This window comes from Gopherus evgoodei, chromosome 7 (assembly GCF_007399415.2).
Source record: "Gopherus evgoodei ecotype Sinaloan lineage chromosome 7, rGopEvg1_v1.p, whole genome shotgun sequence".
NCBI lineage: Eukaryota > Metazoa > Chordata > Testudines > Testudinidae > Gopherus > Gopherus evgoodei.
This window is the reverse complement of record NC_044328.1, coordinates 35,452,273-35,559,687: the sequence shown is the minus strand read 5'-3', so window position 1 is coordinate 35,559,687 and position 107,415 is coordinate 35,452,273. Positions and strand designations below refer to the sequence as shown.

General features: G+C 43.6%; 3 protein-coding genes across 8 annotated transcripts in view; 2 read left to right on the top strand and 1 right to left on the bottom strand.

Annotated features, from left to right (window-relative positions):
- The first annotated feature begins 17,560 nt into the window (after nt 1–17,560).
- On the top strand, nt 17,561–60,267 carry STAMBPL1 (STAM binding protein like 1). Of its 5 annotated transcripts, XM_030570818.1 has the most exons (12): nt 17,561–17,660; nt 36,171–36,254; nt 37,502–37,719; nt 38,941–39,016; nt 40,587–40,682; nt 46,633–46,987; nt 47,546–47,670; nt 48,832–48,969; nt 52,232–52,344; nt 55,405–55,504; nt 57,145–57,224; nt 59,972–60,267. In XM_030570818.1, the coding sequence occupies exons 2-11, from the start codon at nt 36,171–36,173 to the stop codon at nt 57,193–57,195; spliced, it is 1,356 nt and encodes a 451-aa protein (XP_030426678.1). In that variant the 5' UTR covers nt 17,561–17,660; the 3' UTR covers nt 57,196–57,224; nt 59,972–60,267. The 5 variants fall into 5 exon arrangements, 3 of the variants coding, with proteins under 3 accessions (XP_030426678.1, XP_030426679.1, XP_030426677.1); XM_030570819.1 differs by lacking the exon at nt 57,145–57,224 and having other exon boundaries at nt 47,546–47,628; XM_030570817.1 differs by lacking the exon at nt 57,145–57,224.
- Nucleotides 60,268–63,742: 3,475 nt separating this feature from the next.
- Nucleotides 63,743–78,320, bottom strand: ACTA2 (actin alpha 2, smooth muscle). 2 transcript variants are annotated; one of them, XM_030569023.1, is made up of 10 exons: nt 78,239–78,269; nt 77,514–77,531; nt 75,418–75,588; nt 73,544–73,672; nt 71,704–71,814; nt 70,365–70,449; nt 70,101–70,262; nt 69,652–69,843; nt 66,094–66,275; nt 63,743–63,970 (listed from the first exon to the last, which is right to left on the bottom strand). In XM_030569023.1, exons 3-10 carry the CDS (start codon nt 75,544–75,546, stop codon nt 63,827–63,829), a joined length of 1,134 nt encoding a protein of 377 aa, XP_030424883.1. In that variant the 5' UTR covers nt 75,547–75,588; nt 77,514–77,531; nt 78,239–78,269; the 3' UTR covers nt 63,743–63,826. The 2 variants fall into 2 exon arrangements, with proteins under 2 accessions (XP_030424883.1, XP_030424882.1); XM_030569022.1 differs by lacking the exon at nt 77,514–77,531 and having other exon boundaries at nt 78,239–78,320.
- A 20,547-nt stretch (nt 78,321–98,867) lies between these two features.
- The window catches only part of FAS (Fas cell surface death receptor), a 19,257-nt gene continuing 10,709 nt past the window's right edge, over nt 98,868–107,415 (top strand). Inside the window, exons 1-2 of the mRNA XM_030569914.1 lie at nt 98,868–99,038; nt 106,416–106,578. Of these exons, the coding sequence (XP_030425774.1) occupies nt 99,003–99,038; nt 106,416–106,578 (199 nt within the window). The 5' untranslated portion in view covers nt 98,868–99,002. The remainder of the gene's footprint in view (nt 99,039–106,415; nt 106,579–107,415) is intronic.

Genomic DNA, 107,415 nt, shown 5'->3' with positions numbered 1-107,415 from the left:
GAGAGGACACCTAGGTGCACACATTCAGCAAAGGTTGGAAAAGGACTTCAGATTATGGTACAATAACTGTCACTTATATAACATCGTCAGTATATGTAGTGCTTTGCAATAATGAGGGAAGGCAAAGAATCTGCCCTGGGGAACTTACAATAAAATGATCACTGTCCTTCACAATTTAAGTATCTCATATCTCTGCAAACTATTCTATATTCCCGGGCATGAAATTTAGCCACTAAGCAGCCACAGTGATTTTTGGTGCAGGCACAAGGAAAACTGAAAAATTATCTACTCTTCTATATGCCCAGGATAACAGAGACACTCACCTAATCCACAACAAACAGTGCTTTTCTGCGCCTCTTGCCAGCAAAGGATGCCACCATCTTCTCTGAGAGCAGCTTGGCTTCAGTTCCTTTAGGAACAATGGGAGATACTGGCCATCTTTGCTAAGGGCATCTTGTGGCTTCAGTCCCATTGAGAACAACAACAATGGGTGGTGCTGACCATTTTCAAAGAAGGCACAATTCTTTTTTTTTTCTTTTAAATGGATATCATGCGTCAATGCAGATTGTGGTTAGAATGTGTGTACACGTTGCATAAATTTCATATTGCACCTAGAGTTTGAAAAGGCATAATTAATAAGTAACTAAATCCAATAAAATAAATACTTGATTTCTTCCCCTACTGTTGCACTCCCCTGTGCCCCTCCCTGCTCCAGTTCCTGGCCCAGTTCGCTCCTCCAGTGCAAGGTATGGATGAATATATGAACCCATGAGATTAATATGAATCACCATTTATTTTAAAAGCTTAAAATAAGTTTCCTTGAAATAATTACTTCTTTTTGCTATATGGAGCTGTGGCTCACCCTTTTTACATACTGCTGTAAATCTTTTGGAAGAATGACACACAGTGTAGATGTTAATATGGGAGGGGAAAGAAAATAGGGTGGAGTTGTAGCATGACCGTGTGTGTTCACATTTCACTAGTCACATCTATATCAGTCTATGTAAACATTCTGTTTCTTGACCTTCAGACAGTGAACAATACCTACCTTTCTTTAAATTATGCAGGTTAACAAATTGTATCTCTCTGGGAAGGACTGTGTACCTGCGTGAGATGGAAGGGTCCCCCTTGCCAAATGTAAACTAGGCATTATAACCCTCTGTGGATCCAACCAGGCTTGCCATAACAATTAAGAAAATCAGGCCCATCTCTATGATCAACTATTAAATGGCTGAGATAAGACAAGTACCTGCTTTAAAATTCAACTCTCCCATAATTTTTAAATAATTGGCTGGGGAGATGTCTCAGAACTATTAATGTTCATTTTTTAAACAAATTTTAGAGTACTGGGAAAACTGCAGAGGACTGGAAAAAAGCAAATGTTGTGCCAATATTTAAAAAGGATGAGTCAGGGCCTTATAGGCCAGTTAGTCTGCCATGAGTCCTGGGCAAAACCATGGAAAGCCTGATATAATATGCAATCAGTAAAATATTAATTCCAATCAACATGGCTTCCTGGACAGTAGGTCTTGTCTAACAAACTTATATATGAAATGACAAGTTTAATTGGTTAAATGTAATTGTGCTGATATAGTATACAGAGCCTTCTGTAAGGTATTTGACTTAATGCATGACATTCTGATTAAAAAATTAGCACTATGCAATCAGATGTTTCTCGTGAGGTTTTGCAGGGGTCTGTATTTGGCACAATGCTATTCAATATCTTTACCAATGATCTAGAAGAATATACGAAATCATCTCTAGTAAAATTTGCAGATGACACAAAAATTTAGCCTAATGTTGAATAATAAATCAGTTATACAGAGCCATCTAGATCATTCAGTAAGTTGGGATGATTCAAACAACGTATGTTTTAAAACAGTCAACTGCAAGGTAATACATCTAGGAGCAAAAGCCAAAATCCTCAAAGGTATTTGGTATTGAAATCAATGGAAGTTAGGAGAGAACTAAAAAGCTTTTGACTGTCTGAATCAAAGAATGTAGGGCAGACTTAGAGAACAGAGACCTCTATCCTGAAAAGCAGTAACTCTGAAAAAGACATAATGGTCATGGTGGATAACTATACGAACATTAAGTATCAGAGGGGTAGCCGTGTTCATTTGGATCTGTAAAAAAGCAACAGAGTCCTGTGGCACCTTATAGACTAACAGATGTATTAGGTCCCAGTGCAATGTGACAGCTAAGAAAGGTAACAAAGAGAGGACTATGGAGTAGAAGTAGGGAGTTAGTATTACCTCTGCATACACCATTAGTGAGATCATTACTGGAATATTGTGTTCAATTCTATTGTCCGAACTTTAAACAGGATGCTGAAAAATTACAAGGAAAAAGCTAAAAAAATAATTTGCAGTCTGGGAAACTTGCCTTTATAATAAGAGACTGAACTTCTTTAGTCTATTTAGTTTATCCAAGAAAAGGTTCAGCGATAAGTTGATCACGGGCCATAAGGACTGACATGGGAAGATTTGATAGTAGACAGCCTTTAATGTAGGAAACAAAGGCATATCAATGACAGAAACTGAAGATGACTGTAAAGGTGCCCGACCGGGGCTCGACCCTCCTTGAGGAGGAGGGGAGCCACACCAGCCTCGCTACCCTGTCCGAGTCTGCCCCTCTCATCAGGGCTAAGCGACGCCGCACAGTCGCCCGGGGACTCCGGCCTTCTGTGAACAAAACAGGGCGGAGTGAACAAAAAGTCAGCTCGGGGCTGAGCAAACAACAGCTCGGGCTGCTCAGGTCCTTTGGGCCAGGACCGAGCAGTGGCACAGTTTGAGGGGGACCCAGCCCTTGGGTCGGGCAGGGCGCCAAACACACAGTTATAGAGAGGCTCAGGCCCTCTTGGTTCAGGGCTGAGCAAGCAATAGTTCAGGCTGCTCAGGTCCTTTGAGGCAGGACCGAGCAGTGGCACAGTTAAAGGGGAACCAGCCCTTGAGTCGAGCCGGGCACCAAACACACTCTAATCTGAGTGGCCTCCTCAGGCCAGGGGGAGGGGGAGTCTGCCACCCTTGAGAGGGTGGCGGGGGAACGCAGGCCCTCCCACTCCACTGCGTTCCAGCCCGGGGCCCTAGTAGCGGCTTACACCGCTGACAGTCAGTGGGGATCCTGACCGAAACACACTGACATGGGTTCCAGTACACTTGCAGCCCGACTAAGGTCGGCTGCCCCGGGCCAGTTCCAGTCTCCCTCTCTGGGCCTACCTGATCGGTGGCGTCAGCCTCTGGGAAGTCCAGTAGCATAGGCCCCGCCCGGCTGGGGCTAGGTGGTAGATCCGGCAGTACCTCTGGGAAGTCCGGCCAGGCCTGCTCTGGGGGTAACAGCAGGGACGGGGCGGCTCCGGCAGTCCCTCCTCATAGCGGGCGCAGGGAAGTTCCGGCCAGTCCAGGCAACCACCCAGGGTCTCAGCAGCCTCCCAGTCGTGAGCATGCTCCAGTAGGTCTGCTCCCGATGGCAGCTGGGCCTCAACTGAGCGCCGCCGGTCGGCTTTTATACTTCCGGGTCGCCTCCTGACCCTCTGAGGGGCGGGTCCAGAGCCCTGTGGCCCCGCCCCCTCTGGCATCTTGCGGGGCTCGACCCTCCCTGAGGAGGAGGGGAGTCGCACGGCCTCGTTACACGCCCTCCCCTCCCCCCAAGTCTGGCTCCCACCTGTCGGGGCCAAGCCCTTCCATCTCCCCGAGGCGGGATGGGAAGTCTGCGTTAGCGTGATCCTTGCCAGCCCGGTGCTGGACAGTAAACGCATATGGCTGTAAGGCCAGGTACCAGCACATGAGCTGAGCGTTGTTATTCTTCATGCTCATCAACCACCGGAGGGGGGCATGGTCTGTGACGAGCGTGAAGGGGGCTCCCAGAAGGAAAAATCGGAGGGCCTCACAGGCCCATTTCACCGCGAGGGCTTCCTTCTCATTTACGGCATAATTCTGCTCTCTGGGGAATAGTTTTCGGCTCAGATACAACACCGGGTGATCTTCTCCGTCTACTTCCTGGGATAGGACCTATGCCCACCTCCGACGCATCCGTTTGGAGGATGAACCTCTTGTGGAAATCTGGGCTATACAGGATAGGTTCCTGACACAAACAATCCTGGAGTGTCCCGAAGGCAGTCTCGCACTCAGGGATCCACTGCACCTGTCGGGGGCTATTTTTGGTTAGCAGTCCGGTTAGGGGCACTGCAATAGACGTGAACTATGGAATGAACCGCCGGTAGTACCCCGCGAGGCCCAGGAATTGCCGCACCTGCCGTTTTGTCGTCGGTGTTGGGCAGTCCGCGAGGGCTTGTACCTTCCCCACCAGGGGTATTATTCGTCCACCCCCCACGGTATAGCCGAGGTAGGTGGTCTCCTGCCAGACTATGCGGCATTTCTTTGGATTAGCCATTAACCCCGCCTGCCGCAAGGTTCTTAGGACTGCGGCGACCCAATTTAGATGGTCTTCCCAGTGGCGGCTATAAATCACCATGTCATCGAGGTAGGCGGCGGCATAGTCCTGATGCTCTCATAAGAGACAATCCATGAGCCACTGGAAGGTCGCTGGGGCCCCATGGGGACCGAAGGGCATTCGGGTGAACTGATAGAGACCTGACGGGTTGGCAAAGGCGATCTTCTCTTTGGAGGCCTCAGCGAGTGGGATCTGCCTATAGCCCTTGCTGAGGTCGAGGGTAGTAATGAACTGGGCGTCCCCGAGGTGGCCCAGCAGCTCGTCCACTCGGGGCATCGGGTACGCGTCGAAGCGAGAGATAGCGTTGACTTTCCGGAAATCTATACAGAACCGGCAGGTGCCATCCAGTTTGGGCACCAAAACTACCGGGCTGCGCCACTCTCTTCGGGATGGTTCGACGACCCCCAGGGCTGACATGGCCTGGACCTCCTCCTCGACCTCCTGCTGCATCCGATACGGCAACGGCCGTGTGGTTTCACGTATCGTCTTCCCTGGCTCGGTCTGAATCGTGTGACAGGCCAGGGTCGTGGAACCCAGTATTGTCGTAAAGGTTCCGCGGAATGCCTGCAGGAGACACTTGGCCTGTTTGCGCTGTTCCTCCGTGAGCGAGCTGCCAAGCGGGGGTTCGGCCAAGTCCTCCGTCTGGGCCATGTCGGGGCCCAGCGCAGGTTCGGGCGGACAAGGATCAATCAGCAGAGCCTCCCGGTCACGCCAAGGCTTTAGCAGGTTGACGTGATATAACTGCGTTTTCTTCCGTCGATCGGGTTGGTGAACCTCGTAGGTCACGGGCCCTACTTTCTGGGTGACCTCATAAGGACCCTACCAGCGGGCCAGTAACTTCGACTCACTGGAGGGCTGGAGCAGGAGGACCCGATCCCCCGGGGCAAACTCCCGGACCTGCGCTCCCCTGTTGTAGCTTCGCTCCTGCTTCTCCTGAGCTACCCACAAGTTCTCCCGCGCCAAGGTTCCCGCCTGAGTAAGGTACTCCTGCAGCTGGAGGACGTACTTGAGGAAGCCTTGGGTGGGGGCGGCCGACTGCTCCCAGGTCTCCCGCATTAAATCTAGAAGGCCCCCGCGGCCTACGCCCGTACAATAGTTCGAACAGGGAGAACTGGGTTGATGCCTGGGGGACCTCCTGGATGGCCAGCAGCAGAGGAGGTAGGAACTGGTCCTAGTGGTGCAGCTCCTCTGAGGGAAATTTCCTCATATCCTTAACGGTGCAGTTAAACCGCTCCACCAATCCGTCTGTCTGTGGGTGGTACACGGAGGTGTGGAGCTGTTTCACCCTCAGGAGCTTGCAGACCTGTTTGAGCAGCCGGGACGTAAAATTGGTGCCTTGGTCTGTTAGAATCTCTTTGGGTAACCCCACGCGGGCAAAAATCTTTACCAGTTCGCCGCGATGGTCCGGGCCGTGATGCTCCAAAGGGGAATAGCCTTCAGGAAACGGGAGGCGTAGTCTACGAGGACTAAGACGTACTGGAAACCGGACGTACTTCTGGGGAGTGGACCCACCAGGTCCATGGCGACCCGTTCAAACAGGGTCCCGACCAGCGGCATAGGGACCAAGGGTGCCTTGGGTACTCGAGGCGGGGCAGCCAACTAGCATTCCGGACAGGAATTACAGTACTGCTTCACATCTTGGTAGAGGCCCGGCCAGTAGAACTGGGTCCGGATGCAGGCAAGGGTCTTCTCCTGCCCTAGATGTCTGGCGGCCGGCACGTCGTGGGCCAGTTTCATCACGGCCCGGCGGTGGCAGCGGGGCACAAGCAGTTGTGTCTGTGGCTCCCACGTGCGGGGGTCCTGATCGACCTGATAGAGCTTGTCTCGGCGTAGCTCAAAGTGGGGCCACTGTGTGGCCTGATGGGGGTTGATAACTGACCCATCGACCGCCGCGAGTTGCTCGTAGGCCCATTTGAGAGTGGGGTCTGCCCGCTGGTCCCGGCAGAAATCAGTGTCAAAGCGGGGTTCGGAGGGGGGCTCCTCCTGTGGGCCATCGGCTTCTGGGTCTTCTGCCTCATCCTCCTTGAGACCCTCTGTGGCCTCCGACGGGAGTTCCTGGGGTTTGGCTTCTAAGGCCAGCGTGGCCCGGAGGATCTCCTCGAAGGTGGGCCAGTCCCGCCCCAGAATCACTGGGTAGGCTAGCCGGGAGGCCAAGCTGACTACTAACTGTCGGGTGATGCCATTCACAGTTAGCCGGACCCGAGCGCTCGGGTAGGGTCAGATGTCCCCGTGGATACACTGCAGATGAATTGGCACCAAGCAGTGGTCGGCCGGAGGCCCCAGGGCCTGGCGAATCAACGTTTGGCCAGAGCCAGAGTCAATAAGGGTCCGCATGGCTTGGGTCCCGACGACCACCGGGACCGTGAGTTTGGGGGGCTGTAGCCGTCGGGCCCGGCTTTCCCCTGCACAGACCTGCCCGAAGCTACACTCCATTTCGGGGCAGTCCCGTTGGAGGTGTCCCGCTTTCCTGCACCTGAAGCAGGGTCTGACCTCTGGGCGTCCACTCCGGGGGATGACCGCTCTGGGACTTCGGGGTGGGCTCCGGCGGGCCCTTGGGAGCCCTGAAGTGGAGGCCAGCGGTGCAAGCTGCGGGGCCACGTCCGGGCACGGGGTCCAGGATGCTGGTTGGACTCCCGATCCATGGCTCAGGTATCGTGGTCCAGATGGGGTGGTTGCCTTTTTCTCACCACGGGGGTGCTTGGATCCTGGTGTGCGTGGTCAAAAGGCAGGCCCCGTGGAGGCTTCCATGGCCAGGAAGCCCTCCATTAGAGAGATAGCGGCCGCCAGTGTCACAGGCCGATGGCGGAGTACCTAAGCCCTCCCCTGGGCGGGCAGAATATGGACAAATTGCTCCAAGACCACCTGTTCAGTTACTTCCTCGGCCGTCCGGGCTTCTGGCTGTAGCCACCGGCGGCATGCCTCCTTCAAGCCCTGGGCTACTAGCAGAGGATGGGTGCCGGTCGGGTAGGTCTGGCCCCGGAATCGTTGCCTGAAGGTTTCAGGGCTAATGTCCAAGGCATCCAGGACTGCAGCCTTCACCCGGTCATAGTCCCTGGCCTCCTCCGCCGCCAGGCCACGATAGGCGATCTGGTCAAATACGGTCAAATACGGGGCCAAAAGAGTGGGTCATTGATCTCGGGCCCATCCTGTGACGAGGGCCCATCTTGGTCAGGCGCAGGGGGGCAGGCAGAGGTGAACCCCCGGTGCCTTCTCCCGGAGTCCAGTCAATGGGGAGGGGCACGGGCCCGATAAGTTGCTGCAGCTGGCTCCCCTGTTGCTCCATCAGTCGCTGCTGGTGCTCCAGCTGAGCCACGTGCTGCTGCTGTTGCTGTTGGAGGTGAGCGGTGTCTCGCTGCTGCTCTAGTTGGGCGGCATGCTGCTGTTGCTGCAGCAGTTGGGCTGCCTGCTGTTGTTCCCGGCTCTCTGCCAGCAGCTGGAATAGCCGCTCCATATCCATGTTCCCTGGCTGGGAGGGGGTGTAATCTACCACCCTCCAACCGGCCCCTTCTCACAGGGGCCAGGGTTAAAGTCCCTGGTCAGGTGGCACTTGTAAAGGTGCCCGGCTGGGGATCGACCCTCCCTGAGGAGGAGGGGAGCCACACCAGCCTCGCTACGCTGTCCGAGTCTGCCCCTCTCGTTAGGGCTAAGCAATACTGCACAGTCACCCGGGGACTCTGGCCTTCTGTACAGGGCGGAGTGAACAGAAAGTCAGCTCAGGGCTGAGCAAACAGCTTGGGCTGCTCAGGTCCTTTAGGCCAGGACCGAGCAGTGGCACAGTTTGAGGGGGACCCAGCCCTTGGGTCGGGCAGGGCGCCAAACACGCAGTTATAGAGAGGCTCAGGCCCTCTTGGCTCAGGGCCGAGCATGCAACAGTTCAGGTTGCTCCAGTCCTTTTGGGGCAGGACCGAGCAGTGGCACAGTTAAAGGGGGCCCAGCCCTTGGGTCGGGCGGGGCATCAAACCCACAGTTATGGAGGCTCAGGATCAGTGGCGTCAGCCTCTGGGAAGTCTAGTAGCATAGGCCCCTTCCGGCTGGGGCTGGGCGGTAGATCCAGCAGTACCTCTGGGAAGTCCAGCCAGGCCTGCTCCCGGGGTTCCTCAGGGTAACAGCAGGGACGGAGTGGCTCCGGCAGCTCCTCGTCGTAGCGGGCGCGGAGAAGCTCCGGCAGCTCCTCGTCGTAGTGGGCGCGGGGAAGTTCCGGCCAGTCCGGGCAACCACCCGGGGTCTCGGCAGTTTCCCAGTCGCGAGCACCCTCTGGCAGGTCTGCTCCCAACGGCGGCTGGGCCTCAACTGAGCGCCACCGGTCGGCTTTTATACTTCCGGGTCGCCGCCTGACCCTCTGAGGGGCAGGTCCAGAGCCCTGTGGCCCTGCCCCCTCTGGCATCTTGCGGGGCTCGACCCTCCCTGAGGAGGAGGGGAGCCACTGCCTCGTTACAATGACCAATTCATATTGGAAATGTGGTGCAGCTTTTTAAGTGAGAGGGTAATTAACCACTGAAAAACATCTAGGGATGTGATGGATTCTCCATTACTTGAAGTGTTGAAATCAAAACTAGATGTCTTTCTAAAAGATATGATATAGCTGAGCTAGAAGATGGGCTTGATGGAGGAATCACTTGATGAAATTCTGTGGCATGTGTTATGCAGGAGGTAAGACTAGAGAACCATAATGGTGCCTTCTAGTGTTAAATATCTAATAAAATAGCCCCTTTTCTGCACCAGTCATTTCCAGATTGCAGAAGTCTTCAGTAACTTCTCAGAAAGAAATTAAAAGGAAAACAATCATAGTGGCTGGGGCTAGGAGAGGCAGGAGGGACTTTTTACCTTATTTCAGCATTTGGTTTTCAGTTCCTAAGAGAAACTGATAACAGCTCCGTTGTCATTAGTATTTCTGTTTCAACTTCAAGTCTTTGGTTCCGCTTGAGTGTTGCTTTGGCTAATTGTCCTGTTGAACAGAAATGAACAGCACCACCTAGTGTGCAGTTTGGGAACAAAAATGAGATTTGTCATTTGTAAGACTGGTGCACCTTTACAAAGTGGTATGTGTACATTCTGAAGTATGAATGGAAAGCTTATAAAGGATTCACTGAGCAGGCATGTCAAGTTAGTAAAGGATGCAAAAGTCAAAGTTGTTTTTTGAGTGTAGAACCTGTTTAAACACAAACCTGTAAAAGGCAATAACCTGTGAAAAGTGTAAAAATGTTATGGTGATCCATATATCCGGTTTCAGCAGTAAATGCTTAACTTTTCAAAATGGGCTGCATGTTGAAGGGTATATGTTCAAATAGCTGAGGTCCAGCCTCCCTTTTTGCACATGGAATTCATGGCCTCAAATTTAGTCCTTGTACCTAAGACTACCTGAATTGTGCTGTTAATCAGGAACTTGGAGGTGCAGGAACTCTGAGGGCATGGCTACACTTGCAGATGTAGAGCGCTGTGAGTTAAACCCACCTTCAGGGAGCTCAGTAGGGAAAGCGCTGCAGTCTGTCCACACTGAGAGGAGCTCATCACTGGCGTGGCCACATTTGCGGCACTTGCAGTGGCATTGGGAGCGGTGCATTATGGGCAGCTATCCCACAGAGCACCTTTCCCATTCTGGCACTATGGCTTGTGGGAAGGGGATGGGGCATTCTGGGTCCTGCCTCAACACCCCATGATGTATTGGTTCACATCCCAGCATTCTCTGTGCTTCCGTCTACAATTGGCGCCATCTTTCAACATTTTTTGTACTGTGCGCTCTGTCTTCCCTTTCGGTCCAAGGGAATGGAGCCCGAACTGCTGAGGAGTATGCTGACGAGACTCGCCAGCACATCACATTTGGCAGTTGGGCTATTCCTTAGGATCCAAAGTGACAGTGAGGGCTCTGGCAATGATATCGACTCAAGTAATGCATATGACACGAGTTTGCTTGTGGCATTCATGGACATGCTCACCACCGTGGAACGCCACTTTTGGGCTGAGTGGCGGGATCACACTAGCATGCAAGACTGGGATGATGCAGAACTTTCGGATGAAAAAAGCACATTCATGGGACTGTGTGAGCTGCCCTGATGGAGGAGAAGCAGGTGGCTATTGCAGTCTGAAAGCTGGCAACTCCAAACAGCTACTGATCGGTTGCTAACCAGTTTGGAGTGGGAAAGTCGACCATTGGAATCGTGTTGATGCAAGTTTGCAGGGCCATTAATTGCATCCTGCTCAGAAGAACCGTGACTCTGGGTAATGTGCATGACATTGTGGCTGGCTTTGCATAAATGGGTTTCCCTAACTGCAGAGGAGTGAAAAATGACACACATAATCCAATTCTGGAACCAGCCCACCTAGACTCCGAGTACGTTAATTGGAAGGCGTATTTCTCAATGGTTCTCCAAGCGCTTGTGGATCACTGCAGGCGTTTCATGACATTAACGCAGGCTGGCCAGGAAAGATGCATGACACACACCTCTTTCGGAACACTGGCCTGTTCAGGAAGCTGCAATCCGGGACTCTTTTTTCCCAGACCAGAAGATCACCGTAGGGGAAGTCGAAATGCCCATTGTGATCCTTGGAGACCCCACATAACCTTTAATGCCATGGCTCATGAAACCCTATAGAGGGAGCCTTGACAGCAGCAAGGAGCAGTTCAACAACAAGCTGAGCTGGTACAGAATGACTCTGGAGTGTGCTTTTGGCCATTTAAAGGGCCGCTGGTGCACTCTGTATGGGAAGCTGGACCTGGCCGATGACAGCATCCCCGTGGTTATACTCACGTGCTGTACTCTCCGTAACATTTGTGAAGGGGGTGAACAATTCACTCAGGCATGGAACTTGGAGGTTCAACACCTGGAGGCTGAATTTGAACAGCCAGAGAGCAGGGCTATTAGAGGGGTACAGCACAGGGCTGCAAGGATTAGGGATGTCTTGAGGGGCCAATCTGAGACTGAAAGCCACTGGTAATGTCTTGTGCCCTGCATGGGCGTGAAGTTCAGTGGTTCCAATGTTAGTAGGAATCTGTGTTTGCCACGCTAACTTGCAATGCCTGTTTCTTTCCTGGGCTAAGGTATCTTTTATTTAATGCAATAATAAATGTTTTCAAAGCCAAAAAATTAATTTATTGAAATGAAACACAACTGCTTGGGAAACAGGGCAAGGGGGTGAGGTGGGAAACAGTACAATCATAGATTTGTGTATGTCTTGTCTGGAGTGCTATGCAATGAGTGCTGCAATTCAGGATGGCTACACTGCATGGTGATGGGTGTTGAGTGCTGTGGGTAAGGGTCGTAGTTTTCAGGGCTGGGTGGTGAAGCTACAGGTGTTGGAGGCAGCTGGTGGTGGTAAGAACCTACATGTTGGGGAAAGTGGGTTTGAGGTGAAATGGTGGCACAAGGGAAAGACTTTTGGGGCAAAAGGGGGAGGCAGGCACGATAGGGCTCCACTTGCCTGGCTTTGAGCACCTGGATAGAGTCTGCTTGGTGCTCCATTTGCTTATCAGCTGATCCGTGCTTTTCTGCTGGAACACCATGCTTTTGTGCTGGCGCTCCTTGTTCTGCTGGCGGATCCTCCTTTCACTCTCCCATCACTCCTGCACTTTTTGATTTTCATTATTTGAATGCTGCATTACTTCATGCAACATGTCTTCCTTGCTTCTACATGGCCTCTTCCTGATTTTTTGGAGTCTTTCAGCCGGTGATAGCTAACATGGATGGCTGAGATCTCAAGGTTGTATCTATAAAGGCAAAATGCAACACTTAACAGAGGCAGCATTGTTCACACCAGATTCCCCTGTACTTAAGGGCAAGCACGTCTACACAATAGCATAATTTGCCCATCCCAAAGCGAGTACAAATAAACCCACGGGAGCCCCAAAATGGTGAGTAAGCATGGGGTCAAGTGTGACTGATCGTTTCATGGCTGTACTGTCCTCTGGGTTTCTGTGCCTTCGGGAGAGTCAACAGCAGCAGGGGGTACCTATACTGAACATTGTCCCCACATTTTCCACAGGAATTGGTCCTGGAAGATATTTCGCTGCTGAGGGTGACCTGGAAAGCAAGGGAGGGTCTTCTACTGCAATGTGGTTTCCACCCTAGCCCATATGCATCTTGCCTGTGTGCAGCAATGATCCCCCCGCCTCTCATGGAACAGTGGTGCAGACAAGTTAGCCTTACTGAGAAAAGGACCACAGTGGCTCTCCTGAGAAACCTGCGCAAACACATTGACCAAGTTCTGGATGAGATCTTTGAAGAGATCACTGAGGCCGATTACCACGATGTGAGAAAGCACATCAACAGCCTGTCTAGGCATCCATGCAGCCCTAATCCTCCTCGCCCCAAGAGCCTGCACTGAATAACTTCCTTCCCAAAATAAAAGCTGCTTACTGGGAACCTCCTCTGGTGTTTGTCCTTTCCCAAGTACCAGTTGCCGTGCCTGGCTGCCTTCCTCCTGGCTTGAGAACAGCTCCTGGCTGCATGCATCTAGGAATTCCAGGGTGTCTTGCTCCTCCTTAGCACCCTCGCTCCTGCTTTCCTCCTCCTGCTTGTTGAACTGGGCTCTGAAGTGTCCATGGTGGTACTCGGAGTGGAGGTAGGGTCACCCCCAAGTATCACATTCAGCTCTTTGGAGAAACGGCAGATCACAGTGGCAGCACCGGAGCAGTTGTTTGCCTCACGGGCTTTGAGGTAGGCATTCTGCAGCTCCTTCACTTTAATCCTGCACTGCACCTGTCATAAACAGATAGCTAAGGGTTAATGTCTCTTTCACCTGAAGCACCTGACCAGAGGACCAATCAGGAAACCGGATTTTTTGCACCGGATCTCAGTCATGGCCTCTGTCCATGTCCCTCGATATCTGCCTGAAGGTATCGTAATTCCTATGGCTGGAGCACAGCTGGAACTGGACAGCTTCCTCCCCCGCAAACACTGATGAGGTCCAGCACCTCGCCATTGCTTCATACTGGGGATCGCCTGGCCCGTGGAGGCATGGTCACCTGGAAAGATTCACTGAGAGCACTCCACACCTGGCTGAGCAAACAGGAAGGGGATTTTCAAAATTCCCAGAGAATTTAAAGGACAGGTCTGACAGTTGGTCACTTAAAGGTAAAGTCATGTAGAGTTCAAAGTGATTACCAGAGTGGCTAGAACAGGCATTGTGGGACGCTTCTGGAGGCTGATCAGAGCGCATTAATAGGACAAGTTGTCCACACCGGTGCCGTAGCACTCTAGCAGAGGCGCAGCAAATGTTATTTCACTCGCCGAGGAGTCAGTGCTCTATGTGCCCTGCCAGTGTGGCTGGGGAATGAACAAGTGCGCACAGGGCTCCTTTATTACGCACTAACTCGCAAGTGTAGCCAAGTCCTGATTTGCAGGTCTACCCACAAAAAAATAAGCCACCCTTTTGAAAATGTGGCCACTGGATTACTTTTCAAGATTTGCAAAATAAAATTGATATCCATAAAAAGTCAATCTTTCAGATACATACATATAAGGAATTTCTTGCAGAAGTTTATCATTTGGTTACTACTCTTGAAACATCTGGTTACAAAATCATATCTTTAAACTTAGAGTCCTATTCCATTTCCGGTGTAGTCAATGGGAGCAGGACTGAGAGCCTAAATTGTCATATAGTTTTAGTATTGCAATTTAGGAACATAGCCACAACAGGACTCTATGTATCTACCGTATGTACAAATATGGTTTTCCCCTTCACCATAGTAGTCGAGCATCTAACACTTTTTAAAATATTTACCCTTACAAAACTCCTGTTATTCCCACTTTTTTCCGCTGAGAAACAGAGAGACTAACTGACTTGCCCAAGATCATACCAGAAGTCTCCTCGATCCCAGGTTAGTGCATAACCACTGGACTCTTCTGACCTGTGTGGAGGGGCAGGCCACTGGAAAGAGGAAGGACAGAGGCAGATTTACCATGAAACAAACAGTGTAGTGGCACGGGGCCCCCAATATGCAGGACCAGGCAGCACACTGAGACCTGCTGTTCCCCTCCCCGCAAGGGGCCACACAGAGACATGCCAGCAGCAGGGCTAAGATGGCTCCCTGTCCATGTTGCCTCCCTCCCTCTGCATCGCTCCCAGAAGGTAGGTAGGTAGGGGTGTGTGTGCGTCCGTCTGTCCATCCGTTGCCTCCGCTCTGACTCTGCAGCTCCCATTGGCCGGGAACTGTGGACAATGGGAGCTGTGGGGGTGATACCTGTGGGCAGCAGCACACAGAGCCACCCCCGCCTAGGAGCCACTGCCAGAGGGGTGTGCTAGTTGCTTTGGGAGCCGTGCCCCCCAAGGTACCCTAACTCCTCCCAAACCCCAATCTCCTGCCAGAGCCCACACTCTGCACCCAAACTTCCTCCCAAAGCCCTCACCCCCTCCTACACCCTGCCCGAGCCCAGAGCTCACACCCAGCACCCAAATTCCCTCCCGGAGTCCAACCCCTGAACTCCTCCTGCACCCCAACCCCCTGCACCAATCAAGGTACGTCTCTTCATTTACTTTCTATTACTTATAATATAGGAGGAGGATGAAGAAAAAAAGAATGAAAAGGGGGGGAGAGATAAGAGAATGTTCTTTTTCTTGGCTAGGTTCCCAGGGGGGCCCTGAAAATTAAGCTGCACACAGGGCCCCACTAACTCTAAATCCACCACTGAAGAAGGATGATTTTTTTTTTATTCCACTTGAACTAATTAGAACTAGCTATTCTAGTCACTTTGCTTTGATGTTGCTTCTTGTTCCCCTGTTCTTCATCTGGATTTTATCTGTTTGGGTCCAGATCATGCAACTGAATCCACGCAGTCAATAGGGCTCTCAGCAGGCACAGAAGTCCACACATGGAGCAATTTGCAGAATCTGGGCCCTCTGCAGGCTTTAGACCCTATCTCTCAGATTTATACATGTGCTTAATTTTGTAGTCCCATTGACTTCAACAGGTCTGTTCACAATGCATAAGGTTTTAAGCACACATATAATTCTTTGCAGGATCAGGTCCTTAGATTGAAATCTCTATAGTCAGCTGATACATCAGCAAAGCACTTGGCACATATTGGGCATTAACTAAATAATATCAACATGAGATATTATAATAAGCGGTTCTGTTTTACTGTTAGCACTGCAGACACAGAGGGTTTCTAAGGATAGCATATTTGTTTGTACAGTACATAAGAATAGCTATACTTGGTCAGACCAATGGAATATCTAGCCCTGTATCCTGTTTTCCAATAGTGGCAAATGCAAGGTGCTACAAAGGAAATGAACAGAACAGGCACTCAGTGACTGATCTATCCCATCATCCATTCCCAGCTTCTGGCAGTCAGAGGCTAGACACACCCAGAGCATGGGGTTGTATCACTGACCATCTTTGCTAATTGCCACTGATGGACCTATCCTCCATGAATTTATCTAGCGCTTTTTAAACCCTTCACAATATCCCCTGGCAACAAGTTCTACAGGTTGACTGTGCATTGTTTTAAACATGCTACCTACCTATTTAATTGGGTGACTTCTGGTTCTTGTGTTTATGTGAAGGAAATCACAATTTTATAGACTGCTATCATAAGCTCCTCTTATTTGTCTTTTTTTCAAGGTGAAAGGTCCAGGTCTTGTTAATCTCGCTTCATATGGAAACTGTTTCATATCCTTAATCATGTGTGTTGCCCTCATCTGTACCTTTTCCAATTCTGTACTTTGCGAGGGGGATGACCAGAACTGCCTGCAGTATTCATCTATCCCTTTCCTACTAGTTCCTAACATTGTTAGCTTTTTTGACTGCTGTTGCACACTGAGAAGTATGTGCCAAGAGTGTAAACCAGAAAAACTGAGAGAACATTACAGTAGGGCTACTGTGACAGCACAGGACACCTACACTTTATCAGCTACCCAATCTGTCTAATCTGGGTTCTTAAAATTTATTACCAGAGAAAGAGAGTAAAGTCCCTGCCTTTCTCACTCCTCTGAAGGTAATCTTCTTGCTGGATGTTTATTTTCATTAAACTGCCTCCCAGGTGTTGCCTTTTCTCCTAAGGTATTTCTCAACATGTTATTTCTTTAGTTCATATACTGTCCTTTAAAAAAAAATACATTTTGCAGACAAAACACATACCATGCCAACTCATAAATACATTTTATTAAATCTTTGGCTAACTAAATTAGCACAATGAATCCAAAGGTGGTGAATGGACCATATGAGCTAGTGCCCCCCCCCAGCAGCCGGAGGGGGGAGGTAGGGGTGTGTGTGCGTGCGTGCGCTATATGTTCCATTCTATGCATCCGATGAAGTGGGCTGTAGCCCACAAAAGCTTATGCTCAAATAAATTTGTTAGTCTTTAAGGTGCCACAAGTATTCTGTTCTTTTTGCGGGTACAGACTCAAATGAATGCTACTCTGAAACCTGCAAATACTTGCAAACCTGAATAGTTCTGATCAGGCGAGTTCCCCAGAACCCCTCCTGGGCGAAGTTATTCACGGTGCAAGTGCCTGCAGCCTTATCAGGACGGTTCATCCACAGAAGGTTTGGTACGATGCGGCCAAGCAAGGAGATGGGAACTCGGTACGAGGCGGGGGCTTTGCCTTGCCACATACCTGTCCTAAGGCTCGCGCGGCGGGGGCTAGGGGTGATCCCGACCCCGCGCTTTGGGGGACGCTCCCGCGGCGGGGGCAGCCCGACCCCGCGCTTTGGGGGACGCTAGGATCTCCTGTTCTGACGCTGGCTCCAGCCCGGAGGACGGTGCCCCGTGACTCCCAGCCGGCGTTTCCAGGCTCGCTCCCTGCAGCCGGACCGGCAGCGGGGAGGGGGAGGCTGTTCCTGCCATGCTGCTTCCTGAGTGGCAGGGCGGGCTGCGGAGCTCCTCCTCCTCCCCGTGCCTGGGGCCGCGGCTCGGCTCACTGCGGCGGGCTCGCGTTGGTAGCCGCCGAACCAGCTCCGCTCAGCCGCAGGGGCCGGGGGCGTCTGTGCCCCGCACCGCCTTGGGCGTGGGGCTGCCCGGCCCCGCTGCTGCCGAGGGGGACGGGACGCCCTGCCTACGCGCCGAGCTCGCTAGAGCGCCCGGGGAGGACGCAGGCGGCAGGGCATCCCCCTGCCCCGGGAGCCGGCTGCTGACCGCCAGGAGCCGCCCGCCTCAAGCTTGGCCCCTCGCATTGCGTCCCGGTGCGACGCGCTTGCCGCTCGCAGCCCCCGCCCGCCGTCCCGCGGATGCGAGCCCCAGCAGCCTGCGCCGGGGGACCAGCCTGGCTTCCTGGTAAGAGCCTCCCCCCCCGCGCGCGCATCTGCCCCTCCCTCCAGCGGGGGGCTGCGGCGGCTCCGGGGCGCGCAGCGCAGGGACTGGGGCGCCGCCGCCGACTGCAAGGGCGCAGATGCGCTCGGAGCCGGCGTGGGTGCGTAGGGAGGAAACGAAACCTGCCGCATCTGGGGGTTGCTGGTAAGGGGGGGAGGGTAAGACAGAAATCTCCGACTTAAAGGGTCAGGAGCTGTAGGGGGCGGCACCCCCACCCCCTTTCCTTGTGCGCCTATTGTTATTGGCTGCACGTGTAGTAATGGCACATTGGGTAGCCAGGGGTGCAGCCCCTGTCATAGGTGCTGGAACTAGGGTGCTGCCACACCCCCTGGCTTGCAGTGGTTTCCATTATATCCAGGGTTTACAGTTTGGATCAATGGCTTTCAGCATCAGCAGCCCCACTGTACAAATTGTTCCAGCACCCCTGGCCCCCCTAGGCAACCACAACCAGGAATGTCCCCGATCCATTAGCGATGGCTCATGTTGTACCATAGCCAATTCTGGGTCATCAGAGTGCCTTGACCAGTGGCCCTGTCGCAGAGGCACTGGAACAATTTGTACAATGGGGGTGCTGAGAGATATTGTAAATCCTGTGTAATGGAAACTGCTTGAAGCCATGGGGAGAGGCAGCACCTCCAGGACCCCCAGTTCCAGCACCTATGCCCTGTGGAAAACAACAACTGTAAGATGACACTGATAGTATGCACCTGGAAAAACTCTGAATAGCATAACCCTCGGGCAGAAAAGGGGTCAACATCCGTGTTAGCTCTTAATGTGCCTGGGGCATGGCTGGCTCTGACATGGTGTCATAACCTATGACACTACATTTTGCAGGGCTAATAGGAATGGGCCAAATTCTGACCTCACTGCCCTCTAGTGTAAATCGAGGAGCAAAGTTTGATCCAGTATTTTTTAGTTTTTAAAAATATCATGGTAAAAAGATTTTTTTTTTAATTGCACACATCCTTAGGCCCTATATATGGTCTGGGCACTACAGTGGTATAACTGCAAAGCTCTGATGCTGTAGCATCTTAGCATAGATGCTTTTTACATAGAAGGGGTTTTTTGGTCAATGCAGATAATCCAGTTTTTCAGGAAGCAGTAGCTAAATTGATGGAGGAATTCTTCAATTCAACCCAGCTTCATCTACATTGGAGGTTAGATTAGTTTAACTGTGGCACTCAGGAATGTAAAATTTTTTACACCCCTGAGCAATGTTGTTAGTTCAATCTAAATTTTAAGTGTAGGCCAGGCCTTATGTATGCAGTCAGGCAAAAAACAGTAGCATCATGATAATAGATTTTAAAAAATTCTATGCACAATCACGCAAAGAACATGATCAGTTTGGAAAATGGAAGAAGAGGGTAAAAAGAATGAAATAGAAGCAATATTTCATTGTAGTGTCTGGAAACCTGAGACTTTTAAAGTATGCAGGTTCTTGTACTGTGGTCCATCACCCTAGTGTCTAAGGGTATGTCTACATCTACAATTTTGCAGTGCTGGTTGTTACAGCTGTATTAGTACAGCTGTATAGGGCCAGCGCTGCAGAGTGGCCACACTTACAGCAACCAGCGCTGCAAGTGGTGTTAGATGTGGCCACACTGCAGCGCTGTTGGGCGACTTCAAGGGGGTTTTGGGGAACGCGAGAGCAAACCGCGGGGAAGACCTGCTTGCACGGGAGTTCGGGGAATGCGAGAGCAAACCGCGGGGAAGGAGACCTGCTTGCTTGGGGGTTTGGGGAACGCGAGAGCACACCGCGGGGAAGGAGACCTGCTTGCACGGGGGTTCGGGGAACGCGAGAGCAAACCGCGGGGAAGGAGACCTGCTTGCTCGGGGGTTCGGGGAACGCGAAAGCACACCGCGGGGAAGGAGACCTTGCACGGGGGTTCGGGGAACACTGGAGCAAACCGGGGAAGGAGACCTGCTTCCCCACGGTTTGCTCTCGCGTTCCCCGAACCCCCCTGCAAACCACGGGGAAGGAGACCCGCTTGGGGGGGGATTCGGAGAACACCGGAGCAAACCGCGGGGAAGGAGACCTGCTTGATTACCAGAGAGGCTTCCTCAGGTATGCTGGGATACCTGCTTATTCCATGGAGGTCAAGAAAAACGCTGGTAAGTGTCTACACTTGATTACCAGCGCTGGATCACCAGCGCTGGATCCTCTACACCCGAGACAAAACGGGAGTACGGCCAGCGCTGCAAACAGGGAGTTGCAGCGCTGGTGATGCCCTGCAGATGTGTACACCTCCTAAGTTGCAGCGCTGTAACCCCCTCACCAGCGCTGCAACTTTGTGATGTAGACAAGCCCTAAGTGCCTTCCAGGCTTGCATTAAGCACTGTGACTAACATCTGTCATGTATTTGTTCTCTCATGCAGTCCCAAGGGGGAAAAGTGTGTAGTAGAGTGTTTTGTTTTGGAATTTATTTAAATATATTTATTTAAATAGTCACATGTTGCTGTGGGTTTGTCAGAGAAGGCATGACCAAAGAAATGTGCCTCGCACTTGAAATGGAAGGTTCATGATGGTTCTTATTTCTTAGGGGAGTTCATTCCAAAGTCTTTGTCTGGTCCCCCAAAAAGCTTTGTCTCCTGCAACGATGAGCTTTACCCTTAATATGAGTTCCATGGTCTTAGTGGAGTGCAGTTGTTGACCATGGTATGTATCGGGGGCAACGGAAGGTCCCTAAAAGTGAGGAGGGGCCACCAGCACCCAAACTGTTTCCCCAAGCTTCGATGTTGCCCCTTCTCCCTGAGCACCCATTGAGCCTCTTTGCTGGAGGCCCCTCCCATCTCTCCTCTTTGCCCCCCACCCCCATCGCTTGTCTTTATGGCTGGAAAAAGGGATGGGGCCGTGGCCCCTTGGCTCCCCCTGTTCCAGCACCTCTGGTATGCATCCTGAAGCTTAAGTGGATCTTCTAGATATCCTGGGTCCAGGTCATAGAGCACTTGAACCTAAAGGCTAAGACCTTGAACATGATTCAGTATTTTATGAGAAGTCAGTATAGGGAATGGAGAACAGGTTTTAGCTTTTACGGTAGCCTATGTTGCTGAGTGTTGCAGGGCTGGAGCACCCGTGGAAAAAAATTAGCAGGTACTTAGCACCCACCAGCAGCCAAGCTCCCCTCCCACACCTGCACTCCTGCCCTGCCAATCAACTCTTCCCCCTCCCTCCTAGCACCTCCTGCCCACCGCAGATCAGCTATTCTGCTGTGTTCAGGAGGCGCTGGGAAGGAGGAGCGGGGATGGGGTGCTCTGTGGGGGGTGCGGGGTTGGGGCAAGGGGTGGAGTGGGGACAGGAAGAGGTGGCGAGGGGGGGGGGATGGGGTGGAGTGGTGGTGAAGCCTGCAGCTGAGCGCTCCTGGGGAAAATTAGAAGCCGGCTCCTGTGGTCTCATAGCCAACTTGAGATGTAAGAAAATGTTTCTTGTAGATACTGCTTAATTATAATAGCACAAATTTTACTGAACATATCACAGATAATATTGTGCCAATTAAAATAATTGTAAACATGAGATTTTTATTTTAAAATATTGTGATAATGAAATAAATAATGGGATGTAATGGCTTAATCCTGTAAACATACATATGAGTAACTTTACTGAAGTGAGTAGTATAATAAGACTTCTCATGTGAGTTAACTTACACGCATAAAATATGTGCAACATCAGGTCCTAAGGCATTTCCTGGAAATTGATTGCCATCTTAGGGAAAATTGATAGCCCAAGGTGAAAAGATATAATTAAATCCTGGGCTGCTGAGGGAATGACAAGGCAAATTTTGTTCAAAAAACTGTAAAAAAGTTTGATAAAAATAAATATTGAGCCTTTGTTTTCTTTAACATTTAAACAAACAGGTTTCTTTGTACTTGTCTGACTCAGATGTTATTTCCTTGTCAAATATTATATTGATATTGTGTGTTACTTACTAATTAATGTATTTTTCTTTATTTTTAATAGATATATGTTAATCTTTAAGAAAAATTTTCTGGTCACAATTCCCAGTGTTAATGAAATTATTGCTTCATTATATCCAAGCAATGGGTGCTTGCTTCTGAAATTCCTGGTAGTTGAATATTATTTCCTGATTAAAAATCATTTAAAATGATTAAAAATTAATCAGAAACCAGCTTTATATTAATTTTAAATAATACTTTTATCAATAAGATGATTTTTGCTTGATTGAAGGGAAAATGTTTTCTGCCTGTTCTTCCATTAAAGTATAGGAGCTCAGTATCAGAGGGGTAGCCGTGTTAGTCTGGATCTGTAAAAGCAGCAAAGAGTCCTGTGGCACCTTATAGACTAACAGACGTTTTGGAGCATGAGCTTTCGTGGGTGAATACCCACTTCGTCAGATGCATGTCATGCATCTGAAGAAGTGGGTATTCACCCATGAAAGCTCATGCTCCAAAACATCTGTTAGTCTATAAGGTGCCACAGGACTCTTTGCTGCTAGTATAGGAGCTGTATCCCTAATTCTCCAATAAACAGTAGCTACCAATTAAATCTCCAAGTTGATGGTGGTGAAGGGAGGGATTATCACAATACCCCAATCTTATTTATTGATTTTATTTATTAGTGACTGCAAGAGGAAACCAATATTGATTATATGTCCTATATGAATGCAACACTATACAGAATAATCGCTTACATTTATGAGTAGTTACATTATTTTTTTTTTCAGTTCTCTGTAAATTGTAGATTCTTCTGTAGCTCTGATTATCAGGTCAGAGGAAATGTTCAAAATGGCTATTACTGAAGTAGAACACCTTTGTCTTATGAAAGAAAAGTTAATTGTGCCATTACTACCCATTGACACAAATGTCTAGTTTCCCACGGAACTGGCTGAATAATGTTTGTTAAAAAAAAATTGACAAATATGATACATAGTGAATATTTTTTTAAATTATTTGCCTGGCTCTGTTAAATAGTCTAGAAGTATAATCCAGTCACAAGTGCCTTAAAAACACTATTCACAAGCCAAATTTAAAAGGATGTACTTTGCTTCCATTTTTTAAAAAGTACATGTTTATTCTACCTGTATATAAAATGAATTATCCACTAATCAAAGTGCCTGAAGTCAAAGAGACTACTGATGTGTTTAAAGTTAAGCACATATGTTACTGTTTGCAGAGTTATGGCCAGAATTCACACTCTCAACAAATATATAAAAAATTAAGTGTTACAAGTATCTGGCAAATTTTTTTTTGTAAGAAAAATGGTACTAGTTAAAGCACTCTAAATTCTTCTGTACATGATTTTCAGTATGCTTATAAACATGAAATATTCTGAATCATCTAGGACAAATCATTTAGGTCAGAGGTTCTCAAACTGTGATCCGTGGACCACAAGTGGTCCGTGAGTTCCATTCAGGTGGTCTGTGGATAGTTCCCTCTAAGGTGTGCGCCTGGGCGGCTGCACATGAAAGAATGAAGGACAGGCATGGCTCCACTAATTAGGTGCTTGGACCCTGGAGAAGACGCATATGTAAGGTGAGGTGGTGGCCTTGGGGGCAATAGAGGGTAGATAGGATGCAGTGGGGTCAGAATTGGGGGTGGGGAGAATTTGGGATGTACAGGGCTGCGGTGGCCAGACAAAGAGGTGGCTTTCCCCAGCTTGGGGGCTTCGGCTGTCAGGGAGAGACCCACTCCCCCTTCTTCCCAGCCCCAGCCTGGGGACTGTGGCTGCTGGGAAGAGACAGCCCTCCTTCCCAGCACCAGTTCAGGGGCTGCCGCAGCAAGGGAAAGAGGGCACATCAATCGCATTAGAAGGGTAAAACTACTGATATGAAAATGAGTTGTGTGCTTCTATCTGTAGAAAAAAAAGTTTATTATTATTACGTGTTTTTTAGATCGCGCTTTTATCCAAATCACTTTACAATAGTTAGCTAATGGTACAAACAACATTTGCTAATCTAATTAAGTGGTCCCTTGAGACCACTTAATTTTCCGCAATTTTCAGGTGGTCTATGGAAAAAAAAAGTTTGAGAACCACTGATCTAGTTTATTGTTGTAGAAAACTTAATATTTTAGAATGGGAACGGCTAACCGCGGCCATTGGGAGGTCCACGCTGTCGTACCTGTGGACGCTCAGGTAAACAAACATCTCCCAGCCTGCCAGGGGCTTAATCTGAACAAGTTGTGAACCAAGTTTGGGAACTCCTGGTCTAGACTGAGCACTGAGTCCCATTGGGTCGATAGAAAGATTAACCTAAATAATCTATACAGAAGCCCCTGGAACCGCATAAAATGTCCCTAATCCAAGAACTATTGGAACTCATTTACAAAATATTTCTAAAACATTACATGAATATATTGTCTCATACTATAGAATTAGAATTTATAATCTCTGTTCCATGATGAGATGTCTTTGAGCTATAATGAATCTTAATTAAAACTATCTTTAGATAGGTGTTTTCCTCAAAAAGCATTTTATAAAAAAAAATCAGATTTAAATTAAAAAAAATCAATTTTTTAAAAAATAATTGTTTTTTATCCACCCTGCCTAGGTATTCATAGACCATAACCTCACTGTGCTAAGGCAACCTCCCCGAAGAGGACAGGGATACTGCCTTGAAACTATGCAACCAACAAATCTGCAAGGAATGCTGCTTCCAACACAGCAGGTCCTAGCAGTCTATGAAGTATGCCAGTCCCTCCATGCTGCCCTTTGCCGCTTTCTCATTTACCTTTGAAATGCAGGTCTTCCACCCTTAGGTTACAAGACACAGTATGAAGATTAATTTTGCAAGTAGTATGTTAACTTGGTTGATGCTGGTGGCACATTTCTGGTGGTATTTCTGCTGCTTAGTCAAGGAGTTTGTCATGTGAAAATGACTGTTTCTTTGGCTTCCCCCACTCTCTGGCCCGACATCCCCCCACCCCCCCAAGCTGTGATGCCCTATCTGTGCAGTGGTCTTGGGGATGGACTTTAGCAAGTCTCTGAAGGGAAGGAGGCTGATGAATTTTAGCTGACACTTCTACTCTAGCCCATTTTCTTTGATTTTGGAGTTTTATTGGCTACTCTGTGCCTTTTTGTTTTTCTTGGGGGATTTTGACTGCGGGATTTTACAGACATAATTTTGGTGGACCACTGGAAAGATGGTGTAATGAGGCATGTAATGTAAATATATGAATGGTTAGTTCAGAATGTTGTTACTTCTAAAGGAATAGCTGCTTCATGAAATTTTGGCACTGATGATATTTTATCAATGTAGTAAAAAATCCTTTTCTGCTTGTCTTTTGAGATCTTTGTGCAATGTTATCTGAGGAAAAATATACAACTTTTAGTTTGACACTGCAAGTCAAGAAAAGAAGAATTCTCTTAATAACTTACGTTAGTGGCCAGCAGTTAGCATTCTGAAAACTTTCCCTTAGAAATGACCAGCTGCTTGCCTCCCATGAAGAAACTATTACAGAGTATCTTAATAAATTTGAACCCAGTCACGATTGGTTCAGAAAGCTCAAATGAACAGGCATTGTGAGAATTTTCCGTAGTTTCTGGGAAAGCATCCATTCTCCTCCCTCACTAAACTTCTGGATCATGCCACAGCCACTATTACAGCCTCAGGGCCCTTCGTTCATCCAGGGTGTGATGAGACATGAATTTCTCAATGGATTACTGGCTGCATACTTCCCCCAGAGAATGCCTTTTTTGCCTTCAGAATTTGGCCCTTTAGTGAACTAGTTTATGATAATTTGCTTCTTCAGTAGCGTCAATATAAAGGTGGAGACCATGTGTACTAATATGCAGTTATTTATATACAAGTTCCCAGCTGTCTTCATTAGAAACTATGTGCACATAAAGAGTGTAGGATAATTATTAAAAAATATGTGATTTGTTTGAAATGCCAATTAAAATACTAAGATTTGGATAGCCAAATCGCTGTTCTGGAAGTCACAGTCTTGTTCCCAACTCCAACTGAAGTAAATAAGTATTTGAGGGCAGTATTTGGCTGTAAGATAGAGAATTTTGTTTCAGTTGGTTTGGCTGTGACTCCACAAGGATAGGGGATGCTGGTTCCAACCTCCTATTCTAGTAGGGTCATCTGTGCTGGAAGGTGCGTGGTGTCACTGGGGATGCCATCAAGGAAGGGCATCTTTAATTAATGATAAGATCTCTCTGTAGGTGCAATCTTGGCAAGAGCTGCACAGCAGATGTCTTGAAACCAGAAATAAAAAGTTGACTATTTGTCTGGCTGTTGTCTGTGTTCATGAATCTGTTTCCCTATGTTAAGTTCTCCTCACGCCTTCTACGGATCATCTTAATTATCACTTCAAAACAATTTTTTCCCCTGCTGACGATAGTTCATCTCAATTGATTAGACTCTTCCCGTTGGTATGCATACTTCCATCTTTTCATGTTCTCTGTATGTATAAATATCTCCTGTCTGTGTGTTCCATTCTGTGCATCTGAAGAAGTGAGCTGTGGCTCACGAATGCTCATGCTGAAATAAATTTGTTAGTCTCTAAGGTGCCACAAGTACTCTTGTGCTTTTTGTGTTCATGGAGTGTCAGGAATCTTAGCGCTGTACCTGTGCCAGACTGGGCTCTGCTTGCTTTCTGGGCCATACTTCTCAGCTTTGTTCTCCCCACCCCACAGCAGCTTCCCCTCCACTTCTGGATGGAGACATGACTACATCTACACGTCATTGTGTTTTAATTCTTCATTTTAATCAGGACCTGTAATCATATGCGGGGGTAGGGGAAGAGGTGGGGTTTAAAAAGTGTTGTAGTCTTTAGAAACTTTATATGTGATGTATTATTAGAGCTGAGCTTCACAATCTTATGCATAAAATAGATGAAGATTAGAGTCCTGCTTTACACTTTAAAGCTATGTTGAATGAGGTTTACTAGTATCTTTGTCACTGAATTCAAATTTCACTTTACAATGACTGGAATTTCTGTTTTCTTAGCAGTTGTAATTTTTCTTTTGCCTATGAAGCCATTTGGCATATCAACTGTATCAATATGCTGAATTGTAAACTTGTGTCCAGAATTTTTCCATTTCATCTATCTGCGTTTGTTAACAATTGATCTCAGCGGGTTGGTCTAGTGATCTATGAATTGAGCATGTAGATGCCACAAGGCAGGAAAAAACTGAAACAATACAGGCCTCATAAAGTTAAGAATGCGCTGAATAATCTAGGAATATAAAGATAACTTTAATATGTTGTTGTTAGTGCCCAGTGTAGCAAATGAATAGTCTGTGATTTACATTGAGTGGAAATGAGAAAATCAGTAGTTAATGAGAAACTAGTTTTATTATCATGGACACAATACAGCTGAGTAAAAATTGTGTAGTCAATCTCTAGATTGCTGGTAACTTGATTTGTGTGCTATTAGCAGTATTGCACCTGGATATCTGAGCCCTTGGACACACTGTAACATCTCTCTCATTGTATTGCTGAAGTATCTCTGTTTCAGAGTCAACCTTAAAGTTGTAACAGTGGTATTTTTTAATATAATATATGGAGATATACCTATCTCATAGAACTGGAAGGGGCCTTGAAAGGTCATTGAGTCCAGCTCCGTGCCTTCATTAGCAGGACCAAGTACTGATTTTGCCCCAGATCTGTAAGTGGCCCCCCTCAAGGATTGAACTCACAATGCTGGGTTTAGCAGGCCAGTGCTCAAACCACTGAGCTATCCCTCCCCCCATGTGAAAAGTGAATCTGTTCCAGAAAGAAACCTGTCATTAGAAAACAAGTAAAATAGATGATCTTGCACCAAAAATTGAACTTTAGTAGCTTTCTTATTCTGAAGAATTGCAGACTAACTTTAAAGTATAAGGCTTGGAAGGCTTATTATACCTTTTCGGCTGCTTTTAAGGAAAAATCTATTTTAATTTCACTCACATTTTCTTATAGAAGTGAGACTGAATTGTGTGACTGTAAAGAGTAGCACACAGAGGTTTAATCACTTGGACAAATGGTGCCAGGCTTATGCCCCCTAGCACTGCACATAGGGTCCTCTCCAGGTAGGATCTCCCCCTTTGTGCTAATTTGCCATTGCAGAACTATACCCCTCTGCCACTAAGCCGGCAGGGAAGCCTTGCTAAAGGGTTGCCAACCTTCTACTCACACAAAACCAAACACCTTTGTCCTACCCCGCCCCTTCTCTGAGGCCCTGCCTCTGCCCCACCCCTTATCTAAGGCCCCACCCCCTCATTCCATTCAACCTCCCTCTGTCTCTCACTCTCCCTGTCCTCACTCATGCACTCATTTTCACCAGGCTGGCTCAGGAGGTTGGCGTGTGGGAAGGGGTGAGGGCTCTGGCTGGGGGCGTGTGCTCTGGGATGGGGCCAGAGATGAGGGGCTTGGGTGGTGTAGGAAGGTGCTCCAGGCTGGGGCCATGGGGTTCAGAGTGTGAGAGGGGGCTCTGGGCTGGGGCAGGGGGTGGTAGTGCGGGAGGGCTCCAGCTGGGGGTACAGACTTTGGGGTGGGGCTGGGGATGAGGGATTTAGGGTATAAGAGGGTGCTCCAGGCTGGGACCAAGGGATTCAGAGGGTCGCTAGGGGGATCAGGGCTGTGGCAGGGGGTTGAGGCACTGGAGGCTCCAGGTGACACTTACCTGAAGCAGCTCCCAGAAGGAGCGGCATGTTCCCTCTCTGGCTCCTATGCGGAGGCTTGACCAGGTGGCTCTGTGTGCTGCCCCGTCCGCAGGCATCACCCCCGCAGCTCCCATTGGCTGCGGTTCCTGGGCAATGGGAGCTGCAGAGCTGATGCTTGCGGCGGTTGCAGTGTTCAGAGCCCCCTGGCTGCCCCTACACATAGGAGGCAGGGACATGCTGCTTCTTCCAGGAGCCGTGCAGAGCCGCAGCAGGCAGGAAACCTTCCTTAACCCTGTTGTGATAGGACTTTTAATGGCCCTGTTAGCCGTGCTGACTGGAGCCGCCAGGGTCTCTTTTTGACAGAGCGTTCCGGTTGAAAACCAGACACCTGGCAACCCTATACAGGTTATGCACAGAGGAGATGGCAAAGACTGAGCAGATATGGGTGGAGGCTGGGATGGAGCACTTCATCCCTCTTTTGGTTCATGGAAATTATATGAAAAGAATATAACCTTCTCCACTATAATGTCTCTTATCTTGCTCTCCAGCTTTCCAGTTGAGGTGGTCATAGGGACTACCAGGGCTCAAGGGAGACTCTGCTAGTCAGTTCAAATGGTGATGTGCTGCTGATTAGAAGCACTGAGTGCGGAGCCTGCATGGAGGCAAGGTTCTCTAAATGGATGACGAGCCCCAAAAGGGGTGAAGATGGAACAGCTCATGCCTCATTATTTTGTCCACCAATTAGGTCTAATTTCTGGTTTCACCTGCCTCAGGCATGATCTTAATACAGTATCAGTAGACCTCTTTGGTTAAATTAATTTAGTCTTTCTATCTCCTTCTCACATCTTTGTCTGAAACAGGCTGTTGCTCTCTTTATGCTAACAATCATTCTGGTAGTGAACACTTATTCCAAAAGCCCATGTTTATTTATAGACAGCCATCTTCTGTACAGACTGAACTATTAGAAGGCAGCTGTTGCTGTTTCTATTATCTTCAAGTAATCTATAAAGACAGAGTTTCTGTCCCATGACTTAAATTTTCAAAGAAGCCTACGTTATTTAGGTGCCTACCTCCTATTGAAATGCAGTGGAAGATGGGCACTTAACTTCCTTCGGCTCCTTTGAAAAGCTCAGCCAGCCTGTACTTTCTGTACAAACTATTTTTACTCTTTTGTTTGATACAGTGGATTTTAAAAATGTAGGGCAATGCCAGGCCACTAATTTTTAAGATTACCACTTATGGTAATCATGGTCTTATTTAAAAGTTGTTGAGACAGTTTGGGCCTGTAATTAGGAGTTTCAAAGTTTCTTGTGTTTTTGTATTTTTCCTCATTAAATTGATGACTTCAGTAGTGACCGAATTCTTTTTCTAGATGCACACTTTTACACTAGAAGAAAATCTGCATTTTTGATACATCATGGTCACTATAACGTTTGTAATAAAATTGTGGTATGATGGGATAAGTGCAGGGTAGAAATTGTAGGTATCATGTTCTTTGTGAGCAAGTTAATGTTCTGTATGTAGCTACCAGTCGGACTGGGAGAATTTGCTTAATCATTATACCTATATGAAGAAATAGCCATTCTGTGATTATGTAATCTTGTGTTCCATTTTTCTCAGGGCATTTAAGTAATTGTTACATGGACTTGCACACTGTCTGATTATTAAGAAATAACTGTACACTTGTTATGCAAATCTGATTTACTCTCAGCCAATTGAAATGCCCAGGATTGGATAAGTGAGAAATATGCCAATAGCTCTATAGCATTCCAACGCTAACTGGCTGAGATGGTTCCCTGTAAGTAAAATGGCTCATATCCCCTGCATTGGGGGTTTTACACAGGGTGGATTTGATTTAAATCATGATTTAAATCACTAGTGAGGAAAACTCTATTTAATCATGGATTTCTACATAAAAGTCCATTCTTGTTGGTTGTTATAACATTAATACATATTCTTCACAACTCAGAGATAGATATAGGTTTCATTTTTAGAAGGTACATGCTATACATTTTTAAATGATTTATTTTGAGAACTTTTCAGATTAGTTTTATAGCTATGTCAGAAAATGAAAGATTGTTTGGTTATTTCATTTACCAGAGGTAATTGAAGCAGATATTTATGAAGTCATTGGGAAGTGAACTATCTCCAATTCAACAGAATAATCATTAATATTTGAAGGATTTTTCTTGCCAGGTGGCAATTGTATTAGGAGGAGACTATCACCAGACAGTCATGTAAATTGTTTTATTTAACTAAAACAACAACGTTATGTATTCTGGATTTTTTCTCTTCAACACTAAACATATTTTAACAAAACAAGCATATGAATTTTTGAAATAAGTTAAACATTCAAGTTTTTTAAAATCAGGTTTGTTTTTGTTAAAATTGTTTTTACCTTAATTAGTTAAATGAAAAATTATTAAAAAAATCTTCAAATAACAAACCATTTTTGCTGTTAACAAGCATGTTATCTCTCGAGACACAAATCCACAGTTTGAGAACTGCAAAACTAAGCATCTCTGATGGTATCTTCTAGATTGAGCACTGAGTCCCATTGGGTAGATAGAAAGATTAACCTAAATAATCTATACAGAAGCCCCTGGAGCCCCATAAAATTGGGTCTCTAATCCATGAACTATTGGAACTCATTTACAAAACTTTTCTTAAATATATTACATGAATATATTGTCTCATACTATAGAATTAGAATTTATAATCCCTATTCCACAATGAGATATCTTTGAGCTATAGTGTATCTTAATTAAAACTATCTTTAGATAGGTGTTTTCCTCAAAAAGCATTTTATCAAAAAAATCCTATTTAAATAAAAAAAATATTTTTTAAAGAAAAATCATTGATTTTTATCCACCCTGGTTTTACGTATTAGCATAATTGTTTTCTGTATCTGAAAAATGAATAAAACTGCACTCCATTTCACTCAAAGGGATTACACGTTTGAATTTCTCCTTGATCTATAGAGTACTTCATTACTCTTATTATTAACTTATATTTCAATAACACTTAGAGGCCCTAGTCAGGATAAGGGTATTTCTTTTGCTGTGCACTGTACAAACATAGAACATGTTCATGTGCAAATACAAACAAAGCTGGCCAATGATGTCTTTTTTTTTTTTAAGAGAGTCTTAATCTTCTATATAATAGTAGTCTTCTCATTATTCGTTAAACTTGGATACACTGGTCAGAAAGCATATTAGAATCCTTATAAAACATGCCAGTGCTTTTGTAGCCATATTTTTTTTATTTGTGCTGTATGTGGTATTAGGCATAACATTTGTATCATTTTACAGTATTTTTTTACAAAAATGTCAATTTTTTCCTAGCACTGTATTTATTGTATCAATTTTAAATATTGTTCCCCAACCCAAATTGCCTTCTATGTTGGAATCCACGAGGGATTTTTTTTTTTTTAAATCAAGTGCTTCGCTATTTGTCCTGATTTTTCTGCTAACCTCTTTTGCTGTGTCTTGGCACGGTGTGCATACATGCAGGAGTTTTCTCTTCAAGGCTTTGACAAACACCAGTGTATCATTTGAGGAAGTGTGAGTTTCTGCTGCCACCAGATGTCTCCTCTTAATATGCCTGAATTTGTAATTGAACTTTATTTCCTATTAACACGTCTTTATTTTAAAGAAATTAATGAGGCAGATGTAAACTTTTGTACTGTTAGTGTTAAGGCATGCTGGGAAGGTTGGGGTTGGAGGGGGGGTGGAGGAGGAAGGGGAATTCTTTGATGAGTGTTTGTGCCTCCCCGAAAGAGGAATCTGTTTGTATGGGGGAACCCTGTCCCAACAGAAATCTCTTCTGGGATGGTGGCAGACAAAGAGCCCATCATTGGTGGTCTTCCTGCTCCACAGCTGACTGCTTCCTCTTTGAGAATGAACTGTGATGTGATCCAGGAGGAGGGGAACCTCTGTTCTTCAGCAGAGGGTTCCACATGTGAAGCCAACATAAAATGATTTATTGGGTGGGAGCAGAGCAGCACCGATTGATTCATTTAGTGGTGGTTGGCATTGTGGTTGGCTCAGTGTTCAGCCATCAGGAGACTGGGAGCTTTGGGCGAAAGGAATGGGAGATGGGGCAGTAGGGGGTGTGGCTCAGGGTACAAGTGTGCTTCAGCCTGGCTAGTAGTAGTGGAGGAAAGCGTTAAAGCCGTGGTGATAAATTGTCACCACTGACCTATGTTGGAGTCAGACCAGTAACCTAGTTATGAAAAGATTGTCCTTCTCCTGAACTGACAACTTCTTTAATGAACTTCTACATTTTATAAGGAGAAAGATGTTTTTAAAATGAAATTTGATCTACTTTATCCCTCAGGCAGGTCATTGTAATGCATATTTTATCTCAGACACATGCTCATGCAAAGTTTTTTTGTTTTTGTTTGTTTAACAGACTTATTGGAGTGTTTCACTTCTTGTTTAAGGTTGGTTGTGTGGGATGGGAAATACTATTTTTGATCCAAGGTAAATGCTCATTTCTGATATCTATCCTGATCAGTTTCTTTCCCACCTCCCCCCCATACTTCCTCAGTTCCTTAAAGAGTGAACAGTAATGCTTTTAAAAAATAATAGAAATGTAGCAGGGGTAGACTTAAAATTAATGATTAGTTCCTGCATAATAGATGAGACACTGACGTCCTTGCACAGGTAAAATGTCTGTTGTCTCCAGTGAGGGATTTCATAAGTAAGGACTATTGAGTTCAGGATTTGATCACATTTTATAGATTGAATCTGCAGATACACAGAAAACACAAAATATTGAGCTTGGGACTTGACAAGTAAGTGAAGGAGGGAATGATTTCATACTCTTTATTTTAACATGAATATATATTGTAATAAGTTTTGATCCTTCAGAGGCATTTGTTTTCTGTGCCACATAAATCAAAGAAGACTGGATTCTGTCTTTCATGCTGAAGATCAAAAAATACTTCTCCATCTCCACAAAGGGAATCTGTGGGGCTGCAGGGGTAGAAAAGCTTATGAAAATGAGCTCCTTGCCTCCCATTATTTTCTTCCTGATTCTTGACACTGTCTACAGTACTGTAGTGCCAATAGTGTGACTGAGCTGAGTGGGTCTGCATGGAGCTGGCCAAGGGCCCCTTTAGCCCTTGGTATATGTTAGAGCAGGGGTAGGCAGCTTATGGCACATGTGCCGAAAGCGGCACGTGAGCTGATTTTCAGTGGCACTCACACTGCCTGGGTTCTGGCCACAGGTCGGGGAGGGGGCTCTGCATTTTAATTTAATTGTAAATGAAGCTTCTTAAACAATTTAAAAACCTTATTTACTTTACATACAGCAATAGTTTAGTTATATATTATAGACTTACAGAAAGAGACGTTCTAAAAATGTTAAAATGTATTACTGACATGTGAAACCTTAAATCAGAGTGAATAAATGAAGATTTGGCACACTACTTCTGAAAGGTTGCTGACCCCTGTGTTAGAGCAAGTAGCCTGTTGTGCCCAGCTGCTGTGGCCTCAAGGGTCTGTTGTACAAAGCAGGAGTAGGCAGTGTTCTGGCATTCTCCCTCTCCGAAAGGGTGTGTGTGTGTGTGTGTGTGTGTGTGTGTGTGTGTGCACGCGCGTGTGCGTGTGCGCCATCACCCAGCAGCTACCGTGGATTTCTTTTTTAAAAAAAATTTGATTACAGAACTGTGTACTGAAGTCACAGTACAGTTTCTTGAACAGTACTAGCAGTGGTAAAGACTGAGCCAGGAAACATGACAAAATAACACTTTGAAGAATAAATCTGGAGACCTTAGTGGCTTGTCACTAGAGTTACAAAGCAAACAGAAAAACCTCTCACTTAGCTGAGGGCTATTGTGATTGATTGGAAGATGATTAAATTCCCTTGTGTAAAATCTGTTCATGTTAAGGTGATCTTTTTTAACAGAATTCAAAATTTCCCCTGAATAAATTGACTTCTGCATTTTATATCTAGGTTGTGTAAAAGAAAAGGTCCCTCTTTGCAACATGTAGCAAAACTTCTTGCTTTATAAAATTTGGTGGATTTTTTTAGTGTAGCCATTTGGATGCAAACACTTCATGTAACAATCATACCTAACTCATTACAGGAACATGGTTTATTCTTGAGAAGAAATTTCACTGCTTATAGTATTCAATGTTAGTATATGGAGCACATTTTCACTGTTACATATAATAGAAGAGTCTCACATGAAACAGGAAGCATCATAGTACAATCAGGTTTCGTCATTGTGTTTCTAACATCCTGTCCTGAGAATTTTAATTTGGCTGAAGTTTAGAGTCTCTAGAGTAGAACCATTTTGGGGTGTACATACAACAGTAAATGCGAGTGAACCAAATTTACATTTTGGATCCAGTTTTCAAAGTAGCATTGCAAAAACTTGCAAGTATTATGCACACATCTGCTTGAAAATTTAGGCCTTAAAATCCAATTCACAGACTCATAGCACACTTAGCAATGATTGTAAAGAGAACCAGGGCTGGCAGTGGAAAAAGTGAGAATGGACCCAAGCAAGAATATATAGTCAGTAAGACTTATTAGGTAATTATAATGACTGCAACAATGTAGAATTAGTTATCTAATCAAAGGGAATAAGTAGATTAGTAAAGGAATTTACAAGTAAATCGAAGAGGAAACAAAACAAAAAAGAAAACTGGCCAGTTAATAACTGGGATGAAATTGTTGACTCTAAGATGGTTAAGATAATGGTTAAAACTAAAGGCTGACCTAATAGATATGATTAGCCTTTGGAAGGCAAAGACAGGAAGTAATGGAGTCACAGAAAACATAACTAATTATTTCTTTGTAAAAAGGCACAGAAAAACAGCCCTAGGAGCTGCTCTAATTTCTGCCAGGGTTCAGACTAGCCTCCAGAGAGGGAGAAGTCCACATTAAGTCTTTGCTGCAACTTTTCTGAGTCTGGGGCTTCTGTGATGAACCAGTCTAGCCTTTAGATGTTTGTAATGTGCATTTTCTATATTGCACAAAACCTTTGACATTCAAGACCAATCTTCTAGCTTGAGCACTGAAGTGTTAGGAATTAGAATGCCCACCTTACCAGCTTCAGATTCGTATTAAAGTATAATTTAATGAATCATTTCCTTGTCAGAAGCAGTTTTTGTTGATGGCCACAGCACTTTTAAATATTTGCCTTTACTTGTTACTATTTGCCTTTACTGGCGGGTTGTGTTAACTCATATCTCTTACATGCTGAGTGCAGTTTTCGATCACTTCTTGCAATTAACCAGTGCTAGATGGTTCAAATAGTGCCAGAAAGATTTCATATACTTTTAGTTACTAAACATGTAGTTTCCATATTAAGGAAGGACAGTTGCCTGATTTAATTTATAATTATAGACCTACTAGAAAAAAGTGCTCAAATTCACACTGTACATAGATACATTTACCATGGCATATGCAGATGGAAAAACAAATGCACTTATTAGTCTCTGAACTTTTGATTTGGACTCTTTCTGCGCCCCCCCCCGCCCCCCACTTAGTGTTTGAAAAGTACTAGTTTACCATTTAAATTACAACTTAACAAAATATAAAATCAATTTATTTTAAAACTACTTAATATACTATTATATACTGAGGCCACTTGTAGTAACATGTTTATTAAAATGCACAATTTGACTTGTTTGTGTTGTGTTCGATTTTAAACTGTTACGGTACTTGGCATGGCGTAAGAACAAGATGTTTGAAGATATTTCCAGTTAAAATGACTTCATTGTCATATTTCATGTTAGCACATGGCGACAATCAGAATATTTGTACTGAAGTTCCTCTTTGCCCATTAAACCATGACTCATGGGCTGGGGGGCAGGGGAAGGTAATTAACTGCTAGCACTGAACATTACATTGATTTTTTTTCTGCCCTCCTCCCCGGCACCCCCCTCCCCCATTTTGTTCTTTGTGACCAGATGGAGAGATTGAAAAGAAATAGTAATCTTCTTGGTTTGCAGACCATGGGCAACATGGAACAGCCATTCACTGTTAGTTCATTGGTATGTATTACATTTTGATATTTAATACTTTGGCATCCAGAGTTTCAAAAAAGCAGCGAACTATCTGACACCACCCACACTAGTTTAGTTTTGCTGACCGCCAGCTCAAGGGTTTTTCCAAGGTTCTAACCATCTTTCCTGCTACCACCCTTATTCTTTGCCCAGCTGCCCCTTCGTATGGAGTGTAGCACGCTGGAATTTAAATATTTTTCTAAAATATTATATTGAATGCATTTGATTTGTTGAGTTTCTCCCTCTTTTAGTTACTGTGTACTTCCCCTGGGTGTGTGTTTGTATACATATTCTGAATTGAAAGACTGAAGCCTTTAAAATATAATAAGATGAAGCAGTTTCTCAGCAGCAGTTTCATTCAGTAATGTAATCAAAATTGTTCTAAGTAACGGTATGAAAGAGAAAATGTATTAAACCTTTTAGAACATGAGTTCATGGCTTTTCTTGCTGGCTTCTCTTCCTGTCCTGTTAAATAGCTTTAGGTTATTCAACTGTAAATGAATGCTTTAATCTGTAAAGTTAACACTGAAATGAACTTCTCGTGTGATCCTGCAAATTCTGATTGCTGTCATCAGTTAGGCTACACCCAAAAGTAAACATTATATCCAGTGGTGCCTGCACTGGAAATTCTACAGCTACAGCGCTGCTGTAGCATTTCCAGCGTAGACACAACCTCTGCCAACAGGAGGGCTTCTCCCCTTGCTGGAGGTACTGCATGTCGCCGAGAGGTGGTAGCTAGGTCAACAAAAGAGGAGGAGAAGGGGGGTGATGGCATAGCTACATCTCTCTAATTTGTGGATTTTTCATACCCTTAGGAGATGTAGCTGTGCCTGTGTAAGTTCCAAGTGTAGATCAGGCCTAGGTAGAATACTTTAAATGTCTATAAAAATGGGACACTTTATGGGAATTCATATCTTGGGAAATCTAGGAAACTGCTAAATCAGGCTTATTCTTTTATTTGTTTCACTCTGGTTAATTTAATTTTATCTTTATCTTGTTTCACAACTTGTGTGCTTTTAATATAATTTATTCATTGTTTTTAATGCTATTTAAGAAGCATGATAAAGTTTTTTCATTCTTATGAACATTCGTGGTTATTTATTAATTTGATTTGATTTAATTAATTTATTGATTTAAATTTAAATTTCCCACAGTGTCTTGAAGAAGGTCATGTTATGAATGGGGTCAGCTGTGCAAGATGAAATGTAACCTGTGATGTGTTGCTTGTTTTTCAGAAAAAGTTAGCAGCTATGCCTGACCACACAGATGTTTCAGTGAGCCCAGAGGAGCGAGTACGTGCCTTAAGCAAGCTTGCATGTAACATCACAATCAATGAGGATATTACGCCACATCGTTACTTTAGATCTGGAGTAGAGATGGAGCGCATGGCATCTGTATATTTGGAGGAAGGAAACCTGGAGAATGCTTTTGTTCTTTATAATAAATTTATAACGTAAGGAATAATCTGTAGGTTTTTTTACCTTAATGATTCTGATGGATAGATTGATTTGGTAATTTTGCCCAGCCATCAAATAGACACAAAAAGAGTAGCTTTTTACTCCCTCATTCTACTATTCTTCCCACTAAGACTAGACAGAATCTGTCCCTGAATGGATAAGCCATTGCAAAGTGTCCTGTGCATACTTAGCATGTGATTTTTTTTCCAAAAGGTCATAACTCCATCAAATGAAAAGCAGATTTCACTAGAACACTCAGTTACTTCCTAACTGACAGCTAAGTCCACACCAGATTTAAACTTTCTATGCAGCCACTTAGGCTGCAGAGCTTCAAAAAAAAAATATATATATATATAATAATGAGGAGGAATTTCCCTCAGTTTGATATCCTGTTTGTTTGTTCAGACATTGTTGCTTTTGTTTGTTGTTGTTTTTAAACAAACACATGCAACTTTTGGGAACAGAGAGGGCCAGGAAATTTCTAGTCTGGAAGGTGAACTTTTCAGAAAGCTATGGGTGGCTGTAAACAGGGGTATCCAGTGTGCATCCTACATGCACAATAGTGATTGATTCTGTCTGTGCTATATAATAATTTGTTTCACCTTATAGCACAGGTTGGTCTGGTTAAAAGTGAGCTGCAGTAGTGCATGTCAGTATGACATGCATGACTTCACATGAAGTCTCTACCGAGACTTCCTCTGTTGGCAGCCTTCTCTCCTACACCTTTGCCATGTTATCATTATTATTATTTGCATTGCAGTAGCTCGTGGAGGCTCCAGTCCATGAACAAACATAGAATAAATGACATTCACTAGCCTGAAGATCTTAAATAAGACCTAACAAGTGTGTTCAGAGTGAAAGGGGGATGGAAAGACAAGAGTGATGCTGATAAGATCTGATTACAAAGACTAACTAGTGCCCAGCATGGTGATTTCTGGTGCCATGTGTTAGGTAGTCCTGTTATTACCCATTGCTACTAAAGAACAAGGAGAGGTGCATCCAGCTACAGAAAATAATATAGTGGGGGTTAAGATTTGTGCTGTAATTTCAGTGACATGGTTTAAACCTGTGAAAGCATAGAAAACTGCTATAAATCAAATTGGAATGCAATGTTCAACATCTGTGATATGCAAAACTTGTTTTCTTCCCAACATAAAAGCTGTTGTGGATCTCCCTTTGGCTAATAAGGGGGAAAATGTGTATGTTTAATTTTCTAGTTTATTTGTAGAAAAGCTTCCCGGTCACCGAGACTATCAGCAATGTGCAGTACCAGAAAAACAGGATATCATGAAGGTAGGTTTGCTTTTTCCTGGCATTTCTCAAATTGCTCTCTCAGTAGCTGAATTGTTCTTTCCCCAGAACTAACAGATACATTCGGAACCAACTCAGCCTACCAAGACTAAATTCTTATAACTAGCTCCATTAGCAACAAAGTTTCATTTCAATTTAGTCACCTGGTCATTGCTGGGATTCTAATTGCAACTCCTAAAATGTGAATTAATTGGTAGCACTGAACAGAGCCAATAGTATACGGATTGTCTGACACTTTGTTAAATCCGTTTCTAAAGGATTCATATATTTTAAATACCTTAATTTAAAAGCATTTAGGATCCCATCCTGCTTCCATTTAAGTGAATGACCCTTGACTTCAGTAGAAACTAGCTTGACCTCTGAATGCCGGAGGGACATTTGGAATTATTAGTGAACTGTATATTGTCTGCTTAATGTGCTGATAAGCCAAAGTATTTTCTGCTTTCTTTAACACTAAAATATGTACTCCGTTTCCTTTTAATTTTTCCCCCAGTCTCCACAGTACTATATTGGTTTCATCATTGCTTTAATTAATGGATGGATTTTTTAATTAGTTCCCTCCTTAATTTAAAACACCTGAAATTATCCATTAATATTCACTGAAATATGGAAAACTGTCTCTTGTAGCAGAACCTTGTGCCTCATGCTGCCATTCCGCAGTGCATTCCAAGTGATTCCAGAAGGGGGCAATGCACTGATTTGTATATACTCAGATTCATTTGGCAAAATGCTGCACTGATGTTAAATTTTCCAGTTTGTTTGAATTATTAAACACCCCAGTAATTATGGGCCCAAGCTATTGAACTCAATACAAGTACTTATGTGAGTAAAACTAAGCAAGTGTATATAAAGTGCCATGTGATTGAGGTCTATCTTTGTAAGTTTAATACTTTTAATAAGGTTCCTTTTGAGGCTTGGTTCACATAATTTTCTTCCAATTCTTATTCTGCCTTGGGCCTTGAGTCAGAAAAGCATTCAGGAGAGGTGACCAAGCATGTGCTTCAATTCTGTTAATCATGGGATTAAGTACATTCTTAAGTACTTTAAATTAAGGTCTTGAAACATAATATCAAAGACCCCATTCCTGTGGTGAACTCTCCACAAGCAGAACCCTATATCTGAGTAGAGTCCCATCTAGGCTCATCCCAGGCAGCTCGTTGCAGGATCTGGGCCAAAGCTGATCTGAAACCTAGAAACAAATTTCACCTGAGCCAGTAATGCCATTTGTCAAATGTCATTTGTGCCTCAGACTGGTTGGAAAAGTGATTTTCCTTTTCTATAAGAAATCTGTTGGCCAGATCTCAGTTGGTGTAAACTGGCATAGCTTCAATGGACTGTGCCAATTGATAACAGGTACGAACATGGCCTTATATGTTTGATATGCCTGTAATTAGTATTTTTAACTTTGTTTTGAAATGATTGACTTTTTAAATCTGCCTTCCAGCTGGTTTTCCTTCCCAGCTAATTCTTTGTTTTTGTTTCGAAGGCAGGAAATCAGTTTAATTTTTTTTTTATTTCTCCTCCCCTTTCCCCCTATCCCCAAACCCAAAAGAAACTGAAAGAGGTTGCGTTTCCAAGGACAGATGAATTGAAGAAGGATCTTTTGAAGAAATATAATGCAGAATACCAAGAATATATGCAAGACAAAGTAAGTCTTATCTGAATTCACATTTAATTTTTAAAGCATTATTCATATGAATATTTGCTTATTTAATCAGGTAGTTATAAATATTACGTAATCAAAATTCAAATAAAGCAGTTATATGAGCAAAACCTCAAAATTTTACAATTGTTTATGCACTATTAGAAACTACGTCTTTTGAACTGCTAATAAAGCAGTTTATTTGAAAATAAGTGATGTATATGTGTGGTTATTTAGAAATAAATATGTAAATATTTTAGTATTTACTTAATAGAAATGCTTAATGTCTGGCTGTCTTTATCTATTGTAGAAAAAGCCTCTATTGCAGTTTGGTACAGTTTGGTTAATACTATTTTATTTGATAAAGTCAGATACTGTACTAATGAGTATTTGAATCAGCTCCTTTTCCCTGAAGAAAAAGCAAAATTAGACCACAACACAACTAGTATTCCCATGAACTCTGACATCCATCTAGGCATTATGAAAGGTACAAAGATAGGCTAGGTTCTGGTCGACTCATGAGTGTGTTTAAGTAACTATTAAGGGCTGATAGTCATATTCCCACTTTGTGTTATAAAGTCACTGAAACCTGGTCTACACTATGTGTTTATACCGATTTTAGCAGAGTTAAACCGATTTAACACTGCACCCGTTCACACAAGGAGGCCCTTTATATCGATATAAAGGGCTCTTTAAACCGGTTTCTGTACTCCTCCCCGACGAGAGGAGTAGCGCTGAAATCGGTATTACCATATCGGATTAGGGTTAGTGTGGCCGCAAATCGACGGTATTGGCCTCCGGGCGGTATCCCACAGTGCACCACTGTGACCGCTCTGGACAGCAATCTGAACTCGGATGCAGTGGCCAGATAGACAGGAAAAGCCCTGCGAACTTTTGAATTTCATTTCCTGTTTGGCCAGCATGGAGAGCTCACCACCACAGGTGACCACGCAGAGCTCATCAGCACAGGTAACAGTGCAGTCTCCTGAGAATCAAAAGAGAGCTCCACATGGACCGCACAGGAGGTACTGGATCTGATCGCTATACAGGGAGAGGATTCAGTACTAACAGAACTCCGTTCCAAAAGACGAAATGAAAAAACATTTGAAAAAATTTCCAAGGCCATGATGGAGAAAGGCCACACGAGGGACTCAGTGCTGTGAAGAGTGAAAGTTAAGGAGCTCAGACAAGCCTACCAGAAAACCAAAGAAGCAGACGGAAGGTCCAGGGCAGGGCCGAAAACATGCCACTTCTACGCTGAGCTGCATGCAATTCTAGGGGGGGGTCCGCCACCACTACCCCACGCCTGTCCGTGGATTCCGAGGTGGGAGTGGTAACCTCAGCCATGCCTGAGGATTCTGCGGACGGGGAAGATGAAGAGGAGGACAGACTTGCAGAGAGCACACAGCACTCCATTCTCCCCAACAGCCAGGAGCTTTTTCTCACCCAGATGGAATTACCCTCCCAGCCCTCCCAAGCCACTAGCACAGACAATGAAGCCATGGAAGTGAACTCTGGTGAGTGTACCTTTGTAAATATAAAACATAGTTTAAAAGCAAGCGTTTTTTAATGATTGATTTGCCCTGAGGACTTGGGATGCATTCGCAGCCAGTACAGTTATTGGAAAAGTTTGTTAACATGTCTGGGGATGGAGTGGAAATCCTCCAGGGACATCTCCATGAAGCTCTCCTGGAGGTACTCCAAAAGCCTTTGCAGAAGGTTTCTGGGCAAAGCAGCCTTATTCCATCCACCATGGTAGGACACTTTACCACGCCATGCATGTAGCAAGTAGTCTGGTATCATCGCATGACAAAGCCTAGCTGCATGTGGTCCCAGTGATTGCTGGCATTCAAGCAACATCCGTTCTTTATCACGCTGTGTTATCCTCAGGAGAGTGATATCGTTCCTGGTAACCTGATTGAAATTCAGGAATTTAATTAAGGGGACAGAGATGGCCATTCTTACTGAGCTGTTTGCCTGTGGCTTAAAAGAAATCCTTCCTTGCCGGTAGCCAAATGGGGGAGGGGGAGGGGAATGGCACTGAGCTGTTTTGCGTTTGGCTAGCAGGGATCTTCCATGATACCAGCCACGTGGTGGGGGGAGGGGTAAAGCGATCATCCCAGAGGATTGGATTGGGGGGTGTTTTCTGCTGCTGCATGTTAACAGGAAAGAAGCAGCACTGAACGGGATTTATTTGGTATTTGGGAAAGGAGGGCACTGTTTATATGAAGACTGCAGAAGCCGAAAGACAATGGCTTACCATGGCTGCATGCAAACTGAATTCTGCTGCCTGGACCTGTGTCTGTGAGATCTGTAACACCAGAGCCGCAGGCACTCAATATTAAGATGCAAAATGCGACCTTGTAGTGAAATCACATGTGCTATGTAAGGTGAATAATGTTGTTCACTGTGAAAGAGTATAACCATTGTTCTGTAAAATGTATCTTTTTAAATACTTCTCTCCCTTTTCCCCTCCCTCATGCAGCTGCAAATTTTTCAAGCCTCCCTACTCCATCCCGAAGTCTCTCAGATAAGGTGGAAGAAAAAAAAGATGTGAGATGAAATGTTCTCGGAAATCATGGAAGTAACCTGCAATGAAAGAGCTCATCTGAAGGAGTGGAAGGACATGGTAGCAAAGTACAGGAAAGATGCCAGTGAACGTGAGAAGAGGAGGGACGAATGTGAGGAGAGGTGGCGGCAAGAAGATCAGAGGTGTAGGCAGGAAGATCAGCGGTGGTGGGATGCAACGCTGGGGCTGCTGCGTGGTCAAACTAACATCCTCTGACGTCTGGTGGAGCTTCAGGAACAGCAGTAGGGTCACAGAGTGCCGCTGCAGCCCCTGTGTAACCACCCTCACCACTCACCATGTTCCATAGCTTCCTCACCCAGATGTGTAAGAATGCGTGGGGGAAGGCTTCGTGCACCCGCCCACTCCATCCCCATGGACAGCCCAACCAAAAGGCTGTCATTACTTTGAAATATTTTTAGTGGCCTTTTCCTTCCCTCCTATCCTCCTCCCAGACCACACTGGGATACCTTGTCAGTTCTCTCCCTCTTTTTATAATGACTTTTTAATAAAGAATACATGATTTTTAAACGATAGTGACTCTATTTCCTTAAGCAAGCTGTAATCGAAGGGGGAGGGTGGGTTGCTTGCAGGGAATGTGTCAATCGGGGGGGGTTGTCAAGGGGAGAAAAACACAACAGTCACACCGTACCCTGGCCCATGATGAAACTCGTTTTCAAAGCTTCTCTGATGCGCACCGCTTCCTGGTGTGCTCTTCTAATCGCCCTGGTGTCTGGCTGCGTGTAATCAGCGGCCAGGTGATTTGCCTCAGCCTCCCACCCCGCCATAAAGGTCTCCCCCTTACTCTCACAGAGATTGTGGAGCACACAGCAAGCAGCAATAACAATGGGGACATTGGTTTGGCTGAGGTCTGAGCGAGTCAGTAATGTATGCCAGCGCGCCTTTAAACAGCCAAATGCACATTCTACCACCGTCCTGCACTTGCTCAGCCTGTAGTTGAACAGCTCCTGACTACTGTCCAGGCTGCCTGTGTATGGCTTCATGAGCCATGGCATCAAGGGGTAGACTGGGTAACCCAGGATAACTACAGGCATTTCAACATCCCCAACTGTTATTTTCTGGTCTGGGAAGTAATTCCCTTACTGCAGCCATTTAAACAGAGTAGTGTTCCTGAAGACGCAAGCATCATGAACCGTTCCTGGCCATCCCACGTGGATGTTGGTGAAACGTCCCTTGTGATCCACCAGTGCTTGCAGCACCATTGAAAAGTACCCCTTGCGGTTTACGTAGTGGGTGCCCTGGTGCTCCGGTGCCAAGATAGGAATATGGGTTCCATCTGTCACCACCCCCCCAAAGTTAAGGAATCCCATTGCAGCAAAGCCATCCACTATGACCTGCACGTTTCCCAGAGTCACAACCTTTCTTAGCAGCAGCTTAATGATTACTTTGGCTGCTTGCATCACAGCAGCCCCGACAGTAGATTTTCCCACTCCAAATTGATTCCCGACTGACCAGTAGCTGTCTGGCTTTGCAAGCTTCCAGAGGGCTATTGCCACTCGCTTCTCAACTGTAAGGGCTGCTCTCATCTTGGTATTATGGCGTTTCAGGGCAGGGGAAAGCAAGTCACAAAGTTCCATGAAAGTGCCCTTATGCACGCAAAAGTTTTGCAGCCACTGCAAATCATCCCAAACCTGCAAAACTATGCAGTCCCACCAGTCTGTGCTTGTTTCCTGGGTCCAAAATCGGCGTTCAATGGCTAGAACCTGCCCCATTACCACCAGGATCTCCAAAGCGCAGGGGCCCACGGTTTGAGAGAATTCTGTGTCCAATATCCTTATCACTCTCATCACCACTGTGCCGTAGCCGCCGCCTTCTGGCCTGGCTTTGCAGGTCTTTGTTCAGCATAGACTGCACGAGAATGCATGAAGTGTTTACAACGTCCACGATTGCGGTCTTGATCTGAGCAGGGTCCATGCTTGCTGTGCTATGGCGTTTGCACAGTTCACCCAGGAAAAAAGGCGCGAAACGGTTATCTGCTGCTTTCACGGAGGGAGGGGTGAGGCTGTACCCAGAACCCCCCGCGACAATGTTTTTTGCCCCATCAGGCACTGGGATCTCAACCCAGAATTCCAAGGGGCGGGGGAGACTGCGGGAACTGTGGGATAGCTACCAGATAGCTACCCACAGTGCAACGCTCCGGAAATCGACGCTAGCCTCGGTACAGGGACGCACACCGCCGAATTAATGTGCTTTGTGTGGCCGCGTGCACTTGACTTTATACAATCTGTTTTACAAAATCGGTTTATGTAAAATCGGAATAATCCTGTAGTGTAGACGTACCTGAGAGTAGGATTTGTAGTTCAAAATCTTGTAATGGAAAGAGGTAGAGCAAGTAAGGAACATTGTTCTTTCTTCTATAATGTTTCTCCTGGAATTTGGAACAAGAATCCAAGTTCCCATTTATGATTTGTTTGTGAGGTTTTATTTTGTTTTGTTTGTTGGTTATTGATTAAGTATCTATATTTTAACTTGCTTCTGAAAGTTTGTGTTGCTGTCTCTTTAACAGAAGTGGGGAAGGAATGTTGGAACATGAAGGTTCCCTGCAGTTTGTGGAATAACAGTTGGTGTTGGGGAGCTGGGGGCAGATGCAAGTGCAGTGAGGACCTGCGTGACCGAGACAGAACAATAAGTAGTGTGGAAAAATCCATACAATGCAAGGTTAAGGGTTGATCTCCATTGAAAACTTATGTTGGCATAGCTCCACACCCCCGAGTGGCATAGCTATGACGACTTATCACCTGGTGTAGACAGTACTAGTCAGTGGAAGAATTCATCCTTCAACATAGCAACTGCCTCTTGGGGAGGTGGATTAACTTCAGCGATGGGAGAATCCTCCTTTCATTGTAGTGAGGGTCTGTGCAGTGGTTTAAGTGTAGTCATACCCTAGGTTTCATGGAAGCAGCCCAAGGGAAATTGAAGTGAAGAATGGAAAAGGGCAGGAGAAGGTGCCAGAGAGAGAACTGTGCTGTGAAATCCACCTGAAGATAAATGTGTCCTTGATGATAAAGGCTTGTTTGTGCCTCCTCCCTTTACTCCCCCCCATTCAAAACTGACTTTTTTTAGACTAATTATTTCTGCTAAAATGTAAGTAGGTCAATGGCAAATACTGTTAATACTGAGGTAAATGCATAATGTATCAGAGGTGTGAAAAGTGGGAGATCTCTGGCCTCTATCCCTAAGTACATCATGTTTATTATTTTAGAGCTCTTCTGTGGGCACAACTGTATTGAGCTGTGTGGCTAACGTATTCCAAACAGTGTCATTATTGTCTGATAATAACTAGTTAATCAGTTTGCTTTCCCCTCACCATTTTGTGACACTTTTAACATTGTCAAAAGGACCTGACCACTTTATTTACATACATTGCAGAACAAATGTAAAGCTGAATTCTTAAAGAAACTGGAGCAGCAGAGGTTGATAGAAGCAGAAAAGAAGAGAATTGCACAGATGCGACAACAGCAGCTGGAAACAGAGCAGTTTCAGTTCTTTGAAAATCAGCTTAAGAAGCAAGAACTAGCCCGAGATCAGAAAATTAGAGAGAATATGGTTATGTCTGAGCAGATTGATGGAAGTGTGTTGTCTTGCATTTCTATGCATCAGAATAACTCCTTATCTACTGCAATTTCTGAGAAAGCCAGTAAAAGTGATGCCTCTGTTTCTGCTGGACAGTCTCCTCCAGTAAACCAGGCCTTAAAGCCAGCAGCCACTTTAAGCACTATTCAGAGTAAGTGTTCAGTTGGGTTGTAATGCTCCTTTTCCTCTCCTAACATACTATATGATATCGACCTGCAGGTGTTTATTTCATTGTAGCTTTCTCTGACATGGAGGGCCAAATGTTCCTGGAATATGTGTGTGTCTGTGCATTACCCTTTGTTTTCTCACCTAAAATGGATACATACATCTGAGATTACCCATTTCACACCTACAAGTTCAAATAGCTAGGCCTGCAGACATCAGGCCCAATTACTGTAGGAGCAGGACCAGGTCCACTGTGGTTGCATTTTTAGAGTTCTTCTGAAAATTTGGACCAGGAAGTAGTGCTAGTTCACTGCCTTAGTGAATGCAAGCCAGTTAACATTTTGTATTCTTTGATGTACATCTAATAGAAGAAAGGCTGTGCTCTGTAAAGTTCTATATTATTCTGAACCAAAATTTCTTTGTGGCAGGTATGGCACTCCCTATGTAAGTCAGTTCAGTTGTTCTTTAACTGTGTAAACCTGCTACCTTAGAAAATTTTGCACTGAAGACTAAATTATAAATGCCCTTTCTCCTTGTTTATTAGATCAAGTGGCTGAAGCACTCCGAGGTGTAGTTTTACCCACAGATCTTTGTCACAAATTTCTGCTGCTAGCGGAGGCAAATACAGTAAGAGGAATAGAGACATGTGGAATTCTCTGTGGAAAACTGGTACAGTTGAACCTTCACATTTGTATGGGGAAGGCACTTTTGATAGTACTGTATTTTCCTGTAATGAACTGATACCAAAGCAAATGCAGATCTGAAGTGCAAGGGGTAGTCTACACTACCGTGCTACATTGGCAAAGCTGCATTGATGCAACTGCACTGCTGAAGCACGTCTGGTGAAGATACATTGTGTCGACGGGAGAGCGCTCTCCCATCGGCATAATTACTCCCCCTCAACGAGAGGTGGAATCTGTGTTGGTAGGAGAGTGTCACTCAGGTGGGTGGCTTTTTTCAAACTTCTGAGTGACATAACATACATTGGCTTAAGCAGTAGTAGAGACAAGCCCTCTGTGTGTAATGTAATTACCTTTATAAAATAATCGTACAAATCCATAAGATTATTTTATTGAATTGTGGTCTGCTGTTTGCATTATTACAGACCTACTTGATCTTAAGTTTCCATAGTTATTGTGGTCATCTACTGTTGGTAAGATGTAAAATTAACCTCCACTACAGGATTTTTCAAGAACATTCCCCGGTATTCGTCAAACAACATGAGGTTTAGTTACAAGAAAACTGGATATTAAAAATGTTAGTGGGTGTTATCAAATTCTTAAAAAAAGATCCACCACTGTTGGCAAATAAAACAAAAATCACTGCTGTTTGTTTTTGCCTATATCCTAGATAATGTTTAGTGGTCAATTAGCTAACTTTGCAGCAGTACTTAATTATCAGATTGCTCCCAGAGCAGGGGGGATAGCACCACTGATGCTGATGCACAGACAGGCAAGTACAAAGAAGTTCAAAGTGCATTAGACACACATAAAACCCAAGAATATTAAAAACAGGGAAGCATGTTGGGTTTCCAAGCTTCAAAGGAAGTAATCGTATTTTTAACTCTCTTGCTTTCATTCTTAACAGACATCATCTCTCCTTTTAACATTTTTCTGTGTATACACATTTCAAATATGTTTGTTGCTTCTCTGTCTATTGCTGTGATGAAATGCTGGCCAGATCCTTAGCTGGTGTAAACTGGCATAGTTTAATTAAACTCAGTGGAGCTACTGCAACTTATAGCAGCTGAGGATCTGACCCTTTTTCTCCTTTGATTCATGTTTGACATTTGTTCATTAGAAGACCATTAATTCAAGTTATCTTTTACAGACACATAATGAATTTACTATTACCCATGTAATAGTGCCAAAGCAGTCTGCAGGACCAGATTATTGCGACATGGAGAATGTGGAAGAATTATTCAGCATTCAGGATCAACACAATCTCCTCACTTTGGGGTGGATCCATGTATGTATGCCTTGTGGATGTTGACTTCTCTCTATTGGCTAGATAGGATATACAGAACCAGCACTGGAAACCCCAGTTTAAAGAAATAATTTGCATGATTTAAGCTAATTTTCTCTCTCAGTTTTTGTGCTGGTGACATGATTTGACATAAATGTCATCCACTGATACAAGCTATTCTTTATTTCTAGGAAACTGTAAAGTGCTTCTTTGATACAGTGGGCCCAGTTTTGCCTGTGCAACTTCTATTTAAGACAATAGGAGCTGTCTGTCTATTGGCAGAATTTGTCCCAAAATTCTGTCTTACGTACACCTCATTCAATACCATTTACATTTCTGACATGTATCCGCAAAAGGAAAATAGACAGAGACTTCATAAAGTCCACGAGGACTTTGCTATTGATTTTATATGGAATTCACTCAGCTGCTACAGTGACGGACAGCCATTTAAAATCCTAATGTGTACAAGTTAGAATTCAGTGCAGAATTTGGCCCATTTGTGTTAGAGACACCCTGTTACTAAAACCATTACTTGCAGGTTTTCAATCTGCAGAGTTTGGATCAAGTAGTTTTGAGCATTGTGAGTTTATTCCAGGCATCGTGAGAAGAAGAGTTGTGAAATAAATATTAAGAAGCAGAGTACTTGACAGTATGTTACATAATTTTTTTAAAAAATCAGTAGTGAAGATGATTTTTTTTAAGATAGCAAACATGACAAAAAGAAACCTGCATGCAAAAGAAACTTGAGGCTCTGTTTTGTTAGAATATCTCTTAGGCCATGTCTACATCTAAAATTTTGCAGCGCTGGTTGTTACAGCTGTATTAGTACAGCTGTATAGGGCCAGCGCTGCAGAGTGGCCACACTTACAGCAACCAGCGCTGCAAGTGGTGTTAGATGTGGCCACACTGCAGCGCTGTTGGGCGGCTTCAAGGGGGGTTCGGGGAACGAGAGAGCAAACCGGGAAAGGAGACCAGCTTCGCCGCGGTTTGCTCTCGCGTTCCCCGAACCACCCTGCAAACCGCAGGGAAGGAGACCTGCTTGCTCGGGGGTTCGGGGAACGAGAGAGCAAACCGGGAAAGGAGACCAGCTTCGCTGCGGTTTGCTCTCGCGTTCCCCGAACCACCCTGCAAACCGCAGGGAAGGAGACCTGCTTGCTCGGGGTTCGGGGAACGAGAGAGCAAACCGGGAAAGGAGACCAGCTTCGCCGCGGTTTGCTCTCGCGTTCCCGGAACCACCCAGCAAACCTCAGGGAAGGAGACCTGCTTGCTCGGGGTTCGGGGAACGAGAGAGCAAACCGGGGAAGGAGACCAGCTTCGCCGCGGTTTGCTCTCGCGTTCCCCGAACCACCCTGCAAACCGCAGGGAAGGAGACCTGCTTGCTCGGGGTTCGGGGAACGAGAGAGCAAACCGGGAAAGGAGACCAGCTTCGCCGCGGTTTGCTCTCGCGTTCCCCGAACCACCCTGCAAACCGCAGGGAAGGAGACCTGCTTGCTCGGGGGTTCGGGGAACGAGAGAGCAAACCGGGAAAGGAGACCAGCTTCGCCGTGGTTTGCTCTCGCGTTCCCGGAACCACCCAGCAAACCTCAGGGAAGGAGACCTGCTTGGTCGGGGTTCGGGGAACGCGAGAGCAAGCCGGGGAAGGAGACCAGCTTGATTACCAGAGGCTTCCTCAGGTATGCTGGGATACCTGCTTATTCCACGGAGGTCAAGAAAAGCGCTGGTAAGTGTCTATACTTGATTACCAGCGCTGGATCACCAGCGCTGGATCCTCTACACCCGAGACAAAACGGGAGTACAGCCAGCGCTGCAAACAGGGAGTTGCAGCGCTGGTGGTGCCCTGCAGATGTGTACACCTCCTAAGTTGCAGCGCTGTAACTCCCTCACCAGCGCTGCAACTTTCTGATGTAGACAGGCCCTTAGATTTTTTTTTTCTATTGCAAATTTGGCTAATCTTGTAGTCCGTGAAATATAAAATGAAACATTAAGCATAAATATCTGTGGAAATGAGTAAATCAACTCAAAAGTGAACTTCCAAGACTTAGTACATTAATGACTAAGATCATAAATGGTGATGTAATGCCTGACCTCTTGGAGTTCAGGGGCCTGATTCTGATCTCACCTATACCACTGTAAATCAGGAATAGCTCCTCTGAAAGCCAGAGCATCTGAGATCAGAAGTGCACCCCAGATGTATAAATCACCAATTTGTATATCTGCTCTGGAATTTTTTGACTATACTTTTGTTGTTATTGGAAAATGCTGAATTGTCAAAACTGAAACTTCTTGGAGAATGGTCAGTTCTGATGAATTTCCAATTTTGAAAAAAAATTTAAATCAAAGTTTTATGAAGTTTTTTGAAACATCGCACTTTGACTTTTTCTAAGAAAAGTTCAAATTTTCCTTTTGGAGTAACTTTTTGTTTAAAATCTTTTATTTATAGTGTAAAATTGTTAAATGGAAACAAAACATTTTGAAATATTAAAACAAAATATTTCAATTGAATTGAACTGAATAATTTTAATGAGTTTCAGGTCTTAAACATTTTTGAGATTTCAATTTTTGGTCCTGATTTGGGTCAGGATTTTTTTCTATTTTTTTTAACTTGAAAATTTTCATGGGACATGAAAATGGTTTACTGAGGCCACCCAGCTCTGTCAATTTCATATTAAATCCATGTTTGCATTGGAACCAGAGACAGTTATGTAATGTGAACACCATGTAAAATTTCAACCTGCTTCATGCTTCCATTTTCTTATATGTGTTAATTCACTTTTTACCTTCTAATGAGAGTTACTTTCAATTATGTTCTAATTTTTACTTTCTACTTGATGTGGTTGGTGTATGATCCCACTTATAGGGATTTTGGACAATTAATTTAAGTCCTTTGCTCTCTGTCTGCCATCTTGTTATATTCACACATGCCTTTTCAATCTAGATTTGTTTCCTTTCAATAAGAACATTAGTCTGATAATCAGAAGAGTTTAAAATTGTTTTTGTACGACTTCATACACATAGTATTAGAGATTTACTCCTGACAGTGTAGCATTTAGCTTTGGATTGCTGAATCATTCATGAAAGTTATTCTCAGAGGTGTGTTGTGCCATGGAAAAGTTAAGGATTAGTAGCAAATAATAAAAACTGAATCTAGGGGAAATGCTAACACTTTCTTTTGTTACAAAATCCTGTTTCTTCTTGAATGGATTTTTGACCTTGACTTGACTAAGAAATACTTTCACTATGCAGAGCTTTCCCTTTCTTTTTGTAGACGCATCCAACACAAACAGCATTCTTATCCAGTGTTGATCTTCATACTCATTGTTCTTATCAGCTAATGTTACCAGAGGCTATTGCAATTGTTTGTTCACCAAAACATAATGAGTGAGTTCTCTTTTTTCTAAGTAATGTTTAGCTGTCTCTCCCAGCCTGCTATCTCAAAATCAGATCACCTGCAAAACAGCATCTGAATGTCAACTAAGGTGAAGGAGATAAAAAGGTTGTGGTTTTTTCCCTTGTGTTCTAAATTGAGCTAGGCTTGCATTCCAGTGAGCCTGTGTGTGCAATGTTATTTGACTTCACTTTATCTCCTATTTAATTTTAAAATTCTGTAAATGTTGATGCTCCACTCCACTTGGTAGACGTGACTGCATTTGACTGTGGTAGTTCTAGACTTCATGGATCTCCTTGTCAGGTGTCTCACAGAATCCAAACTGCACTCTCCTTAGTGAAGAAGGTGGATGGTGTAGGTTTTTTAGCTTGTTAATGAAAAACACTGAAGCTATGGGAGGTTAGAGATAAGTCACACTTTATATTGAGGTTCAGTTTTACCAATGGTTTATAAAGTACAAATAAATTACTCAAAGCTGTTTAAAGTACATTTTTTACAGGCCAAATTTGTAAAGGTATGTTAGCATTGCTTCTCTCGGCATTACAAGGCCTAAGGTCTGGATTCACATGGGGCTTAGGCATTGCAATGCTGAGTGTTGCAACGTGTAACTCCATGGTACCTGACCCCCTAGTGGAATTCACACACCCAAGTTGGATATCCAGGCTCCTCGGGGGGCAAATTAGGCATTAAGAAAGGGAATCTCAGAAGCCAGAAAACTGAACTGTGAGCCACCTAAGACACCCAGGAGTGAAATACAAAAGAAAGGGCAGGGCTCAGGGCCCAGATCCACCTGCAGCTGGCCTGTGCCGACAGGGCTTGGGCTAAGATGCTGTTTAAGTACAGTGTAGATGTTTGAGCTCAGGCTTCAGCCCAGGCTCTGGGACTCTCCTACCTCACAGGTTCCTAGAGCCTGGGCTGTAGCCTGAGCCCAAACTTCTACACCACAATTAAACAGCCCCTTAGCCCAAGCTCCAGGAGCCTGAGTCAGCTGGCACAGGCCAGCCACAAGTGGCTAACTGCAGAGTATATGTGCTCTTGGGTGCCAGAGGCTCCTGTCTGTGCTCCAGCTTCACAGGCTTGACCCCTCTCCTGGAGTTAGATGCCCAAGAGTAATGAACCTTCCTTCCCTCGCTGATGATAGTTCATACCCACCATTCACTTGGAAAGTGGGAGACCTGTTTTCTAATCCCTGCTCTGCCTGATGCCTGTAGGTCTCCTATGTTCCAAGTGCATGTCCTAACCAAGTTATTTGGTATTCCAGGTCTCCTTTAGAGGCAGCATGAGTGCAAGAGATTGAGACTATATATCCCAATGATAGGGCACACACCTGGGATTTTGGTCAGTAAATTTCAAGTCCCTGCTCCAATAAACATGTAATTATTTAGACAAAGTGTAACCGCTCCAACAGGAGCCATTGAGTGATACTTGCCTCAGAATAACGTGACGTTTAGGGCCCTCACTTCTGAGGTGGTAGAGCTGGGTTCAAGTTCCTGCTCCAAATCAGGCAGAGTGGGGATTGCAACCTGGGTCTCCCACATCCCAGGGGAGTAACTTAACCTCTGGGCTATGGGGCATTCTGGGGCACCCGTGTACGCCAGCAAACCCTGAAAATTCCTGGCTGTCTTTTGTGCAGGTTGAGTATATTGTAGTACACCTACTGAATCGGGCCCTGCAAGTGAGAGAGGCAGGAGGACACCTAGTTTGAGAATCCCGCCAGCCAGGGCTCATGCATGAGCAGCTTGTGAGTGGCTTCAGGATTTAGGAGGCTTGGCATGTGCCTACCAACAGAAATGAAGGTGCCTTCAAGTCAGTGGTGGTTTTGTGAATGACAGTGGCACCTAGATGTTGAACTTAGGTACTTAACTTCCTCTATAGGCACATATGTCCCCCTTGTGAATCTAACCCTTAGGAAATGCTGAATGGAGCAATGCCTACATGCTTTTAAAAATGGCCATATGGAGCAGGTCAATAAATTGCTAGTAATCATGGCTTTTAAACATCTATAATACCTTCTACTGCTATGCTTTAACATCTATTGCATGTCTTACTCATGTCTGTAACATTGATTAATCTGTTATTAACCCTTTATAAACAGTTTATAAATAGAATCTTAAGTGTGACCATGATTAAAAAAATACACATGTATGTAATCACCAGCAATGCAGTTTTAGCCAGGAGCTGCATGTTATCTTTATTCATCGTGGCTAAAGGAATACAAGCAGCATACACATTCTGTCTCCACATACCCTCTATGTGTGGCAAAGGTATAGCTCTCTGGAACCCCTGTGCAAAATTGCCCCGTACAAAAAGCATTGCTGGCTATGATGGCTCCTGTGGTCTAGAAGTGGCAGTAACAACCTGGAACATGGCTGTGCCATGACCTGGGTAGTGGAGGGTAGGCAGGATTCTGTTTCTCCCCCTTTCCCTGCCCCTCCAGTATATGTAGTAGGGCCGATCTGCATGGGCTTTGGGCAGGGGATAAGAATTGGTCTTTCATTATTCTCCTCAGACTAACAAAAGTAATAGCCTTCAGCAGAAGTTTGTACATCAAATGTGAAATGATGGGCCCAAAGCCCTGTGTAACAATGTTTCTAACTCAGTACTCAAAGGAGTACTCATGTACCCACTCATGTGAGGTAGGAACTAATCATTGAGTAAGAGTTTATATAGGACCAGCCCCTCCACTTGTATTTCTGATGTTCTATTTTTTATTCAGTTTTAGGAACATTAATCAAAGTGAATTGATTGGTAGTCTGGTGGCTCTTTGTTCTGTTGTAGAATTTCTTTTTTACTAGTAATAAAGACTCAAAGCAGAGTATAGATCAGCTGTATCTGGCAGGATATTTTCTACGTCATAGACTCATAGCTTTTAATGCCAGAAAGGACCATTTTATTATCTTATCTGTTTCCTGTGCATCAGAAACCATTAAGTTTCACCCACTTACTCTTTATTGAACCCAGTAGTTTGTGTTTGACTGACTGACTAATGCTTGTTTGAACCAAGTTCTTTTAATGCTACAAACCTTAAGTCAGTTTTGTTCTTTGCTTTCCAGCACTGGGATCTTCAGACTTACTGATGCTGGCATGCTTGAAGTTTCTGCTTGTAAAAAGAAGGGGTTTCACCCACATACTAAGGAGCCTAGACTATTTAATGTAGGTATATTACTTTAAAAATTTTCTTAACATATTCCAAAAAAATAATCAAAGATGTGATCGTTGTAATCATCTAGTCTGGCTTCCTGTGTAATATAGGCCATAGCACTTCCCACAGAATTGATTCCTGTTTGAACCAGAGCTTATCTTCTAGAAAAATATCAGTCCCGTCAAATTCTCACCAGTGCCTGTGCTGCAAGCAGACGTTATACCAGCATTAGGTTGGTTTCTCTATATTTTCCCTTTGATATCTTTGGCCATGTGTAATTCATGGTCCTTTCCTAACAGACAGGTGCATTCCTGATGCCTCCTCCTAAGAGACATTCATGCCTGACATTTGCTTCTGTCACCTGTAAAAGTGATGTTTGTTTATGTTAAATAGAATTGTACTAAAATGTAAGTAGAGAACTTAAATTTAGTCTTGAAGATAATGAGGCCTGGTAAATTGCGGGTGAAATAAAGTGATATAGCTCAGAGGTAACTTAAGACATAACCACGGGTCATGTTGTAAACATGTTTGGTTCTAACTGATTTTAACAGAAGTTTTAGATGTAATGTGAATGTTTTGGAAGCATATTATCTACAGTGATAGTTATTGGAATGGCATTTATGCAGATGTTAATTAAAGATACTGTTTCATATTAAACAGCCCATGAGAGAATAGAAGGTATTTTAATTATGATAGTAGAAATATAGATATGGTAAAAAGCAGATTTAATGCTAATTAATTAAGTGATTATAAAAAAGGGTAGCACACTGACTTTTAAACTAGCGCACTCATTTACCATCATGGTATGGTTAATGGAAGGATTAGACACCCATTCTTCTTATCCATGGACTGATCGCCTCTGGATGAACTCTTTCATCTTGGAATGTGAATATAACTGCAGCGTATAGTTTCATCGTAATTCCTGTTTGCTTTAACCAACTATTCTATTTTAAATAAAGTCTTTCATTCTATGATTCACAGTTCCCCACTAAACTAATTTATCTGTAACCACAGCAGAGAGCCAAACCTAAAGAAATTAATTTGGTTATTGAGATTATGTCTATGTAAAATGTAAAACAAAGGTTACACTTCTTATCGCTACTTGAGAAGCAGTAACCAGTAAATGTTACGAACAGCTCTCTGACTAACTTGAGAAATATAACATGAGCCAGAAAAGAAGCTTTCCTACATTAGGATGTCTTGAGTGCTCCCTAAGCATGGAAAATATACTCCTGTTGTCCTTCTTAACAGCTGGGCAGTAGTCCCGTGCCAAGAGGAAAGGGCCAGAGAATTCCCACAGAAGTTTTCCATGACCACTTAAAGAGATTTTTTTCCTAACAAAGAATCACAACTGGCTTCCCCAGCTGTGAAGTCCAATAAGCCTGCAGAGCTAACAGCCACCATGAAGGATAATTTTCTCTATTGAACCTCTGCTTCCATTCACCCTTTCCACCAGCCTCTCAGAAGCCATTCCAATCACCACAAAGTAGTTCTTCAGTTAGTTGGGTGGTCAAAGGTTCTAGTATGCTCTTTACATGGCTAAAGAGTTTTATAATGAGAATCTGTGACTGAACAGTTAAATAGTCATTAATGATTATCAGAAATGTCATTCTGTTGTTTGAAATAAAGGCAATATTCCTTCTCTTGGCAGAGTTCCCAAATATGGAAACAGGGCTACTGGAGTGTTAACCAGAATGGATAAATAAGAACACAGACTTACTGCACCTATAGGTACAGCCTCTCCCTTGGGGAGTGGAAGTGGAATACAAACGCTGGAACCCAAGCCCTAGTTTCCTTTGGGGTGGGATTTTCAAAAGTTGACCATGAGTTTAACTCTGCCCCTGTTGACGTTAATGGCAGTTTTCCCATTAATTCCCATGAGACCAAAGTTGGGCGAATGCTGAACACTTTTGAAAATCCCACCCTAGGTTGTTTTGGCACTTGTTACACTGGCTCTTGCTACTGAACATTACAACCATGTTTTGAAGAGGCAATCCCAGGGTACGTAGCTCACTACCTTCTCTGTACAAGGCACCAAGTACACAACTGCTATCACAAAGCATGGAGCTATTACAGTTCCCATCAGAGACCAATGTAGCTCACCCTGTCATCTTATAAATTGTCTTTCAGTGTTACAAGTCTGTCCTATGTTTCAAATCTCTGTCTTCCATTGTGGGTGTGTCTGCTGACACCTTAGCCTTCTCTTTTGACACACGAGTATTAAAGCTGATGTATAACATTATCAAATCCTCCTGTCAAGCTGCCTGGAGTGGTTCAGGAGCATGAGTACCGACCCCAGGACAAACTGTTAAGAAGCCACACATCAGAAATCGGTTGTGAGTTCTATACTTAGATTTCACCAGCCAAAGATCAAGTGTGAATGCTTCAGGCCTTAACGTGGAGTCACAGACAGTCCCTTTGGGTACTCCAATCTATCCTGCCACTCCGGTAAGCTTTCCTTTGTGAGAGAGAGTCTCTTACACCAAAAATAACATTCAGGTTACCCCAAGTCAACTGCACTAATGATCCTATACCAAAGACAATGCGTGTAGCCAATTCTATAATAAATTAACCAACACTTATTAACTAGGAAAAAGAAATGTTTTTTACAAGGTTAAAGCAGGTAAACATACACACATAAATGAGTTAGTCTTAGGTTCCAGAAGGATATGAAAAGCTGCTGTAAGCTATGTCCTTTAGGGCTAATCCAGGCCAACCACTGGGCCACTTTTGCTTAAATTAAAAAACTTTGCCCTTCATAGTTCAAGCAGAATCAAGATAATTTCTTCTTGACAGGGGTTTTATTCCCCTTCCCAGGAATTAAAGCTGATGGGCTGTGCTCATGCAAGCCTCCTGTTCATGTGCGTGGAGGGAGCAATCCACAATCTCTTGTCCACCGATGTTGCACAATGGATCAGCTGGTGTCTATGGGGCCGCCTTTTGCGGGACAGAAGATGACATCTCTTGTGACGAACTAGTATTTGACACTAGTTCATGCTTCTTTTCTGCCTATGGGGATTTGAAGTTCCATTGCAATTGCTTCTATAGTTACAAAGCAAACATTTAAATATTACCTTAAACATGGACTACAGATATTGTTTGAGATGAATGCAGGCAGCAACTTATGAGCGTTTCATAGAGCCTAACACATTTTTAAAAAAATCTAAACATTTTAACAATACTAACACATGGGTGAGCAAGACTGCTTTCCTGCTATGCATTTGTCAGTGGTCAGTGAGACCTATGGGGCCCTGGCATGAGCTGGCACCTAGTCTGCCAGCGTCACACTCTCGTGAACCAGAACATAATGGTAATGTTTTGAAGCCAGTTTATGGCTAGCAGTGTTTGGCTGTTTCCAAACATATTCAGTCATTTAGGGCTATATTACATCTTTAAGCACAATCATGAGTGAACCGAAGGGGGTAAGAGGAAACTCCAGAGGCATTTTGCCTCAAATACCCCCGAAAGGCACAGGTCCAGCTCCGCTTCCCCCATCGGAGTAGCAAATGGCAGCTGACCTTATATCAGCTGAAAATTCTGACACATCTTAAACTAGCTCAGTTTGGCTGGCTGGTGCATTACTGGGGCAGGAGTATAGACTCTGCCCACTTGTCCTAGATGAGGAATAGTGGGCACCCAGCTCCCCCTTTTCCCTGCATATCCAGCCAAACTACAGGCAGCCTAGTCAGATACATAACTGAGAGCACAAGAGTGATAGCCTGTGTAAAAAATCTAACCCTTCAGCACTATTCCCGTTAAAGAACACATGGCCCCTTTTGCAGCTGTAGTCACTTTCTGTTAAACTTTCAGTCCATGCTTGCAAAGTTAACCCTGTACATGTTAACAGGCAAACCTGGGAGCCAAAGAAACTTGTGCCTATATAAAACAGGCTCGAAACTTAAGAGGAAGCCCCAAACCACATATTTCATTGGAGTCCAGCCCAGTTTGGTAATGTACAAAAGTGGCTGCCATCTAATGGGTGCTTGTGGCCTGTATGAAATGGTTTGTGGGTTTTAGGTCTGTGGCTACAGCAAGCCTCCAAAACCATACTGACAACACTGGTTGACATTCTTATTAGCAGTCTCAGCAAAGACATCATGATGTGAATACAAATAACGTCAGAACTACCCATTTTGCCATGGTGGTAGAGCTGGTCAGGGGTGAGGCACATTGGCAGAACCATATGAAAGAACTTGCAGTGCCACTGCCAGTGGTTTACTGTTCTATTGCTAAATGGAGAGTGTTGATATCCAGGCTGTTACTCAGCACCTTAGAAAGTACTGGGACCACTGAAGTAACTTTTTTGTAGCAGTCACCGAGAAGAAAGCAGAAAGAATATACAGTATATGGAATAGCTCTTTTATGGTTTAGTTTGGTTTTGGCTGGACCTGGTGCTCATGCAATTTTGTCTGACATTCAAATGATATATTACCTTCATTGGCTGCTGTCAGTGAATAATGGGTTGATTTCTTTTACAGACATGTAAACATGTAGTTGGGACAGAAACAAAAATAATTGTGCTGGATCTGAGGTGTTGCTGATGGAAGACAAATGGCCTACCAGACAGATGCCCCAAGTAGAAAAATGGCTACCGGATTTTCCAATGATGTTTTTCAGCAATTACTGATGTATTATATTTATACATTTTAGATTTAATGATTTGATATTTATTGCTCTTGCCATTTTTCGAGTTTTGTTGTTCTGTCAAGACAGAGTTCATAGTGAATTAAAACAAAAGCTGTACATGTATCTGAATAATATGATACAACAATAAAATGAGCTTCAAACAACAACACTGGTAAAACATGTACAGTGCTGCTGAGATCAAGGTCCTTGTCATCAGCTATTTTCTGTGCAACAGCTTTTTCAACAATGGTGTTCTATAACCCTGGCCTTTCACAGGCAGTCTGACAAACACATTCAGCTGATGTATGCAACTCCTGTGGTCTAGGGGTTGACTAGGTCAGATGTACTCCAGTAGTTGACAAAGCATAGTCATCTGGGCCTGTTGAGCATCCCAAGCTGACTTTTGAGATAGCTGAGAGATGGGTCTGGGGGTTGAAGTTAGGAAGAAGAATACAAAATAATGTGCTCCTCTCAAGAGCAGGACCAGCGCTAGGGGTTTGAGCGCCCTAGGTACACGGCAATTTTGCCGCCCTGTGGCTCCAGTGGAGCTGCCACAGTCGTGCCTGCGGGCGGTCCACTGGAGCTGCGCGAGCAGCTGACCGTCCGCAGGCACCACTGCGGCAGGTCCACTGGAGCCGCGGAGCAACGGACCCTCTGCAGGCGCCACTGCAGCAGGTCCACTGGAGCCGCCTGCCGCCCCCTCCGGCAAAACAGCGCCCACCATTTATTCTGGCGCCCTAGGTGATTGCCTAGGCTGTCTAAATGGTAGCGCCGGCCATGTCTCAGAGTCCTACTTAGAATAATCTGCTCCTCTTAGAGTCCTACTCAGACGCTGTTCTGAGAATCAAGATGGCCCTGCCCCTTCCACCATGCCTCCTACTAACATTTATATTCCAGTACCATATAGAGGCCAAACACGTTGGAGCCTATCATGGGAAAATTGGTCCCTTTCGGGGCAGTCATGGCCCGGTCTGCCTGTGACTGCCTTTTGCTGACATCTGGGAGTCACTGACTACCCCAGTTTTCTGAGTAAGGGTTAATTATTAGAAAACAAGCACCTGGATCTAATAAAGGTTACCTAAGCTCCGTTAGAAGGCGATTCTCAAGGAAACAAGAGCCTCCTGCGAGGAGGAGCTCTTATGAGGGCAGAGCCGGGAGCATAGAGAGTGAGTTCCTGTTGGCGGAGGATGTGGCTACACTGCCATAAACAACCTGGGGCTGACCCATTGCAGCTGATTTGTGCTGGGAGTGTAAAATTTCAAGGTAGATGGGCTCATGCTGGAGACTTGGCTCTGGGGCTCTCCCCCATTGTAGGGTCTCAGAACCCAGGCTCCACCCTGAGCCTGAAAAACGTAGATTCCGGTTACAGCGCTGCACACCCAGCCCCATGAAACCACATCAGCTGATATGGCCAGCTGTGGGTGGTATTTTTGCAGCTTAGCCATCCCTGGCCTGGGGCAACTGGAAAAGCTGCTTGTAGAGAAGGGAGTCTCCTAGAGGCAGAGCTGAAGTTGTCAGCCCAGGGACATCCCCTAGACAGGGTCAGGAAGCTTAGAGATGCTGCCGCAGGGAACAGCAGATATTGACAGTCCACCGCAGATGCCTGACTCCAAAGAAGGGCTCTACCCACGTGCAGACCTTCCTCCTGGGGCAAAGGCTTGAGTCAAGAGGCACCTGGAGAGAGGAGTGCAATGGACTCATGTGACAGACAGAATTAAGACAGCCACAGTCTCCCAGCAACGGTGTAAAATGAACTTGCTATTAATCAGTGAGACCCTCCAAAAGGGCATTCATGTTATTTAAAGGTCTTTCTACCCTGTGTGCGGGGAAATCAAGGCAGTGCTTGTCTGTGGTGTCACACCTAACCACCAAGGGGGAATCCAGCATGGCCTGCCTTATGATAGAGCCCATTGTGCTAAGTGCTGTACAGACATAGTGACAGCCCTGTCCCAGCTAGGGCTTGATTTTGAGATTGTAGCCTAACAGCTGGCAGAGACTAACAAGTGGGTCAGGTGAGGGAGGGGGCATGCAGGGTAGCAAAAATAAAATGTAATCTGAATCCACGAGAGAGAGAGAGAGAGAGAGAGAGAGTTAGTCACTCAGTGCATGCCTCAGATCTGTTCAGCTAATGACGGTCTTCACACAAAAAAAAAAAAAAAAAAAAAAAAAAGACGTGCCCTTGATGGGATGTGTGTTATGTAGTTATTATTCCCAACTTCGTTGTAAGGCACAGTTATAGCGGCTCCCTGGAAATTGCTGAGAAATGTATTCACCAATAGCTGACAAATGTACTCTCCAGAGACAAGGTTGTGGCGGTACTGTCTTTTATTGGCCCAACTTGTGTTGGTGAGAACGACATGCTTTTGAGCTTACAGAGGACTGACCTGAAGACAAGCTCTGCGTAAGTTTAGAAGGTTCTCTCGCTCCCCAACAGAAGGTGGGCCAATAAAAGCCACACTTCACCCACCTTATCTTACTAATAGCCTGGGACCGACAGAGCTATAATACCACTGCATGTGCACTTTCCTGACAGCGTCATTGACTCAGGCTTGAGCTTTCTCAGATCCAGTGAGCATAAAATTGTTCAACATTTATTTCATCTAAACCAATAGTCAAAAATCAGCTGCAAATAAAATTCACCAAAAGGAAACCGAGAACTATCAATCATTTTAGCTGTTCAGATTGTGATTCCAAGGAAATGTTATGTGATTAACCTATATTGCTTGTTCTAGAGGTAGACAAAAAATCACAGCACTAAAATAATATTGCTGTAGTCAGTCCAGCCACCTAGTGACCTGGTCTGAATTGAAGCCCCAGTTCACCCTGATTGCCACAGCTTAGACCACGGGTAGGCAACCTATGGCACGGGTGCCGAAGGCGGCAGGCGAGCTGATTTTTAGTGGCACTCACATTGCCTGGGTCCTGGCCACTGGTCCAGGGACTCTGCATTTTAATTTAATTTTAAATGAAGCTTCTTAAACATTCTGAAACCTTATTTACTTTACATACAACAATAGTTTAGTTATATATTATAGAATGAGACCTTCTAAAAAGGTTAAAATGTATTTTTGGCACACAAAACCTTAAATTAAAGTGAATAAATGAAGACTTGGCACAACACTTCTGAAAGGTTGCCGACCCTTGGCTTAGACACTTCAGAAATAGGCTGCTTAGCTCCTGTAGAGAAGACAGTACCTTGATAGTACCTTTCTGAGCAATGCCCCTGCTTTGGCTGACACACACACACGCACCACAGATGCTAAAAGAATAGGTCAGCCCCATACAAAGCCTGTGTGTATTAATCAATAATACTAACAGCTACAGTGTGGTGGGGGACCAGAAGATTACAACTTGTTGTGGGGACACCAAATTGATGGCTCTACTTGGGGCTACTCAACATCTCTGCAAATCAGGTCTTCTGTTTAGGTGCCTAAATGTGAAAAAGCCTGGGACAGGTACTTAAGTGTATTGTGACATTACCACTTGAATGAAGATGAAACCCGTTCAGAAGCCTCCAAGAGAGCCCACACCCTTTTGTAAAATAAAATAAGTTACTAGACACATATTTACTATTTATTCAAAAAAAATACATCATATCCAATCAGAGCCATTATTATGAAAGATTTTGGAATGAAATTATAAGAACGTATTTATTCCTGAATACATTCACAGCAATGTGCTGAAAAATACATATACAGATAAGCAGATTAAAAGCATTTGCGGTGAACAATGGATGGGCCAGCTTCATCATACTCCTGTTTGCTGATCCACATCTGTTGGAAGGTGGACAGGGAGGCAAGAATAGAGCCACCAATCCAGACGGAGTACTTACGCTCAGGAGGAGCAATGATCTGTTAAGGAAAAACACCACCTTGTGTTATGGGGTAAACATATTTGGTGACAAAGCGACTTAAGCAGTGATACTGATGTTGATGGAACCCCTCTGGAAAAGGGGCGTCCCTGACGTGAGTTATGGGCCAATATTTCATAGTCACTCAGTGTATAGTCTGACCCTAGCTGAGACTGAGAATTTGAGCGCCCTCCCAGTCAAAGCAGTGCCAGTGACTGCAAGCAAAGCAGGGGAAGCTACAATCCTTGAAACATTTAACACCAAACTGGTTAATGGATTGGAAATATATCAAGGGACAATCCTGAAAGTGCAGAGGGATGGACAGTGGATCTCACACTGTCTTTCCTGATGCCATAGAGAATATGATATTTCAAGAGCCAAGGAATGGAGGGATTGTGGTGCCAGGAGAGAAACTCTTTTTTTTTTTTTTTTTTGTAAAGAAAGTGATCAGTTGAAAGAAAAGGTTGGTAGGGACAGGGGCACCAGAATGGGAGGAGAGGGGGAAAAGGAGGCCATGGTCCCATCACTTTTTACCTGCCTTAAGGGCGAGCGACAGGGGGAGGAGGTGGAGAGGCATGAGCAGGGGGCAGGGCCTCAGGGAAGAGACAGTATGGAGTGGAGCCTTGGGGGGAAGGGAAGAAATGGGGACAAGGCCACAGTTGGGGCACCAGTGGCCCCGGCCCACACTTCTAGAACACTTCCGGCACTCCTGAGTAGGGGCCTGATCAAAGCGCAGGAAAAGCAATAGCTGTGTCTTTGAGTCTTTAGACTCCTGGCATCAGTGGGAAATATGTTAACTTAGGGTAAAATTTCCTAAAGTTCCTGAGAGTGGGATTCATAAGGAGGACTTAGGCTCATCACTTCAGCACCTAACTGTTAGGTGCCTTGCCGCCATGGGAATTCACAACCCTGGCTTAGGCACCCAGGCTCCCTGTACATTGCAGCGGGTGCGTTCGTCCCCTAACAAAGAGATTCATAGAATCCAGCATGTGAAAAACGAACAGCCTAGGCTAGCCAGTGAGAAATGCTGCGAGCTGGATGTCGCCTAAGCCCTGCCTCTCAAAAGGATTAGGTGCCTAACTCTGTACAGGAGGGCAGCACCTCCCTCCAGTCAGGATTCTCAGCTGTGAACCCCCTTCTGCAGTTAGGTGCCTGAGCCAGGCCAGCCCTTTTGTAAGAAAAACAGAGGAGGATAAAAAAGCTGGTGCTTTTGCCCCTCCCTCCACTAGCCCTGTGGTTAGAGCAGTCACCTAGGATGTGGGCGGCTTGGCTTTAAATCCCCACTCTGTAGAGCAGGGGCTTGCACCTGGATGAGTGCTCTGCCTACTGGTCTATTGAGTGTGCTGGGTAGGTCTCAATCCCACCGTGGAAGCTGCCCCACTTTGTATAAAATACTTAAATATCCACTGGACGAGAGAGCAAGATTGATTCGATAGTCTGGTGCTTAGAGCACTCACTGGGATGTGGGAGACCCCAGCTCCAGCCCCTTCTCCACTGGGTATAAAATCCTTAACTAGCCATTGGAATGTCTTCAACTGGTGAGATAGAGAGACTCACCCCAGAACATCCCATCATGCAGTGGTTAGGGCTCTCACTTGAGAGGTGGAAGACCTGGCTTCAAATCCTGACTCTACATCAGGCAGGAGGATTTGAACCTAGATCTCCCACATCCTGAGGAAGTGCTCTAACCACCAGGTTATTGGCTTTAAAGGGCAGCTCCACATCCTCAGCTGTACTTTGTGCAGAGCCCAATCTGGTATGTGACAGTCACTGGCCAGGCACACGGGGGGAGTAAGCTCCTACACACAATGGGCTGTTGTAACTTACTCCATGCTGGGAACAAGGGAGGAACTGGGATTCAGTCACAATTCATTCTCTGCTCTTCTTCTGGGGCAATGCAGTTACCTGCCACCCCTTATTCAGGGCAGATTATACAGTTACAGTCTAGCCCAGAGTAAGGTACAGCTCATCATGAATCAGGGTGGCAAAACTCGCCTTTTGCTAGCAAGCAGGGTATGTATTAGTGATTACGTGAGAAAATATGCACATGAAAGAGCTGAACTCCTCTGCCCCCCGCCCCCGCACATCTTTGCAAAAATCTGCCCACAGATAATTGTGCTGTACCTTGATTTTCATAGTGCTGGGAGCTAGAGCAGTGATTTCCTTTTGCATCCGGTCAGCAATACCCGGGTACATTGTCGTACCACCAGACAGGACGTTATTTGCATAAAGGTCCTTTCTGATATCAATATCACACTTCATGATGCTGTTGTAAGTAGTTTCATGAATGCCAGCAGACTCCATGCCTGTGAAAAAATAGCAGAAGGTTTAGAATAAGCAATAAGTAAGTAAATAGTCTTAAAACTATTAAGTAAAATGAATAGAAGCTGCTGTTTAGAAGGCACCAGTCACCAAGGCTTGTGCAGAGACATTCTGCTGCTAGCTAAACTATAGTGCATGGCTACACTTGCAGATGTAGAGCGCGGTGAGTTAAACCTGCCTTCGGAGAGCGCAGTAGGGAAACCACTGCAGTCTGTCCACACTGACAGCTGCTTGCACACTGGTGTGGCCGCATTTGCGGCACTTACAGCGGCATTGGGAGTGGTGCATTATGGGCAGCTATCCCAGCATGCATGTGACTGCAATGTGCTTTTCAAATGCAGGGGTGGGGGTGGAATGTGACAGGGAGTGTGTTGTGTGTGGGGGGGGTGAAAGAGAGTGGGTTTTTGTGGGGCTGAGAGTATGCCAGCATGCTGTCTTGTAAGTCTCTCTCTCTCACACAGCATTCCCGGCTGTCAGAAACGGAACCTTCAAAGGGCATATCTGCATTCCTACAGCGATTCAAAACAATGACAAGAATGGCCACTTGATTTAAGGGGATTATGGGACGTTTCCAGAGGCCGATCAGAGCGCAGTAATGCAACACCTCATCCACAGTGGTGCCATGGCGCTCCAGCGGGGGCGCAGCAAACGTTATTCAGCTCACCAAGGTGGAGTACCAGGAGTGCTGTAGCCGTGGAGTCAGAGTGCTCTATATGCCTTGCCAGTGTGGACGGGTAGTGAGCTACAGCACCCAGGGCTCCTTTATTGTGCTGTAACTCGCAAGTGTAGCCAAGCCCTTAGAATATGGCTATGCTATAGCAGCACAGCTACAGTGTTGAAGCTCTGGTGCCGTAATGTAGACACTTCTCATGTGAACGGAAGGGATTTGTCCACTGATGTAGTTAATCCACCTTTTTGAGGTGGTAGCTAGGTTGACAGAAGAATTCTTCTGTTAAGCCAGCTGCATCTACAGTTGGGGTTAGGTCAACCTGCCTAGGTCACACAGAGTGTGAAATTTTTCACAGCCTTGAGTGATGTGATAGGCTGATCTAATTTTTAGGTATAGACCAGGCCATAAGTCAGAAGTTATTTGGGGCACAGGCTGCTTGTATAATTGTTTCAAACAAGAAACCAAAGGGTATGGAATGAAAGAAGAGTAGAGTCTCCATTAGAGCTTTCCATCCAATTTCGAACAGACAATAAGAATTCCTTACAGCTTTACCAGAATTGTTTGTTTTAAAAAAACTCTATGTATGTCCTAGGAACATTAGATGTGTAACACTATTATTGCTGGTTGGGAATCCTGCCCTCTCACAAGACTTACAGGTGATTCCATTTGGTTTTGTGGCAACCTATACTCAAGTCTGTTCACTAGCATGACATTGTGCTAATGCCTCTTTTCTAAGGCACAACACCAAATATACTCCAGTTTAGACAGCCAGTGTACATAAGAATTAAAGTGATATTTTCTTTCATCTATTAGCACATTGAAAGTACAATAGTGACACTTCCTAGTTAAAGAACACCTCTGAGAGGAAGTACAGCCTTCCTTGGCTATTTTTTAAATACATGGTTATATTACTTTACTGTTTCTGTTTCCTGATGGGATGAGTAATTCTTAGCACCAGGTTTCCTGTGTAAAACCTTGTATTTACAAATTCAATACTCACTTTCCAAGAGCAGTCTCCAATTTTGCTTAAAATCTGCTCTGTGCATAAACTCTGCTCTTGCCAATAAACTAATTGTCCTATGGTAGTTATGAAAAGCAAACACAAAAGGGGGCAAATACAGTCAAAGCAAATTATGATCGTTCAGTATTTATATACAGTAGCATCTAGAGGCCATGGTAAGGATCAGGACCCATTGTGCAAGGTGCTGTAAAAATAGGTGCAAGACAGTCCCTGCCCCAAAGAATTTACAATCTAAGATGATGAAAGCATATGGAGATGTAATAATTTTCTTAACACTGTATGACCTGATCAGTGAGGTGAAGTTATTGTATATTGGATTATAAGACTTTCCTGCATTAATGTATTGATCTACCTTAATAGAGGGCTCTGAGAAAAAGAAGCAGGGAAGCAACACAATATACACAACTTACCATTTCCTAGCAAACACTTGGAGGGAAATTACAATGCAATGGACCTACCTCCTGTCTCCAACCCAAAGTTACACACCAATTTTGCCAGTGTGGAGGAACATATATATCAAAGCTCTACAAACAATTAAATAGCTTGTTCTCTGGGAAGGAGGGTAATCAAAAGAATGAATAGCTTTTAGATGGATTCTCCTTGAAGCAAAGGAGAGTGAAATTTTTTTTGTGAGTAAAGGGAACAGACTATGTAATCCAGCTCCTATGGGCCTTAGGGGGTCTATAGCAAGCTAAGACCAGGATCCCCATGTGGAAGATGGATAGACACCTGGTAAGCAAGATATTCATCAAGTCTGATTACTGCTGAAAGACTAGTTTTTCTTAAATGGTTTTGTTCTAAATAAATACTACTTTGCTTTAAGGGGGCTGCTTGGTTACTGGGTACCATGGTCATTGCTCCTGGAGAGAGCAGACTAGCAGTGCGGAACATAAGTCACATCTGCTAAGGTAATCACAGCTGACCACTGGGGAGCACAGCCCAGAGCCTGTTCTGAGAGTGGAAGAATCCCATGATTCCACCCCAAGAGAGATTTAAACCTGACATTTGGAGAGACCAGGAAGGGTCAGAAGTGCAGGTATTGACAGCTTCCATTTAATGGTCCTATGATACAGAAGGAAAACAGAAGTGAAATTTGAATTTCCAGTTGTGTCTATGGTTTTATAGGAAGTGGCAGGGGTCCCAGGGAAGCAATGATCAATGAACAATGATCCTGACAAAGCAGAAATAAAATCTTCAGGCCAAGTTCTGAGCTGCTGTGGTGGCTAGGACCCCAGTGATAGTTCGCCCACTTAAGCCAGATCCGAATTAGACTCTTCAATGTTTTTTTTAAAAGCATTAGTTACTAATGGGCTGGAGAGTGACTTGTTGGTCCAAGGCTATTAAAGCACAGTAGCTGACTGTGCAATATATGAAATGATGTTCATCTCTATCTAGGAGAACAGGAATGAGTATTTTTTGTTTTTATTTTGAAAGTGTTTATTACTTAGCTGATGAACTGTGCCTTGACATTAAACTCCTTTACATGAATGGTGCTATTATAATATAGAGTCTTAGATACATATTAACTGAAAATATATAGTAGAACATATGCATCTATAGGCACCGTATGCTATACTCTAAGTAAACGAATGTGGAGCAGGGTATGGATAGGAATTAAAGGGATGAGCTATTAACATAATTTACCAAGAGAAGAAATCAATTAACTTACCAATGAAGGAAGGTTGGAACAGGGTCTCGGGGCAGCGGAAACGCTCATTACCTATGGTGATCACCTGCCCATCAGGCAACTCATAGCTCTTCTCCAGAGAGGAGGAAGAAGCAGCAGTGGCCATCTCATTTTCAAAGTCCAGGGCCACATAACACAGCTTCTCCTTGATGTCACGGACAATTTCACGTTCAGCTGTTGGCAGGACTCAAGACTTTAGAATGGGAGTTAAAGATTCATGCATTTTAACAGATTGTCCATCACTTTACCCTACCAACTCTTCCAAACAACTTGTGAAAATAAATCCTCTCTCAGTAATGCTGGGTGGGTATTTTATATTCTGCTCAATTTCTTTATGCTTCTGTTGCAGCTCTAAGAACAACCACTGATCTTTTAAAGCTATCAGAAATTTTACACATTAAGCAAATCTTCTCATTTATTATTGTCCTTACCAGTAGTCACAAAGGAATAGCCACGTTCAGTGAGAATTTTCATGAGGTAGTCGGTTAAGTCTCGGCCAGCCAGGTCCAGACGCATGATGGCATGGGGCAGGGCGTAGCCTTCATAGATTGGCACATTGTGGGTGACACCATCACCAGAGTCTAGTACAATCCCTTTGAGAAAGAAGTACAGATGTCAGTTAACCTCAGATTCCATTTTTTAAAAACTGTTTAAATTTCACATTTTCCCTTCCCCAAAATCCCAAAGTCACAAACCTGTGGTACGTCCAGAAGCATAGAGGGACAGAACAGCCTGAATAGCTACATACATGGCTGGTACATTGAAGGTCTCAAACATTATCTGAAATGTAACAATAGCAAATCACTGTAGCTATAGGCATTTTTTAAAATTACAAACAGTAAGTAACTTGTTAGAAAAGGGAAAAGGGAGTTTAGTACAGATTATTGGCAAGCAGTGGTAGGGAGAAAATCAAGGGGTATAATGTCTAAATTCTATACATGTAGGCTAGAACACCAACTATTCTAGATTCGTTCATGTGTGCATTTTCTCTCTCACACACACAAACACACACACACAGCATCACTTAAACAGTATTTTATTTTCACCAAATAGCTGAGATCAGAATTTTGAATGGAAAAAAAGCCATTACTTTTTTAAAATAGCCTTTCATATTAAAAAAAGATTTAAAAGCTGAAATGTAGCAACTTGAACACGCTTGTTCAATGACCTAATAAAAAAAGTTTAAACTACAGAAACATAAATTTGACAACTTTCTTTGGACCAACTTTCGTTGGTGAAAGAGACAAGCTTTTGAAAGCATTTGAAAACCTTGTTCTTTTACCAACAGAAGCTGGTCCAATAAAAGACATTACCTCACCCACCTCGTCTCTCTAATATTCTGGGACCAACACAGTTTCAACAATAGTACAAACAACAATTTGACAACTAGCCACTCTGTCTGCCCTCCCTTCCGTAACTATTTTATTAAAATGAATATCAATAACATATGATGTACAATTGTTGTGAATAATTGTAATGATCATATAAAAATTATACAGAATCCACAGAGATTGAAATGATTTCAGAGGAAGCTTCTCAATGCCATTACAGTGTCAGAAAGGGGTTTGGGTTTTGGTCCTTTCACCATGTTATAGCTTTCAAAAAATATGGTTAGGAACTCTAACTTAACCAGGGCAAAGGATAGAAATTCAGAGCTCTGGCTGCTACTTTATATTCAGTACCTAACTACAATTTCCAAATTTGTATGACCGGTGGTACATAGTAACCCAAAAGTGACTAGGTTTAATGGAGTTTTAGCACAGCAGATAATGAGTACATAATACCTTTATTCTGAATGCTCTTGCTCCTGTAAGGTTAAACATTATTTCATTAATTTAATTGACTTACTGGGAAGTTTTGATGCAAGTGATCTCTGTTCATGTGATTCTCTAGGTATGAAAATGTATCCTTTGTTACTTGTCTCTTAATTTACCTGGCATCCCCATTTGTCACCTGCTTTGCAAAGAAGGGAAGCACTGACCTTTCTAAATAGCCAGTAATGATCATATTGTATTCAGATACTGGTATGCTTACCTGGGTCATTTTCTCTCGGTTAGCTTTTGGATTCAATGGAGCCTCAGTAAGCAGAGTAGGGTGCTCTTCAGGGGCAACACGCAGCTCATTGTAGAAAGAATGATGCCAGATCTGGAGACAGTAAGAAAAGACAACATGAAGAAACATCAGCAACCAACAGTCCATAAGCATCACAGTTACTTCCAGCCACATACCACGCCCCACAGCTACAAGTGCTTCCAGCACCAGAAATTGGCCAACAATATCTGACATTCAGTTATCCTGGATGGACATAACTGAATTCATAGTGGAAAGCTAAGTGATCAGCACCTGCAACCTACTTCAGGTTTTACCACTAATAATGTTTTGCTTATTGTAAATCAGTTTTGGGGCTCCTAAGTTAATACAAAATAAATACACTGTGCTTCAAAAAGCAGATAAAGACCTTTATATTATTTTTGGTTTGGAGAAAAATGCACAGTGAAACAGCATCCACTGAAACAACGTGGAACACAGTTCTGTTTGGATTAATTATTTTTTTCACACTAGCCATCTGTCCGTTTAGAGAAGGAAAGAAAACCTCTACCTCCAGATGGCAAGGGAAAAGGTCCATGAAAATAGATTTACATGAGCAACTTAGAGACTGCAATGTGACTCTTTGTAGGAGGAATAAACTATAATAAAAGTGGTATCCATACAGACAATGATCAGTTTTTGTGTTTACACACTGTTCTTTGCTCCAGTAATTTCGTGATTCTTTCTAATGAGCAACATTGGTAAAATAGGACACACCTTAGGATCCAATGAATTTGGCCCATCAGCAAAGATTGGAGTTAAAATAGCCTTGCAATTAAATCCAGTTTCCCAATATTCCTCAATGTGTCTTTGGCGTTGGCCTCTATCTATAACATCTGCATGGCTCTGTAATACCGTTCAGTAGATAACAGGGCTACTGAAAACTATTTCCCAGATGGAGAAGACTAGATTTCATGGGTGAATACATCCTGTTCTTGTTTGTAGAATTTCTCTGAGGTCAGGTGTTTCCTAAGAATTTGTGACTAGCCCCACAAGCGATTTGCTTTTATTCAAGCAGATTCCGTTAACAGGATTTTTTTAAATATATATATAAATTGTTTTCAAAGCATTGGTGATCACAGATCAGTTTACACTTAGGGCCTTTGAATTGGGGAAGTGTCATTATCTTGCTAAAGCGCTGATCCTTCTGCTGTTAAAGCCAATAGGAAAACTTCTGTCTAGGCCAGAGCACTTTTATGATGTGTTGTACTGCTTGCAGAGTTCCAAACTGCTCTAGTTCTGTAGAACTACTTTAAATAGCTACATCATCAACATCTTATAGATAAGTTTCAACAGTCTGTGGCAACAGATCTGGTTCTAGAGGCACTAAGTCTTGGATTGGAATGGTGGCTCTGCAATTGACTCATTAGGGCCCCAGTCCTGCTAAGCAGATGCATAACATTGCTCATATAAGTAGTCCTACTGACTTCAAAGTCATGAGTGAGTTTAAATGCTTTGCAGGATCGGGACACACATGGCTTTACCCAAGTCAACCTCTCTGACTCAGCTTCCCCATCTACAAAATGGGTATAATATTCACATACCTTGCAATAACTAGCCAGGTGTACACATCATCTTGGAGAGTAAAATAATAACTAACACTGATTAGCTCTGGGGTGGTGCATAGATGTCAATTATTACTAGATCAGCTCCAATATTCAAAAATAAAATACAATATTACTGGATAGCATGACACTTCAACCTTCAAATTACTTTGTAATCTTTTGCTATTGCACCCAGGTAATTATATCTACAGGTGATATAAGTAAACAAAATGTTTAAATACCTTCTCCATGTCGTCCCAGTTTGTGATGATACCATGTTCTATGGGGTATTTCAAGGTCAGGATACCTCTCTTGCTTTGAGCTTCATCCCCTACGTAGCTGTCTTTTTGACCCATACCCACCATCACGCCCTAATAAATTACATAAAGAATGTGACTCTCTCAGTGAGAGATGCTAAGAAGCAATTAGAATACTAACTGTGAAATAAACGTATGCTATTTTAACTGCTGGCAAGTTTACAAAACATTCATTGACTACTAATCTTGGGAGTATTACTTTTATCTTTAATGCAAAAATTACATCTTGTAATAGTATTTTATTTTCCTCAAATATCTGAGATCAGAATTTTGAATGGAAAAAAAGCTATTACTCTTTTTTAAAATAGCCTTTCAATATTATAAAGCTCTGGAGTTCATGTTCTTATTATAATTAAGTATGTAGAGTAAGCAACACTAGCCTAATATAAAAATCATCAATACAATGTAGAGAAATTAAAGATGAGCTTTTAAATAATAATTCAATTCATAAGTAGTAGTCATGGAAGAAACTATCACTCAACCAAATACAACATCTGGAGGGAAAAAACTCTGCATAGTGCCATTTAGTGGTAAATAATGAACAGTATATCTTTCAAATTTACCCAAGGGCCTATCTGTATTTTCCAGAGTGGAAGAACAGCTATCACTAGCTATTAAAAATGTTGGCAATTTTGAAAATGTAAACACAGTTGGCTGCCTTTACTATATTGTGTTCTTGTCAGAGCCTGATAATTACATACTCCAACCCCTCTGTTTTTCAGACTGATCCATCTTGGAGACTGATTACTTTGATCTTGTGTTCTATGATGTCTGTAGCTCCAGGAGACAGTCTGAGAGCTGATCCAGGACGTGGATGATTCTAAATAGCTGCATTCAATTGCATGCAAGCACTTATTTTCATTATGACTAATCTGTTTTTGAGCAATGAATATGATCAGTACACTGATCAGAAAATGGCATTTGAATTACTATTTATTATTTGCAGTATGCTAGTGCCCAGAGGTCTCAAGCAGGATCTGGGCCTTATTGTTCTAAGTGCTGTGCAAATGTAGAGGTATATCGGGTCCTTTTCACAAAGAGCTTACAATGCCATGCGCTATTTGCATGATCGCTAGGCAGCCTCGACTTAAAAATGAAAAGAAAAAGAAAATGGAAAAAAGGAATTCCCAGGGATGGCACAGCAGCATCCTCTTGCTCATGCTGTGGAAGTCTCCGGCACTTCGTTTTGGAGCTTCTCACCCATCCTCTCCATGATACTGGGCACTTAAACCATTACAAGGTACCCAACAACACATGCAATGAATTGTCCAGTATAATAAGCACAAAAAGAGTCAAAACGGGTAGTAGTTGCCACTTTGTTTTACTCTAGCTAATCTGTCTCAGACACAGACCAGCCGTATCTCAAATGCCATGTGCTGTTAGCTTCTTTCATAGTAACAAAAGGAGACCCGGAAGAGTGTGAACACTTTCAGCTACAAGGTCAGATCATGGGCTACATGATCCAGAGCTAAGGAGAAAAGGAAGGGATATTGAAAACTTTTGGGAAAAGGACTTCTCCACCAGACAAAAGATCAGAGCTAACTCAGGCATGTACACCTGCAGGGCCTGCATGGTCTTATTTTATCTGGAAATATCTGGAAATATCATACAAATTAATGACTTGCAGCTACAATACCTGACTCTGTGGGCTCACCAGATCAAACTAATCAGGACTGGGGCTGGTGAGTATTTTCAGGGAAGAGCTGGGTGCTCCAGGAAAAGGAACTGAGTCACTACTATCTCTAATACATTCTGTTTAACCCTCATGCTGTGCTTGAATAGTTGAACTGATAATTCACCTGGTGCCTGGGACGACCCACAATGGAAGGGAAAACTGCTCTTGGAGCATCATCCCCAGCAAAGCCAGCCTTACAAAGTCCTGATCCATTGTCACAAACCAGGGCAGTGCTGTCCTCTTCCTCACACATCTTCTGTGTCAATGTCCGCAGGCCTTTCAGACAAAAAGAGCTCTACAAAAACAACACACAGACAATGAAACAATTCTGCAGGCAAAATACAGGGGCTGCTGCATGAAGTGGACTTGCCACAGTCAGGATACACATGACATCCAGTAGGAATAAGAACATTATTAATACACAATGTAAGGATTCAAAAGAGAGTGTTAATCTCAGAGTGCAGGAGCCTCATATTCCACCTGCTCTGCAGGAAGGGGGGGTGTTTAAAACAAAAACAAAACAACCCCCAGGAATTCAATGTGATTCAATGGAATTCCCCCTGAAGGACAGGAAGTCTGATCTAGGAGAGATGGAGTTTTAATGGCTTGAGGATGGTTCATATATTTATATTTTAGTGTATACATTCAGTGTTCAAAAAAGGTGCTTGACTGACAGCTTTAGAGATAAAAGTACAGTACAGGAAGGGGCAGTGCAAGTTTCCCAGTGCTACCCATCGCCAGGTCAACCCCCTGCTGTGGATGAACACTTCTAAGGGTGAGAGGGTAGCTTGCCATGGGCTTCCTTGAGTTTGCCAACAATGTTGTCAGATGAGAACCACTATTATTGTGGCATTTTTGTTGTGGAGACTAGAAACAGGGCTAAGATGGATAACTCATTTCATACACACAATTGTTTGTTTAAAAAGAGAAAGTGATTATACTTTCCTAACTTTCCTAACAGTATTCTAGTGCTTCAGTGAAGACGTCCTTCCTTGAAATTAAAATTGGAAATCATAGACATCTTCATTTAAAACAGCCACAAAACACACTGCAGCCTCATTTCAAAGTTGTGCAGAAGATCACTCTCTGCTACTATCCATGTTTATTTTGCCATGGTTCCCAGATGGAGTAAATACCACTGAAATTAGTTCCCTTTCTAAAATCATGTTGTCAGGAAAGTGACACATAAAATGCTTTGAAGTATTTTGAATGAAATCAATGAGAGAAACAAGCATTGTGCAGAGCTGCAGAGACATGTTTGTCAGCAATTCATATTGTTAGGGAGAATCCTCTGAATAGCTCTGGACCCACTGTTTGGCTTGCAAAGGCCTACATGTGGAATTAAATGTTTCAAAAATGTGTTGAGGGCTAAGTGAGACAGGGACAGGAAGAGACACAGCTGACTGCACATGTTCATTAAGAAATTCTGAAACGGGGGTGTTAGAAATGTAGGAAAGGGTGGAGTCAGGTTGAAGTGATTAATTGCTGAGGTGAAGTGGAGTCTATGTTGGGTGGCCCTCAATAGCAGAACAGACTAAAGAGCGAAAAATGGAAAATTTCCCCAAAATGCGATTTGTGCTGCCACTGTGCAGAAAAGGAATCCAGGAGACACTGCCCAGTTCAGCTACTGAATGCTGCATAGATGCTGGCTGCCAGAAGAAAAGTTGATACATAAATGCTAACTTGAAATGTTCTAGGTTTTATGTATTGGGGAAAAAGGGAGGAATTTTACAGTTGTACACAATTATGCATTTCTTAGGGGCAAGAGCTATTTATGTTTAAGCATTCACTTAATGGAGTACGACTTATCTACCATGCATGAACAGCCCAGTTTGGAACAAATCATTTCCTAATTAGGAAATAGATTCTCAAAAGTCTGCTTTTGGAACAGAGTTCAAGGTCAGGGGTTTGCTCAGACCAATGCAAACTAGTACTGTGCCAAAAATCACTTGGGGGAAGGGAGAAGGAAATGCTACATTTCTGAGCTTAGTGGACTCAAAATGAAAACCATATTTAGTAATAAAGCACCAAAGTTGAAGAAATCAAAACTGAATGATTTCAGGCAGTACTCTCTGCTGCCAAACACTGATTTTCAGCTCAGGACTGCCATCGAGTGCGGCAGTAACATTCTACAGTAGCAATCAACACAACATTGTGGAATAAGGTAAATATGCGCTATACATCTCAGGTGATTAAAACATGGATTTAGTTGTTACCCACCTTGTTGCTGCATGCTTTCTGCTCAGAGAGAGAGAGAGAAAAACCTGATCCCCGAACCCTCCCACACAAGACTGACAAAAGATTTCAAAATCATAAGAAACATTCTATCTGTAATCCATTCCTTATATAGAATGCTTGGTGTTTTACACTGTGGGTAGTTTTCTGTGTAAATAGACATCACCATCATCATATCATGCTAGATACCAATATCACCATCTTTCACATATTTATCTCATTTAAAAGCATGTTTCCAATAACCTTTTCTAACCCGGCATACCAACGTACAGTAAGTCTACAGCACTAAGACACATCCATGAGAAATCATAAACTGAATCCCATCCTATAGCTACATCCAATGGGCTAATTTAATCCACTGAATCCAAAGCAGATATACCAGGGGTGAATTTGGCCCAGTGTGCTTAAATAGAAATGCTGTCATAATTCCAATCATGTAAATATTTTAAATATACCTCTTAATATTATTTTACTGCTGATGAGACAGATGAAATGACTTGGTAGAACTAAACTTTTTCCAAGACTATAAAATATCTAAAAAAAAAGGCACTAAAATATAAAATGATTGGAATGTTTATTGGTGCAATTTTAATATGAAATACATGACAAGTTACAGAAGAATAATACAACCTCCTGAACACTTTTTGCTTTTTCTTTGTTTATAAAAGTTCTCCTGCAATCTGTCAAACTGTTGGTTCAGTGCCACTTACCCTGAGAGTGCTTGGCTGGGGATAGCTGCTCTGGGACAGTACACTGTGAAGCTGAAAACTGCTGGTTATATAGCCCCTTGGCCTGTTCCCCTCCCACTAGCTTCCCAAACAAGGAGCAGAGACAAACTTCAAATCCATCTCTCAGTCTAGCAGAACCATATAGGGACCTCAGCACAAAAACCTCTGATCTGGGTGGCCACAGGTCTTTTCCACTGCATTCCACTGCACTACTCCTGAAACAGGAGGAGAATTCAGCTGTGTAAGATAAACATGGTAAAACTTCAGGATAACTGCTAAAATGCACTGAGACACTGGAGCAGTGACAGAGACACTCATCTGCAACATACAAAGTAGCATAAAAAGCTAAGGAGACAGCAGCCAGTTATAGAAAGGAGGTTTCTAGAAAACCCCTGCCTTCATGTTCACATTAGCTAAAGATTATTTGGCAAAAGCAATAACAATGATTGTGATAAACACACGAGTTGCTGTACTTTGCCACAAATGCTGTTGAAAGTGGCATATAAATAGATGACTCCAGTAGATCAATAGCGCTAATGGGAATAGGAGTTCTGAAGGGCATTCTCATTTGGCTCTCTGGGGCACATAGTTATGTAAAGGCACAGTAGAAATGCTTTAATTCTGCACTGGTTGTAAAGCTGCAGTGTAACAACAATCCCTTGTAGACAGACAGTGTTGATGGGCTGGAATTCTTTTTCTTCTCATGTGAGTTTTAAATCACTGGAAATTCCAGGCCCAATTCTTCCCTTGTGTAACTCACTGGACAAACTTGGTCCATTAAATTTACATCTTAGACATGTTTTCTGATATAGTTTGCTGCATTATGTCCCACAGCTAACCCCACTGCTACATTTAGTGATCAAAATGAGGGTTTCTACTTACATATTGAAAAGTTATTCCCAGGGAATGGCAGGATTTTACAGCTGTAGCCAGCTGTTCTCTACACAGGCAGACTCTAGTAGAGAAGCACTTGGATGGGATAACACTGTTTTGCCATTAGGCTTGTAGTAAAAAACAGAGACCAAAAACCACATTCTAACATTTGCATTGCTGAGCCATTATGAAAATCAAACTGCCCCAAGCATTCCAGATGAGATCATTGCTTTATGAGCTTTTTCTTAACTGGATGTGTGTGGCTGTTTGCACATGCCCACAAGATATTTGGTGTCTAATCCTGTAGCCCTAATGCAAGAAAATTTCCATAAGACTTGAATAGGAGTTTTCCCAGTGGAAAGATTTAAGGATTAGTAGGCATTGTGCAGTCTCAAGAGACCATGGGTATGTGTCCCTGAGAGGTAAGGAATTTACTGGATTGGTTTTATGGCAGCTGGGCATGTGGCTGAAGACATCCACTTGAGAGGGACAATCTCTGCAGCATCTGTCACATTTAAAGGTGATGTTTTGACCCTTTGGGCTCTGCTTTCTACAAGCTCTTTTCTCCTCTGCTAAGTTGGATGGCATCCTCTCGTAACTCCAAAGACCTTTGTTAAGATCTTGTTTCCAAAGGCTACGGTCTTGAGTGTGATCTTCCCATTTGTCCACATCCATGTCCATTTCTTTGAGGTCTTGCTTGCACACATCCTTGAGACGCAATTTTAGGCATCCTATGGGTCTTTTTTCCAGATGTCAATTTGTCATAGAGGATGTCCTTTGGGACATGCCCATCATTCATTTGGCATACATGCCAAAGCCAGCAGAGGTGTCTCTGTTTGAGGAGTATTGGGTATACTGGCAGACTTGAGCACCTCACTGTTGGTGACTCTGTCACTCCAGGAGATTCTAAAGATTTGACAAAGGTAATGCATATGAAAGCTGTCGAGCCTCTTTTCCTGATGAGAGTATAAGGTCCATGTTTCACTCTCATATAAAAGTGTGCTGATAACACATGCACATAGATCTCTGTGTGTTCCGTCAGTTTGTTGTTTTGCCATATCTCCTTGCTCAGTCTAGACTTAAGTATTAGACAAGTAGTATTGGTAGTAGATTGAAAGAATTACGGATAGAGGACCAAAAGGAACTTTTAAGGAATTTATTTTCTTTTGAAGGTCAGAGAAGGAAACTAACAGAAATTTTGGAGCATGGGCTGCAGAATTATTTATGTAACGATTTCCATTTACCCATCACAAGGGTGTCTGGGCATGTGGTATAAAATAAAAACAACGTGAACTTCCCACAATAGTCAGTATAAATAGACTTTTCCTTGTATTGCTCCAGCTCATCACCATCAAAAAACTAAAATTTTCCCAGGAAAGAATAATAGTCAAATAAATCGTTGCCCAAAATGATGTATCTTGTAGGATTCTCTATAAATTAGCATGTTCAAACCAACGGCATGAGAGTTTTACATCCCAGGAGCTGCCCCTGAAGATAGCTGGGCCTGATTTTGATACACACCAGTTTTACATCAGCGTAACTCCATTGACATGCTGATTCACATTGCTGCAAATGAAAAGGGAATCAGGGCCACTTCCTCCCATCCTCAGCTATGCCCAGCTAGGGACCGTCAGCCACAGCACTACAACTGATCTTAGCTGTGGCAATGGTGTATAGAGAGAGGGAGGAAATTTTGAAGGCAACCAAATCCCAGTGTATACATGTGGGTTTATGCATTGAGTTGGATCAGGGTGCAGTCAAGTCAGTGCAATGCATGCAATGACAGATGTAACTTGTTCGTGCTGATCTTGTCCACTAAGCAGGTGAGTCCTTATGCCACCTGATGCTCCTTTGTGGTCTTCAAGACTAGTCACAATTGGAATGCATTGAAAGAGTCGAATCTGGAGGCATCAGATATTAATGGCTGGAGGGGAGTCCTGCACTAAAGAAAGCCTGTCACCTGTTAGGTAACAGCAGATTTTAAAACATATTGCAAGCTACCACTGTTATCTGGGAATCCAAGATCAGACCAAGTCCCAAAGTAGCCAAAGGTAGTGAACCTCCTAGGATGAGCATACTCTACCAATACAAAGCAGTTCCAAATCCGTGCTAAATCCTCTAGTTGCTGTCATGGCCAATCAGTAACATGACTGTTGTATCCAGACTGAGGCTCAAACAACTCGCTCTCATCAACATCCCTGCTTCAGCTAGGTGCCAGGGAAGCAAGGCAATAACATCACTCTAGCTTGAGGAAAAGGAAAGGTAGAGTAGATCTTGGATATTTGTCCTTTTCAGGGATCTCACTGTGAATTGTTGTCACAGGAACATTGGAGACATACTCTTAGCATGGGAGAAAAAACTGCCTAGTCAAGTGGATTCTATCTTGGCAACTTAGTATTTTTATTATTATTATTTGATGCCAGACAAGTAGGAGGCCCCAAATAGAACAGAGCAGAATAGCAAAGAAGAATGAGGCTATTGAGAACCAGAATCTAAATACAGCATGTGAGAGGTAACTCTGCCTCTAGAACTCCACGTGTGTGCAAAGTGTGTGAGCGTGTCCAAAACTCTGCATTTTTGCCCATACCATTCCCCATTGCAGTTCTCAGCGTAGGTGGCATGACAGAAGCATGGTCAGGAGAAAGGGCATGATGAGACTTGAGGCTTAAAGCCACTCTGGTCCCTTCTTCCTGCCCCCCTTCCATCTCTTCTCAATGGGACCAAGCAAAGCTCTGGTATACCGAGGATCTGGTTCACTGTCTTCAAGTATTTTTCAAGACATCCACGGCAAAGTTAATTACCGATTCCTTTTATTTTTTAAAGTTATTGACTTAATTTATCATGTGACTTTTGAGATGTGACACTTACAGAAAATGTGCTTGGGAATCCATGCTAGCAGTAATTGTACAGCTTATATGCCTGGGAACTGGGCTGCTGGTACAGTTCTTCCCTAGAGAAAGTTGTCTCAGAACTCCATGGACTAACTAGTAGATGTCATAGTATTCTGATAAAGGAGGCCTGGAACTGCAGAGTTATCCTGACTTCTGCAGAAAACTGGGAATAAAGTAACCCCTCTACACATAGTAGACAAAATACTTACATGCCTTTACTTTATAAGGGAAGGCAGCTTCTTTGGTTTCTGTAAAGATCTTTCTGCTTAGTTTTAATTGGCTGCTCAGGAATAAGGCTCAGCTAAAAATGTCTCTGACTCCCTTTGATTTAGGGATTTCTTTCATGTTGCTAGTAATAGCAGAATCTCTAAATGTTTTTGTTAATCTATCTGCAGGTGCTCTCCTGTATCTCATTGATAGGCTTCAAGCATTTCTCTCCACTTCTCAGTAAAGAGAGAAACAACTTTAGGGAGTAGAATGATCTTTTAAGAACTTGAGTTACTGCCGCTGTCATACAGTTTGATGTATCTGTGAAGTGTCAGACCCAGTATAAACTGTCAGGTATACAGACTTGCTAATACAGTGTTCTCAGACTGACATTGGCCTCTCTGAGGAGGCACTGGCTGCTTCCCAAAGACCTCAAGCAAGTCCAGAACATGGGATGGGGTGGGGGAGGAATAGACTTTCTTTCTTGCTTAGGATTTTCCATAAACCATTATTGGCTGTTCAGTACTGCATACTAGCTAAATATTTTGGGTCAGATCCTCAGTCCCTTGTAAGTGCCGTTTGCACTGCTGCAGCTGCCTGAAGGGGACTTAAAGGCTACCTGAAGACAGCACTTGAGGATTATCTCGTTGTAGGCAACTCCTCAATAGCTGTAGGTTCCATGTAGCCAGCACTATGCCAGCCCTGCCTTGGTAACAGGAGCATTTTGGGGCAGGAAAGGGTGAGGCTAGAGTGCAGTTTTGATTGGTGGAGTGGCTCTGTTGGAGCTGCAATCAACTTACACAAGTTTGAGTAGCCTCACGAGGCTCTTTGCACTGGGAGCAGGGCAATGGGAGAGATACTGTGGCCTAAATTCTCAAAAGTGACTAGTGATTTTGGGTGCCTCCCCATTTTGGAACCCAACTTGAGACATTTGAAAAGGTCCTGGTTTTCAGAGGACAAGTACTCGACCCTTTCTAAAGTCAGGCACCTTTGAGGTGTCTCACGTTTGACACTCAAAAGCTGAGACACCCCTCAAACCATAAGTTACTTTTGAAAATCTAAACCAATGCCTAGTGGCTCTGCTCCCTCCTGACAGCTCTGGGAGCTTTAAGGAAATATTTATTCCCCTCTGCGCCATGCCATGTAGGGGATGAGGGAGACTCTAGTTTATTAATTCACTCCTGTCCTTCCACCTTCCTGTCAGGGCATATTGCTCTGTGATCTCTCTAATAAAGATCCTTCTAGTCCAAAACCCAAGAGGCATATACACAGCTGAAATGTGTGAATAGTTCTTTTCTGCTCCAATTTACACACTCTCACTTACACTGATGTACCTTGGTATAATTCCATTAACTTCAATGAAGTCCCTCCTAATTCACACTAGTGTGAGAATATAATCAGGCCCATTCGATCAGGACTGATTCTGCAAAGTTTTCATTTGTTTGTATTTGCCTGGACATTAGGTCTTGCCATCTGATATCCATTTAACATTTACAAGTAGGCATCAGCAGCTCCAGAGCCATTCACTCTCCACTCATTTTTCCATTATATAGAAGTAGTCAATCAAAGATGCATGTATATAGGTGCAATATGTCTACTTCTGTGCACAGCTGCATTAATCTGGTGCTTATTTCAAGCTATTACAGTTCCCTATCTATGTCATTCAGCTGTGGAAAACAGTCCTTAGAGAATATTTTTTTTAAATCTTTTTTAAAATGATATACATACACACAGGGTTGGGTACCTCATGACCTCACTATGACCAGTATTACACCCTTCTCTGCTTGAGATTTATTGGTTGGTGGCATATGAAGTACAGTTTTTGTTTATCAAACTTTAGGCAAGAGTTGAAGATGGGGAAATTTTCAGAACCACTGAAGATTAATTTCATTTTCAGTTGAATTTCAATTTCAGTGTCATGAAAATTTCAAAGAAAAGTTTGTTTATAAATCATAACTTTGACCATTTAAATGTTTACACAGAACTGCTTCACTTACCGTACTGTTCTAGGTGGTCACTATCAATGGTTTAGCAGCTCTAATGATCCCTACACTTGTGCCAACTGTCAATTTGTTGTTTGGTTGATAATAATACATGGGTGAGTGTATGGGAATTGCCCAACATTTATTTCTACTGTTTTTATATAGTCTTATTCTGGGTTTCAGAAACTCTTGGCATCGGGGTTCCAGCAGCTTTTTGCATTTCAAAAGAGTTCTAACTTCTGTTTCCTCTTTAAGAGTCATGGTTACATATTCACCTCATTCTGATCTCGTTTAAATGCAGAAGTGAAAGAAGAGTCCTTCTGCAGGTCACCATGTTCCTTTATGAAAGCGGAAGAGTGAAACCTTGCTTTCTGATCTCCCTGGTGCTATATATGCCTTATTTGCATATGTAAATTGGACAGTAAAAACTGCCGAGTCAGACAGTCCCCCTCAACAGAATTTACAGTGTCTACATGGGCATTCCCATACAGAAGACCAATTTCCAGTCCCCTTCTCTAGCTGTTTGGGCTTGGAGGGTTCCACCAGCAGGGCACAAAACCCTTGAAGCATAGGTACCACTGCTGGAGATGACAAGGGAAGCATCTTCTTACTGGAATTCTTTACTGTTCTCCTTATGCCCTACCTCAGTGCAACCATTAGACTAACATTCTCACTCCTGATCTCCCAGATTTTTGATGTGGTTGAACCACTGCGCTGAGGGGAAGCAATTGCTTTGTGTTGCATAACCGTGACCTTGCCACTGCCAGCCACTGTCTAGTGCAGAAGGGAGCCCTCTCATTAGGATGCTGGCCATGACATATGGCCTCTTTGAAGCTTGAATATGTGTTAAAAAGACCCCTCATCCTCACCCTGTCCAAAATTATTTTGGTTGTTGATAAGAATGTGCATAGAAACAAACAAGCTCAGAGTTTGTATTATTCACGAGAGTGCAGCAAGGAATGAAAACGTAATGCGTTGTCTCCTCCACTCTCCCAGCGACACCAGACTCCGTACTCCGTTCGCCTGCTTCTGCCACAAGTACCTTCATGCTTTCTTCTATGCTGCCCATTATTCATGGAACACTCTCCGTAAATTAACCCTTAAGGCCTTTTTCTACTGACCCACATACAGGAGACTGCCAATGCATAATGATTAGGGAGATGGCCAAGAAGAACTTCTGAAATGTACCTTATTGATTTGACCTATGTAATGATTTTTCCCTATTGGTTTAAATACACACACACACACACTCTTTCTGCATCCAGTGAAGTGACAATTCTAGTTCCACAAACAGTCCTATCTGGTGTCAACAGCCTCTTTTGCAAGATCTGGGGAGTCAAATTGATAGTCTATGTTTGAAATACCATTATCAGTTGTGACTGCATAATGGATTTAGAGAAATGCTCTGTCTAGGAATCAATATACACACAACATTTGTGATCTCACTTTTTCAGATCCTCATAATGGGCCTGATCCAAAGCCCCATGAAGTCAATGGAGAAACTCTTATAGCAATAGGCTTTGGATCAGGCCCAAACCGATAATTGTAGATAGATTAGAAATGTACAGTACATAATGCTATATTACAACTGTGTGTAACAGGAGAAATGTGTTCTCTTTTTCTGGTTTGGTTTTCTGAGCATTTGTCCATGTTTTATGGCCAAATAATGTTCCTTCTCTTCCCCCAAGATAGATTTTTCATGCCCACAGATGTTTGTTTGCTCGGACTTCATCTCATATATCTAGACTAAAGAATATTATTTTGCTCAGTTTTCCATCTACTAACACAAGAAAAGTCTTATACTCACTAATTTCAGAGAGATGTTAAATTATTTTTTTCTCATCTTAGGAGAAAGATTCTGCAAAGCTCTTAATTATTTCATTTGGTGCCATTTATGGCTAAATTATTCTTCCATTGAAGACATTGGCAAAACTCCCATTGAAATCAAGGAGAGCAGGATTTGCCCACAGGGCTAGAGCCAAAGCCGACTGAGGTCAACATGAGTCTCTCCATTTGTCTGAATTGCAAATACTTATATTAGTCTGTGTGAATTTATATATAAATATATAGTCTATGTTGATTGGCAGTGTCTGTTGCTAAACACAAACCTCATTCTCATGCATCTACTTGAGTAAGGAGAAAATATATTACCAGGCATCACTGGGACAGTCTCAGTGTTTGGAGAGGGTCTTAGGCAGTGCTTAATTCATTACAGGGCTTGCCAGGGTTGAGCCATGACACCTCTAGGCTTGGTAGTTCTTAGCCCCAGCACCTCCAGGCTTGGCAGTTCATAGCCCCAGCACCTCTAGGCTTGACAGTTCTTAGTCCCAGCACCTCCAGGCTTGCAACATCGGTTATGAAAGTAAAAAAAATTGTTTGATCCCCGGCATCTCTTGCATTACAAATTAAGCACTGGTCTCTGGTATATGGAGAGAGGAAGTTGTAAGGTTCCTGTTTAAAAATTATTTCTTGTTCTTACAAATTAGAGAATAGATTACAATAAAATGCATCTGAGGCTTTCTACATACCTTCAGTCTTGGGACTATGGCTTCTGTGATCACACATAGGCATGTCCAGTGTGCTCTCTCTTAGTATTTAAAAGAACATAGTCCAGGTTTCCTTTGAAGATTCTGATTTAGCAAATTCAGCTTAGGAAAACACTCTACCAGGTATCCATTAGTTTCTCTGGCACAATACACAGCAGCCTAACCAACTTCCTGTCAGGTTTGAGTTTCTTAAATTCAGTTTCCACAGTACTTACAAGAGCCTTGCCTGTCTCTCACTTTCATCCTTACAGTTAGCGCTGTTATTTATATGCTGGAATTCAGCAGTTTCTGGGAATCCATTTATGATGTCAGATGCTCAAGCCTCTCTAGTATAACATAAACCTTTGCTGTGCACTCATCAGTCTGTGTTCTACAGGGTGAACACATTGTTTAATAAACGAGAAAATTATGCAATTAGCAGCTCAAGTATAAACACTTCCCTCTTGCTGAAGAGTGTGTAATCAAAACAGTTTAGGCTTATTATAGGCATCCTAAATGTGTTCAGTGCCGCTGAGATTGTAAACAGTTTTGGACATCTCATAAAACACTGGAAAGGAATCACATTCAAGGAAATAGTCTAATATTTGTGTGGTGGTGATAGGCTTTTTTAAGGCTTAACAAGTATACAATACAAGCTACTGTTTCTACTAGAGCTATATTTTCCTTCTTAGATTAATTTGCCCCCATGAGAAAATATTTTAATGATGTGTAGCCCTGCAGTGGAGCTACTTGTGTATAGAGCTTTCTGTCAGATCCTTTTCTTCACCTAGGTACTTCAGAACAAAAATAAATGGGGTCAGATTCACCTCTGGGCCTCTCAGGTTATAGCCAACAGAGCTGGCTTTGGGACACCTTTTCTACCACCAAAACTCTGGGATGTTCCAAGGGCAAATTTGGCCCCCTGCATAATTTATAGCAGCATTTAATGCCCCTAAAGTGAGGGCTAACAGGGGATGGCCACCAGCCCTGCACCCCAGAACAATTCCAAAACAATAGAAGAATTCCCCAGTTACTGCCTTAAAGCAGCTTTATGTCTCCTTTGTGCACCTAGGGCAAAATCCTGGCTACATTCAATGGCAAAATTCCCACTGATTTCAGAGGTGAAATCCCAGGCCCACTGGAGTGGTACAATGTGAGCTAAGAAGGGCTGAGAACTCTTACAGGGGTAAGAGACTTTCACTGCACCTGTCATTATAGTTAAAGGATGAGAGCCCCATCTTGGTTCTCACACAAAAGTGAGGAATGAAGCAATGAACCCCTTGACTACTTCAAATCTGCGGTGTTCCTGAGCATCCTCATGAGCAGGGGAGGACTCTGACATGGGGTGATATAGAGAAAATGAATGGCAAATTAAGGATGTAAGAGGATAAGAACAGCCATAGTGGGTCAGACCAATGGTCCATCTAGCCCAGCATCCAGTCTTCTGACAGTGGCCAGTCCCAGATACTTCAGAGAGAATGAATAGAACAGGGCAATTTATCTAGTTATCCACTGCCTGTCATCCAGTCCCAGCTTCTGAGAGTAAGAGGATTAGGATCACCTGGACTATGGATTGCACACCTGACCATCTTCAGTAGTTGCCATTGATGGACCTATCTTCCATGAACTTATCTAGTTTTTTTGAACACCAGTATAGTTTTGGCCTTCACAATATCTCCTGGCAACAAGTTCTACAGGTTGACTGTGTATTGTGAGAAGTAGTACTTCCTTTTGTTTTAAACCTGATGCCTATTAATTTTATTGGGTGAACCCTGGTTCTTGTGTTATGTGGAGGGGTAAATAACACATCCTTATTCACTTTTTACACACCACTCATGATTTTATAGATCTTTATCATATCCCCCCTTACCATTCCATACCCCTAATCCTTTGAGTTGCCCTTTTCCGTACCTTTTCGAATTCTAATATATCTTTTTTTGAGATGGGGCAACCAGAACTGCATGCAGTATTCAAGGTGTGGATGTACCATGGATTTATAAAGTGGCATTATGATCTTTTCTATCTTCTTATCTATATCTTTCCTAATGATTCCTAACATTGTGGTGGTGTTTTTTTTTAACTGCTTCTGCACATTGAGCAGATGTTTTAGAGATCTATAGTGACTTCAAGATCACTTTCTTCAGTGGTAACAGCTAATTTTAGACCCCATAATTTGGGGGGATTATGATGGGATTATGTTTTCCAGTGTGTTTTGCACTTATCAACATTGAATTTCACCTGCCATTTTGTTGGCCAGTCACCCAGTTTTGTGAGATCCCTTTAGAACTCTTCAGTCAGCATTGGACCTAATTATTTTGAGTAATTTTGCATCATAGACTCATAGACTCTAGGACTGGAAGGGACCTCGAGAGGTTATTGAGTCCAGTCCCCTGCCCTCATGGCAGGACCAAATACCGTCTAGACCATCCCTAATAGACATTTATCTAACCTACTCTTAAATATCTCCAGGGATGGGGATTCCACAACTTCCCTAGGCAATCTATTCCAGTGTTTAACTACCCTGACAGTTAGGAACTTTTTCCTAATGTCCAACCTAAATCTCCCTTGCTGCAGTTTAAGCCCATTGCTTCTTGTTCTATCATTGGAGGCCAAGGTGAACAAGTTTTCTCCCTCCTCCTGATGACACCCTTTTAGATACCTGAAAACTGCTATCAGGTCCCCTCTCAGTCTTCTCTTTTCCAAACTAAACAAACCCAATTCCTTCAGCCTTCCTTCATAGGTCATGTTCTCAAGACCTTTAATCATTCTTGTTGCTCTTCTCTGGACCCTCTCCAATTTCTCCACATCCTTCTTGAAATGCGGTGCCCAGAACTGAACACAATACTCCAGTTGAGGCCTAACCAGCGCAGTGTAAAGCGGAAGAATGACTTCTCGTGTCTTGTTTACAACACACCTGTTAATGCATCCCAGAATCACGTTTGCTTTTTTTGCTACTTTGCCACCTCACTGCCTACCCCTTTTTCCAGATCATTTATGAATATGTTGAAGAGCACAGGTCCCAGTATAGATCCTTAGGGGACTGAGCTAACCTCTCTTCATTGTGAAAACTGACCATTTATTCCTGTCCTTTGTTTCCTATTTTTTTAATCAGTTACTGATCCAGGAGAGGACCTTCCCTCTTATCCCATGATTGCTTACTTTGCTTAAGAGTCTTTGGTGTAAAACCTTGTCAAAGGATTTCTCAAAGTTCACATATACTATATCCATTGGATCACCATTATCTACATGCTTGTTGATCCCTCTCAAAAATTTTGAATACATTGGTGAGACATGATTTCCCTTTACAAAAGGCTTGTTGACTGTTCCCCAACAAATCTTATTAGTCTATGTGTCTGATAATTCTGTTCTTTACTATAGTTTCACCCAGTTTGCCTGGTACTGAAGTTAGGCTTACTTATCTGTAATTGCCTGGATCACCTCTGGAGATTTCTTTGAAAAATCAGTGTTACATTAGCTATTCTTCAGTCTTCTGGCACAAAGGATCATTTAAGCAATAGATTGAACTAGTCAGAAGTATAATGGGAGATGCATATGATGCTGCTAGAAGGAATCAGAAGCAGCATTCTACTCACCCCCTTCTAACTCTTTCACCTTATCTCCAACACAGACACTTTGAGCCTTGGTGAGACACCATCAGAACTGGCTATAAAGAAGAGGTGAGACGCAGCAGCCAAACTGCTGTTCATACCACAGAGAGGGAAGGATGCCTCTTCTGAAATATTTGGCTTCAAAGAGGTATTTGAAAAATTATTGGCTGAATTTGAATATCAACATTTTGGCTGGAATGTAGTGATATACTTTTTTAAAACTAAACTTTACTGCATCCCCACTCATCAGCATCAGTCCCTAGAGAAATCCAGTCCCCCCATCTCTATAACAGATGCTCCGGTGATAAGAACCGTAGGTAGACAATAATAGTTCCCTGGTAAGTTATTCAAGGCAAAAATAATTAGTTGCCATTTTCTAGTAATTTCATTTTATTTATAATTACATACAGCTTAATCACCCATTGGGCCATGCTCTGAAGAGGTGACATGGGGGAGTAAGACCCTCTTTCACCATGCACATGCCCTTCCTAGACTTTGAGTCTGGGTCTGGGTGTGCAGGAGGAAGCAGGTACTGCGGGGGACGGGGGAAGGGAGGAAAAGCAGGATATGGGCAAAGCCACACCACTCTCCCCATCCCCAAAGCACCAGCTGGCACATCTGAGCTGGCATAAAGCAGGTCAAATTCAGCTTTAGACATCAAACCATGCAAGCATTATCTCCGGTGTTAACAGCTATTTGTCTAAGAGCCGTGTTCTTCATTATATACCTAACATGGCAACCCTAGTTAAAATGCATGCCACTGACCGAGTAGGAATTTTAACCTTTGGCTAGTAGAGAAGGAATAATGAGGAGTCCGGTGGCACCTTAAAGGTGCCACACCACTCCTCATTATTTTTGTAGATACAGACTAACACGGCTACCCCTCTGATACTAGAGAAGGAATGATGCTGCTAACCTCTAAGCTAACATTCAGATGGAGATCACTGCATCCTGTTCTCTTTCTGAAAGAGACAGTTAGACATCACAGGAGACTGACACAGAGAGACTGAGGGAGTAGCTCTGTTACATTCTTTTTTTTAAAGTCAGGAGGCATGAGGTAGGTAGAAAGAGTAAGAGGGAGGAGAACTTGGAGGGGAGACTCACCCCCTAAGCAACATTTTTTCTAGATATGTTATTTTCACTTCAGTAAAGCACCCAGAGATGGGATGATGACAAATGGGCTTTGAGATTCATCAACCAATAAGTCCAAAACCAATCCAAAAACCACAAACGTTTTAATACCTTTTCACACGTTTGGTGCTCTAAAATAGCTCTTTAAAAATAAATGGATAATGAAACATTTTACCCAGACTTTACACTACATTTTACATTAACTTGCCCATAGTTCCTAAGGCTAGTAAAGCTTATCAAAAAGTTAGTGCCGCATTTTCCTAATTTTTTTGTGACTAGCTGGTCAGACCGAGCAAGAAAGGAGTCTGCTGCTTAGACAGAGTATGGAGAAAAGTAACTGTAAAAGAATGCCCTGTGCCTAGTTGAGTGAAAGATAGGGCTTCCCTTAACCAAAGCCTAAATGAAAGGTATATGTTTTGGCCTGGTACAGCCACATCCAAAGCAAAAGTCTAAAATGTGGCTCACTTCAGCCATATTTCCCATTCCCCTTTATAGGTCTTTTCTCCCTAGTTTCACTGCCAGCTTCAGACCCGCATTCAATGCGGCACATGCTGGAGAGGATTAATAAATTCTTCAGACTGACTCAGCCTTGCTATCGTATACAGACATGTGTGCGCTTTCTCTAGTCGGAGGGAAAGAGTTAAACTTTTCCTTGACAATCTCTGGATGGGATCTTGATTCCCATCACACTTCCTGTGCAGCTTTCACAGCTGTTCCATGTTTGTACCAAGCTTTACATGTGCAAAGCATACTCTTAGTACTATTACTTCCAGGGGAATGACTGATGGGAGCTAAACTTTAAAAATGGACAGCAGGCCAGGTATTGAAACTGTCTGATGCTGCTAAAAATCTGAAGAGATATAGAGATCTCAATGCTTACAATAAGTAGCTGCATTTAGTTCCCTTAATCAAGCAACCAAAGTAACATTTTATAAAGAGTACCTAGAGATGAGAAATGACTGCTTAATAATACAGTGTCAGAAGGGATCAGTACAAAACTCAGCATTCATTGATAGAACATACATCAGAGTGTTATAACACATGGTTAAAATAACAAAGTGAGATAGTCAACTCTGAAATGGAACATATCTACATTTATGGTAACGTTACAGTGATTGGCTGTGAGAGTCACCAGGCACCCAGCCAGTTCACTCTTCCAGTCTAAGAAAATGCTCAGTTGGTTTGAATTTTTTTTCTGCTGCGAAAAATTCATTGACCTTGTCAAACTTGGTTCTGTTTAATAAAAACATGGGGCTTATGGCTGTAACAACAAGCTGGATTGTAATAGATAGAACATACATATAATTTAGCTTCCCTCAAGAATGACGGAGACTATTCCAAATCACTGATCTTCATGGATGAACCATCCCCTCCAATGAAAAAACTGCAGGAGGGGAAGCTTACTTATTATGGATGGAGAGGTTCCTGCTGCAATACCTCAATCATATCAGCCCCACAGATACCAAGGACAGTGGCCTCAGAAAAGGGAAAGTAGGTCCGATTGTGAGGTTGTATAGCCTAGAGATCTGTTGTTAAATGTAGTCCCAACCCTCAGACCCTGACTGGACTCATGAAGAAAAAAAACCTATCTTTCATGTGTCCTCCAAGATCTTGTCTCTGGCAGCATGGCTGGCTTTTGGGCAATACTTCCCCCATGGATGCACATTACAATATCTTCCATAAAGTTAATTTTACAGCCTGACCATCAAATTGCTGCAGACTTTAAGCCTTCTTCCAATGGGAGCATGTTGCATACAACTGATGTTCCCCACATGCATCCCCTTCGGATCTGATGTACCCCCGCTAGCCAAAACTTATGGTTCCGCCACCATTTGGTGATCATGTAAAGGGTGATCAGAGGCAAGGGTGGAACATGTGCCATTGTCACAGCTCTCCACCCATGCATTACCTTTCTGCCCACATACTTGTATGTCAGCTCTCCTCCACTCACAAAGGAAGAGGTACACTTGGGCCTCTGTAGTCTTTTCTGACTGGATGATGTGATATATTGAGATCCTTGCATTCATTTTCCTGCCTGTATGATTAGAAATAAAAATACAAACTTAGAAACTGAAATGGATAAGTGGAAATATAAAGTCTGTTAGAACTAAGCCATATCACATTGAAATAATGATTGTTTGATCCATTCATTATTCTGACTCGTCAGCAACTTTGAAAAAAAAATCGAATATTTGTGTAAAAAATAAAGTTACAGATTAAAGCATAAGAACAAAGAAAAATAAAGATGCAGTAAAAGCCAGCTAGATTCCTACTTAATTCTTCCAACTTGAAAAGGAACCTAGCTTCTAGCCTACATCTCTTATCAGCCACTCAACCTAACAGCTGCTATTCAAGTACAAAATACCAATCTTGTCTTAATAATTTAGCATCAAGACAACCATCATTCCTTTGTGCAACAATCCTAAAATGAACCCTGGGCCAAGGCTTAATTTAAGTCAATGGGACTATTTGTGTGAGTTCGTGTACTACAATTTAACCTAATAACAGCATATATTAATGCAGAATGACTGTCACTGTAATATTGTGTGAAGTGTTGTTGTAGCTGTGTTGGTTCCAGGATATGAGAAAGACAAGGTGGGTGACGTAATATCTTTTATTGGACCATCTTCTGTTGGTGAAAGACACACATACACACGTGAAAGCATCTCAAAAGCAAACCTAGCGTTTTCGGACATTCGGTATGTTTTAAAAAATAAAAAAACTGCATTATAATAACCAAGATTCATTCTTTCTTTATCTGGTTCTCTCTCTTCTAAAAGGTAATACTATTCAAAATGTTGAAAACAACTCACTATGGTTTGGGGGCCCTAGGCTCTATGCTGTATCTCTCTTATTGATCACAGGTCATTGATCATGGTCTTGATTTATCCCACCATGTCCTGATTCTCTTCCCCTATAGAGGCAGTTTTTGAGAAGACTATACTAATAGTCACTCCAAGAAGCAATAATGCCTGTTGGGTACCATTTTCCCAAGTGCCAGATCACTTTTAGGGAAAAGAGAGAAACCCTGACACCAACTCAAGCATAAATATAAATTAAAACATCATGATTCTTATTAGCAGAGCACTACAGTCATGTGTTTTAAAGTTGAAGTTTTACTCCTTTGATTTTCTGTTGACTCTCCAGTCTACTCTGTGATGATTAGGCCATCATCATGGGTGCAAAACAAAGGCTACTGTCAATCAAACTAGTGTGAAGAGAAGATTCAGCTATAAATGGATGTGTTCACTGTAACAGCATACGTTTTCAAAGACTGAATGACCTGATGAAAAGTTCAGGATCCTGTGCATTAACTGTAGCAGTAGGCACAACTCACAATGTTTTATAACTATTCTGTGGTGAGAGCTATGAGGACATCTAGTGGCAAAAGAGTATAGTCAAGGCCAGAGGTTACATTTTTCTAACTTGAAACAGTACAATCCAGGTTCACATTAAGAATTAGGCCTGGTCTATACTAGAAAATTAGGTTGGTTTAACAATGTCGGTCAGAGGTGCGAAAAATCCACATCCCTGAGCGGCGCTGTTGAGATGATCTAAGTCATAAGAACATAAGTCCCTGTGTAGACAGCACTAAGTCGACTGCAGAATTCTTCCATCAACCTAGCTACCACTTCTCAGAGAGATGGATTATCTACCCCGATGGGAGAACACCTCCTATCAGTATATGTGTTGCCTGATCTATGGATTGTATTATTAAAATTACTGTTCAGTTGGTAGCCCTGATCTGCATGGGTGCAACACTCACACTTTAGCAACCTATCTGTATTTGTAAGAGTTATATTAATACACTTCGCAAAGTCACAAAAACTCTATCACAGCAAGGCGGAGAGAGATAATGCAGAATGTACATTTGAACATCCATATGCTTACACCACCCCTTACAGAACAGCCTGAAATGCTAGCCATTATCTTCCTCATCTCTATCGCCAATGGCCGTCATCCTGGCATCTCCCAAGGCTACATCTTTCCCTCCTCCTGCACACAGGCTGGGATACAACTTTTATAATATGTTACAGTGACACTATTCTGTCTAATGCATATTCAGTAGGGGTTTCTCCCTTCTTTCTTATTTATATTTCCTCACTCTATTAATGTTAGGGTGCCCTTCTCCTATTGGTTAGTATATTAATGACCTCAACTTATTATCATATATGTCAATTTGCAGCCATGGTACTCTTGTGGTCAGACATCCGCAGATGTTCCCATCCTAAAATATCCAAAAGTTGCTGTTAGCTCATATTCCTGTGGTTGGCTGGTGTCGTTATGGACAAACTTCCCCCTTAAACACTCTGTTCCCAGTTCCCCAAAACTTAGGGGTGACCATTGGGCCATTATCTGTGCCAAAGTTCATAGGCCTCAGCCCTCATGCTAACTGCTGAAGCCAATGTCATACAGGATAAAGGCCTGTAGGATTCTTGCATTACTGCTAAATAAAATAAATGCTAAAGCTAGTACAGGGGTACATAGGTATTGTCTATATTGAAGTGCTGCAATGGCATTGCTGCAGTGGCATAGTTGTGCCACTGTAGTATTTTAAGTGTAGACAAGCCTTTAAACAGAAGGGGAATGGGGAAGAAAAGAAATTCAGAGTCACAGCGGCCACGCCTTCCAATCAAAGAAGCTGCTACAGTCCCGGTAGCAGTGTACAAACCAAACACTTTCACCAGAGTAGATTAGAAATGTTAATGGACTGTCATTTTTAGAAAACAAAAACAATACTCCCCTCTCCCTTCCAAAAAATCCCACTGTTGTGTCTTTTGCTCTTTATACTACAAAGGTAATTAAAGGAACTACACACACACATTGAGGTCTAAATAACAACCATGTTTACTAACTATATACCACATGCAAGGCCTAGCTACATAAATAAATGGCTGCTCTGCAGGCTTCTGGAGGCTTCAGAAACCTAGAAGCCAGTAATAACCACTAGAGGTTTCAAGCTATTGAAAAGGGGTCCTATCCAGTTTGAATGCACTACACCTACCAAAACAAAACACACTACACTGCACGCACAACTCTTCTCCTGGGGAGATGATGACAGAAAGACCAACTGACATGTGAGAGATGTTAGTCATGTCATTTAGTAATGCACTGCTGGAAGGCACTCAGAGACTGTGGTGATGAGGGAGTGTAGAACAGAATCTGGATTTTTTTTTTAATGATTTTTTTTTAAAATGATGCATATCAAGGGACCAATCCTATTGGATCGGGTTTTTGGGGTGTGTGTGTTGTTTTTAAGGTGAACCTTGCTCCCTTGATTGATGAATTTGGCAATAGCTCTGTAATCTTGCAGAGCCCCTCCAGCAAGTGAGGACAATCTAGCACTTAATTTGTACTCAATGTTTACTCAGGCTAGCTCCTATTAAAATCAATAGCCCGGAGTGTGAACTGAGTAAGCACTTTGGGATGTGGGCCCATTGTGAACTGAAACTATGGTGTATATACAGTGCCCACATTTCACATACTTCTTAGCCATCTCAATTCATTTTGGGAGATAGGGGAGTTTGCCATTAATATCTACCCCAAAGATGGAGCATCTCAAAGCATCAGCAGTTCTAGATGAAGAGTTTTGTTTTAGGCGGAAGTGGTTAAAATGTCTGAAAGAGAAGCTATTTTTTAATGTTTCTGAACATAGCTTAACTGGTTTAGCAACATTTCTCAAAGCACATCTGCTTCTGTGCTTGCAAATACAAGGGTGAGTCATAAACCCCTGAAAAATGGGCTTTAAAATGGAAATATCAGCTCAGATGCGACCACAGTCTCACAAACACAATACTATCATGGCATAAACTGAAACATGGTTAACTATTTCAGTAACTGATACCAGATTGAGACTGTCATATTACCTTCAACAGACACTGTAGGTAGAGCTTGGAAGACCAAGGACAACTGTTACATTATGTGAATGTGAAAGACTGTGAAACACCACAGATGATAGGTTACATTACCGGCCTTGTCAGCGCCCCTTCAGGCAAGACAGTGGAAGGCAGCCTTGTCTATTGCAGGTGTCTCTCAGCTTTTTTCATATTTCCACTCACTTCTATGCTATCGGGGTTCCCTTGCCCCTACACCTACACACAAAACAAAGGCAGTGCAGTCACCCCCCAAGATGAGAGAATCAGATAGTGGTTGGAGTAGGGAGACATGAGAGCTATTCCTGGATACATCTCTGATTTGCTGTGTAAACTTTAACAAGTGCTTAATACTATCTATCTTAGGTACGTTTGCAGCTTCCATTACCATAATATCTGAACACCACAGAGCCTTTAAATATTTATTTATCCTCATAACACCCCTGCAAGGCTGGAAAATACTATTCCCCCATTTTGCAGATGGGGATTGAGACAGACAAAGAACAGATTTTAAAGGTATTTAGACACCTAAAGATACACACAGGCACCTCATGGGATTTTTGAAAATGCCTACTGAAAGCAATGGGAGTTAGACACCTAGGCATTTTGAAAATCCCACTAGGCAGCTATCTGCAATCATTACGTACCTGGTACCTACGTGTAATAACCCAGCTTTAAGTCACTTTCCGAGGGTCACACAGGAAGTCTGCAGTAGAGAACAAAACTGACCCAGCTCTTCGAGTCCCAGCCTAGCAGCCTAGCCACTGTGCAACGCCCTTCCTCTGTAAATCTACATCACAGGGATATTGTTAGCTTTAACGGATTCATTTTAAAACACCTGGATCATTGTAGAAAAGGTGCTATAGGAGTAAAATTTATTACCACCCCATAGGTCACCACAGAACTGCCACTGATACACCTGAGCGCAAGACTGTTCTGGACTCAGGCATCTCAAAGTGCATGGGGTGCCAACTCTGATTCAGTTCCAGGAGATATCCTCCCCCCAGTGAGGTAATGTCATTTTCTTAAAATTTCCTATTAAAATCTCCTAGACTGCTTTCAATGGCCACCTGGGGAGATCAGTGGGGATTCCAGGAAACCCCAGGCCAATCCTAGAGGGTTGGCAACCCTAAGCATGTGGCAAGAGACACCTGGGACTCTTTCCCAAATAAGGCGGCCAGATACACCCACAGCCGGACCCTGTCCAGGAGCAGGATGAAAGGAATCCAGCGGAATCTCCCGCCTAACGTTGAGATCAATACAATTGTTTTGCCGCTTGTCCACGAGGCTGCTGCTGGCGTGAGCCCATATTGCACCATGCAAAACTATAGCAACAACGCTTGGGAGAAGGAGCCTCCCAGTCCCAGCTGCGGCTCAACTCGCCCCCCTGGAGCTCCAGGCGCTCCCTACACTACGCCCTTTGCGGGGATCCCGCCCCCCTGCCCCGCGCTGGGCACTGGAGCGGAACGGGCTCCGGCCAGCCCCGGGGGAGGAGCCTGCCCCTGGCCGGCACAGCTCGGGGCGGGGCAGGTGCTGCCGCTGGGCACCAGAGCTCGATGCACACCCGGGGTGACGGCGGCGAGGGCAGTTCCCTGGCGGCGCGACTCACTTTCGCTTTGGAGGGCTTGCCCGGGCAGCGCGCCGGCCGGCAGCAGCATGAGCGCAGGGCTCCTCTTCCTCCGCCTCGTCCTAGTAAGTCCCGTCTCGCCCGGGCCTCGCCGCCGGGCTGTCCGGGGAGGGGCCGGGGTCGGGCGGCCGCTTGTCCGTCTCCCCAGGGCTGCGCCTCTAGCGGAGCCAACCTCACGGGGAATCTCCTGCCGCCTGTTTGAGCCGGTGTCGCCCAGCTGGGGCAGGGGCGCAGACGGCTGCCGGGCCCGGGGGGCAATGGCCAGGACTTGTCACTTCCCTCCCTCTGCTGGGGTGCACGGCGCGGGGCACAAACCAGCTCCCAGCCCTCAGCGAGCGGGAGCCGGGGGCTTGGCTGGGCTGCCCACGTAGGGAACGCAGGTAAAGGTCGATCCGTCGCTCGGCTTCGACCATAAACAAATACTCGTTTCTGAGAAGTGAGATCAGGTAGAGATAAAGTCCTGCCTGCTGCGTGACACAGCCGCACTAAACAGAAACTATTCCTGCTTCCTTAAGATCGGGGCCAGTTGACTCGGAGCCCATGTGAAGGAGACGTGGCTCGGAAATATTCTTTCCTAGAAGCGCTTTGATTTGGGGACTGTTTTAAAAAGACTAGTGAAGGGAGACTCCAAGTAGCCTGTAAAGGGAACTCCCCCTTTCACCCATAGGTATGTCACTTTGGGTCTTTCTGTGGAGTGAAGCAATGCAGTAAAACTAAAGTCTTTCGCTCCCTCACTTGTACTTAAGTCATAAAGAACTGTGATGCAATAAAGGACAAACTGAATGTTTTGCAGAGTTGGTATAGGGCCCTCCTTTGGCTGGCTTACAAGTGAATTCCTAATTTTGGAGAGCTGTTCTATTTTTGAAAATTGACATTTGCCAACATGACACAGTTACAGGGCTGGTGCAACCATTTAGGCGACCTAGGCAATAGACTAAGGCACTAGGATTTGGGGGGGGGGCGGCATTTTCTTCGGCAGCGACCATGGCTGCCGGATCTTCGGCTGCCCTGGTCACTGCCAGCATTTAGGCGGAGGGAGCTGGGGCAGGGGAGCATGGGGAGGGCCGCCTGCAGCAAGTAAGTGGGGGGCGGCACATAGGGGAACTCCCCGCCTCCTCCCCGAGCATGCTGTGGCTGCTTCACTTCTCCCACCTCCCAGGCTTGCGGCGCCTAAGCTGATTGGTGAGCTGGGGCAGGGAAGGGGTGCCTCAGGGCAGAGCGTGGGGTGTGGGGAGCTGCTGCGAGGGGGCACCTCAGGGCAAAGTGGGGGAGCTGCCGTGGGGGCAGGGGAGCGCCTCAGGGCAGGGGCTCGGGGATGGGGGAGGGCGCAAGGTGAAAGTTTCGCCTAGGCACAAAACATCCTTGCACCGGCCCTGCACAGTTATCACATCCATTTCCTAGTGTAAGAAAACTGTCCCAGCAATTGGCAATTACTGATCCTTTAATGGTGATCCATGCAAACTGCAGACTTGAGATGAAATTATTAATGGACAACTACTCTTGATATCAGTTGGGAGCAGGATTAGGCCCTGAAAATGTGACATCCTCAGTTTATAAAACTTACTTATTATGGCCCCGAGCCTGCAAACGCATTCTTAACTTTGTTACCGTGAGTAGTCCTATTGAAATCAGTGGGACTGCTCAAGGTAGTAAAGTTAATCATGTGCTTAAGTATTTGCAGGACTGGGATTTTTCATTCCCTTCTTCCACTCCAGGGAGATACACTGAGAAAGAGTCTTAGGTCCAGTGTATCTCAAACTTTTGTACTGGTGACCCCTTTCACATAGCAAGCCTCTGAGTGTGAATCGCCTCCCCTCGATAAATTAAAAACACTTTAAAATATATATAACACCATTATAAATGCTGGCAGGGTTTGGGGTGGAGACTGACACCTTGAGACTCCCCATGGAATAAGCTTGTGACACCCTGCAGGGTCCCAACCCCCAGTTTGAGAACCCCTGCTCCTTCTGATGTTTTCTAGCATTTTGTCTGAGGACCATAACTGTATGAATCCTCCCTCAGTTACTGCTGTCAGCTCTCTGACATATGGTATTGAATTTCACACATAAGATCTCCCTGCAGCATGGTTATGTTTGGCACTGAATGATTGTTTGCGGAGCAGAGGCTAGTATTGAGATGATTGGTAGCAAAATTTTAACAATAGATTTTATTCATCACTTGAGGGGTACAATATTAATTTTGGTATTGCAGTTATGTGACTCAGTTTATATTATGGAGCCTTACAACTGTTCCACTCCACAAAACACCAAAATATAAATTAAATAATATAGAAGATGCTTAACATCCAAACAGCAGAAGTATAGGTTGTGTGTGTCAAAAGGGAAGAAACGCCTACAGCACACCAGTTTACATAGACATAATCACAGTCAAAAATAGAAGTGCATCTATATTCTGAATTTACGTCAAACTGATGGTGTAAACAAAACTTCTTCCCATCATTCCTCCCTTTAATATACACAGTAGGCTGATGTTTCCGTCTAAACCAGGCTCTCTGTCAAATCCCAGTCCCATTAGCCAGAGAGGAAGTAGCTATCCTACAAACCTTTTATTCCCTCTTCCCTGATTTTTCTAGCATATGATTTTACCACACTTAACAACAACAACAACAAAAAAGCCCTGCAGTATGTGTCTGGTCGGTTAATTTACTTACACCAGAACATGGGAGTAGTTGGGTTTATTAGGCATTGATCCTGCAGATGATTTCCCAGAAGCAAACCCTTGCACTCATGGCACATCAGTTGCAGAAGCAGATCCTTAAGCACGTAAGATCATGGTCCATCTTACCCAGTGGCCTGTAACAGAGCTTCCGAGGGATCATACAGAACAGGGTAATTATGGAGTGATCCACCCCTATTTTCCGCTCCCATCTTTTGGTAGTTGGAGGTTTAGGGTCGCCCCAAGCACGGGGCTGTGTCCCTCAGCATCTTGGCTAATAGCCATTGATGGACCTATTCTCCTTCAAGTTATCCAGTCCTTTTGTGAACTCAGTGATACTTTAGCTATCACAACATCCCATGACAATGAGTTCCACCACTTAGTTGTGTGTTGCATGAAAAAGTACTTCCTCTGCTTTATGTTAATTTCATAAGTGATGTTTGATCAGGTGACCCTCCTTAGGCTCTTACTATTCTTTTTATGTTACCAAAAGATTAATCCTAGACCTGCCCTCATATAAAAAGCAAAACACAGACCATTTGAGAAAAACAGCTGGAGGACACTCGCGCAATGATGAATGTGGTATCAGAACCTATATAAAACTAAATTTAATAGGAACAAATTTGGGTACCTTGAAAACAGCAAACTAATACTAGCTAATAATTTTCTAGTTCATATAGTAAGGTTGTGTATATAATAAGCGGCCAATTTCTGAGAATTTAGAAAAGACCTCTTAGAAGTTAAGGCCCTCATACTAAAGTGTTTGTTCCACCCTTATGACTCTAATAGTACAATGATTTGTACATGTGCTTTAAATGAATGCACATAAATAGTCAGATTCAAGTCGAATGGATGATTCACGTGTAAAGTGAATCTTGTCATAAGTGTTTGCATAACTGGGTCTGTATTTGCACAATATGTTTACCTACTCTACTGCTGAGATGAATTTCTGTTTTCTTCTACTTTGATGCAAGACACTGAACAACCAGGAAACGCTGAAGAGTGAACTGCAATATATTGTATACAAGAAAAAAAACAGATCATAAGCTTACCTTGAATCTTCCATTTTGACATCCGGCCACAGAGTAGCAACAATGAGATAGAAGCTGTTAGTGTTGCTGCAAGTCTTAACAATAGACAGTAATCATTAATAAATGTGCATTGAGAAAGAACTCCAAAAAATCCACAGAACACTCCTGTGATACAGTACAAGGATGTGTTATTACCCCCACTGTACAGGTGGGGAAACTGAGACAAGACATTATTGCCAAGATTTTCAAATTTGATCTTGTTTGGGGGAAACGGGGGTTTAGACCCCAATAAGTCTGATTTCCAGAGGCACTGAACACACCCAGATCCTATTAACCTCAGCACCAAAGATACACAAATTCTAGGGGTTTTACACCACTGTAACTCTGTTGACTTCACAAAATTAAATTCAATTCCTCTTTCTTGCCCACTGATTCTCATGTCTCAAGTGCGCTGAAAACTTTGGAACATGAGGAACTGTCACTTTGAGTGGTTGCTTCAGTGCAGTTCACTGATAACTGTACATTTCATCTTAATGTGAAAAAAGAAAAGGAAAGGTGAAATAGAGCAAAAAGAGGAGGGAGTGGAAAGAGAAACTGGACCAGAGCACAGTTGCCAACTTTCACATGGTAAATAAGCACTCTGACTTTCACGGTAAGCCAAAAATTAATCTAATCCTATTTAAAAACAAGGCTAAAACAAGCCAATCCCTAAGAACCCCAACACTCTATGTGACTAGATCCCCCTGGCATGCGGTCTAGGATTGTGGTGGGCCTACTGTGCACCCCTGACTCTGTCCCCTCCTTGCCCCTGTTTGGTCCTGCTTGCTGGGAGCTGATAAAAAAAACAGAAGCAAAAAGCCCAAAACTAGCCAACAAGCAACTCACAAGCCAATTAAGCCAAAAACAAGCCCAATTTCTGAATTTTTTCCCGTGGGTTTGGCATGTCTGGACTAGAGAGCAACTGCTATAGTAAGAAGTCTGCTTCATCTAAAAGAGTGCAAGGAAAGGATCCATTTGCCAAACAATATAAAATTACCACCTGTTTGATAGTTCTATCTTGCTAGGATTAATGTAAGCTTTTGAATTTTCAAAAGAAAAAAAATCATTAAAATAGCAAAAGGGGGCTAAACTGTTCATAAAGTCATCATTAGTGAAAGAACTACCAAGAGCAGACAAACATCAGAACATAAACAAAGCTTCCCACATCTTGCTATCCAATGCCAAAGCAAGGAAATCTCTTCTCCCCCTTTTTAAATTTCTTGAGAACCCCTAATGAGCTATATGCACTTGCTGCTGTGTGACTGATGCAAGAACAGATGAGAGGTTTTGAATGGTTGAAAATTATGGCCCCAAATTAATAGATGCAGGAGCACGCTCCCATGTGGGGATGGGAAATCAATGAAAGAAGAGAATGGGTGACAGAGAGGAAGCAGATAATTTCTTTTAAACTTACTATTTAAGCAATTGCCCATCCACTATCTGGGTCTCACATACAAATATTGTATGTGTTATGACTATGGTAGGATTAGATCGTTATGCCACTACATAGTGTTTCCTCTGAAGTCTTCCATTGGTGGGAAGTGTTCTGCCTGTGTAAGAGACCTGAGGTATTGTCTACAAATCACATGGATCCTGGAGGAGCCACTGGGCCCTCAATGGCTCTGTCGTGGCTCTGTAGGTAGCTTGGCTCAATTGCCACACTGCCAAGGACTCCTCAACTGGGGCCTGCCATTGGAACGCACTTCTATGGGTTCAGAGAGGGGCTCTGAAAGAAGGTTAATGCCTGAGCAGATCAATTGGAATTGGAACTGACAATCTGGCCCAAACTGTGATTTCTTAGGGTTTTTCTGGGGTTAGTTGCCCCTACTTATTTTGATCCTACTGGATGTTTGGACTTTTAGTTTAAAAATGGCATTTGTTTTAGATTAGGAAAAGAACAAAGACAAGCCTCCATGCGTCATTCTAGGCTAAAAATGTACATTGTATACATCTGTTTGTATGAAAACAGATAAAAAAGCACCTATCATCCCCTTAATGCATGTGTGTACCTTCAGTTATTGCCACTGAGTGATATGGGTACTACTGAGGACACGAATGGTTTCCCAAGCATACCATCAAATTGTGTTAACATTAGTGTTCCTTTTGTTATTAGTAATTACATTTTAATTTCAGAGGATTGCATATCCTGTGGGAGTGGCAATTCCAAGGAGAATCAAAAGAAAAAGAATGAAAAAAAAAAAGAAAAATTAGAATGTCACTTTGGGGATGAGGGGAAGCAAAAAAGGAAGACTATCAAATGTAGGGCAATGTATAAAGTTTCTGCGTGCAATGCCTATGTGATGCTACTTGAAAGACAGCTCCTGAGAAGTAGTCCACACTTATTGTATTAGGAAGTACAGAATTATCTGTGGTAATAAATTGATTCTGTATATGTTACTATGCATTTGTTTCTGTCTTTCCCTATTGTGTCAACAAGGGGGAGAGGTGGGGCGGTTTTGGTGGTTTGGAGGAGAGTTCTGAGTTCATGCATGCACATAGTAGAAGCTAGAAGGGTTTGTTACTGTGGTTTCTGCATAGTTATCAGTTACTTGCTTTGCACGTGTCTGTCATTTAGAAAGTTATTATAATAACTCATTCTATCCAATTCTTTACACCTTTTTCTTTTCATGCTTTTCTTGTATTTGCTCCTTCACTTTCTGTCCCTAGCACTGGATGGAATTTGTAGTAACACGATACATTTGGCTATTGATTCTTGCTCTACCGTACACTCTCCCTGTGTTTATCTTTCTGTTCCACACTGTATCCTCCTTTTCAAAATGACAACTGCTGACTTGATATTCTGGCGCTGATTCTCCTCTCTCTCTCTCACATTCGTATCAATCAGTATTACCTCCTCTGAATTGCTGGAACTGCACCTGTTACTGGTATAAAAGAGTGAAGGAGAGGAAAATCCGGCCCAGTGTGTCTGAGAATAAATATTTCTGGAACATGAACAGTTTCTCAGAGGAAGAATGTGACTTTAGGCACAGCCCTGAGCAAGGAATGATGGCTAGACTACATGCCCAAAGAGCTGCTCTGAGATGCACTGACTCAGAAACCCCTCTGAGTCACAGCCCTCCTGTTTGTGGACAGCATCATAATTTCCTTCAGGCCTACTCACAGTGTAGTCCCATTTACACCTGTGCACTGCACCTGTGGTCAGGATAGCCCAAGTAGGTGGATTAAGGGCATTCTGCCTCCATTTTACTTCTTTGAGCCTGTGTGTAGTCCACTTCACAATGTCAGACCTGCTAACCTACAGGTTTCTCCATGGACTGTGGGTTTCCAGACCCTTCTGTAGGTCCTAGCAAAGCAGTCAGTCAGAGCTGTTGCAAGCGCTGGGGGACATGGACACACCCCCACACCCTGCAGTGCTCTTACAGCACTCAGAGCACTTTTGGTTCCCAGAGCCAATCTCCACCCAGGCCTGGAAGGAGGCAATGATGCTGTCACTACAGCATCTTTGTGTAGGGTGACCCCCTGAGATATGGAACACACAGTGAGACATTGTTTCCCCGCTTTCCCTCCCCACCTCTCCTCCAACCCTTGCTGTGAGGTACTGCTCCCACGCCTTCATCCACTCCTCTCTCAGGGTCTAGTGCTACTGTAGCCCACTCTACAAATAACAGGAGGCTGGGGTAGGAGGAAGAGTTTGAGCAATTTTCCCATACCTATAATTTTCCTGTTCTCTCCTAGGTGTTTGGTTGGACTGTTGGATCACAGTGTGACAGTGATGTACCTGCTGCACACACTATATATGATAAGCTGTCTATAAAGAGGAATATTTCTAAAAGGGAACTTAAATGTAAAGAGGGAGAATATGCTGCAGAAAATATCTGCTGTAAGAAGTGTCCACCTGGTAGGTATCATTTTAAAATAATTTATTGAAAAAGGGGTGAGTGGAAATGGCCACAGGCAGAACTGCATACTGCTTGATAAATACTCTACATCAGAGGGCGTCAATAGGTGGACTGTCAGCCAAATCTGGACTGCCAGACATTTTTGAATGAACCCTGAAAATAAAAATAATTGACTACCCCTGCTCTACATGCTGTAGCTTCTACTGGGACACAGTGTTATAGGGCCTTCCTCTGGCCCCCAAGTGGCAGGACTACATTGGCTTCATATTTTTGGAAATCCCTTGGGCACTGAAAACTGTATTCTATGGATCGGTCTCTAACCTTCTTGTATTTAAGCTGTTTCCCTAAAGATGTATATGATTATTCCATGCTATGTGAATACTTTCACATGACCTGTTCCAAGCCTAGCTAGAATGCAGAATCTTAGAAAACACACAAATATTTACTAAGTTTATGCCAATAACTTCCCATGGATTTCAGACAAGTCTGTGTAAGCTACTTGGCATTCATACAAAAGCACTAGGATATTTACATGCACAATTTTGAAGGAGGTAAAAAATGCATTCATGCTCTTTTGTCCACACAGCTCCCCATTTATACCTGTGAATAGGTATTTTCATTGAACAGATCATTTGTTTAGTAAATTTTCCTTCTTGTTTTTAATCATTAGAATTTTAAATCCAACCCTACATACGCTATATTACCAAAATACATGTATGGATAGAAACCCATATAATTTATCTGTAGCATTTAGAAAATGTTGATCCTGTCATTATTCATGAATTAGAAAGTTTAAGAGATGAAGAGAAATAGAAAATCTAAAGCAGGTCTTCCAG

Coding starts and splice junctions, on each gene's coding strand:
- STAMBPL1 (XM_030570817.1), top strand. CDS start 36,171: ATGGAGAGATTGAAAAGAAATAGTAATCTTCTTGGTTTGCAGACCATG. Junction 37,720..38,940: donor CTTTATAATAAATTTATAAC/GTAAGGAATAAT, acceptor TTAATTTTCTAG/TTTATTTGTAGAAAAGCTTC. Junction 47,671..48,831: donor GAATTCTCTGTGGAAAACTG/GTACAGTTGAAC, acceptor TATCTTTTACAG/ACACATAATGAATTTACTAT.
- ACTA2 (XM_030569022.1), bottom strand. CDS start 75,546: ATGTGTGAGGAAGAGGACAGCACTGCCCTGGTTTGTGACAATGGATCA. Junction 71,815..73,543: donor ACTGGGACGACATGGAGAAG/GTATTTAAACAT, acceptor TACTGTCTCCAG/ATCTGGCATCATTCTTTCTA. Junction 70,263..70,364: donor TGCTTCTGGACGTACCACAG/GTTTGTGACTTT, acceptor TCTTTCTCAAAG/GGATTGTACTAGACTCTGGT.